The sequence below is a fragment of the Varanus komodoensis genome, unplaced genomic scaffold (assembly GCF_004798865.1).
Source record: "Varanus komodoensis strain SLA01 unplaced genomic scaffold, ASM479886v1 scaffold39, whole genome shotgun sequence".
NCBI lineage: Eukaryota > Metazoa > Chordata > Lepidosauria > Squamata > Varanidae > Varanus > Varanus komodoensis.
In genome coordinates this window covers 7,659,620-7,801,231 of record NW_025335922.1, presented here as the reverse complement: position 1 = coordinate 7,801,231, position 141,612 = coordinate 7,659,620, and the positions used below count along the sequence as shown (strand labels likewise).

Genomic DNA, 141,612 nt, shown 5'->3' with positions numbered 1-141,612 from the left:
TTGTGGTAAACTGCCCAGACAGTTTCAGCTTATGAACAGTATAGAAATGTGATGATGATGATGATGATGATGATGATGATGTATATTATTAGGATTGTAGCCTAAGTTTGCTTTAGGGGGCAAGCCTATGCACGCTTGAATTGAAAACTAAGACTTACAATTCCCAGAATCCCCCAGCCAACATGGAAGATGGCTAGGGGATGCTGGGAGCTGTAGGCCTTTTTCTGTCTGCACCTGCAAGGGATTGCACTTCTAATCCACTAACAGCCCTCCACACTGAAATTAATGCGACTGTTGACCCTATTACTTTAACATATTCTTAAGCGAAAATCTCTACCTATTTACCTATACGTTAAGTCCCACTAAACTCAACAGGACTGGCACTAGAGTAAACTTTCATAGGACTGAACTGTTAGAAGTCAAAAGACTTGGCGCCATCCTAGGACTCAACACATGTGGAAAACCAGTTGCAGACCAAAGTGCCACCAGCAACCAGAGGCCTGGATTTTTTCCAGGGCTGCTGCATAAATTGCTTCTCAGCCTTCATACAACAAATTTTTCCGCTTGGGCCATGGCACGTGTCCAAAGAAAGCACCCAGCCTCTGAAAAAAAGCAGAGAATGGCAGGGCACCTTCTCTGTAGCTTCCCCAGCCTTTTCTTTGATTGCTGTCCAACCCCTGCTGCAAGGAAAGGAGGGACCAGAGAGCTGCTGTGCAGCATCCCCTTCAGGGAAGGTGGAAGATGTGCAAAAAGGAAATATCCCACTCCCTTTGCCCTTGAACAATGGAGCCAGGAGGAGAGCCAGTCCCAGTCAAAACCTCTAAGGCACCATCTCATTTCCATCCGCAACCAACCCTAATGTCATTTATGGGGCAGAATTATGGTTAGAAGGTCACAGTTGTTCACCACAAGGCCAGAAGTTCCCCAAACGTTGCAGTGGAGCATTTCTGTTCAGCATTCCAGGCAGCCATGTCCTTCTCCAGGATGCGCCATTCCATTTCTCCTCCCATGGTTTTCTCTTTTCTGCCTCAACATGTTCAGGATTCTGTGGCCACTGAACATGGCTGGTCCTCACTGGGATGGGAGGGCTGCTTGCCCCTTAAAGGACATCGGTAAACTCTGGGAACCTCTGCTGATATATCCCTTGACTCTCAGTGGTCCTGTTTTGGCTATAACCCCATCTTCACTATCAGCTAAGGTCATTATCACAGGAGGAGTTTCAGTCCAGCCCCCATCTGAGAGCAGAGATCCTAGAATTGTGCTCTTGAATTGAACTGAACTGTGCATTTCATTTATTATATTTCTGTATTGCCCATAGTAGAAACTCCTTAGGTAGTTTACAGAGGTTGAAAATACAGTAGTGTGTATAATCTAAAAACAGTTTGGCTACAAACATATCAACAGAACCAACACACACACAAACTCATATCAAACCAATATCCTATATCCTCATTAAAAATTTAGCCTTTACTGCAAAATTCCTGGGCATGTGGAAAGGTTTCAAGCTGGTCCCGACAGGCCAAATAAGGGGGCCTTAAGGTCTTCTCCCTTGTTGCAACCTTCAGCCCCTCCCTCAAAGGAAACAGCTGAGGGGGGGCCTTAGGTGATGAGCTTAGTGTACGGGTAGGTTCATGCTGGGATTCATTATTGTGGAATGATTGATTTTATTTTATATATTGCATTTGTATGCTGCCCCATAGGGCTCTCTGGATGGCTTACAGCAAGACAAGATACAAAATGCAATAATATAATCAAAAATTTACAATAGCAAAAATACAAAATCAGTATAAATGCAATACTATGCTCATAGCAAATCCAAATACAATATTAACAGCAGAGCAATACAAAATCAAAGTAAGTTACTTAATAGAATAACATTCATGATGTTGAATAATGACATACAGTTAACCCCACCCACTCAAACCCCCCATACACACCAGCACAGATTGGCTAAGAAAACACAGTCAACACAACCCTGCCTCAACATTTCCCCTACACCACAACACAGCAGAAACAGTCCCAGCCTGCCATGGGGTGGCGCCACTGAGCTGTCTCTCTCTTCCCCAGCCTCCTTCCCGGCCCTGGTGCACCTCCCACGAGCACGATGCCGACCGAGGATGGGGTGGTGAACATGCAGAGAGAGTGCAGCTGGTCCCCACACGGGTCTGCAGTGAGCGGGAACCAGTGATGGAAGCAGGAAGGCAGATGGGCCATGGCAGCGCCTCTTCTTCCTCACTGGTTGAATCTGCCTAAACTAGGAGAGGTAACATAACTCCATGGCTGGCGTCTGGAAGATGCTAAGTTCAGTCCCCAGTCAGTGGTTTTAAAGGATCAGCAGAAACTTTTCTGTCTAAGACTCTGCACAGTGTACAGACTCCAGTCCAAAAGGAAAGGTGTGGAGAAAGTACCGAAGGAGCCATTTTCTCCCTTTCCCATAATACCAGAACCTAAAGGCATCATCCCATGTAGTTTACAGGTGGGAGATCCAGGACAGATAAAAGGAGGGGACACACAGGCAATCTATGGAATTTACTTCCTCAAGAGGTAGTGCTGGCCACTTATTTGGAGGGCTTTAAAAGGGAATTGGAGCAGAAAGCCATCCTGGAGCTTTCTCCTGGAGCAGAAAGCCAGCAATGGCCACTCATGCTGATGGCTCTATGCTAGTTCCAGTATCAGAGGTAGAATGCCCACATGTACCATTTGCTGAGCAACGTGATGGGCAACTTCCAGGACCACATCCCCTCCCCTCTTATGGCACCTAGCCTTTAAGCTGTATGTGAACTGTGAAGTCTTTTAGATGGAGGACCACTTCAAACAGAGGACTATTCCCTGCCAGCCATTCAAACAGAGGACAGTCCTCAAGAACATAGGACACATGATCATGCTGACTTCTACCCAGAGAGTGACCTGATTCAAAGCTGCATAGCACAAGTCAGGTCGCTGCATTATTTTTCTTCCAGATCCCAGGGGTGATTGCTAAACCACAAAGCAGAGATGGGCAGTGTTTGCCCTACGATTCTTATCATCTCTCCTCATTGCCGTGCTGGCCTTGGCCAACGGGAACTGTAGGCCAAAACATTCAGAGGGCTAGAAGATGTCAACCTCCCCCACAGACTGTGAATATACACAGCATACTCTTTGAAAAGTATCTTTAAGGGAAATTGGAAGAAGAACGTTTTCTATCAGAATATTTATCCATGATAATTTTGAACATTCAGAAAGGTGAACGCAAATACCGTATAGTATGATGAGCTGCATTTCACCACATTGTGACATCTCGAGCATCACACTGCTTTCCCTGCTCTTCTTTGCTTTTTGTGGAAGCTACAGTACTAATCAACAAAACTTAGGAAACCAAGAAAGAAGCAAATTGAGTGGGGTGGAAGAAAAGAGCCAAGTGTACTCATGTCCCTTCATTTTGAGGATGGAAACAGTCTAGCAATGGGGCCCTGGTGCACGGGTTTCCACCGAAATCACACATTTTTTATTTGCAGCATGTCAAGTGTAACGTGACATCACACCTTCAAACTCCATCTATGTTCATGCATTTGGTTGCTTTAAATTTATCACTCGAACGGCAATCCTATGAATATCTGCTAGAAGCATGCCCCGTTGATTCCAATCAATTTACTTAGATTGTAAAAAGATTTGACCTTTTGGGAGAGTTTTGTCTGATAAAGCAGCATACAAATAAGTAAAATTAATCTCAGTGCTCACGTGGACTAGAAACTTTAAAGACCAGAACCAGAATCCATCTGACATTAGGGGCACAATCCACAGGCTGCTTATTTGAGGAAGACCCAGGAACATAGGAAGTTCATACTGGGTCAGCCTACGTGTCTATCTAGAACAGTAATATTTACTTGGACTTTAAGATGTTCTCCAGGGTCTCTTGCCAACATCTTTCCCATCACTTACTACCTGAACCTTTTAACTGAAGACATCAGAGACTGAACCTGGCACCTTCAGCATGCAGGACATTGTTCTGCCATTGAGCACTGAATGCTCCTCACATCTAACAGAGAAACTCTAAGGAAAATGTCATTTTTCTGACATATTAGCCCCACAGCCAAGCTCTGCAGAATCCTCAGAAGGTCTACAACTCAGATGAATTGTGCTTGTTGCCTTAAGTCCACCAACCATCTTCCTTTATATGCCCACTCCAGTACAGATCTGGCTGGCATGATAATGCCAGTCCTTCCTCATCTCTGGTTTAATGTAGCATCCGTATCTTTTACCCATATCAGTTCATGAAAAGAAATAATCACTCATATTCATCTCTGCTAGACTTGCTGGCTTTTCTGTTAAACTAATAATTAGATCACACACACCAGCAATTATAGAACCTTAAAAAATGCAGTTCCGTTCATTGTTAATTGCTGCTTTCAAAATTCATATTTAGCTATTTAATCAAGGCCCATATTAATTTTTTTCAAAGTTAGGCCACTTGTGCATTAATGAGAGGGGAAAACATGCAGCATCCACATGTTCAAGTGCTTTCCCTGTTAGGAAATTCAATAGGCATCAAAATGCAAAATGAGAGAGAGAGAAAGAGGGAGAGAGAAAGCAAGAGAGATAGAGCATTGTACCCCCTGGAAAAGTGGTGCATGGTAAGAGCTCACCTCAATTATCCACTCTTTGGTTTCTTTTTCTCTGTGTAACCCGAGCAAATTCTGAAACAGCTTCCAGCTTAACAAAGCTGCATGTGAAGCACTGCAGTGACCTGTTTCTAGGTATGTGTCCTTCCAGTAACCGAACTGGTCCTGGCCAGTCCAAGAAGAACTTATTGTCCCTTAGTCAAGGAGAAAAAAGGAGCAGGAGGCACCCTGGTTGGCCAAACCTTTTCACATCAGATTTATGTGATAAACACTGGCCATGTTGTGTCAGCAGCGGAGTGTTACCACTGTCAACAGGGTCAGCCCTTCCCTTTGCCGCTGCTTTTCTGAGGTGATGGCTCTATACACTCTGCTTTCTGGAATTAAGACCGGCAAAGCAGAAGTCAAATACTTGGGCCTTCATTGTTTTGCAAGAGTGCACTTAGTTAATTAATATTTCCCTCTGGACTTAAAGATCTTTAGATGGCAGCGTGTATTACTTCACATACTTAAAAATACGTTAAACCTGCCCAGCTGTATTTTTCCCCTCCTTCATGGGGCTTTCTCCATTGTCTGCAAAATCCTTTCTAAGGGCAGAACTGGAGAGGAGAAGATAGGAACAGAGGGAAGTAAAGGCCCCATCCTGTCGCATCCCCAGAAGCGGAGAATGGAACATTTAGGGCCTTTAATCCCTAGCTCCATTTGTGCCGCCCCACAAGTCTTCCCTGGGGTGGGGGTGCAAATGGAAGCTGCCTTTCCCCAGCCCAAAAACTACACCCTCCTGGAGCAGGCATTGCAATCTGCATTGGGGAAAGGATGTGGGGAGAAAAAGTGAATGGCTCTTGGGTTCTAAAGAAATTACAGATACCTTCACTTGCAGTTAGTTAGGTTGCAATCCTATATATGTTTAGGCAGAAAAAAGGCCTTACAGGTCCCACTATTTCCCAGCCAGCCATCCTGGTCTAGGCATGCCAGTAGCTGGGTATTTTTCGGTCTAAACATGCACGCTTGGTTGTTTTCAAGTCAAGAGATCAATGTATTATCTGTCTCCAAGGACCAAACTAGTGTTTGTGTGTACGAGTGTGAGGCCATGTGGCACACTCCTCTCTTTGAAAGCATCCTCTGATCGTACTTCAAAAAGTAACCCCCTCCCGTGCAGCACTGGAGCCTTGAAAATGTATATGCACAGTTAGCAAATAGCTTGCAGACTGGGCATCCCCACAGGTCTCCTGGTCAGTCTTTCCCATCACAGTTGGATGCGTTCTATTTAGGTTTAAATGCCAGTTTTTCAAAGCTTTCACCAATTCATAAATAAGTATATACAGATTTTATGCAATTCCGCATGCTCTTTTGATCTCTTTTATGATGATGTATTTTCCACTTTGGTTTTTGTAAATACCCACTACTGAGAAAGAGCAAGAGAGAGAAATAATGTTTATTAAATATGCTACATTCAGCTGTAGAGCAGGATGGGGCTAATTTTTCATATGAAAAGGAGCAAGTGGAATTAAACAAAAACTTATCCAGTTCCCTTGCCTTACTTTCCTATACTGGGCTGCTTTAAGCCATTTTCTCCCTGCAGGTCCAATTCCCACATCAGAACAAGACTTAAAAGCAGAATTGGCTTAAAGCAGTAGAGCAAAGTGAGATGGAAGGGCAGAGTTTGTTCTGCTCCCCCATACGCTCCTTTGGTAGGAAAAACAGGGCTGAAAAGCCAGGCACACACCCACGTTACAGCCAGGGGGCCAAAATGCAGGCGTGCCGGTTTGGCCCTGGGACTCACAAAAGGGCTTGCAAGGGAAAGTGCCAAAGGATAGGCACCAGTCCCTGCCTTTACTGCTCTTGCTGCCCCAGCCATTGCCTCTCCATTTAGGCTACTTCCTTTTCAAAACTAGGTTAAGTGGCAAAGGCAGCAGATGGCCAGGGTCACAGCTGCCTGAACTGAGAAGAAAGAAAAACAGAGAACTGACGCATCCATGCTTATCAAAGCCACACAAGGAGTTGCCTTCTGTGGAAATCAGCCCATGGAGTCATCTAGCCCAGTCTGACAGCTTCTCTCAGTGGTACAGCAGGGTAATTTTAGACCCTGGGCTTAGTGGCCTTGTGGGGTCCCCCTTTAAAGGTGCATAACTTCAGTTGGGAAGCACAGAGCTGCTTTTTCTCACCACACACACCTCAAACACTGTCTCACGTGTTACATCAACCATTATATGCTAGAACAATAATGCATTTGCCCCCCCCCCCAATTTATAAGAGCACAACAACCTCTTTGGAGCATGTGCAGTTGTGCATTGTAAATGCATGTCAGTCATTTCATAACTGCAGGGATAAAATGGAGTTAGCTCCCCCTGCCCTGATGTTCCCAGCGTTTGCAGCTCTTTGGGTGGTCATCTGGAGTCCTCTGGGCTTCCTGGCCCTAGATTTGCCTCCCATCTGCTCTCCAGGGTGCCAGGGAGGAGTCTTTCTCAGTCCTGTGTGGAGATACCAAAGCCTGAACCCAGAACCTTTTGCATGCCAAAAGGGTAGGAGTCAGTAGCAGTGTTAAGATGGAAAGGAAAGCAATCCAGGAAGAGGCTAAGGTTGGAATCTGCCTCCTGCCACTCCTTAGTACTAAATTAACAAACTTCCCAAAACCTGAAGACTGGGACATGAGGATTCCAACAGCTCTTCTGAGAACATAACTAAACCAGTTTCTAAAGCCTGTTTCACAGTGTCAGAAACTCCATACGCTGGACACAGGGAGAGGAAGGGGATTGTGTCCGTTGTCCCCACCCTGCGAAGTGTTATCCACTTTGTGCGCAGAACCCTATGAGTTTGGGGTTGCAGGGCCTCCCCTTTTTCAGGGTTCCCTTACTGCACAAATACAACTTGAGGTTGCTTGGTCTCTGCATTCAGAACTAATGAAAGAACAGGGATCAGAAGCAGTATCTACAATTGCCCTGCTGGGGTTGGTCTGGGTTGAGTCATGTGGGGCAATACCATGTCAAAGAGCAAAAGGCAAGCAGGAATCCGAAGCACAGGCAAAATGTCCAATGTAAGCATAAGCCAAGAAACAGGCACTTACCAGGAATGTGTCAGCCACACAAGAGATCAGTCCAATCCAGAAGATGGCTTCAAGAGCACGGGAGCTGAGTAGGCATACAGCTCCATCCACCCACTGCACATATACACCCACCAACCAGCCCTGGAGCTTCCAGGTCCCTGCCCAAAATTCATCTTCAGTACATCAAAGGCTTCTAGTAGCAGTTCTCCTCATGGCACAGGTGCAATTCACAATGTTTCCTTTGCTCATTCCTATGAAAATAGGCATTTCTTCTCTTAGGGTTGCTCCAGCCACCTCTGGGAACCCCAATGCTCTCGAGGGGGTGGGGGGATAGATGGATACTCAGCATCTGTCTCAGAGGCACAGTTCCTCTCGTGTCCTCTGGTGATGTGCAAGTGAGGTAGGGTTTTGGGATACGGTCTGGCACCATTGACAGCTTCTCTAAAGTTCAACGTTAATACTCAATAGATACACCACCCCACTGACTTTGAGGTCAATAGTCTCCACTGTTCTTTGCTGGTTGTGGGCAGTGGGGAGAGAACCAGGACAAGCTTATGTATTGATTTAAGATCAGCCTCCTATAAAGCAATGGACTGAGAACCTTAAAACAACCATGCTGGATAGGACATGTTGAACATCGTAGGACTTTTTCTGTCTAAACTAGTACAGAGTAGTAGCCTTATTTCACAGTATCCAGTGAGAGGTTTGATTGCTGTGTAAACATGACTGCTGTGTTACATATGTGAAGGGGAAAAGCTGTCCTCATCTAGTTTGAATAACAACAGACAGAAAGAAAGAGACAACAAGAATGACCCAAAGAAAACTGCCTGTAGGCTGCTTAGAAGTTGAAACATGAAACAAAACTGATTTGGAACATCAAATGTTGAAGGTTAATTCTAAACAGACCTGTTCTTCCTTCCTGATCTATGCACAAAGGTTTGCTTGTGTAACATAATGCTTCTTAAAACCAAGTTAACATCATCATTGTAAAAATTATGTAAAATATTAAGATGTGTATTATCTTCCAAACAGAAGCTGCAAAACCGAGGTTCTAGCCACATTGCTCCAGATGGGATTCCTGTTGTCTGCAGGAGAAGCAAATGTTCAAGACCAGCCATCCTCCACAGGCCAACAGTGGGCACAACTGAAAACACAGACACAGATTTAGGTGCAACCCTATAGATGTTTAAACAGAAAAAAGACCTACAACTCCCACCTTTCCTGAGTCAAATGGTGCTCAATGTAACAAAGAAAATCCCTCTTGAACAAAATCTTCATTAAAATATAGCATAAAACCCAAATGCATTAGTGACACAATTAAAAATGCAGTAAGAGAAATAAACAGCATCAAATTGAACCCCCCTCAGCAACCAACCAGTTCTCCTGTCAAAGACCTGCCTGAATGAAAGCACCTTTGTTTGCCAGTGGCAGGACAACAGAGAGGGGACCTTCCTCACCATCCTCATCAGGAAATTCCAGAGCCTGTGAGCAGCCACCAGGAAAGCCTGTTCTCATGTAGTCTCAGCATTTTAGATCATTGCTTGGCACAGTGCCAACCATGGACCACTCACCCCATGAGACTGCAATGCGCATCCTCTGTCCATCAAATGACATTGCACAGCGCTATTCATGCACAGTGCCCCACTGAACATGCATGTGATGCACCAAAACCATAGCGTTCACCATGTGCATCCTCCTGGTACATTGACTTATATTTTGGTTCTGACCTGTAGGCACAGATAGTAAATATTTATGGAACTTCTGGAAAGGGACCAGATGATGCACCCATCTGGTTAGAGCAGCCTTTCTCAGCGCCGAGCCCTCCAGATGTGTTAAACTGCAATTCCCATCATTTCTTGCTGGGGAAGGCCCCTGTATACCATTACTGCTCTGCTAGCCTCTTAGTTGTTTTTCCTGCGGCAAACTAATACAGCTACTTCTCTGAAAGCTGCCGAAGAAAGGTCACTCCCAGAAAAGAATAAAAATTAACTAGGCACAAAGGAAAAAAAAGGTCCAGTCGCCAAAGCATATGGTGGTTACCCATCTTAAATGATAAAATCCAGTGCGCATGGAGCTCTTGGTTTTCATCAGGTGTTACAACTGCATCTATGCCAGTTTCTGCATGCTAGTAAAGATTATCTGAATTATTTTGGGAAAAACACCTCTTCAGATCAGCAGAGGCCAAGAGAGCATCAGGAAGGTGCAATTGCTGCCCATGGTTATGAAATGACCCGTGCTTAATTCTGTTTGCTATTAACTTCCCTGGAAGCCACCGGCACTGCACAGCTTGGAAGGAGGGGTCGGTTGTTAAGCTCATCTGGCAATAGGTGAATTCAAGGTGTCCGAGCATAGCAGGAAGTTCATTTTCTCCACCCACTGGCTCTGGACATGACATTTGACTATGCACTGAACTGCTGCAGTCAGCTCTCCGGTTGCTGCCAACAGCTTTGGCACAGCTCATCAGCAAGGTACCTGGGGCTGGGCTCCCAAAATTCAGGGATGGCTCCACTGACTTCTGTCGCGATCACCATCCTCTTGCTGTCCTCTACCTCATTTTCAGAAGGTGATCCATCCTTTCCTGACTTACCATAATTTGGGTGTAGCTGGAATATATACAGGGGGTCTGGGTAGAGCTGGAAAATGTGCAATTCAGGGGTGGGAGAGGGGGCTGTGGTTTAATGGTGCTTGTGTCCAGAAATGCACACAATTTGCTTTAGTTGTTTTCAAGAAATTTCATTGTTTTAAAATTACAAACCTTGTGGGAGGTTTTAGTGCATCAGATAGAATTTGAAAAAAGCAGGGTGGTTTGTTTTTAATTAATAAGTACCCCTCTCCAAAAAAGGGCAGAGGGGACACAGACTTGCATAAAATAAGCTTGTACTAAATTATATGTATAGAATGCAACTTTGACACTAATTGCTATAATTTAAATAGAAATACAAGACTCTCCACCAGTATGGGCACAACTGTGCCCAGTAGATCTGTGGGCCAGCTCAGTCTGTTCTTGAGGTGCTCATGGTGCACAGGGCCCCTTCAGGACCCTCCCTTCTCTCTCTTCTTGGGTAGTATCCAACAGAGTCCTTCTGCTGTTTCCTGCAGTTCTGTAAAACTGGGAGGGGGAGACACTCCCCTCCCCCCTGAGCAGCTGCAGATCTGCCCTAGAGGGCTGCCAATTCTCTGGAACAGATTCTTGGGTGGCGCAGAGAGCTGCACTGGTGCAATTTTGAGTTTAAGCCTCTATCTTTAAACCAGACTTGGATTAGACAGCCTTCAGATAGAGGACTGTAATGTAGGATACATGACCATCCTATTCCAGATTTTAAATTTCACCCCCTTTTTTGCAATGTGCTATTAATGCTATATGCTTTTTTCAAAAGATTAAAAAGTTCTCTTTCTGTGACATCTCCACAGAAAATGAATGAATGAAAAGGTGATGGGAAAAGGTGATGGGAAAATGAATGAAAAGGTGATGGGAAAACCTCTGCCTGAGACCCCTGCAGAGTATGGAGCAAGGGGATTTCAGCAGGGGAAGAATCACTGTAAGAATAAAGCAGTTCAGAGAAGGCTTTGCAGGAACATGGCTCTAAGGAAAACTGAGAAACTGAGCCCTGAAGGTTTCCAAGGCACTGAAATGATCTAAATGAGTCTTCCCCAACCTGGCGCCAGCCAGTGGTGTTGCACCACAAGTCCCATCATTCTCAGAAGAGGATTGCAGTCTAATGCAGCTAAGAAGCACCAGGATGGGAAAGGTTCATCTACAGTGAAACAGGAGGAGGAGATCTTAGCTCAGTGGTGGAGTATTTGCATGCAGGACATCTCTCACAGTTTGTTCCCTGGCACCTTCAGGTGAACGGATCAGGTTGACTGAGATTTTGGAGTCGGAATAGACCATATTGGGGTAGACGGGCAAAAAGCCTGTATTGGCATAAGTTTCTGCCTAAATTCGTGTACCTGAGCATGCCATGACCCCTGGTGAGATCTGGGTCCAACTCCCACTTTTATTAAAAAATCATCTTTGTTTGGCTATGACTGTTGTAAACCACCCAGAAATCTTTGGCTGTGGGATGGTATAGAAATGACATGAAATACATAAAAATGAGCTAGTCATCTCTTTCAGCTCTCATTTGTAAAATGTGTATAATGAAAGCCTAAATTGCAGAACTTTACAAAGGACAAACAGAGAGTGCAAAGGACTGTATAAATAGTACTGGTCGATAGCAATACTATACTGGTTTATATAAACTGGTAAGGGGAATACCATGAATGTGGATAATGGAGATCTGGCATTTTGCAAAGGACAACAAACTGAGTGTACAAGCAGCGAACGCTTTAAGAATGTTTTCTGCATGCAGGAAATGGGATTCCCTCATCTTTCCCAAGGTAAGAACCCACGTCTGCTTTTGGGTTCCTTATTTGTAATTATCCTTTTTCCTGCTGTTTATTTTTATTTTCCAGTGACTAAAGGATACCCTGAAAACTCTTCATGTCCCCGTAAGTATATATTTTTAATGCACCACAATCACAGTGTAAGAAGAATTTGCAGAGGTTCTGAACACACTGCTCAGGGTTTGAAAGGGGCTTTTGGTTATAGTCACTCCTGGAGTCTTCAAAATCCACCACGCATCTGTCACATCAGGGGGCTGCTTTCACAAAAATGAGGGAAGTTTAACATAGAGATGGCAGAAAACAGGTTGATATCTCTTTGCTCTGCACAGAGGCAGCAGTATTCGTCCACTCATTCAGGGCTGCTTGGCACGTGGGGCATATAAATACACCCACAGGCAAAGTTAACTGCTTCTTTCTTCCTAGGTACCAATTCCCCACATCCAACTTGTGGCAACCCTATGAATGAGTGCCCTCCAAAATGTCCGGCCCACGATAGCCTTGCTCAGCCTTGCAAATGCCAAGCAGTGGCTTCCCTTCGGGTGTCAAACCATCTCATGGTCGGCCTTTTTCTTCTTCTGCCTTCAACTTTATCTAGCAGGATTGTCTTTTCCAGGCATTCTTGCCTTCTCATGATGTGCCCAGTTATGATAGCCTCCATTTCATCATTTCGCTCTCAGGGAACATTCTGGTTTGATTTGATCTAGGACCTACTTGTCGTCTTTCTGTCAGTGCAGGGTATTCACAAAGCACTCCTCCAGCACCTCGTTTCAAATGCATCCATTTTCTTCTTGTCAGCTTTCTTCACTGTCCATCTTTCACACTCATACATAATGATCAGGAATACAGAGTCTTCCTGTGTGAAGGACATGCTTTGTCCCTCTGCCAGGGCCAGCCCTACCCTTGGGCAGTGTTGTGTGGTCATTTTGGGCAGTAGATTTGGGGAGGCATAAACAGGTAATAAATTGCCATGTAGTTTGTCATTTACTCTACTGCAAGGGAAAAGGAGATGGGCTAATGGGATTTTCTGCTACATGCACCAAAATAATTTCACTGCTTTGAGACTTGGGCACCTTCAGGTAGGTGAGGGCAGTCTGCTTCTCTGCCTCAGGAAACGAAATTGTTTGAGTCATCTTTGCCCTCTGCTTTCACGATGACCTCTGCCTCATTAGATCAGTTACTGACTTTTTTCTTTGGGCCATATATACATATACATATGAGAGAAGCCATCTTGGAGTTCCCGGTAGAGTCAAGGAAGAGACTATCTTAAAGGAATAGACTCTGTTTTAATTATGCTGTCTTTGGACTTAATGATTGCTCGCCTCATTTACCAGTAACTCATCAAAAATATATGGTGTTGATACACGTGCCCCTAATTCAGAGACTGACATATTTAAGCAGACATCATTCTCAGAGAGACATGTAGCTTTAGGATGGCTTTTGACACAAAGGAGCATTAAATAGCCAGGCAATCAGTACTTTGCTATAAATAACCTTTTGATTAGCACAAAGAAAGAACTAAATTGATCTCTAGTCTGTACATCCTCTTTCTTACCTCACCTATGGAGCTTTCTCTCCTGAAAGTAAATGAGAGGAAACAAAAGCAGCCACAGGAAAGAAGGAAATGCATGCAAATGCATCCATCCCAGCGCACTTCAAGAGTCTCTCTTGATCAATGGAATTTCTCATCTAAACTTAAAGAACTTACTGGAGCTCTTTTTTCCAAGTAGTCTTTTAAGTAATGAGAAAAAAAAGTCTCTTGATGGGGTGACAGTTATTCTAAAAATGTATTGTGCAGCTGACTACTTTAGTTTGCATCCAAACTTAGACATGTGAAACTGGGCTGGCAGGATTGGACTTCATGAAGGACTGTTTTCTTTTTGCCATCAGACACTGAATTCTGCTCAGAAGCAGCCAAATGCTGTCAATTTGGAGTGGATGAATATGGCTGGATTGCTGCAGCAGTTGGCTGGAGTCTCTGGTTTCTCACCCTTATCCTTCTCTGCATTGATAAACTCATGAAACTCAAGCCTGATGAACCAAAGTACTTGGGAGCATGATGCTTGGATGAATGCTTCTACCTGGTGATACCCTTCAAGGGTCAAGAAAGGAAAGGAATGATTTAAGACTGCCTTGCTGTTGAAGTGTGCAAAAAGGACATTTAAAAGAGCCCAAGAGGAATGAGGCACTACCAGGTCATGCTTTATTGTTCTCATACATCTCTGTATCTAAATCTGTGAAGTCTTTAGAAGATTGCTCTTCACTGAAGATTTTATTTACAGCCCCATCAAATAAGACTGCACCACTCCTCTTGATTCTCTTGACTTAGCTGTGCACTGAACAGCTGTTGTTAAAGTACAATTTATGCCCTCTGAAACTGGAAAAGAGATCCTGCAGCTAGTGGACCTTTACTTCCAATGACACACACAGTGACATTTTGCAGGGTTAGCAGTTTGGTTCATAAAATCTGTAGCTTTGCCTCCTCCCCTTTTTGTTTTTCAATAAAATGCCAGGAAAGTGATGGTGTAAACTAGTACAGACCTGCTGGTTCTCCAGAAGTTCCAGTGTTTTGGCTTCCGCATGGGGCTGTATAGCAAACATGAGGCCAGATGCTTGCACAAAATCAGCATTGTTTTGTCTCCTTCAGTTCTTTTCTCAACGGCCCTGCACAGTAAGTGCTATCTGACAACGGTTGGTCTTTCTCTGTGTTATAAAAGCTGCAGCTTTCACAGTTTCAAAGAGATGTGAAGGACATAGGAAGCATTAGAAGGGTTGCTGAAGATAATAAAAGAATGGTACCTTTGTTACAAACAAGGATTTTGTGTCTGCTCCTTTCTTAGGCTCTTTCCACCCTAAGAGAGTAGAAAACGGCATTACATTCAGCTCAGATCTCAGCCATAACTGCAGGGACTTCCTGCTTCCACCATGCTTCCTCTTTTTCCCCACAGGGATGCACCCAAGACAAACGTCTCATAAGTCAATGGAATGGGATGGGATGACAATCCAATGGCATGGTTGTATGGAAAACTCTTGCATAAGGAGGTCCCCCATGTCCCCATATTGTAGCCTCCCTACTCACCTTCAATAAGGACATGACCTTTGTTCATAAACACGCTTACCTGTTTACACAATTAAGAAACCCACAGTTTGCCATGGCACTTGCCGCCCTCTTCTTGCCCATGCAACCTCCAGTTGGCCCAGTGGGAAGTTATTCCTTGAGGTGCAAACTCAAACTCTCTCAAGCACATTGTGGGTCCTTGGGCAGACAACCCAGATGGTATGGCTGGAGGCCCAGTGTGGGTTGCCATGTCATGAAACCCAGACCTTCCAGCTCTCATTGGTTAAGAAAAAATGTGGGCAAAGAGTTAAGATATAATGTTACTGTGTATGAGGCGGGGGGGGGGGGCTTCTTCCTCAAGTCCCTGGAAAGCTGTTATCAGTCAGCAGGTACATGTGGTCTTTTGCAGAACTCCAACATCTCCTCCTTCATGGTGAATGAAAATGAAAATGCATCTTCTCCATCTTTTTCTCACCTCTTGGGGCAGTAGTGTTTTTGTTTTGTTCCTCCTGCCATAATACTGGGGAGAGATTTGGGCCCAAAATTCCTGAGAGGAGCAACTCAACTAGCCCCTAAATATTCCATTCAGGTGTGATTTTTTTTTTGAACTTAGGATGGAAAGCCAAGCCATTCACATGTTGGGGATCTCATGTATATATTTATTTCCATGGATATTTCAAACAGTGAAATGTAGCACGCCAAGTTCTGTTTCTTCTCACGTGATGGGAACTTGCCCCATTTGCAAAAATTTCTATCGTGCTCAACCGATTCAACACAAAGCAATTTATAAACAAAAACCCATCTTTAACTCAAGAAGTCTCAACCGCAGCAGTCTCCTATTTCATCAACCCCCTTGATTCACATTTCAGCAGGTTATTCTCTTTGGTGAACTAAGTAAAGTGCAATTACAGTTTAGGGCGGTTTCCCTCAACTGGGAGCACTCCAGATGTATGGACTCAATTTTCTGTTCCCTGACTAGTGCTGGTGGAGTGTGTAGTTCAAGACATCCTGAGTGTGCCAGGTTGAGGGAGGCTATTTCAGGAGAATGCACAGGGGCAGAAAGCAGACAACAATGCTTTGGAGGTTAGCCTTCACGATATATAAAGTCAAGTTATACAGGCCTTATAGGAGTGGTGGAAACCTTTAGTAATGTCAGTGTTCTTTTTCCCAAAGTTCAGAAATGTCTGTTTATACAGAATATTTTTCCCATTTTTATTTTTACCTATGATGTTTCTTGATTGATCAATATTACCCTATGCAATGTGCAAGTGGTAAAGTATGTTTTGCTCAGTGTATGAGTTGTTTGTAAAGGTAGTTCACAGCTCAGCCATTCAGCTTAGTACAGTCAGCGGAGGACTTCATCGTGGGTGGCTTCTTCCTCTTCCTCCACCGCCCCCCCCCCCCCCATGAAGTGGACAGTTGAGATTTCAGGAAGCAAACAGCTGGGAGTGCACTCTGATTCTAGTCTAAATCAAGGCACAAATCTAAATATGTTTAGACAGAAAAACTTCCTACAGGTTGTCTGGCAATATTACAAATTGTATGACCCTTCCTGTCTAAATATGCCTAGGACTGCATGACAAAATATATGGCCAACACAATCTTATGACCATGCAATTTTTTGCAGCCCCAGCTCGGACCCCAAAAACTTGCTCCAAGGTTAGCCAGGGGATCCTGAGGACAGAGCACCCTCACAGCCTGCTCTTTTGATGAGGTAAGTGTTCTGCCAGCACTTAAAATATCCCAGCCCCACCCTGATTCCTTCCTGACACTCTGAGCCCAAACACTTAGCCAAAATCAACTAAGTCTAAGTGTCTTGAACCTCTGCCTTCCACATCTCATGCATAGGATGCCTGTAACTCTCCGAGTTCAGAGGGTTATGAACAGCCTTGTGGACTGCCCTCTAAATGAATGAATACAGATTCAAATACCATAATGATATGGTGCAACCATATATAATCTATAGTTCTACCATGCATGGAATACTGTGCACTGTTTTGGTCATAGCACTTTTAAAGGGAAAACTGAAAAAGTGTTCCGCAATGGGCCATCAAAGTGACTGAGCTGCAACTGAGCTGGTGCAACCCTGCCATATTTATTAATAGAAGTGAGGGCACATTGACAATATGGGTTTCAAATAATACAGACCACCAAACTATCAATGGATGGCAAGGGCAGAGTGGAGTAAATGGCCAAAGCACCCGTCCACTGTTGTTTTATATAAATAAACCATGGCTTCAATGGAAAAAAAACTGAGCCGCATGTAAAAGACATGGGCACATCAACGAGCTCCTCCAGGTGGGCTGAATCAGCAGAGCACTGCTTGTAACAACACTGTTGTGGCTTTCTTCAACCTGGCGCCCTCTAGGTGTGGTGATCTGCAACTCCCACAGTTCAAGGAATTATTTCTTGGAAGCTGCAATTCAAATTACAGCTTCCAAGCTGCAAATTATGGAAGCTGCAATTCAACACCCTGCAATTCAACACCCTGGAGGTTACCAGTTTGAAGAAAGTAGCATTACTGGATGGGGTCAGAGATGCAGTGTAACAATGCAGATTCAACTACTGACGAAGCAGGTTTCAACACACTCATGAATTAGCTTCTTGGTAGACCAGCAAATCGTTCATTAATACCTAAGAAAGAAAATGTACTGACACTGACACCACATGAGAAAGTGCTTTCAATCGCCTTTATGTTTCCAAATAAGAATTTCTTTCAACCGTGTTTTATGCCACTGCTTTAGCTTTAATTTAATCTAAGTTAAAACCAAAACCAAAAATACACTCCAACAAATAAAATAATTTAGTTAGAATCTTCACTCGTATTACGCAGGTTACAATTAAGCAATGGCCATATGACAGTAAATTACACCTCACAACTAACAGTAAAATTAAAATTCTGTAAAAACTAGTGCCTGGATGGCATGTACCATCGTATCAGTAGGAACACGTACAAATGCAGAGATTGCCTCTAATGGTGAAATATAAGCTTTTGTTATTCTAAAATTGTATTTTAATCACAGATTTACCTTTTTCATGTAGGTTTTATCAAGAACCAAACCCAGGGTGTGGTTTAGGATAAACTAGTGCTGGTGGTGTGACGTTATCCAGTCTGCCTTCTCTGTTCATCTCACTTCAAACCACAGACTTGCCTGTTTTATTCTTGAGGAAAACAAAAACAACCACAGGTAGCACATCTGCATTCATGGCCTTCAGCAAATTAACAAAAAGCTTAATTCACCACATCAAGGGAATTTTCACAAGTGATGTTAAGGGTGCCTCTCGGGATCACTCTTCTCATTACGTATTTAGATATACATCTAAGATGTTCTTTCGGGTATACTTAGAAACACCGTGTGTTCAAAAGTATATCTTTTTATGGACATGCATGGAAGAATCAAAACAACCATGTTTTGAAACATATACCCTACAGATACACTTACTAGAGAACTGCAAATTTCAGCTACTGTGAAATGTTCCCTTTGCTGCACTCTCAGTTTTGCTGTCATGGAATGTGTGCAAAGGCCTTTTCACTTCTTTCCCAACATGGAATGTCTTGGCTCATGTCTAACCTGGCATATGACATACAGGGCATTCACACTGCCATTTAACTGAGGATCCACTTGGAAAGTGAATTTGCATTCACGTTCAGTCTTTGAGGGTTATTTTGGTCATCTTGCTGAAAATGGAGGCATCTACCAAGGCTCAGCTCCTGGGACCTCTCCTTAACCAAAAGATCGTGGATTTTGTCCTAATTTTTTGTCAGTGGTAACAACAGGAATTAGAAGTTGGAAAATCCACATCATCTTCTACTTCAGAGTATGGGGCCACTAGGCCCAGAAAGGCATCCTTCACACTTGAGATGGCAAAGAAGAGTGACAGGGGGTGGCACTCGTGTGACCATGTACTCCCCAGGTTAGAGGTGGCCACTCTAAGAAAGGGAGGAGCCAAGCAAAGAGAAGCAAAGTGTCAGGACCCAGTGATGCTTTTCTGATCAGGGACCCACAAAACCCTTGAGCCAGCCAATGCTTGCTTATTTAGACCACTGCAACTCCATTTCTCCCCACTGCTTGGAGGCTGCTTATGGAAATGAATTCTGGCTGGCTAACCATACGTGGTCAAGTATTTTGAGTACTCAAATCAGATAATGAACTCTCTTTGCCAGTCAGTTCTATGCAGCTGTTGGGAGTCGACATTATCATTTCAGGTTGACAGTGGCCATGTTGCCACAGGTATGGGAAAGGGCTGCAAGCACCTCACCCTGTGTATAGACAGTGTCTTCTGCATCACTTGTGAAACTACCCTGAACATCTTTACCCACTGTGCATTCACTAATAAATTATTAATGCCTAGTAAGTCTTTCTTTTTTAAAAAGAGGATGATTTAATTTTCCCAGCCTGAATGAATATAAATGATTATATCCTTGCATTTTTGTTCATTTGCTTTTTTTTTTAAAAAAAGGCCATCCTTAACTTTGCAAACATCAGGATGAAGGGACACTTGGAAGCTTCAGCACCAGAAGAACAACAAGGAAGAGTGCAGAGAATGGCTCCATTTGGAAGCACAGAGCAATATTTAACAACAACAATTCTTGTTCTGTTTCAGCACGTTGCTCAAAGTCTGTTATTTGAGGAGTCTTACCATGGTTTCAAGAAAGCAATTGCTTGTATGGATTTGACACTGCATCATGTACATTTGAAGAAAAACACATGAGCAGCACACATTTCATCTTCCCAGCAAAATCTGAAGCTGGGATTCTTGCAGCCTCTCATGAAACAACTCATCCCATCTTGCAAACTTGGCTTTCCTTCTTCACGGAAAACCAAAGTCTTGGGTTAAAATGCTTTGCCGTCTGGTGGCTTTCCTTATAACGCTTGGGTTCTGGACCAGTGCTATCACTGCATGGAACAATCCCAACCAAAGCAGTTATAATACATAAAAGCAGGAAGTGAGAAGAGGGCTGCATGTCAATGCTTGCTATGCCTTCCTGGCGCTCCCACCCCTCCACACACAAGTCCCACTCTTGTGCTGCTGCAGCTGAGGAGTTCTTTTCTGCTTGGGTAATAATCTCTGGTATTGTACACGCTCACTCCTCTGACAGAAGAACAACAGGCTCTTGCTGGTTTCCTGCGAGTCCAGCTTCCATGGGAAGCAGATACTTGGCAGATTTGCAAGGAGACAACAAATCAGCTGTGGAGGTTCTGCACAATGGTCTGTTTCTGAGAGAGCCGGAGAAGCTCCTCTCTGATTGCTTTGATGAGAGAGGCGGAAGAGTGACCTGGCTGGAGGTCCTCAGTGGAGCTGATGTTGTAGCAGAGCCCCGGGCCCTGGTGGTTGCTGTGAGGAGGCTGAGCAGGTGGCGCTGAGGGCTGTCGGGCCGAAGTCCTCGGCATCTGGAATACTGGTGAGGAGGAATATTCTTGATGTCCAGGCATATGTGTCTGGGGAAAGGCACAGAGTATTACTGCAGTTTCTGCTTGAGAAGCATACATTAGAAAAGGAAAAAAAGCAAACAAAAAAGGCAGAGACGCGAGCTGCAAGTTTTTCTTGGATCTGAAATGTAAAACGGGAAGGTTGAATACCTGCAATAATTCCAGAGGGGTAGCCATATTAGCCTGTGGCAGCAAAAAAGCTCCAAGCATCTTGTGGCACCTTGAAAGCTAAAATATCACTGTATAAATTTGATGTAGCTAACTAGAATCAGTTACATCAGATGCAAGAAATTATCTTCAGTTGGAAGAAAAATGTAAGTAGCAGTCCATTGTACATACTTTAAACACATCTTAAGCTTTATCACTATTGTCACTATCTGTATGTGTTTTTTCACATGCCTTGCTTTCCTCTCTACATTTCTATACATATAAACATACATGTATCACATCTGCCACCTTAGGAAAACACTTCATGCATCTGATGAAGGGGATTTCAGTCCACAAAAGCTTTATTAGTCTTGAAGATGCCACAGGACACTGTTTGGTTTTTGACATGGAGCTTAAAGGCAGTGCTGGAAACAAACCTACTTTCCTCAGGAACCGAAGATATGTACTGGTTTTATGCTTTGAAACCAAAAAAGACAACTACATCAAGGTACATGCATGGTCAGACTGCATGTACTTTCCAGTACATCTGACTACAGAAATGCTAAAATTTAAGGCTATGCATATGGCTTGATAAAAGAGCAACTGACTCAAAAAGGGGAGGTAGGATAGAAAGCCAGAGGGAGATCATTTGCTTCAATATGCATGAAGGTGAGGTAAATGAAGATGAAGTGCATAAAAGATAACCACCAAATTGTAATAAGTAGCACTGTGAAATGCATTCAAACGATGATGCATATATTGATCATCTAAATCACTCTTTGCATATCCAGCCAGCTGTTTCAGCATAAGTACCAACAAAACAGCATTCCAATGGCATTTAAAGGAGAACTCCCATCACATACAAACACGCACACAGCCTGTAGATCAGGGGTAAGGAATCTGCACTTGCCCAGATGCTGTTGGACTACAGCCCCCATCATTCCTAATCACTGGCCATTCTGAGGCCGGTGAAAGCTGGAGCCCTACAGCATCTGGTTCCTTGCCCCTGCGGCAGTCTGACAAAAAGTAGCAAAACTTGAACAGTACCAGTAAAATAAGCCAAAGGACAAACCAAGCAATGGAGGCCTGCAAAGCAACAGTAAGCCAACAATATTAAGAATGGTAAGGCCATGCAGAAGAGGGATAGATACAGCTTACTGCTCGGAAAAGAAAAAGAAGCACCAAAGGGTTTATTTCAGCAAGAACCAGCAGGTGGGAGAGAGAGAGTCTTCAAAGCACAGTGCTAATACACAGATGATCCAGACCTGGCAATTCTGCTGCCAGAGAATGTGGGTTCAAGACCAGAAGCCCTGCAGATCAGGCACTGGCTCAAAGAAACTGCAGGCAGTTCCAGAGGGAACAGTCACACCAGCAATCAGAATCATTCTGTTCCAGGCAGCCTGGTGACACCAGAAGCCCAATTCAATCCCACTGGTTGATCTCGCACCCACTGAGCACCCTCCCTCTGTGCAACTCGTTGCTGATGGAAGCCACCAGGTTCTCCTTCTGCACGGCCAGCACACCAGTCTTCGGCCTGCCCGCTGCCCACCTGCACGTCATCTGCGTTTACATGGGTAGAGGAAAACTACATAGCACATGACTGCGTGCAACACTTCCTGAGGCCTGTTCTGCTCTCCAGCCTCCAAGGGCCCAGGGCTGCTGCCACACCCAATGAAACCAGAGGTCTCTCATAAGAGTCTTGGCAGGGGGACAGAATCCTAACCAAACAAGTGTTGCAGTTGCAGGTTTATTACAAAACTGACTAGGTTTAAAAAACTGATATAGCTGAGGGGGCCTTCAGGTCCTTTCCCTTCTCATTTATTAGGCTGCCTTGACGTGGCAAGCTCCCAGTCCACAGTGGATATGTCCATGATGTAGTTGCCCTGCGGCCCCAGAATGGAGGGACAAATAGCCTATTCCTGCTTACATCAATACCTGAGAATTGCAACTGTTCCTCCTCTTAAGTCAGGGCTGATTCTTTTATTGAGCCTCCTTTTTTACTTTTTCTCCAGTAAATCAATTTATGGACATTTGGGCTCAGATGGAGGTGGGTGGGGAGGGGAGGCCTTTATTGCTGATGGTAACACACCATGCTGTATTACCTTCCTGCAATAAAGGAAGGAACTGAGACACAAGACGATGAGGGTTCGAAAATCAATAATGCACTATGGTTCATTCTGAAAAAGTCTTTGGATATAAAGAAACGATCACCTGTTTTGTCTCAAACAGTTGACGATGGTACAATACAAGCTCCAAAGCTTGTGGTTTGCAGATTAATTCCACTATTCTAACTGAATCAAGAAGATTTTGGTAGCACTTCAAAATGTAGCATCTGATTGATCAGAGAAAGCTTTCGAACAAAAGAAATGAGTATCCGCAGATCAGGCAACAGTGCCTCCATCATACCATTTTCAGCATGCTCAAAATACAGAGCATGGTCAAGAACGGGGATTCTGAGAGCACGAATGAGCATGCGCAAGTGTGCTCCATTCCCAGTGCTGCTGTCGACCTTTAAAGCCCTGAACGCCTTGGAAGCATAGTATCTAAAGGCATGCCTATCCCACAGATGCCTCTGGGTGCTCCTGCCAAAGGAAGCTAGCTAAGCAGAGGGTCTTCTCAGTGGTGGCACCCCACTTGCGATATACGCAAACTCCTCAAAGGCGTTTGCCTGGCACGCACATGGCTATCCTTCCAGCACCAGGCAAAGACCATCCTTTTCTCCCAAGCAGTTTTAGAGACTTAGTGCTAGGCTATTAAGGCTGTTTTATCAATTACTGTGCTGTTTGTTGATTATTATTATTATAACATTTACATAAATGTTTTGCATTTTATTTTTTCAGCTGTTTTCAAACGGCATCTTCTTTTTAACTGGTTATAATCCATCCCATATAACAATATAATTACTCAATCAAGAAAAGAATGGAACTTGGTTGCTTTTTCAGGAGGTGCGGGAACTTGCCACAATTCAACAGTGCATGGCTAAGGCCCTATTCCAGAAACTGCTTCTTGCCCAAATAATAAAAATAATTATTTATAAATAATTATTTATAAATAATATTTATTTATAATTATTAATTATAATAAATAATAATTTTTTTAATACTCAAGGCATCTTCATACTCAAATACCATTTTTTCCAGTGGTAGGCACCGATGGTGCTCCACCAACATCTACCAGACAGCCTGGACCATTTTTAGGGTGGGGGTCAGAACTTTCTTCCCATGGTGCGGAAGTGTGGAAGAACAGGCCCCACCGAGAGCATGAAGCAAAGGTGGGGAACTTGTGGCTGATCTGCTACAACTTCGATTATCCCAGACCACTTGTCATGCTGGCTGAGGCTGACAGGCTTTGGAGTCCAGGATTAGAGCCAACAGGGAGAAAGGAAAGGACAGAGCAGCAGAGATTCAGGGACTGGAATGTGGAAGAGACAAAAGCAGCAGCTGAAAATCAGAGGAGCAGGTAAAAAGAATGCTTTGGGAGGAAACTCCCAAAACGGTACAGGATGAAGAAAAAGTTACGTGAACACAAGGCTGCTTCAGAAACTATTCAAAGAAGAAGCACAGTACTCACTGCATCTCTCCTAGCATATTCATCCTCTCCACGGTACGGGGGCCACCCTGGTTCCCCCGGCTGGCCATGCCCTGCTCTGCCTGAGGGAATCTCCACTTGTTGACCTCCGATCCTGCTAGCAATTCCCACCTGAGTGAGGTGCTGTATCTGAGAACCTTAAAAGCAAATATTGTTTGTTTTTTCTTTCATCTTTCCATGCAGCAACAGAAATGTGGAGGGCAAATAAAACTGGGGGAGGGGCAGGAGAGGGACATGGAGAATAAAACACAAAAGTATATGAGGTTGTGGTGTGCAGAAAAGGGGATTCTTGGTTTTGTTTAGTTAGGTAAGGCTGCATTTAAAAAGGCTAACAGATTAGGGACAACAAAAGGACCCCTTTGCATGCAATCGCTGAAACATGTCATTTTACACGGAAAGGGTGCTGTCTGTGCAGTTCGAACGCAGGGTTGTGTTGCACACAGGCACAGTGCACCAGACAAGTGGGGAAGAGAAAAGGGAAAGAGCAGGGGACACTTCCATCCCATGGAGTCTACCAATACTTTAGCCATCATGAATGTACCATTTAAAGTAATTTCCTTCACATGCTGGTGATCTGCCCTCAGTGGGAAGGAGAAAATATTTGCTTAGCTCAGGACGCTCAGGTGTACAGTCGTAGCAGGAACACAACTTTGGGACAACAACTTTCGGGTGAGTTTCTCAGATGAGTACAGCAAATGGCTGCAGCTCTCCTGGCAGCATTTGTGGACTCTCTTCTGATCCTGAGGGCAAGGGCCTTACCATCAGAGCAGTTTTATATTCATAAAATGCACTCATCCTGCCATCCATTCTGGAACATGTAAATCACTACCTTCCCTATTAAACCACACAGAAGTTACAACTAGGAAAAAGCTGGGCTTTGCTCTTGTGTGTTTTAAAAGGAAAAGCAGGGATTTGCCAATCTTATACTTTTCGTAAATGTGATGCTGTGCATGACTCTTGTATGTAGGCATGAATATCTCTGTATAACATTTCATGTGAAAAGCTGCCCACCAGCTGGGAAGCTAAATCTAACCCCTTTAGCATGTGCTGGATTCTAGCAGATGACCGTGGAAGCTCCTTTATTAATAGCAACCAAACCATTGTTGGTTGCTGACCAGCACTGTCATCTCTTCAAACATGCTATTTATGACTGTATGCCAAAAATTATCTACAGGAGCATTATGGGAAACTTTTCAACTGGAAAATAAGTCTTGCCTCCTTACAGTGAGAATTAATTAATGAACTACCCTGTGCCCCAGGTTAAAGACTTTAACCCCAGTCTTTACCTGCTGCAACTGTTATAAATACTGTAGTATTTCAATTTGTCTGTGACAAACGTCCATAAATAAGCTGCTGCTTGTGAAATAGTAGGAAACCTTTTGGGAGCATGGTTGCAATATTATCCCTATCCTAATGCTCGGCTGAAGAATAAAGGATAATAGCCCTTACAACATGCATTGCTTTTGCCTCAAGATTATTATAACAGAGCAACTATGTATAGCAATTGTCTATACATAACTGCATGTATAGGCAATTGTACAGCTGACCTGGGGAGGGGTCAAAAGGCATGTACCATCCCCAGTCATATAGGTGTGAAGTTCCCCATCAGCCTCCATTCCTCCACCCTGTCCCACCAGTGCTCATCCAAGAACATACATTAATTGGTGGCTGGCCAATACTATTAGTGAGCAAACCATAGATAAGTCCTCCGTTCCCCCAGGCCCCTGCATGCATACTTGTACTCAGAGTCAAAGGGCTTGTCTTCTGAATTTATGAACTGTCTTAGCTGCCACAGCTGTGTAGGAATAGGTGCTAAGCTGTAGACTGTGGCCACAGTCTGTAGGGTCTAAGGGTATAAAGTCTATGAGGGGGAGTAACTGCAGTGCAGAATAGTTAAGAGTCTTTAAGTACCTGCAGTGCTTCCAACTGGTCGCGGCCGTGCCACTGATGGGATTTCCTCGGGGTAGATGCCTCTAGTGGAAAACTGAACATCAGATGTCTGCTGGTCTGGGTGTATTAATTCAACAGGTGGAAGAAAACCTGGCCCCAGGTTTTGCCTGCTGGCAGAGCAACAATGCAACACAACACCGCCATGTTTGATTTGTCTCCTGAGAAAATGCATCGCATACTCCACACATGCAATTTTCCGTGTGCAGCTCTCTGCACACATACACTGTGGATTGTGACACGCTACACATGCAGCTTCCAGAGCACTGCACAACCTCAGAATAGCTCCATGGCTTCCTCATGGGCAACATACATTGTGCTTAAAGATCTAGGTAGAAGTCCTTTATACTTAGGGCCCTAGCCTCCATAACAAGGTTCCTGCCTACAGCTCACTTTCCTAGATGCAAACATTCTGCAATCCTTTAAGACCAGAGGAAAAATAGTGAGCATCTTGCTTAAGTGCCATAGTTGTGGCTGAGGAGTGAGCATCCACACAGGCAAGGAAGCTTTTAACAGTATGAATTTGGACATTTAGAAAGTTTGCAGGTTGCAAATGAAGCCTGCAGCCAGTATTCACTCTTTTACCAATGGCGAAAGCAAACATGCATTCTTGAGCAAGGGTAATTATGGGGAACACAGTGCTTCCCATTCACTGGTAGGATAAGAAAGTTATTTGTTCATGATCAAATAACCCTCATTCAAACATACTTGGAAAATATATTCTCCCAAATGAAGTGTTTTTATAACATTCCCAGTTATGGCCACTATTATACTAACCATCGTTTCTAGGGCTAATCAAAATTTCAAACTAATGATCAGTTTTGTGCAATCTTCAATTTAGCCTTTGTCCTTCTGCTGTGCTCATGCTCATAACTAAACAAATGCCATTCATTCTAATGATCACACAAAGACCCAAACTAAACAATCAGAGAACTACCTCTGCAGCAGCCCTGGTGCTGTTGGAGGAGTCATCCCAAATTCCATGTATCTCTGAAAAAAAGACCATGGATCAGAACATATTTTAAACAGAAATTTAAAAATCTTTAAAAATCTAAGGGTCTAATGGAATAAACATGTTTAGTTCTTGAATTACAGTAGAAAATAAAATTTAAAACAAGTGACATAAGTAAACTGAATTTGAATCAGATCAAGGAGGAGGAGATTTTTAACTTGTTTCCTAAATTTCATGTTTGGAGGCCCACACAATAGGTCAAAGTCCCAGCTGTAACCACAGAAAAGCGCTCCAAGATTGGAGAGAGGACTTCACCGATGGAGAGCACTCCCTCTTCCCTTGTAGCCTGTGTGGCTCTTTCTGTGTCAACTGGTCTCACAAGTTAGAAGAACCAGCACAGGGGGCAGAGAGGTGGGCTGGGAAAGGAAAAACAAGGAACCACTTTCCTCTGAGAAACCCTGGCAGGCTCTTGGCCTCTCCTCCTCACTGAAAAAACTAAACATCCAAAAATGTTTGGAAGGGCAACAGGGGTGCAATGGCAACCCTAACTTTTATGCTCCTCCAAATCTACTACATGCCTGCAACCTTCTGAGGTAAGATGCCCAGGGACAGCCACATTGGTTGGCACCCTTAATATCCAGAGCAAATTATGGATTAGCATTAGGTGAACAAGCTTTAACTTCCCCTTATCTAGATCAGGGTTATTTTTCCACATAGAGCAATGATCTGAGAAAAATGGGGGAATGGGAAAAAAAGGCAAATTCCATGTTAGGAAATAACACTAGGAAATTAATCATAAAGAAAAGTGCTAATATCATCATGGCTTTATACGAACCCATGATGTAAACACACTTGTAATATTTTGTACAGTTCTAGTCACTGCTTCTCAAAAAGAATATTGTAGAACAAGAAAAGGCAAAGGGAGGGTGGGCAAAATAATCACTGGGCAGGAACAAGTACCACTGAGGAAAGGTTAGTGTTTGAGACTTTCACTTCATACAAAAGTAAGGGATACGTGAACCGTGATAGAAGTGTACAAAATTATGGAAAAAGAGGATAAATTTTCAAAATACCAGAATACCGCGCATCATTTAATGAAGCTGAATGGTGGGAGATACAGGACAGATAAAAATAAGTACTTCTTTCCAAAACGCACAGATGAAGGCTAGAATTTATTACTATAAGATGCACTGATGGTCACTAACTTGGAGAGTTCTAAAAGGAGGTCAGACACATTCATGGAGACTAAGGCTATGCATGGCTACTAACCTTGAGGCAGTATCCAAAAATGTCATTCTGTAAACTCAAATTGCATTAGGGGAGCTCTGCCCAAACTTTCCACTGCCCAATGTGCTCTGCAACCAGTTGCACAAGCACAATGTGCAACCAGTAGCATGAGAAGTTGCCCAAGTGTTATATACACCCATTTGTGCAAGAGTTACACACAACCATTTGATCGACTGCTTGCATTAATGCAGCTTTAGCTGGATTCTCCTCTGGAGTATAATCTGGAACGGAAGGTTCTGCTGGGCAATGTAATTTCTGCAAGTGAAGCATGAACAGGGGGGTGTTTTTGCATTCATGTCCTGCTTGTCACAGGGATGTACTTGGCTGCTGTGGGAACGGATGCTGATGCAGCATGCCTCCCCTGCCCTCAGCCATTCTAAACCCACACTGAATCTCTGGAATACAGTGGGCTACAAATCAAAATAAACAGATTAAACAACAGAGCATCACACAAGAAGTAACTATTGGCTTTCACAAGTTTTAAAACTGTTTTTTTAATTTTTTAAATGGAATTTTTTAAATGGTCACTAACTGGGCTGCTTACTGTATGCGCTGGGCCATATGGAGACCCCCACTGGCTGCTGGGGGTATCCCTCACTGCTCGAACAGGAGTGTTTGTTGGTTGTCCCCCCAAACCTCCGGGGTGCGTGACTGCAGCAGAACTGGATGCTTGGCTGCTGGGGGCCACCAGGGCAAAGGCATCATCCAGGAGCGAATGCATCGTCTGCCGAGCCTCTTCAATGGACGGCTGTGGAGGGATGTATGGAGCAGCGTGTGTGGGAAGGCCTGAGTACTTCCCCAGTTCAGTTGAAGAAGGTGTCTGAGGTTCTGCAGGAAGATCAGGATCAGACTATAAATGAAAGAAAGGAAGGAAGATGGTGGTATGAGGATGAAAGCATTTCCCAAGTGGCTCTTACATCAAAAGCTCCCACTATTTTCAATGTGGCTTTACTTGTTATGAGGTCGTCACTTCTGTTTGATAGATTACACACATTATGGATATGCATGTGGGTCATTCATGGCATCCCTCACTCCAGAGTGGATAGATAGTGATTTGCTGCATATTCTCGAAAGTATTATGACAAGGCACTGTAGACTAGCTATAAGCTCTTCACTAGCATTCTATCTGCATTTTGCACATTATACCCAAGTTCAAAAGAGCCATAATATTCATCTGCTATCTGCATTTTTTCTACACAGGAGATGAGGCTAAAAAGAGAAGAGTATGTGCTTTGTAGAGGAGATATCGAGGGAACTGAATGTACTCCTTGCTGTGGGCATTGAAATCATACAGAGAGCACCTCTTAATAACAACTCAAAACAACAATGAGCACACCTATCCAGGCATTCTAACTTTGACTCGCAGTCTGTGTGTGGCTGGGAACACATGCTGGCCCCACCTCAGGGTATCAGACTGCAGAAGCACTGTTTTGAGTTGGCATAGGTCTTACGTGAATCAAGTATTTTCTTTTGTTCCTCATTATACCTGCTGTCTGTCTAGATGGGCAGGACAGCCTTGTACTGGTCACCAAAAAGCTACGGGTTCAAGATGCTTATGCTGACCTACAAAGCAATGCACAGGTTAGCATCTGCATACCTGGTGGAATTATGGCAGCTGGCTTTTGTACCTGCTTGGATACTAAGGCCTAGTGCAGATGTCAACTTGATGGTACCATATCTTCCTAGAGTTTGATACCCACCTGGACAAGAGAGGGCATACCTGATATAGGCTCCCTGAATGTGGAACTCCCTCCCCTAGAATATACTGCTGGTGCCAAATCTTACAATCTTTTGGATCAACAAAGAGCTATTTGTTCATCCAGCCTTTTGACTGAATTTTGTTCCACTGCACAAGCCATTATTTATAAACACAGCATTATCCATGTTACTGTTCACCCATTTGATTCTTTCGTTTGCTGTTATTTGGTTTTATTAGTTGCACCCCAACTAATATAGTGTGCTCTATATTGGGCTCATTATCATAAAAGCAGGAAATATATTTCATAAGTAATGAAAGATGGAGCAGGACTACTCAGTATGATTGTGAATCCCAAGCAGCTGCATCAGCTACGGGGCCATGTGACCCTCCAGCTGTTTCTGGCCAGTAACTCCCATCAGCCCTACTGAGCAAAACCAATAGTAAACTATCATGAGATACACACTCTAGCAACCTCTGGAAGATGAGATGATCCGTATTCCTACTTTATCATGTGTTCCTGCAATACATTTGAACTAGAGTCGAAGGAAACCAAATGCCCATCTCCGCCTTATAAGCACATCACTTTCCAAATGGTTAAAACTTACAATATAGGCAGAGTTATTGACTCCTGGAGGCCTCTTGTATGTCCCGTCACTGTCAGTTGTGATTAGTCTGTCTTTGTCAGCATCCATTGGACTTCCATTCATCTGATGCCTCCGACGCTGCTTTGGAGAACGTTTGGCTCGGGAACTATAATAAAAATAAATAAAATACCAAACTGGTCTTGTTAAAATTTACAAGCACTAACAGATCTGGGACTGTGGGTCTTTCTGAGTTTTTCCAATGTTGTATATTTCTGAATGCTTGAGTTTGTAGAATGTGAACTGTAGAAAAGAAAAAAAATCTTTTTTTATTTGCCCAGGCCTTTCAGTTCTTTTATTGGTCTAGGTGCTCTATATTACGCCCACTCCACTGTTTACTGTTTTTCATGCTGTGTTTTATTGTTTTTATTTTAGCAAGCCTCTCTGAGACCTTTTGCTGCGGAGTTACCAATAAATAAAAAATAAATAGTAGGCACATTGCACATGGCCATTCCTACTGAAGATGAACAGCGTCCTTAATGGAATACTGTATTTTCTGACTGAATTGACCAGCAGCCTAGACCTAAGGGAATCAGGAAAATGCTTCATCCTTTGTTTCCAGTTTTATTTTTATCCTGCTGTTCTACCCAATGGTATTACAAATAGGTCATGCTAATAAAGTAACAATAGTCTAACAGAAGAAAGGGGCCAGAGTATGTTTGTTTGTTAGCGGGGAAAGAAACCTTAATGGAGGAAAATTTATCTGAAGACCCAGTGAAACACAACAGCCTTGACCTGTTTTCAAAAGACAAGGACAGCTGCAAGCCATCCACGTGACCATCACAGGAGATGGTGCTCCATGATCATCCACAGACTACCAAAAAGGCTCTGCTGGTGGTCACTGTCAACTAGAAAGAAGGGCACCAAAAGGTGGTCTCCAATTCGGGAATCTTAATGCTATGGGAGGCTTGCATGAAGGAAGCCCCTCTCAGATTAACTAAATATGCTGCTTAGATGTTTGAGATGTATTAAAAAGCAAAACAGAAACAAGCATGCTAAATGCTTTTACACCTCTAGATCAGTATCTCATGTCTTATGTTATGCCTGTACCTTTTCCCTTTTGCAAGTAAGGCTTCCTGCATTAATTAGCATCTTGTATGAGCTTCACAGAATAAATAACGCAGGAGTTCACACATTTCACATTATCAGAGAATTAATTCCTTTCCAAACTCTCTCTCTCACACATGCATACACCCCCAGCCTCCTCTCTCGCATCCTTACCTCTTCCTGGGCTCTATGAAAACAGTAGGCATATTGCCACCAGGGTCTAAAATCTTGTCTATCTGCATCTGTGCCTTGCGGTACATTCTTTGCTGCTCTTTGGTATCAATTATCACCATATCATCCACAATTGGAAACTCATAGTGTCCTTTGCGCTTGGCTCGAAGTCGGATCTTGTTGCGGTGATGCTCGATTTCAGATTTATGCCTCAGAGCTGTTTGGATCTTTCAAGGGGAAAAGTGAGAAGCATTAAATATGTTCTGGAATGCACAGTGAAAGAAATCCATCATGTAGAGAAGTATCACAAGAGAAATAGTGAACATACTTCCCACTTACACTTCCCAGTTATATCTCATTCTCCAGCTTGTAATTCACCCACAGACGTTCCAGGGAGAAGAATGATTACACACAGCATGATGATTAACACAGCAAGGGCAATTAAGAAAGAGCACAGAGTGCTGATAAAAATGCATGACAAACAGCAAATGCCAGATCCTGCAGGCTGCCATAAAAGCAGAGCCACAACGAACTCAGAGGGGACCTAGAGCACACTACCAGCTTACACGATAAAGTGCATGTAATGTGTGTGTGTGCATGGACATGCATGCATGTCCTTGCACACACATGTGAACAAGTTAAAACCAAGGTAGAGACATAGGCCAAATATTTCCGTTTTGACTGCATAGCAGTAAGAACTAGCCACACTTCGTGTTTGTTCGGTCTACACATCTCTGAGTGCAGCTAATTCTCCTGTGCCTTTTCATTGGGAGTGACTCCAAGGGAATACTGGAAACTGTGGTCCAAGGAGAGCACTAAACATTTGTTTTGTTGTTCTCTAGGGAATTTTGGGAACTGTATTTCTGTGAGAGTGGAAGAGGGAAAAATCTCTTAAACCACTTTGAGTCAGTAGTGTGCAATTTTAATCTACTTATCATGGCTGTGAAACATTTTACCAAACGGATTACCTCCTTATTAATTTTGTTGGTCTCTGCCACTCGATCAGAAAGTGGTTGCTTTTGTGCTGGAGGTGCCGCTATGGGCTGCATGGCAATCAACTGGATCTTGCTCGGGACCCTTCTGCTGACTTCTGAGGAGCGTGACATTCTGTCCACATGCTCAAAAATGGAGGCTGAAGAGTGTTGCTCTGTTCCATTACTGATATCTGGAGGGCCTGAATTACAAGTGCAGATAAAAAGGGAGAAAGCCTGCATTGGTTTGTTTTCTGTTTGTCAGTCAAGATCTATGGTATGTCACCTTTCTCAAAATCTTCTGGATCAAATAGTGTTTCATCATTTGAATGATATCATTTGAATGACTACGAAAACAGATGGCCATAATACCAACAGAAATGAGTAAAGCAGGACTCTGACTCATCACCGCCCAAACTTACACCGTTGGCCACATGTTCCAGCACCCAGGATGGGCTAGAGTGACAACTGGGCAGGCAAACCCTGCAGCCCACCCTTGCCATGGATCTAGTCTGAAGTCTCCAACAATTTCACTGTGGGCAGCAGTGAAAACAGCAGTGCTACATTTATCTAGTACCCAAGCACCAAAGCTCTCCGGATGGTTTGCAACATTTAAAACCTGGAAATACGTAGCATAAAACTAACAAACAAAAGTATAAATGTTTTAAACCATCAGCTGTAAATCCCAGGAGCCATTAACAAGTTCAGCATTTAATGTCAAATGCCTGGAAGTCGAGGAAAGTCTTAACCTGGTGCTAAAAAGAGGAGAATGCAGGCCACAGGAGAAAGTTCCATGACTGGGGCAGAGGGGCGGCTACCACTGAGAAGGTTCTCCCAATGCTTACCATCCTCCAAGCCTTCCTAGGAGAAGGCCCCTGGAGAAGAGCCTCGGATAACGCAGACTAAAACCTTTTTATTTACCCATTATTTTAAAAGCTGATTAGGTTTTTAATGTATGATTTTACTACTGGATGCTATGCTTTATTTTTTTCTTGTTTTTAATGTAAAACCATCCCAAGACAATAGTAGTTGGACAGTATATAAAAATCTTAAGTAAAGAGATAAAGAACACAGTATATAGCTAGATTTATGCCAGGAGAGGCACCAGGAAAGACTTTTAAGGCTTAAGTGAAAAGCACTATCTTCAGTTTGGCTCAAAACCATACAGGCAACCAGTGTAAGTGGGCCAGAAGTGGTATTATATATTCAGATCTTCCGGTCCCTGCAATTAATCCAGCTGCCACATTTGCACAAGCTACAGTTTCTAAGCCATCTCCGAAGACAGCCCCACCAGAGCACATGACAGCAATCTAACTTGGAATAACCACCGAGTATGAATTACAACTGGGAGTAAAGGCAGGGCTGCAATTATTAGCTGAAATGCCAATGCCAGTATGTTCTGAAGTAAGCCACGTGGCTGGTGAGAACCGAACCACATATGGTTTTGTGGGAAACACTGTTAAACAGGTAGAACCACATGAGGGTGCAGGTAATACAATCAATCCCATAGTCCAGCATCAGATCTAAAGAGAAGACCAAATGCGTAGGATCCAACATTCCCACCATCTGGCCTGTAAGCAGCAAGAACCACCCTGAGGGTGGAGCTAACTCCTTTTGGTTGGGAAGAGAGGAGAGGCATTCCATTTAGAACCAACATATTAGCATAAACCCTATTTACCTAATAGCTGGTATTCTAACTTTACTGGTGTCTTTTGTTAATGACTTCTGCAATACTCCTTTTTCTAATCACAAAGCCAGCCTAGCTAACCAGGTTTAACATAATAAAGATGGCAGTTAAAAGCCTCTTGTCTTGACCTGCTTGAAAGAGGATGGGGAAAGACTGGCCTCAGACTTACAGAAACATAAAATAGTGTTTCTTTAACAATAAACTACACATATTGTGATGAAGGAGGCAAAAACATTACTTGGAGAGGCTAATGGCAAAAGCAAATGCAAATGCAAGTAAAATTCATTTCCAGTCCTGCCAACCAGCAGGCAACCTTCACCCAAGATATAGTAACTAGCACCAAAACCAGAGGCAGGTGAGCAGGGAAGTCAGGGACAACAATGTCCACACTTACAGGTGAGAATGTATATCACTTAGGAGCAGACCAGGGGGAACAGCTCCCACTTAGGCCTACACCAGAAGCCACCAATCTCATATGATTGGCCCCAGGGAGCAGGAACACCACACACATTTGGTAAGGTGTTGGCCTCTGTAAGAGGGCTCTCTCGCCACTCAATTTTATCTGCACCACAACAACCCTGTGAGGTAGGTTAGGCTGAGAATGAGTGACTGCCTCAAGGCACTCAGCGAACGCCATGGCCAAGTAAGAACTAGAACCCAGATCTCCTGGGGCCCCAGTCCAACACTTTAACCACCACTCCACACTGAGAAAGCATCACAATACCAACCTTGGACACCGAAAGCCACACTACAAACTTTTGCTGTTAAGTCTCTCTCAGTGCATGCTTTAGAATTCACACATTCTTTTGCACACTTACCCACTCTATTTACTCCTGGCAGCATTCAGAAAAAAGATAAAAGCAGTGCATTATAATTCAGCAAACAATGACAAAAGAAAGAGCCAGAGCCTGCTGAAAATTATTCTGGCATACCTATTCCTAAATGTTAAAAACTGGGAGTTTATTTAATTTATTTATTTATTTAAAACATTTGTATGCCGCCCTATCGTGCCATAGCACCTCTGGGCAGCTCATAATTACAGGAAAAAAACACAGCAAGTTGATTCAAATGTTTCAGAAATGTACATGGCATGGGTCTTTTATGAGTGTATCTCCACTGCAGAATGAATGCGGAGGACTGCATGCTTCTGTGCCAGAATGTTTTATCCTGACATGAGGGAATTTCCCACGTAGAGCTGCTTTTAAATGTGAGCTCTACCACCTGTATCCTTGGGGAAGGTATGACATGTTTGTTTTGCTGAAGGTCCAAATCCGATATGGGATGAAATTCACACAATTCTTCAGACATCTCAGTTTTAATATCACAATTGTTCCACTAACTGGCACAGTCAAATACAATGTTTCTTGGGGCCCGCTCAGTAGGAACATTAGCTAAATGACAGAAATTGCTCTGGTTTAATAGAAGGCAATTATATTTGGGTTGCACTGTAGTATCTGCTGAATGCCTCCCCAATTTTAGTCTTTGATCCAAGACCTTCCATCACTATCCGCTGATATGAGCAAGTTGCAGCCATAAACCTGAAATTATTGAGGATGCCAAAGCAGATTATATATGGATTCCATGCAGATTGTACATTCTTTCATGTGTGCGAAACTTGTACAAGCTGTGACACTTTAAGGCAAGGGCCACATGAATCTATTACAAGCTGTATCTAGCTAAAATTATCCAGTAGTTTCCATCTTCTTGGCCCACCTGTGTTATTTGTGAAAAGACATGGGTATAAATTCTTCACATTATGAAAGCTGTAGCATAAAAGGATGTAACGTACCAGACCTGCCGACTCTGTGAGGTTTGACCTCATTCACAGCTGTCTGTGTTCGAGTCATTTCTTCTCCTGTTTCTCGACCACTTGATTGGTCACTTGCAGTGGAGTCAGCATCCGAGGGGGAAACTCTGCAGGTACAAAAACCCGGGAGAAATTAAAAATAAACCATGGCATAGCATTTATTTTTTGCTGGGAACAATCCTATGGACCTTAACAGATACAGAACAATTCAGATTCCCAGTTCTGAGCTTGGAGGCAGCATTCTGACTTCAGAGCTGGGAATTGGACGGGCAACGCTGCTGCTTGGAAAGGGAGAACAAGAAGCATTTGGGGCATCAAGGACAGGAGGAAACTGAAGTATCCTGGATCCACTTCATCCTCCTCCCCTCTCCCTCTGAGATCTGCTACGGGATGACAAAAAAGCAGTGGGGAAGCAGAGGGTTATTTCAACTCCACAGAATTACATCCTTAGTGACCGAACTAAGGTGGCTGTTAGTGTTTCCAGGCATCTTCTCATTCAGGTGTGCTGACCAGATCCAAATTTGCTTCATTCAAGCTGCCTTATTGCAACCACTGCCTTCAGCCCACGCCCGGAGGATACTTGTAGAGGTGTACCAGACGGCACATCAAATATTTACTTATTTGATCTACACCCTGACTTTTTATTAAAAAAACTCATTTACATAATAATTCTTCTTGCTATGCTATCCCCATAACAACTCTGTGAGGTAGGTTAGGCTGAGAGTCTTTGGCTGGCTCAAAGTCACCTAGGACCAAAACCCAGATTGTCTGAGTCCCAGTTCCATGCTCTTAACCACAACACCACACTGGCCACAATGTCTTTCCCTCTGAACAAACCTTCCTTTGTTCTGCCATCCATTCAATAACATGTAATAGTTCACTGAATTATTAGCAATAGCTTCAGGACAGATAAAGGGAAGTACTGCTTCTTTTACACATAATTAAGGCACAGAATTCACAGAAGCAAGATACTATTATGAGAAAAATCATGGCAGAGATGGTTGATTGCCATTCACGGACATGAAAAAGAAGGCCTGGAGAATCTTCAGTGCCTTTCCAACACCAAGCTAAGACCTTTTTATTATTTCCCAGGAGTTTTAATGTCTGCAGTCATTTGGCATAGGGAGAACTGTAATTTATTTATTCCTCTCCTTAGTGATTTCTAATTGGTTTAATGCTCTGCTCTTTGTTCTTTGAAGCAGACTTTTGACTCTATACTCATGTTTTATTCGCTGCATTGTACTCTATTTTTACTCTGAGATTATTTTAGCTTCTTCTTGTTTGCATCATGAAAGCCACCCTCCTAACTTCTGTTAGTTAGTAATGAAATTGTACATCATATGAGAGCCAGTATGTCACAGTATTTAAGAATGGAGGACTGGGACTCAGGAGATCTGGGTTCCAGTCCCCACTCAGCTCACCAGGTTAGGACCAGTCACAAACTCTCAGCCCAGCTTACCCCACAGGGATGTTGCTTTGAGGATAAGATTGTTGTGAGGATAAGATTGAAAGGAGAACTACAGAAACTATCTTGAGTTCCTTGAAAGGGGAAAAACAGGATATGTATATGATAAATAAACAAACTGGAACCTCCATAGTCAGAGGCACTGTACCACTGTACCATATCTTAGCTCCCCACATTCACACAAAGACCTATGTGCCCCTTCACTGACATTCCTCAGTTATGTGCAGGCACACTTTTGTAGACTTCATGCTCAATGCAACGGCATGGGAGGAAATGCTTACCTGGCATGCGAAGTCTGCAGTGTGGCTAGAAAGCAAGGCGGTGCTTCCCTTTAAGTGGGTGAAGGGAACAAAAGCTTTTTTTGGCTACTCTTATGTTCCCTAAAAGTAATGCAAGAAGTGTGTGGAGCTGAGATAAGCCTCAGAGATGAGGCTGAGAACTTCAAGCCTGGTGGCCAAATCTGACCTTGGGGTTTCAGTCTGGCCCTATAGAGTTCCCCAGATGGCCATGCCCCTCTTCCCAAGCCCCAAATGCTTTCCCGTAGCTAATAATTATTTGGTGGGTTTATGCAGCCTTTTCTCCATTCTAAAAGGTGAAACCCCACTCCCAAGTTACTAGCAGTAAGAGCTTTAGGGAGCAATGCTATGGAATCTAGATAGCATCGAAGGAGTCTTAGGCATTTCAGATTCCCCAATCCAAGGCCAGAGACAATGGTCCAACCTCAGTCAGTTCCAGCCTTACAACAATGCTGTGAGGTAGGTCAGGCTGAGAGGTCATGACTGGCCCAACATCACTTGGTGGGCTTTATGGCCATGTGGAGATTAGAACTTGGATTTCCCAGGTCCCCTGGAAGACCAGCATCTAACCACTGCACAGCAGGTTGGCATTTCTGGATTCCAACCCCATGTGTTTGCCTTTGGCTTGCCCATCACTAGAATGTGATCCCTAAGACCAAAATTGAATTTGGTCCTTGGGCTGAAAGAGATTCTCCACCCTTGACAGAAGAGGCTAGCCAATTAGGGAAGAGCAAATGTAAGATGAAGGGATTTTAAATGCAGTGATGTATTATATTTTTCCGTTTAGTCATCATGTTATACATCAGAAAGTTCAGCTGCACAATTAAATCATATTAACAACACTTCATATGCTGGTTCAACCCACACTTCTAAATGGAAAAATTTCCACAATTAATAAGCCCAGCAAGAGAACCTAAAAAAGAACTAGACACAAATCCTTGTGGATTAATGTAAAAGGAAAGTCCCTGAGCAAATACTATTCAAGCCGAGAAAAACCCTTATATAGCAAAATAATCCTCCGTAACTAATTAACTTTAATCTGTGCCAAGCAATTTCTCATCATCTGAACTGACCTCCCTCTGTGTCGGACATTCTTGGATGGCTTTGAAGAAAGCTTGGTCTTGGGGCTCGGCAGGTCACCATTTTCAGAAGGGGTAGTGTCCTTAATTGGTCCCGGGAGAGGAGTTGGCTCATGTATGATCAGGATGTCATCCTTGTTGTGCTGGCCTAAATGTTGCTTTGCAAAATCAAAACCCTTCACACTGGGAGCTTGTAACTATGTTGTCAAAAAATGAAGAAAGGGAAGACAAAGCAATCATGAATGACATGTTAAGAATGCAAATCTGGCAGATGAATCCAAATATTTGCAGAATACCAAAATAACATGGAAAAAGAAAAAAGATACATGAACTACTGGAAAAAAAGTGAAAGCATGAATATCATCTTTTACAACAATGTGGTAAAATAACAGGAACAGTTCTGCACAGTCAAGAGCTACGTACATTAAGTCCTGATTTTTGTTGCTCAAAGTTAATTATTTTCCATGATTGCTGTCCAAAATTAGTGGACGCTTCCAAACAAAGGTCCCCTAGTTCTGCCAGTCAGAAGGAATTATGCGCTATTCAGTCTGTTTTTCCTTAACAGATCATCCACAGGAAGACAAAGGACAGAAGGGAAAACATCACTGACTTACAAATAAAAGACAACGATGACAAGACAACCTGTACAATTCCATGAATAAGGCACAAGCTAATCTGAAAATATCCTGAATCTCTTTATGAAGATACTAAACTACATGTGACAATTCATACAACAAAGACAATTTATACAGTAAAGGACACAACCCACCCCAAAATACCGAATGTACTAGTACGCCTGATATGTCTACAGTAGCCTTCCTCAACCTGGTACCTGCCACAGCTGTTGGACTACAAGTCCCATAATTCCCAAACAGCCATTGGCCATCTGGTGGGGGTCAGAATGGAGTCCTAAAAATATTATCATGCAAACATGTGTACAGCATTCCCAATTAACTGATTCTATTTGCTACATTTATGAAAAATAGCACGCATACTTCAGTCAAACAACATTAAACACACCCAGCCATCTTGATGCTGTCACCACAGCTAAACAAGTTGGTACCAGCAAACTAATGCTACTGCACAACAGGTTGGAGAAAGTGTCACTCTCAAACCTGAACCAGTAGATGGAGATAAACAGCTTTGAAGGGAAAGACACATTCTGTCTATTTGCCATTGTATTATATATAGGCAGTTAATAACATCATGCTTTCAGGTCAGCTGTTGGAACACCAGCAGGCCTGGCATCAAAATGGAGCAGTGTATCTGCATCTCTTAACACAACTTTTCCCAAACTCTCCAGATGTTTCGGACTTTATAAGACTTAGCCACTTTAATGGTCTAATGGCCTGAAATTCCAGGAACTGTAGTTCAAACCATCTGGAGAGCACTAGATGGGGGAAGGCTATTTTAACAGGAGTACTCCTATTCCAGGTCCCAACCTGCTAGGCACACATTCCTCCAGAATACAGTAAGACAGGCTGGGGAACACCAGCAAACAGGCCAGCCTTAGCTCACCAGGCAGATCCGTCTGACCTGCATGGTCCAAGTGAGTTCCCCTACTAAAGGCTAATGGGGGGAGAAGTCTCTGTTGCTATCTCCATTCAGCAATGAGAGATAATAGGCAGGATTCCTTTGTTTTGACCACCTCACTTCCTCCCTAATGTGGGAAGGTGTGGGGTATCTGACTTAAGTGTTGGCTGGAGGAGCACTCCACCAGCCAGTGCCTTGGCTGGGAACCAGCTGCGTCGGTTTTGCCCAGCAGTGAAAGATTGGGTGCCCTGAAGTTGGGTCCCTGCCCAAAGCCATGGCTCTAAACAACACTGGGTTCTGGGTCTGCACCCAGATGTTATTCAGCCCATTGAGTCATCAGCAGAGAAACATTTGGCTCCCAAGAAAGTGACAGTCCACCTTTGTTATAACCTTTCTGAGACTCAAGGAAGCCAGATCACTTTTGCATTCTGTTTTCTAGCTTTCTCTTCTGACAATGAGTGTCCTCTGTGCTTATTGGACTGCTTCATAGGCAGGGTGGGGGCTCTTACGTTTCATTTCGTTTTGTTTTAATTTCCTCCCATTGTGAAATCCATCAAAGCATGCCAATAGCTCTCTGCTGTTTTCTAGTGGCTTGCTCCAATTCCAATCCTACTGACATGGGGAATGGAGCTTGGTAGTAGCAGGACCAATTAATGCCACTTTTTTCTTTTCCCACCCTTTACATTCAAGCCACTTTCCAAATGTGCGTTTTCCAAAAGTGACTTTCTAAATCACTTTTTCCAAAAGTGCACCAGCAATTTTCTGGTGAAAACTGATTCAAGCTATCTTCTTTCCTTCATGCAGTTTTGATAATTAATAATTTTGATAATTATGTACTGATAAAATTAACCTAACATGAAAAAGACTGTATAATGGACTAAAACCAGAGTAGTTTGAAATCCAAATTGAGCCACAAAGCTTAAAGGGTCAATCATCAGCTTTCACCAAACTTCCCTCACAAGGTTGTTGTGAAGATAAATAGAATAGAACCTTAAGCTGTTTAAAAGAAAGACACAATAAATCTGCAACAAACAGAATATTCAGATCATGACATACTATCTGATTTTCACTATAATTTTCAAATATGTTGCTTTCAAGGTGGTTCATAGATTCTCCCTACTTCTCAATTCCCTCCACTTTGATCCATTTTCAACCTTCATTTTTCGTTATCTATTGGTTTTCCTCATCACAGGCAATTTCTTCTGCATCACCTTCCACAAATTATGATTGTATTGGTGTTCCTTGCACTGTGTGGAATTGAAGCATTCAGGAGGAAAATATGTAAAAAAGCTTAGCCTTCTCTTAAAATCATGATAATCTGGAAACCCGCAGACTCTGTCCACACAGGCACCAGAGTCAGGGAAAACACAAGCATGGTTAGATCATCTTGTATGTCATGAAGGGTCTGCAGGATGTGTAGGACCTAGAGCAGCTACCCTTACATACAATTCTTCACTGTGGATTATGTAAGCACCTGCATGTGTAGAGATGGGCCCACGTAGTATACCTGATGCTGAAGGCATGGCCAGGAAGGCAACCTACGCAAGAACAGTGTGTGAAGGGAGCTTTGGGGTCTTTTCCCAAGACTGGAATACTTCATGGCCTAGGTGATATATTACGTATTTGAAAAGGGCAACCAAAATGATCAAGGGGCTGAAAAACCTCCCTTGTGAGGAAAGGTTACAATGCCTAGGACTGTTCAGCTTAGGAAAAAAGTAAAACCGGTAGTAGTGTACAAAATTCTCCATGGTATGGAGAATGTGAATAGGGAGATATTTTCTCCATTTCTTGTGACGCTTGACCCCAAAGGGATCACTCCATGAAGCTGAGTGGCAGGAGATTCAGAACAGATAAAAGGAAGGAGTGCTTCATACAGGGCATACTTAAAGTATGGAATTCAGCTTCGCATGATGTAGTGAGAGCACCTACTTTAGATGGATTTCAAAGGGGATTGGACAAAATCCTGGAGGATAATGCTAGTAATCCTGATGCTTCCACACTGCCTCCAGTACTAGAAGCAGGATGCCTACATGTTCCAGTTCCTGGGTAAGAAAGGTGTGAGGACACACTCCTGTCCTGCCTCTGCCCTTCCCATGGGGCAGTTGAGTAGCCAGAGTGTGAACAGAATGCCGGACAAGATATTTTTGGTATTTTAGCTGCACCCGGATTGCCCTGCCCCTGCCCCTGCGCTTTCCCCCCATCCATCTGTGAAATGCATCTCTAAGAGCATCTTGGAAACTGAATTCAATCCTTCAGCTGAAAGAGGTTCCCCAGCTCTGTCCTACAGGATGCAGTAATGATGTCCAACTAGTCTTTCTGTGTAGTGAAATAGGTACAGAATGTACCACTGACTTTCTCCTTAGGGAATGATGAACAAACTTGCTGCCTCACTGTAATTTTTCCGGTATTAAGCAACAATTGCAGGAAACAAAGCTGCATAGAGCAGGATATGAGCCTTAGGCTTGCTGCTAAAGCATGATTAAGCATTGTGTGTGAACACAGTCAATTTATTGACAGCCAGTATGAACTAATTTACTTTTTTGTCTGCATACATGTTAGTGTTGGTATGTATCTCTCTACAGTGCCACCCTCTCTCTCCATGTACAGAATCTGCTCTGTTCTGTTTAAAGACATTGACAAGCCACATTGCTTAATGAGTAAGGGCCTATATTTGATCCCAGGAATAATAATATTTCAGCTCTGGCAGCTAATCTCTGAGCAGCTCTGGAGATCCTGTAAAAATGTCTTGGTGAATTATGACATGGCAAAAATGCTAGTGTACACAGTTCTGGAAAACTAGTGGTGGTGGCAAATGGGAAACACGCACAGGTATTTTGCTGTGTGCTTTTAAAAGGGAGAGATGCTTTGAGTACTTAAAAAAAAGCTAAAGGGAATTAACAACCAATATGGAAAGCATTTGTTCAGAAATGACTTCAGTTCAGAGTCAATGAGAAGTTGGTAACTGAGTTTATATCCCAGTCTGATCTTCAAAGGGTAGTAATAGGTGCATGATGCAATCTTTCAAGGGAACAAACAGAATGATCAGGAATTAATAAATAGCAGACGGGTTGAATCCTTGCATTTCTTCGTGCACCTGCAAAGAAGGGCCTTTGCCAACAGCAAGATGATTCCTTGGTTAAGATTAAAAATACATTATTTACAGTGCCATCCATGCAAGTATGCTCAAACATAAATTCTACTGAGTCCAGCTGGCCTCCTGCCACGGTAATGTGTATAACATGTCAACCTTATGTATTCACAGTGTTTTTTTCACTTTGTGTCCAGTATACCTTAATATACAGTGCACACACTGTACTTTCATTGTTTGCATATTTGCGCAGTTTAAAAACCAAAACTATACTCACAACTCATACATCAGTTATATAAACATAACAGGTGAAAAGTTATATGATTTTGAAGGCCATGTTTCATTTATTTTTGAACTGTTCACTGTTAAAGAGTAGAGTGTGTCCTTGAAAGTGAATGTCAGTTCATTTTAAAAAACAAACAAATAAACCTTTCTTACTTGTTCCCAAATCGTTAGCATTTTAATTGTGAGTTCAAATAATTTCCTACAAATGTGAGAGTTAGAAAAAGACAGAATTCTAATAAGTACCTAAGTCTAAACCTAGGGCCATGGGTTGATTAGTCCTGATCCAAAGACATATTTGCATTTCAGCAGAATATTTCTCAAACATTGGGATGGAGCTACTCCAGGTAAGAAAATCATGCTAATTGCTTTGAAAGCTAAGGAATTCAGTTTTTGTTCAGGTGTGCACTCACACACATCCCTACTGCTGTTTAAAATATCTACTTAATTAAGCAAACACTGAACCTGCTGGCTGAAGATGGGAAATACCAGAAGTTGTGTCACTTACAAATGTTGGTATTGAATGCGTCTTATTTCTCAAGGAAATGGAATATTTACTTCTGTGACAGTGCTCGTCACATCAACAGGAGATATGGGGACTTGCAGAGTAGGTTAGTAATATTTTGCATGTCTTTATGTAACTCTTCTGCTAAAAACGCTGCCTCGCAGAGACTAATCAGTGATGCAGCCACTGGAGCAAAAAGGACTAAGATTCATCCTTGTTGCAATATACCCAGGTTAGAAATTCACAACTAGTTTTTATTATGCCTACAAATAGATTTCAAAACATTTTGATTCATCACCCTGAATCTTCTCCACATATGTGATGAAAGCAATGAAATACTCTGTTAACTTCTCTCTGAAAGGTCTCTCTTTGGAAAGTGGAATAATCCTTGTAAAGCAACTGCTCCTGGATTGTCACACCTGGTCTTCTCAATAGTCCATTCACGTGGGCAGCAGTGACTTTATGTGGGGCAGAGGGATGCCTCTTATGTGTCTGCCTGCACTGCTTTAACTTCTTACTAAGGTGCACTGGCAGTGAACAGGGACAGACCCACAGAAACAGGAGCAGCAAGAGCTGATCTCCCCACACCCTCCCAAACATTTAGGATAGAAGAGGAGCACATCTAGTGCAAGGGACAGGTATGTGGACGCTGCTCTCAGTCTGCTTTCTGCAGTCTCATGACAATTTACTAACCAAAGTATAGCAGAAAGAAACTGCACGATGTAGCAGTAAACCAGCACTGTGGAAGCAAAGCAGTCTGCTGGTGCACTGTTTCATAGCGTTCACATGAGGACTGCCATCGGCCAATGTGCTGAACAGCCCAGCACAGGGACTAATATGCTGCTCCCCTTTCCTAGGAGGCTTCCAGGCACAAGATATGGAAAGATGGTGGCTGATCCCTCTGTTAGAAGGAAGGACAACTGCAAGGTCTCATATACATTATCTGCGATCCAACAACATGCTGGTCACTAATGGCATACAGCAATCGCTCCCCAATCAACGTAACTAGCAAGCATTAGTACCTGAAGACACTGTCTTATAGGCCACTTTTGTCTTCCTTTTTCTTGCGGCCTTAAAAGGTTGCAGCAAAAGAGGCAAGAAGAGCTCTAAGCACTACACGGCACTGCACTATCATTTGGGTGTCCCAACACAGAGAGCTCCCATGTCCTTTATTTGTCCTATCTTCAGATGCCTTGGAAGGCCAAAGCAAGCCAAGAGAGCAGAGAATTGGTCCTCGGACCAAAAGAGGGCAAGAGAAGTACAACAGCTGTTGAATAATTTGGGTCCTCCTGGATTAGTCCAAGCAATAGAAAACTTACTATACTAAGTCATTTTTATCTAATGTGAATGTTACAGGATAGACACTATGCTTCTAATTATCTTTAATAATATGATGGGCAGTTAGGTCTCTCCTAAAAGTGATTCAATTAGTGTGTAATACTGCCCATTCTAAAGACCACAAGAAATCTCTATATGTTTATCAAAAGGTTATTAAAATGGAGAACTTCTGTAGACTCACTAATGAAAAAAGAAAAGAATATGCAGCATTCTATACCATGAACAAGCAAAGGCATTCTACAGCAAAATGAAAAACGAAGCAAGCTGAGTCAACTATTTCTGGGAAAGATGAGAAGGATTTTGCTGCATAAAAAGCCTTTAGCAGCTAAAGAATTTAACCGAAAATAGAAAACTATTCTAGTGGAATCCAAATCTCATGGACCCTGTGATGGCACAGTGCTTTGGGGATCAGCCTGGAATTCACTTTGGACACTACCGATAATTCCAGGAAAAGTGCAAGTGCATTTTCCTTTCTGCGTTTGAGTCAGGGAACAATGTTGATGTCTCCTAATGGGAAAAATGTGCAAGCCTCTGCTTTGGACACTGATGACACATATGAGGATAGGACATGTTTGATGTAACTCTCAAAGTCAGCTGCTGAGGAACATGAACGGCAGCATGCAATTGCCACTGTGGGGACAGAATGCTGGACTAGGTGGGCCTCTGGTCTGATCCAACATGACTCTTCCGTCTGTGGTGGGCAGAAGATTGATCTGGATCTAGCACAGGTCTGGGTTACTCCAGAAGACTGGCAAGGGTTTCTGACACCCAGATGTTTAATGGTAGCAGCAATAAATAGGGTATTAGGCTACTGAAATTAAGAAAATCATGTGGCAACCTTTTCATGGGAAAGGACTGTGAGTTCATTTCAGTTCTGGTGCTCAAAACAAAACAAAGAAACAAAGATTTCACTAATTCTAACTGCATGCCTTCTGCGCTCAGCTCTGGTTGGTGGATCTCATGGTTCTCAAGCCTGAAATCTGCCCACTCCAAATTATGTTAAAGTTTCTTTGGCACATCACTAACTGCTAAATTTCCACTGGAAGCATACGTCCACTGGCTTATGGGATTCAAAATTGCATTTTAATGCATACAAAACATGCAGGCTACCCAATGCAGTAAATCTGCTTCTTAAAGCTAAGTACACTAGGACCATTATACATGGTGCATCTATGATGTAATTGTAGGTGCGTGTTTAAAGAAAAAACCTCCTCTACAACTCCCCACCTAGCCAGCCATGCTGGCTCATGCTGGAAATGGTTGGCACTTATTCTGTCTAAACACGCTCAGGATTTTTAAAAAGTAAAAAATTACTTTTTAAAAAAGTGTCTAAAACACTTCAAACATTACTTGGTAACTTTTTGCGAGGCAGGGGGATTGGTACATAGAATTTAAATCCTACTGCCATCTTCCCCAGGTGGAATTCTGCATTTAACTCTTAACACAGCCAGAGTAAAAACAAACAACATAAGTGTCAGAAGCTCATCTAAAGCAATAGTTGTTGAGGATTTGGTTTTGCTATTTGGTCTCAACAACCAAGAAGGAGTTGCCAGTAAGATATTCTGACGGGGCACAACCACAAATGCTGCCTATCGCTCTCATCTTTCCCATTATTAATAAAGGCCACTGAAAGTATGGTATACAACAGAAAATGTCTACAAAATAGCAGTTCGTGACCACATATAATAAAAATGGTACCGAGGTCACTTGTTGGAGAATCTGGTTTCGACACTGCAGAACCTTTCCACTCACCCCAACCCCATTACCTTCTGTCGTTGCTGAATGTTGTTCATAGTGTCTGGCTGAAATTCCAGTTTGTCTGTTCGGCAAAGTTTCCAGTATAAAATGATGATAATAAGCAGCACCACAGCCACTGGGACTGCAACACCAACAATAATCCAAAGATTGTTCTGTGACTCTGGAGGGGATTCTTTGACTCTGTCCACAGCTGCAAATGGAGTTGGGGAAGAATTAGAGTTTTACCCAGGACAGCTGGAATGTATTAATGTTCTGGCAATCTTTAATTGTAAGACCTCCTAATTCATAAAGCAGCCTTTCCCAACCTGTTACCCTACAGATGTGATGAACTGCGATTCTTATCAGTCATTGGCCATCTTGTTGCTGCCACTGGGGTGAAAGGAGTTGAAGTCCATTATGGCTGGAGGATGCCAAGTTGAGGAAGATGTTTTAATGTATGCTTATAGGAAAAAGTAGTGTAGTTTGGGCCCCCGTCCTCACACAGACTCTGTGTGGAATATATGACCATCAGAGCAGCAGGAAGACCTGCACATATTAACTCCACACTTCAGTCAACTTTCTCTCATTTGGCCAAAGATGAGAACAGACGCTACACAACGGCCCTATTTGAATGGTCCTGCACAATGGAGGAATGGCTCCTGCACCATGAAGCCTCAGAGGTAACTTCATACATCAAATGCCTGCATTCACAATCAATATTTTAGGTACCATCAGGGTTCCCAATGATGAGTATGGTTCCCCTCCATACGTCCATTTCCCTCCTTTCCAAGGCTGTTTTCCAACCTCAGGGAGGCAGCTGGCATGGAATTTCCTGGGCTGGCCACAAGGGCTGTGCAGGTTCAGCATTTGGACTCCCAGGCTTGAGGTCAGAAGACCAAGGGTTCTTGGTCTCTTATGTGCTTAAATGATTTCTTCAAAATGAATTTCATTTTGTTCTCCATCTCTCTTAACTTTCTGAAGATTTTTTTCAAAATGAAAGAAATGTCAATGCCAAATAATATAATTTGATAAAAATATAAAAAGTTAAGATTGTTCTATATTAACACATCGTAACACTTCTAAAACATTGAATAAGGCAAATATATTAATAAATAAGCAGACTGCAACAAGCTTAAGGGCTTACTTGCATTACCCATCGTTACTCATACAAACTAGGATTTGGGAGAGTTAAAAACCATGCAAGACAAATCCTTCACAATTTTATAAAATAAACATGTATTTATGAACAATAATCTCACTGCATTAATACAGAAAATCTTTTACTGCCTTTAAAGAAAAATAAAGGCAGTTATTAATACCCGTAAATCCTTAAAGTGTTATCATCCTGGTGTTATCTGTCAGCAATTGAAGCATAATCATCTCTCAGCAATACTCTGCTTGGAGAAGCTGTGCAGTCCCAGGGGTGCAGTCCCCCTGAATACCCACAGAGGTGCCTCACTTTTTCTGCAGTGCAAAATGAATAAGGGCATGATCCACAGTTCTGCTACATCATGCGGAACATGCAATTACCAGGGATGTGTTCAAGTTCTTTACTCCAAGTCAGATCTCAAGTCTTTACTTTCAAGTCCAAATCGAGTCTCAAGAAATTTTCAAGTTGTGTCTCAAGTCTCTTCTCAATCTCAAGAGCCAACTTCAACCGAAAAAAGGGAGGTGGAGGTGGCGGTGTGTGTGGGAGAGCTGTAAATGCCCCCCAATGTTCCCACCTGCCCTTCTCTCAGTGATTCACTGAAATCCTTTACTGCAACCCTGATTTAAATGAACAGATAAAACCCCTATCCTGCCCCTGCCCCTTGAGTCTCCTTCCCTCCCACCACCTCCCTCATGCCAAAAAGAAGAGCAGCAGCCTTGCCTTCCCTCTTCTGCAACCTCCTCCTCCCTATGCTGCCCTTGCCTCCTTGAAACTCCCTCTCAGCACCTCTGCTGTCTTCATGCCTGCCTTCCAGAACAACCTCCAGTGACTAGTTCATAAAACTGTAGAAATCTCAAGTTGAGTTACTTGCTCATTGCTCCCAAGTCAGTGCTGATGTCACCTGAGAGTTGCTATGAATGAGTTGTTTTGCTCTCTCCTGCCAGGAGAACCAGCTAAAAGAGCTTTGAAACTTATAACTGGTGTCTGAGTTTTCCTGTTTCTGTCCTTCCATTCAATGCCTTTTCATTTTGTGCCATGTCTTTTAGATAGTAAGCCCAACAGGAGGGACTGCCTTATGATCAATCTATGTAGGTGGATCTAGGAACCTTCTTTTTCCTGAAGCTTAATGTAAAATGCTGTAAATAACTAACTTGATCCTAATCAAAATATTACCCAACTGCAGAGTTCATGAATGAACCAGAATTTCTATCTTTGACTTTTGTAGGATATTTCACATCCAACTGCTACTGGCTGCTGTACCTGCTGCAGTACCTGCAATCCAGAAAGCAAATATCATGGGTTGCTGCCCTTGTGAGTAGACCAGGGGTCAGCAACCAGCGGTTCCGGAGCCACACATGGCTCTTGAATCTCTCTGTTGTGGCTCCGACGCTCAAAACACCTCCCGGCACAGCCGCCAATCCATGACCGAGGCTCCGAGTTACAAAATACGAATAGGTGATGATGAGGCATCCACTCAGGAAGGCTGTGCTAGCAGGTCAAGTAAATTGCAACATTCCTCTGCTATTGTGCAGGGAAAGAGTGGAACAAGCTTCCTGCAGGCTGGCATGTTACTCAAACCCTGCTGAAAAGATCCTCTTTGTCCAAATGTAAGCTCCTTCATCTGAATGTTAAAAGCTGCGCTTAGGACCTGTCACAATTCACAGCACTTGCCTGTTTATCTGCTAATCAGTCACTAAACACACCTATATCTCTGGCACAGCCAATCTGGGACCCATACCGATTTACTGAGCTTCTCCTCCACCCCCCACCCTCCCACACCAGTAGGCCAAACATGGATAAATTGAAGAAAAGTTTCTGAAGAAAACTGAATGTTTAATGGTACGTGGGCAGATTCATTTGCTTTTACTGCTGACGAACTTATGGGGTTTGCTGTTTAATGCATGCAGCCCTTTAGCACTGACTTTGACTCTGCAGGAAGCTGTTCCCCTATTCAAAATATATGAAAGGAGTCCTACTAGTTTATAATGTAAGATTAAAAATAACAGTTTTTAGTGACTGAACAAGAGCTGCAGCTCAGTCATGATGAAGATATAGATCTACTTCCTTGTTTTTTTTAGGAGTTCAAAATGTTTTTGTTGCATGCAGAAATAAAAACTTTTCTCTGCAGCAGTTCATTGATTTCATAAATGCAACACACTATAGTTTTTTTTTATACATAGCATAAAGGTAAAAAATGATATATGCAGTGTTATCTTCATTTTAGATGTCAAAAGGGTTTTGTGGCTCCCGGTGTTTTCTTTTCTGTGGGAAACGGGTCCAAACGGCTCTTTGAGTGTTAAAGGTTGCCGGCCCCTGGACTAGACCAAGCAGTTGCACCATGCTGGACTTTGCTGCATGGTCCAAGATTCATGCCTTCCCTCAGTCATGAAATCACATGGCCAAGGCTTGTGAGGGCTCAGGGGTTATCTGCACATCACAGAAGCCTTGTAGGCTGTATTTCCCACAAAGCAGCACAAGACAGAACAAGACCCCCTTTTGTATGGTACCCAGACTCTGGGCTGTGGGACATGATGCTGTTAACGTTATTAAAATTAAAGTAGTATTCGGATGGGAGAAGCCTCGAAGCCCCATGTAAGCCACTCTTACGAATTAAACTAGAGAAGATGCTGAGATGTCTGTGATCAGAGCTCCTGTGAATTTAGTGTAGTCAGTGCAGTGTAGCCTGAAGTCCAAAAATGACAATAGTTTAAGGATGTACCTAGCAACTTCATAATTCTTTCCCTTTTAGATTAGAGCATGGGCGATATTCCCTCCTCCACCACCACCACCTGCAACTGTGGCCATCACCACCACCACCACATTTCTATGCTGCGCCAGAGCTGAAGCTCCCTGAGCAGTTTCCACTGCAAAAGCTTCATCCACAAACCAAATGGGTATTTCACAAACCAAGTCACAGGCGCAGGCTCCCCAAATCTGGATCACGCCCCCACATTGCAGCTCTGTACGTGGCCCACCCTGCAGCAGGCACAAGGGAGGGTTAAAGCCCTCTATGCACACCAGGGTCTCAATCTGAGCTGGGGGCCTGTGCTTCTTTGAAGGCAAATATTAAAGCACGTAATGTATATTTTTGTCCTTACAGTCTCTGACTTAGGAGACTTGGCTTCAGCTCAGGGCAGGTGACTATTTACAGGGCTGCTGTGAAAATAAGATGAGAGAGAAGGGGAAACCATATATGGTTTTATGAGAATTTATAATAATTAGATGGTATATAAGAAATTTAAAATAAATAAATAATATACTTCACCATCAGCTCCTTTGCAAAAAGGAAAGATAACAATGAAATGCTCTATAAAATAATAATATATCTTGAAGCCTTATATACAATGAAGTTACCTTCTCAAAGGACAGTTCTTGAAATAAATAATGTTTTAAAAGAAGATAGGGGAAAAACATTTTCTGCTAAATTACTGAATAACCAAAACCCACAAATGCCAAGTCTTAGCCATTCTTAATCTTCTGGTATAGCTTACATATCCCTGCTGTTCGAAATTATATTTAATCTGACAAAAATTCATCTCCATATTGTTATAGTTCCATCATGTGTCTCACTTCTCTTTATGATATTCACTGAAATCACTAATTAATTCTGACATGTAGCTGATAGTTATTTAAGTGTATAAAATGGACAGAAGCTGCCATCCTGTTACTAAAAGGGTGGCAAATAAAACGTCATTTCAATCAAAGGAAACTTACTGCAAGTTATACTTCTAAGATCATGTTATGCCAACAATATTTGCTTCAAGTTACAAGGCTTTTTTAATTCCTTAATTTATAACAGTATTTAAATCTGATTTCTGTTTCCTCCCAGCCTTTTGCGTGTGTGTGTGTGGGGGGGGGGGCATGCAGAGTTGACATACAAAAACACAGTGCATCCCATCCTATATTCCTATATTGCCTTAACTCTAAGTCCTAAAAGCAAGCCCAGATAGAAGCAGTAGGACAGGTGAATAAAGACAAACATTTAATAAAAGGCATCATAGGAGATAAACGGAAGGAGCTGGTCTTATGTAACATCTACTCACATGCGAAGGAGTATATTACCTGTACATATTCCAGAGAAGCAGAGCATTCTCTACAACATGAAAATGCAACTGTGAACCAGCTGACCCACAAAACTGTGTGACCACTTTGCTTAAGGGCCCTCTTAGAAAATGACTGCCCTTGCCATGCGTGCTGAACCTCAGGTGCAATTCCTTTCTGGAGAAATTCTCATGGGGCCAGATTCCACTGGTGGGTGAAGTCAAGACAATATGGGCAGGGAAAACTCAAACATATTGCAGCTTAAAGCTCTTGCTGATAATAGCTAAGTGCTAGGGGAGGCATTAGAACGGCAACTAAGCTGAGAAACCACTCAGTGATTGCTGTTTGGGGAAATGAGGGCGTGGCTTTCTGAGGATCACTTGGTGGCTTGACTGGGATCCCAGAAACGCTGTCTTTGGCCGCCAGGCCTTGAGTTCTGCACTCTGACTGATTTTTTCTCAACAATGGTGAACTAACAATCACTTATCATTATATTTCTTAGCGGGACTCACGCTGAGCCACTGGGTCTTGAATGCGGTATCCTAGAATAATGGCAGCCCTTTGGATATCCACTTTGTTAATCAATTCAGACGTCTTCACAGCACCGAGTCTTTCCCCGTTTTGATCCTCCACAAAATAAACCAGCATTACTGGGTTGTCAACTTCCTCTAAGCGTGACACATTCACAATCTGAAAAGGCACATTTGACATGTTAAAGCTTCAGATTAAAAAGTTTTGCATAATACTTAGATATCTCCCTCCTCGACTGATGTCACTAAATGTAATATGCTTATAAGAAAGAACACAAAAGATTCTTAAGCACTAAAAAGACAAACAAATGTACCATAAATATTCACTGGCCACAGCCCATTTCACCAGATGTACCAAGTAATCTCCTAAGCAGTTGAGTAGACTGCAGAAAGAAGAAACTGGGAATTTACAGAAAGGGTTTTCACTGGTTCCACCTGTACTTGTATAGCAGCACATAGTACTAGGGCAGTACTGTGTTTACTTCACAATAAATTTATTTTTGATAATGTCTGAGCTGCCTCAATTAAACTAGCAAGCATGAGATCTAAATCAAAACACATGAAGAAAACATGTCATCTAAGGTTATAATTTACAGATTTCTTTTCAGTTTGTTATGATATTTCAAACACTAATATTCTCTCTCAAAATGTCAAATTTGCAGTGGGATCACTGGCAAACCTTTAGCTGTGGCAGTGCTTCTGGGCTTTGTTGTAAACATAAATTACACAAACTTTATGTTACTGGCTCTAACAAGAAAAGACAATTGCATTCCAAATCTAAAAATGATATTTCCTGCAGAATAAATTTTGGGCAGCAATGTATAACGTGATTTCCTCCCCATGGCAAATTCTCTTCCACATCCCAATTGAAGCTCAAATACTAAAATGAAATGAAGGATGAAGGAAAGTATATCCAAACATACAATGAAGATAGCTAGGATTCTTGCAGCAGCTCTGTCATTTCTGGTTATCTTCACTGTATGTTTAACACTTACAGATATTGCTACAAAAAACCTCTTTGAGTGATTCAGATGGATTTATAGTTTCTCCTCTGTTAAAATGCAGTTGTGGGAAGACTTAAAAATAAAAGACTCCCAAGTTGTTTTATAAGCAGCAGTTCATTTTCCTCCAACATTGCTGGGGTAAAGTACACCACATTGCTTCACTTGTACGTGTGTCATAAATGAACCTATTTATTTATGTACTTCTCACATTCCTGCCTTGCCACATGGCCAAAACCAGGCCCTCTGAGCAGCAAACAACAACACCTCTGAAAACAAATCAAATTCTCTCTCTCAATAAAATAACTTGCTACAGAACAGTCCTGTTCAGAAAGAACGCTAAACCATATTTAGTGTTAGAGAAACAATGTTCCCATAATTCCTGATTTGGACGTAACAACATACTATAGTTAGCCTAAACCATGAACTGGGTGCTTCCAATCTATTCCTCACAGCTATTCCTGAGCAGGAAGGGAGTGTCTGAGCAGACTCATTTGCATAACACTGAGCTATGGTTTAGTGTTACCTCAGACCAATAAATACGACTCAGTTAATACATGATATACAACCCAGCAGCAGAAGAATGGATTATAAAACTGATAAAAATTCAGATTAGAACAGTAGCCATATAATCAGTCACATTTCTACAAGATGCTCAAGTCATAAAAATTATAGCATCAACAGCTGAGTGCTTAAAATGAAACCTAAAATCATAGAACAGCACACCAATAAAAGGAGCGATACATCAAAACTCAGAAAAGATTAAAGGTGATCAGTCTCATCAACACAGGAGCAAAACTTTAAAAATATATCATCAACTTTTTTTTAAATGCAAGCACACACAACAAAGATAGCTGTGAAGGCTGATTTGGTGTCCAAGGCTACAGTCTCGAAAGACTGTTACTGATCATGCTGACTTTTAAATTTCATCTTCTGCTCCCTTTCTCTGCTGCTTTTCATCTTCTGCTCCTTTTCTCTGCTGCTTTTCCTCAAACACATTTCCCACGCTTCACATGTTTGTGATTCAGGGGTGTATGTATGTACGGAGTGTGTGACCCAAGCTTTAAGTGCATTTACTTCATTTATCCACACCTATCCTTTTCTTTTCCTTGCTTCCTTTCCCGTTGACAGTGCATTGTGTATTTTGAATAGTAAACTCCTTTGTGCGAGGATCCTCTATTTCTGTGTAAGTAAAACTGTAATTCATAATTTATTTTTATTATTTTAATAACATTAATGTTTGAAGTAAAGAAGAGAGAATAGGAGAAAAGAAAAAGAAAAAAAGAAGAAACATCAAGGGAACTTAAACAAGTATTAAACAGAATATCAAATATAAAAGATTTTGCTGTAAGTCAGTGGTTATTCTCCTTTCCACTTATTCACTTCTTTCCACTGGTTATTCTCCCAGTCACATTTTTTGAAGTTCAATTTCATTTCAATCAAATTAGATTTTTTCTAATTTGCAATTCTTTAACCTATTCTCTAGTTACCTTGACTCGACTTACTATAACAATACAGCAATATAAACCTTAATCTCTAATGTATTCTCAGAAATTCTATTGCCTTTATATGTATGATTTTCTGTTGTTATTTTTCCTATTAAAAAGTAAGTTATATAAAAAACAATTTCCACTTTTCATTACATTCTTTGGGTATATCTATTTACATAATTAGTCAGTCTTGTGATTACATTTACTACTGTAATGCATGATGTACACTAATGGCATTGAAGCATTCTGAAGTATTATATAAAGTTGGATCACTTTGTGTCCATCAGTGTTCATGGAAACATTCACAGGTCGCTACTCTCTAATACAATTTCTTCAGCTCACCATGGGTTAAGGATGTGGAAAGAATCCTGACAACTTCTTACTACTTTGGAAAATGAAGAGTTGGGATCAACAGGGTCACAGGGGAGGTAGAAGAAAAGCAAGCAAACATTTCATCTATTTGAAGCAATAACAGAAGAACAACACAAAGTAAGATTCCTACTCAGTCCAATTAATTCAAGTTCTGCTTATGCAAGCCAGTTATCAAAGAAAAAGCCCTTTGCTTCAGTCACCAGTAAATCAAAAGACAGCAGTAAGAACAACACATAATTTAAAACATTTGGGGTGAGAAAGACAATCACAGATCAGCAAGTTTTGTATGACTGATGCACTCTCTCCTGATTTTGACAGCTGCCCGAATTCTATTTGTATACCTGCACAACGTTGTTCCCAGCAAACGTTGCCCTTTTCCATATCCGCCCTCTGCCCAAGGCCTCATTTAATAACTGGGCTAGTTTCCGCTCCATCTCAGCCTGGAAAACGTCCTCATAAATTTTCTGGTTGACAACACCCAGGACAACTATAGTGAAATAGACATTCAGATAGAAAATAAGAATATAGGAAAAACTCTTTGAATTTGCAGCTTTAAATCCCATGCAATGGGATTCAAAGTAGTGAAGTGGGAATTTGATTCATTGGTGATAATGGAAGCCTTGGTGGATATACTGCAGCTCACTAATCTGCAAGATGCAGTGTATGTATTTCAAGTCTAAAATCTGGTCATTAAAAGCTCTTTTCATTTGCTCTTCTTTTTCTTTTTATATAATAAAGACGTGGACTGGATCCATGCTTTGTGATACTTCAAAGAGACTCACTGAACTAATGGTACTGAAGTCAGTCATGCCTAAATGAAGTCCCACTGAATAGTGTCATCTGGCTCCACTGTGTCTTTTTTTTTTTTTTTTTTGGCACAGTCAGTTGTGCAGCTGTTGACACAAGCACTGCATAACCACTGGATCAAACATACCTTGAACTCACTTCATATACATAGTTCAAAACCTAGTTTTCACTCCTACAAAAAGCTGCACAAGCAGAATGACTTAGCAATTAATGACCCATTGCTCTGGGTTTACGACTTCTTCTAGATCCAAATCTTTAGCATCTAGCCTGTGTGCACTCTGATATAGAGGGCTTAAAAAGCTAACTACCAAAAGGCCTTCTGCTACTACTTCATCTTTTCACTTTAGAAAATATTTCATGGAAAGAAAAAAGACAGACAAAGCACTGGGAAACATGGGAAGGTTGCAAATGGAAGGTGATGCCACCTAGACACTGCTATTAAAATCTGTGAATGAAGCAGGGAAATTGCAAAGTAAGAATCATCCCTGGTGGCACCCGGTGTCTTGGTGTTTCTCTGGAAACAATTTGGCCTCTGTTGCTGACACAGCTGACATGTAGACGTGTGATTTGAACAGTCATATATAAGCAGAAGAGTACAGAAATATAACCATGGGACTTTGATCTGACCAGCTAAGAGAGAACTTGTTTGACATCAAGGACAGAAACAGTAAATGGGGGTAGAAAACTACTATGGTAGAAAACTAGAAGACAGAGAAACTTTCTTCAGTCTCACTTCTCACACCTGCAAGATTTGGTTCTTTCTAATGCTTAACTTGGCTCCCTGGAATTACCTGAGGAAAATATGACCTTGTTTTGAAACAACTTTTGCTACAGCTCTTTTTATTTTGGGGATGAGATTACTTTTGGATATGTCCACCTTTTTGTTTGCATGTATCTCTTGGAAACCTGGAAATAAATCTTCAATGTCTTCTCTCCATGTGATTATTTTGATGCTGGAAGGGTATCAGAGTGATCAGTGCAAAACTGGGGCATAATGGCTGAACTCAGTGGGAATTATCCCTGAGTAAGCAAAAGATCTGTATGTCTGACTTAAAAGCCTACTAATATCACTGTGGGGGCTTGATCACTCTCCATCAGGAAGTGAACCAGAAAGTATATCTTTGTGGAGAGGACTGATCACTACTCACCACTTATGTATAATTCAAAGTTACATAAAAAAATAATTGCTAAGTACCTCACACACAAGGTTTTCTGCTGTTGTGCAGCTCCGACTATTTCATTAGACATTTTCCATAAGTTCTTAACCAACACCAGAAGTAAAGAAAGGCAGAACAATCCACATTATTTAGGATGGAGCTATAGCTTGCAAAGAATGTGAGGCTGCTGTTGAAAACAACAGGTTTGTAACTAGTTCTCTGCTCCATAATGATTTGCTACCAATCACCTTGTGTCCTGGCACCATTATGATGTGTTTTTTCACCTACAAGTGACACCCAGCAAAATGGTATAGAATGCAGAACTGCTTACTGTGGTGCATCAGGCCAAGGGACAAGTTTATTTACAGATTACAGAAGAGACAGAGAAATGCAATATAGATGTGTTGCTTCTAGAAGCAGACCTGGGCAATTCAGAACATATCATTTCACTTTAGACAGCAAGTATACTATGCTTGCTTGCTTGCTTGCTCGCTCGCTCGCTCGCTCTATCTCTCTATCATTTGCATTTATATACCACCCTAACAGCCCAGAGGGAAAGTGGTTGTGGTAAATCCATTCTTGAATTCAGAGTCATAATCTAAGCCAGGACTAAACAACTTTTCTCAGTCTGGAGCTACTTTCAAAATTTGGCAGCCGGCAGCAGCGATTTAAAAAACAGCAAAAATTAAGGGGTTTTTCAGGCCAATCTTTTCGCAGGGTTTTTTGTTTCCATGTTTGTTGTCTTGTTTTTTTGCCCACTGAACTGTACAGCTGCGCAGCTGTGGCAGGGACTGTATGCAGGCCACATGTTGCCCAAACATAGTTCAAGGCAAGGTTGCCAACTTTTTGGGGTCAGTGGAAAAGTTGGCATTTTGAAGAGGCATCCTGGGCACCACAACAAATTAGCTACCATAGGAATGTGGGGGCCAATCACAAAAATGTTGAGAGTGCCTCCAGTATCTGCATGTGTGACTCACTCAGGCTTCTCTCCCTCCTTCCCTCCCTTCTATCTCATCTACCTTACTTCTTCTGCTCCTGCTTTCTTCTCTTTCTCCAGCTACCCTCTCTCTCTTCTTCCAGAAACCCCTTCTGACCTTGCTTTGGGCTCCTCTTTCCTCTAGCCCCACCAATATCTGGAAAGTGGGTGAAAGTCACCCTCTGTAAGGACCCTGGACCTTTTGCTCCAGGGTCCTTACAGAGAACAGGCTTTGCCCCCTCTTTCAGCAAGGAGAACCACACACACATACACACACACACACGATGAATGAATTGTTCCATTCACTTGCAGAGGATCAACACTTCTTGACGGAGTTGGCCTTGCAGTGCTGAGAGACCCCAGTCTAGCATGCTTTGTGACAATAATAGCAATAACTCAACAGACAAAGTAATCTCAGATTGCATTTCATAACCTCAGGATTCTGAATACAATTCTATGTACCATCCTGTTATTCTACCATAGCCTTTTTGGAATAATGTTAAATATTTTAGAAATGGTTTCAGAATGAGAGAGAGTGGCAATGTCCTCCTGAGGCAGGCTTGGGGAAGAACTTTTGGGATAACAGAACTACAAATCTCAAGAGCAGTTGTTCCACTTCTCGTGGTATACTGCCAACAAAGCTCCTACCACTGGCTAAATAAACAAAAGGATGGGGGAGAATGTTCGGGGAGTGGAGGAGGGGCAGGTGAAAAGGGGTCTTGCTTTCTGAAGCTTAGAATAACTCAGAAAACGATCTAAATTCTTTCTATTTTATTTTGCTTTAAGAAATGCATTTCTGGATCAACTGAAGGTGAGCATGTGAGAGTTGGTCCATAGCTATTCAGAACCGTAAACACTATGTTTAAAATTTAAAGGAACTTTAATGATGGGTTCTTTATCATATCCAACTAATAGGTTACCAAGAAACTATGCACACTGTTCAATCTTACATGACGTACCTGTTCTCACCCAGGAAAATTTCATCAAGTATGATGTGTTCAGTTGAGAGTAATAAACAGCTGGAAAAAATATGGGAGAAGAGGGAACATATATTAAAAGACTGAAAAGGTAACTGCCCAGAATCAAGAGAGCATTTTATAATTCATGGTAAGACAGTGAAATAAATTGGCCAAGGTCCTGGGGAAAGTCAATTGACCAAGATAATAATCGCTGCCAGCTCCACGTTCTGACCATTAAACTAAATTAATTAAATTTCCACACAACCATTATATGCTTGCATATTAGGAGAGACTGGAGGAGGGGAAGAAAGCTGAAGCATAACATTAGAAAGCTTCTGATTTTATTTGCAGAGCGGCTTAGCCTCCTGCCTAGGTATACACAGTGGGAAATCTATCAGGGGTAACTAGTCATGGTGGGTTGCCATGCTGTCCAAACCTAGACCATTTCCCACAGAGTGGCTTGTTTTGGAGCAACAATCCACCATCCACCTTGTTCTAGGGGTTGTTGAGCCTACAATGGATTGCCTTGTCATCCAAACCCAGAAGATTGATCCTATCATGGGTTGCAGGAAGTGGCAAGCGAATCTCTAGGCAGGACCAGCAAAACCTCTTGTCACCACCAGTGGTGATTACTCCACTGATGCCCATGTGGCACTTTGGAACAGTTATCACTTGCTTGTTATCTCCTTTTTCGTGGAAGGGAGAGGCTGTCACTGGAGGTAACTCTAAGGGGAATAACACTGCAAAGAAAGAGGGGCTACAGCTTGCGCAGGGAACAGAAGACAAGATAGGTTCTTCTGAGTAGGACTCTGGGATACCAACTGGAAAATTGGTAGGAAGAAGGGAAAGAACAACCCATGGTAAGCTTAGTCACCTGTCAGGTGCACCACGGGCTGTTCTGCAAATAACTCATACTATACATCGCATTCATGGGGTGGGTTACATTGACATGTAAATTCACCCAGTGGCTTTTCTAATGTGCCTTCTTCTGGAATCTAAAAACTCAAGCATGCACCCAGACATTATATATTACACACATGGTACACATACATGACTACATACACATACATGAACTGTGTTATTTGTTGCATCTGGCATGCAGAGACTTAGCCTCAGAGCAGAACTCCATTTTGGAGACGTTCTCAGGAGGCACATTCCAGTGATGGGCAGGCTGTAGGCAAGGGGACCACGCCATGGCAAAAGGAGTGGTGCGAAATTATCAGCATTATGTTAGCTTAAAGCTCTTATTGCCAATAATTAAGCTTTGGGAGCGGCATTTCAGCCTTACAGAATAGGAAAAAAACACCTAATCTGAGAAACAACTGTCCAACTGGTGGTTGAGGAGAATGGGATGGATGTGGCTGTCTGTGACTAGGTCTGGACTGCAGGAAGGTCAAATTCGATTCCCGGGCCTGACGTTCTACGCTCTAGCTTACATAAGAACAGCTTTTGATTCAAATTGTGAATTTCTACGGTGAAACAATGTGTTCTTTTTCATCTTTAAATATTAAACTTACTGCTTCACTTCTACTTCCTAAGGTAGGGCCCAGCAGTCTCAAATGTATCTCTTGATGACTTAAGGACAAACCAAACATAATAGTAGGAGGCATGCGATCAGATGTTCTCCTACTTTTAAAATGTTTACACCTCCTGGGTCTCTGTCCTGCTGTGGACCAAGTGCTCAGAAAGAAAGGGATTGTAATTTGAGGCTGTTTCTTATTTTACAATAAAATATTTTAATGTGAGTAACTCACCTTGAAGGCTTCTGAAAAGTAGGATAATGAGATTATGACAAGCAAGTAAGCAGAGACTCAGTAGGAAAACAAGCATCATTATTTGACTTGAATACTCACGTTCTGCAATATACTGTACAGGAAAGCCCAAATAGAAACTGAATTCCACCACAGACAGGTTCCGTAGCAGTTCACTGACTTCAGACCCATTCAAATATCCCTGTTTCTCTTGGATGGCAAAAACTATTTTTACAGGGCCTTGTCGAAATACTGCTCTAGATCTACTCAAACTTATATTCAAGATCTGAAACAACCAAGTTAGAATAAAGCAAGCACCATTAGCATTAACCTTCATTCCCACAAGTCTAATACTATAATTACCACAAAGTGCATATAAACAGTGCAAACAAGTGTTTCGGACTAGACCAGCTAGGTGAATCTATGAAAGAAGCTAAGATAGAAAGCAGCATGTTACAATGTAGAACTCTTGTGTAGTGACTTTTCCAGGATTTGTATTCAGAAATCTCTTCCCAACTGTCCAAACAGCATCTATCCAGTGCAGAATATGACTTTATAAAGTAGCTGAACCTGTACTGAATTGGAGGCACAGTGCAGGTGCAGCACAACAGCTAAAACCCAGTGTGTGAACTGAAGAGCTCCTGAGTTCAAATGTTGCTTCTACCATGAACACCCTTAGACCAGCAGCTTTCCCGCAGCTTCAATGCTTTATCTGCAATATGAAGTTAATAATGATGCCCTGCCTTACATGGTTTTTGTAAGGATACTGATACATACATATGCAAAAAGGTTTGAGGACACTGAAGCACCATATAAATGCTAAGCATTATTACTGGTCACTGTAAGGAAAGGAGCAGGGCCTTTTCAGTTGATACGTCAGGGTAGCCCAACCTGAATAGTCCTTTAGGGGTCAAATTTTCTTTTCTTTTTTTAAATAAAGGTTATTTGTTTACTGACTTCTCCGTATTATTGTTTTCAAGGATGATTTTTGCAAGCTCTTTTTGAGCTGATTTTTAACAAAATAGAACATGGTGGTTGCATTATCATGCTAATATTAGTTAGAATGCAGGATGATCCTGGTTTACTGTTCAAGATGTGCTTGCAAGTGCCTGCAGCCCATTCATACCCACCAGGCTACTCCTGCTAGTGCAATTAGCTGACCAAATTCTTATTCTGCATGTGTCTCAAACCTGGGATTCTGGCCTGCTGTTTCGTTAACAAGTCAGGGATCATAAACTCAGGGAAAAGAAATCAGCCTGTAATTCTGTCTTCACTCAGAATCCTGAGCTTGTCTTCCATGCACAGGATCCCATGCCTGGACAGCATATGACAGAGGTTATTCTGAGTTTGCTAAGCCAGTTGCACTAGTGGAAAATGCCAAGTGAGGTGTGAGCAGAGTGTGGGTACCAGCATATAGTTCAAACATTGTAAGTCAGGATTTTCCAGACCTCTGCCTTACCACTGCATGCTAACATGGCCATAGTTTTCTATTCTTGAGTTTCACTAATTGCATACTGTGAACCTCTGTGCATTTATCAGCAGGAAGAAGCAGAAAGTGACAAAATGACCTGCAAGCCTTGCCTATGTAGCAAGTCAGGAACCATCGCTATACAGAAATTTATAACAAAACTGTTAAATGGCTTGCTCTACTGGCATGCTATGTCAAAGCAGCTGCTTCAGAGCAAGTCATCTAACATCTGGGTACAAAAGGGAATGAACCTGGAACTTCCCTGTCCCTTTCTTTCATCTCAGCCATTGCCCACTACTCATGGAGGGCCACTCTTGGGAGAAGGCAGCCTCTTCTATTTGTGCAGGTTCTCCATGCAAGTCAGAATACTTGATGTCCCAGCATTCTAGCTGGTGTGGCGTCTCCATGGATCCTGGAGGCTCTTCTCAAAGCATAACCCTCCACAAGCAATGAGAGAGAGTTGCCACAAATGGCAGGCGGGGCTGGAGTGTGTGCTCTCCCCAGTCCCACGTGTTTGTTGGATGCTGCCTTGTTGTATCTAACCTAACATTCCATCACACCAGATACTGGGAAGCAGATCCTTCCAGATCAAAAGAAAAGTGAAGAATCAAATGAATAAGGGTGAAACTTCTTGATATTATGAGGGAATGAAAATTACAACTATTCTATGTTTCGACTAAACGAAAGTGGGCTATGACAATCTGCTTATATGACAAATGTTAACATATAGCTTAAGTATACAGGAACAAGGGGTACACAAGCATGAATAATACTGACAACAATTCAGCAGCAGACATTCAAAAAGCATACCAAAAAACTAAACAATGTACAGAAGTTCTACTAATAATTTTCTGCTTCAGGAATTCTACCCAACTCACTACAGTAAAATCTACACACCTTTGTTGAGCAAGGCATCATTATTGTAGTACAAAATGCTGCTAACCTACTGCTTTGCTAGGATTGCTTTTGTTTTGCTTTTAAAGATGAATTTAGTAAGCTTTAGAAAAGAAATGTTCTATGAACATGGTCTTGAGTTCAAGATAGACTGGGAATAATTATAGCAATAATTAAAGTGCCATCAATGTTATCTTCAATATAGCGCAAACTGTGATAAGGCAGAGTTGAGGGGAGCGGCAGAGGAACAGTTTCCACTGCAGCAAATGCAAGTATCACTGTGCAACAGTGGTTAAGAGTCTTGAACTGGGATTCAGGAGACCTGAATTCTAGTTGCCATTCAGCTACGAAGCTCACTGGATGACTTGGGGCCAGTCACTCACTACAAGCTTAACCTCCTTCAGCAGGTTATTGTTGTGGAGATAAACTGAAGAGGAGGAGAACCTCATAAGGCAGCCTGGGTTCCTTGCAAAAGGAAGAAAGGTGAAATGTAATTGTTATGTCATCACCATCAGCTTCATCTCACCTGCACAGTGAAGTTTGAAATATCCAGGTGATGTTTCCTCACCTCCCCAAATGCAATTGTCAGCCCTTTTTCAATGCGCTGGCTGAAGTTGCAGAACCCAATGTCAATACTTTGTGGCACAAACTGAAGCACTAGAAACAGAAAGTTAAATGTTTTGTGTTACTAAATATAATAATCTGTGTGAACAGGGTAGGGATGGCAGGGCTTGAAAAGGAACTTCCACTCCAAACACCTGGTGTCTTCCTTGCAAAACATCACCTACGCAGCATTACAACTCTTGAATTATAGGATACATTTACTACATACACTAACCTTTCCCAACTTGGTACTATCCAAATGATTGGATTACAACTCCCATCAGCCCCAGCTACCCTGGCAAATGATTGGGAATGCTGGGAACTGTAGTCTAAAACATCTAGAAAGGATCAGGCTAGGGAAGGTCACCATATACTTAGGAAGGCTGCCCGAGATCCTTGATATTGCATCAGATATAAATGTTTTAAATAAATAAATACACTGTCACAGCACAATCTCAGGAAACCATGCTGACCTTACCCAGCAGTGAGTACTTCCAGGGTAACCAATATGCCATGTTTGAATGCTGGGATATTTGCGGCTATGTTTGTGAATTCCCTCTGTATCAGGCCATTTTTGTTCCCCTCTTATTTATCAGATGAATACCCCACCTTTCCTCAATCAAGGCACCTAACACCACATCAGTGTAACAGACTTTATCCTGGACTGATCCCCTAGTTCATTCCTGTCTCTTGGGCATCTTTGACCTATTCACTCTAGTCCCTTGGTAAGAGTGTGCTGAGCTCTGATTTATACTTCTGCACCTGTCACTACTGATTCAGTCTTGTGGCTGCCCTGAAGTGCAACCAGATTTCCAAGACCCACATACGAGAACCTAGCCTGGTAGGTCCTGCATTCACCTCATTATGTGACAAACTGGCCGGCACTGTGTGGTCCAACAGTGAGGTTTGCTGGGCCAAAAAGGGACTGATAAACTTCTTGTTAAAGCCACAAAACCAGGGGATTGTCAAGTGTATCGAATGCCCCATATTGCAAGCCACACAGGCCCACGCTGCAGCTGCAACGAGGCAGAGAATTTACAAAGTTACAGAACATCTATAAAAGCTTATAGTTTTAAGAGTAGTGGGGATTGTTTACTGGTGGCAAAGGAAAAAATGTCATTCATTTTACAGATAATGGACAAGGTGGATGCTGATATTTGCCCTTGAACAAACTTGGCAACACTGTACAGAATGAAGAACACACACCTAGAAGCCAGCCCATTTCAAATTGGCTGTTTGCAGTATAGCTAGGTGAAGTTGTAAGAGAAAAAGTACTTAAAATATCTATGGAACATGAGAATGCATTTTGCCTTTTAAAATTTTCATATTTGTGATCCTGTTCATACAGTCTGAAAGCTTAAATCCGGAGTATAGTATCATATTGTCTGTTGCTGCAGTTAAGCACAGGCTAGGTTGGGGGGGTGCGAGCAGAGTTCAGATTTATCTTTTTACTAAAATCATAAAAACTACCATCTAGTTCATCCAGAGGGAACTGAGCTCACTACCTTTTCACACAAAAATCTGCTCCTGATATTCTCCCCAGGGATTTTCATTTCAGCAACCTGATTTGTCAGTCAGTAGGGGACAGACTCTGCCGTTAATTGGTTGTGAGGCAGAGATCCTTGTCAATCCACTGGAAATCATCCAGAGACCTACCAGTAAACTCTGATCTGCCCTCTGCCCACTGTTGGTGTAGGTCAGTGAGTCCCAAAATGGGTGGTACTGCGCCCCTGGGGTGGTGGAAAGATCCAGGGCAGCAGTGATCAGTTGTTTTAAATCTGTAGGAAAGCAAAAACCCTAAAATAAAGAAAAAGGGCACTAAGGTTGCCATCTAAGAGCAAAGGGGGCAGTGGCCTGAAAAAGCTTGGAGACCCCTGGTTTAGGTAGCACAGCCCCACCCCGCAGAACTCTTGCAATACTGGAAAAGAGTTGCATGAGCACCACACACAGCATCAACCCACTGAAAATCCTGCTTGCATTAAGAGAGAAAAAAGGAGCCATTCATTCTCTGCATTGTTGTTCCATGAATCGGCCGTTTAAACAACTTGACTGTGTCATTAATAGTATTATTAATAATAATTTGGTGGACATATCTGGAAGTTGGAGAGTGTTGCCCCAAAAAGGCTTCCATGGAGGCTGCTGCCCATTCATAAACCGATTGCCATGATGGGCATGGCTAGCCACACACACTTATTTCCCCAAATAAAAGAAAATGGACTTGCACAAAATCCTCTTCTGAATCTATATAAAGACAGCACTTCAGCTTTCAAGATCATAGCCTCCCAATTAAATTTTAAATGATAAAAATTAATCTTAAGAAATAAAAGTCAGGAAGAGCAGGTAGTCCAGTGCATTCCACAATGCATGCTGAGACACCCTACAATTCAGTGCTCTCTAAATCACTCAATTAATCAGTCCATCAATCAATCAAGAATGTTCACCATTAAGAACACTTCCTTCTCATAACAATCAAACTATGCAAAGCTGATTTCGTTTAACTTACCAGTCTGCACCTGGAACTGGCGATCTGGAGCAGGGAGAGAAGGCTGCAGTGATGAGATGAGAGGTATCTGAGCACGAAAAAGGCTGCTGTTCACAAGAGCATTGATGACAGCAATTGCCGTGTAAACAAAAGGACCTGAGGTCACCAGAAAAGAGAATCTGGGAGAAAGCTTATAAACCTATTTACAAAGACAAACAAACAGAAAATGCGAGTTTAAACCACCCCAGAAGGAACATGGTTTTCTGCACTGCACAAAGGTTGTTTTGAAAGTGTATCTATTTTGCACTGGTTGTGTATGTGTGCGTTCAGCACAGGGGAGGCTACAAAGGAAGCCTGTGAGTTGTTGGGGTTTTGTCTATTTTGCATAGCTTTGTGTGTTGTAAGCCAAGATAGCCTTGCCTATTCGGCAGTACATAAATAAAACTCTTATTATTATTTTTGCTGCTGTTATTGTTGCTGCTCCTACTGCTGCTAATAATAATAATAATACAGCCTTGGATCAAGACTAAATTAGTTGCAATTATCTCTCCCCACAGTGAAGGGGACATAAGTCACAACTAATTCTGTTATACTTAGTTCAATGGACCTAAGTGTAACTTAATAATATAGGGCTGCAGTGTTTAGCTACTGCAGTAAACCTTCCTCCCAGCTGAGTCTTCCCATGAGCCAAGGTGCCTGTGATACCAGATAAAAGCAGACACCACAATTGTAATAGCACATTAACCATTCATGAGATTACAAAGTTTTAGCTTTTAAATGTGCTTATCCGAAGCCAGGGTGAGCAACCCGCACTGTTTCTGTGGGGGTGCATGTAGTCCCTGAGTCACCCTAGGTACTATATGCAGCCTTTAGGATACACCAGTATTTTTCCCTGAAATCATGAAGTCTAGAATCTTCCTTTCTAACTCCAAAATGCTAATATAACTATTCCTTAAACAATTCATCCTAGGCATACTTAAATAAGTTCCAAGTGCAAATTAATTGTCCTGAAGTTGACATACACTTTATGCACCAGATACATACTATCACATCAAAAATAAACACAAAGCATTTGATATTAGGAAGGCTCTATAAAAGCTTCATAAATGTAAGCGAATGCTTTTAATTTTTTACTTGCTGTCACGGAGTAGCATCACCCTGTTCCATGAGCAAAAGATACATGGTGAGCTCAACTCTCCCCTATCCCAGGTTTCCCTCCAACAAAGGTTTTTTCCCATCTTTGAGTTTCAGGCACCTCCTTTTGGTAGTGTGGAGGCTGCCTATTAGACCCAGAAGCAGAGTCCACAAGAATTCTAATAAGAATGTTTTAATTTTTACCAAAGAAAATATTAGTACAAAAATCAATTATGAAGGAGTATCACACATACAACGTGAACAAAAAAGCAATAAAACAGCCTAAATAAAACAGCCTAACTAGACTTGTCCCTATTTTGTCCAAGTAATATCTAAGCACTCTTGTTTTATTTTGTACAACACTCTTTCAATTCCCCAGTTCCAGCAGCTTCACCTCTTTCTGATCTTCTTTCTCTTAATTTCTGTATATCTTGCCCTCTAATCTGCCTCTTATACATTAACATTCCCTGCTCAAGTCTAACCAATCAGGAGGCCTGTTTCTTGTTCACTTTTTCCTAAGCTTTTCCCCTGACTGGCTAGTAAACCTCTTCCAAACTCTTTTTGTCTCCTATTCCTGCTGTTATCCTGGGTCCCATTTCTAAGCAAAGTTTTGACTTGAGCCCTCTGCAACCCTTTTGTTTCCTGATCAACCTTCCTGACTCCTTATAAAGAAGTCTAATAAAAGTTTGACCTTTTGGCTCAAAGTAATTACACAGAAAAGACTTAACCTCACAGTTCCCAAAACCCTAATTAAATATTGAATTTATTTCAAAGTATACCAAAGCAAAAGGAGTGGGGGGAGGAAAAGACAGTCACTATTTGGCAGTGTATTTCTGAGTTGCTGCAAATAAGCATTCTTCAGACTTCCTCACTCCCTTATCAGTCCACCCCAAAACAAATGAATACCCAAAACCTAAGCGGAAAGCTAAGTAGAATGTTTCAAAGATTAGGAAAGTAATTACTGATGAAGGGTATACATTCAGTGACTTTACTTATCTGCATTCTATGGACATGCCTGACCCCACGTTGCATAATGGCCCTAATATCCAAATGAGCTATTCTAAACTTTTAAGGAACTCTCCGTGGTACTCAATTTTTCAGAATAAAATCTGGAGTGGAATATACAGCCCTGCCAGCATTGGCACTGCCAAACTCCACTGGTAACATCATCTTAATAAAATAAAAAAAACAGCTACATACAACATTTCCCTGGGTGGAACCATGGCAGTACATTTCTAGGAGCAAGTGACAACTGACAAAATGAGTATAACATTATGATGACATCTCCGTTTCTGCACACTCACTCTAAATGTTTGCATATTCATAACGAAACCTCCAAAGCTTGCCCCTCCTTTCACCACCAGACTTTCCAACAAAAAAGGATCACCTTACATAATTTGTACCTCTCACATTGATGCTGAGCCATTAATGTTAAATTGCAACCACATAGTTCAATTTGCTGAGGTGTACTTTGCCACGCTGCTGCATTTAAAAGAACTACCTCCTGCACAACACATCATAAAAATGAGACAGCTGTGAGAAGTAATTCCAGATGCAAAAGGGGAAACAAACCATACAACACACACTGTTTACCTTCACTGTATGTAAACCAGTTTTTGGTGTGGAATTTAACTGTATGTCAAGCTTGTTTGCAGTGAAACGTTTCACACTAGGGAATGCATTTCCAAGATATCCAACAACAATTCATTAGTGTAGGTTATTAAACTGCACAGTGGTTAATTTCAGAGCATAGCAACCTTGGCAGTATTCCATTCTGAGACCTGAATTTCTTTCATGAGGGAGCCGAGAATGCTTTAGATATAAAACACTAGGAAAGGAAGGTGCTCTCAGTCCAAGATGAAACAAGCAAGGAGTGACACCATTCCATCAAAACCCAAGCAGGAGCGACTGCATAGAAATCTATCTTCTTTGCCTTATGAAAAAATATTGCCAAAGGATACATCCAGGCTTAGAAGGATATGTGCATTATTGATAAAAAGAAGCAGAAATGTAATTGCCTGAAGCTCAACTTTAATAGTGAAGAGAACTGAAATGTAAATGAAGAGATATCTCTGTCTAAGCAAATGGTGTAGAAAAGCAAGGATATAAAAAATAATTTGTTCAAGTTTACTTATCAGCATTAGTGACATATTTAGCTATTCTATAGCAAGAATCCGTTCATCTGGGCAGCATCCAATGCTGCTGGCTGCACCTCCGTTGAGTATGTTAAACCAGCAAGAGACCCCACTGGCACAACAGTCCGACAGTTCCTAGAACAATCTCAGAAATGACCTGGAATGCTCATTTCTAGAATGGGACAGATCATTCAACCTCCCTTCACTAATCCCGCTGACCGGTTCCATTCCAGAAACTAGTGCTCCGGCTTTTTTCTGGCTCCTTTAGAAAGTGCTAGCTTCCCATCATACTAGGGATGGGCTCCACTGGCAAACGGCAGGACAAAATACTGCCCCATGCCACAAATGTTAGATACCATTTTGTATTTTCTCCTTGCATTAATCATTGTGATTCCACTGCAACAAATCTCTGACATGAAAGCAACGCAATTCTGAAGTGGTGGTTGAGAGTTGTAACATGTAATGTAGAGCTGCATAATGATCTTTCCTAAGTTATGCTAATACTATTGTTGGCTGAGGTGGGCAGCAGGGAGAGAGATGGATTTAAGGCCTTATTCGGAGACTCACTGGATGAGTTAACAAGGACAGGGCATACTGCCCATTGGGCCAATAAATCACAAACTGCAATTTTACATTGGAAACATAGCAAGATAGTTAAATGGAGGTCAGATGGAATTTCAGATGTGTATTAAAAAGGGAATACATGCAAGTGAGAAACACCTCTCTCTCTCAAGAATCTCAGTGAAGATGCCTCCAATCTACATAATGAATCAAATTATTATGTAACAGTAGTAGTCATAATGCAGATTGTGCTTCACTTACCTCTAGTTCTACCAGTCTTCTAAATTCAGTTCTCAGGATTCCTTTGATGGATTCACTTACATTTTCTAATACAGATTTCCTGGCTAACACTGGAAGTTTGAATAAATGAACAAGCTTTAGTTTAAATCATTCACTCACAGATCTAAATACAGCAATTTAAAACAGCTGAATTGCAAGAGAGCTGAGAGAAAATCCTTAACTGGCAATAGGAGAAAAGAGTTAGAGAACCACAGGGAAATGTAAGTGATGTGACAACAATTCTCACTTTACATTTTGCAGTTAGACGCAGATACCCAAGTACAAAAGGAATGTACCTCTGTTCAAGTTTGAAGGCTGTGCACTTAAGGGTGTGAAATACTCTTGGTTAAAGCCTGGTTATTTCTTGTTCCTGGCTTCCAAGTATCTCAAAATGATGTACAAAATACACATACTTTTAGATTTCAACAAGAGGTATGTACTTTTGTACAAAATGTAAAATAAGACTTGGGACATCAAAATATGGTGCATGGTAGACCATACAACCAACTATGCAGAAGAAAAATCGTTCCCCTAAACTCAGAGGACACCTGAGGAGCAGTATAAGATGTCATCGTGTTTCCAGCTCATTTAATGAGGTGATGCTGGTGTGCTTAAAACATACAGTTACAGTTCTATAACCAAGAAGCCCAGATAGAGGGAGAAACAAGTTAACAATCTGTCTTATACTGAGCCGAACCATCTGCTCAAACCCAGTGTTGTCTCCTCCGACTGCTGTCTTCTCCTCAAGGCAGGGATCCAGAACTGCTTCCAGCTCTGAAGAGTGTCTCCAAAATGGAATTTCTTCCTGCGCTACTTTCAAACTACTTGTGTCATTCCCATTCTAAACTTGAATGGCTAGAGAATTCAACTAAGGTTAAGCACTACAAATATTTTAAAGAAATAACAAATAGCGCCCTTAGGGCTTTGGGAGAAATTGCCCCTAACTAATCAGGACCCTTTAACATTTTCCTTTTGTACCACTGTACACAAGCATGAGAATAAATAAGAAAAAAGTCTTACCAGCTGTCACTAGATATTTGTCAGGGACTGTGATGTCGCAAACATAGGGCTGTCTAGTTGTAGTTGTTGGAACTGTTGCCATTGTAACTTGTGGAGTAGTGACCGATACAGAAGTCACAGTAGATGCAGAAGAACTTGGTGTACTGCTGGTAGTTGTAGAAAGGCCTATTTTATTACTGGAAGTGGTGGTAGTAGAGATTGTCATGCTGGTAAACTCAGTTATATTAGCTCTTGTTGGAATGCCAGATACATTTGAAGTATTCACAGATGATGGCTTTATTGTAGGGACATAGGATGACAAGGTATCCACCAATTCAGTATGGGAAACTTTTATACTACTCAGTTCTGTGGCCAATGGTGGCATAGAGGAGGTGGCTGTTAAAAAAAATGTGCTAGGAGCTGCCTCGTAGGAGGAAACCAAACTGTGTTTCGCAGTAGCAACAGTCTCCTCAACAGTAGTAGTTGAGAAAAGGGTTGAAGATGGTAAGTTGGGTGTTCGCTGCAAGGAGCTGAACCATGAAGTCACATGTGTTTCATCCCCTAAGCTATTGCTGGTGAAAACTGTTTCTAAAACACTAGTGGGGAGAACCTGTGTAGGGATACTTGCACCAATGCCTAAGGATGATGATTCAAACTGAGAGGTAGCTTCTGTGAAAGCTGAGGTAAAATAAAATTCAGATGTCATTGTTAAGATTGATGTTGGTTCCAGGTATACAGAAGAGTTCATATAGAAATTTGATGATGGCACTGTGGTAGAACTATGTGCGACTGGAAAAGAAGATGAATTCAAATTGAAAAATGAAGTTTGCCATGAAGACAACTGAGAAGCCTCAATGCTTGTGATGTCAACATCTGGGCGCTCCGCTGAACCCCAGGTAGAAGAATTGTCGAAAAGCACAGATGGCAGAAGGAATGTGGGTGAAACATGAGGTAAAAATGTTGATAAATCACTTGGCAATATCAAGAAAGATGTGGTTTTATCAGATGATAAATGGGACAAAACATTTGGCTCAGAGGGAAAGGGGGTTAATGAAAGGCTGGATGGAATGTCTGATCTAGTTACAGCATATTCTTGTGTGGGGAATCCCTCAAGGGTTTTACCAAGGATATATGTAGATTCTGAGGATATATATTCAGGTGTTTCCAGCAGACCTGAATTTCTGATTGTCATGTATGGTGTGCTCACATTTCCTACGAAGACAAACTCAGAGGAAGCTGTGGCAACATCAGATTGTGGTTCTTCCATAATGCTAGACATCGATGCAGCCATTTCAGTCACAGAGTAGAGGTAACTGTGTTCTAATGGTATCACCTCAGAAGACTGTTCATAAGAAGAGAAAACTGGTGTAAATATTGTGTTTTTAAGGCTGATTTCCACAGCATTTGACTTGGAGTCTTCTGTAAACCTTGAAGAGAAGGAAACAACAAGTCTAGAGGGGAAGGTAGTATCAAAGACTTCAGGAGGAGACTCCTGCATATCATAGAGCTCATTAACTACTGATGTAAGTGGACTAACACCTTTTACTTCAGTGGCCACAAATGATAGTGTGTCGATGTAATCACCCGAGCCCACCTCATTTTCTGATGGCTGCAATGAAAACACTGGCTCTGAGGAAGCTGAGGAGAAGTCACAGTATGAACATGAAGCATATGGTCTAGTGAAAGGCACTGGGCTCATGGAGTCACGGAAGAACTCAACTTGAGTTGGTATTTTTGAACTTTCGTGCAAAATTGATCCTGTACTTCTGGAGAATTTATGAGAAAACTCATGTGTAAACAATTCTTCATTAAAAAGACTACCAGAGGCAGTCATAAATGTAGCTGAGGGAGTGGAGGGAACAACAAAAGGAAGATGAGTCGAAAACACAGCTGTCCCTGTGTTGGTTAACAAAACAGGAATTTCCTCAAAAATGCTCAGAACAGAAAAGCTTTCCAGGCTGAGAGTTCCTGCTATGCTACTATTAATACTATAGTGGGGTTCAGTGTATGTATCAGTATTTGTTAAAATGTCTGTCATAATTTGCATATCCTCATTCAGCTGTTTCGTAAACACGGGTGACTCTTCCACAGTAGTATCAAAAAGCACAGATGTTGAAAACAGTGCATGGAACGGTGAATTCTCCCTTCCTTTTCCAGCTGTTGCATCCACCACCTCAGACACAACAGATGTTAAGTAAGTCAGGGGCATGAGCAGGTCTCTGCTTGGAGTCAGAGTTACACCTATCACATCAAAAGGCTTCAAATATGGGAGAGGAACAGAGACAGCCCTTTGCAATGTCGTTTGCAGCATTTCAAGTGGTGAGGAGAGAGCGGGTAATGAAGGAGCTAACGATACAGTCTGTAATGTTTCTTTTGTTGGCTTCACTGGAAAGGAACCCAAATGATAGTCCTCTGTAAAAGACTTTAATGAAGGAGTCTGTTGTGCATTAGGAAATGAGCTCATAAATCTATCATCACTCAAGACTGCCTCGTTGCTTATTACTGAAATAACCAATGTGGGTATGTTTTGTCCTATTGAGACTCTGCTTGATCCTTCTTGGTCCAATGAGGTCATCTCAGAAGGATTGGTAACAGGTGATGACAAGCTCTCGGGATACACATGAGTTGCCGTGAGGTCCATTGCGCTTTGTGTTAAGGCCTTCTGTGTCACGCTGTCCACAGTGTACTGACTCGGCAAAAGAGAGGAAATATTCTGCTGCTCCAAATATGTGTCATCTATGATTTAAAAAGGGAAAAGTAAGTTAATCATGATGTTAAATAAAATGGTTATTAACACCATGAAATGTCAAATTTTACAATGATTTGCGGATCTTGCATTGATAGGCTGAGTCTGCCTCATCACGTATCAATAAGACTAAACTGGAAAGTGAATGTCAACATTCAATGTGCAAAAATTTCTACTTTATAGGGAATACATATGTCATAAATGTATTTTCCAGGAGCAGAACCTGGTACCCTCTGCATGTTTTGCACTAGAGCTCCCAACACTCCTGACAAGTAGCCATGTTGGCTGGGCCTTACAGTCCTACACAGTAATATACTTTCTTCATTTCAGCTGTATAATTTAAGGTAGGAAGAGTCATTTTCTTGCTGCTATTGTTAAAACTGTTGGAAGTCTGACATCTCTCCTGATTATAATGTAAATCAGCAAAAGATGTACCAAAAGATCCTGGCCTACCCACAGCATATACTCAGTTAACCCCAAGTGAAGAAGAGGACAAACAAGCCAGAAAGAGCCCTGCAATAACTGTGGATGTTCTAGAACATTCCCTACAATCTTCTCCACATGCAGCAGATTCCTTAGCAAACAGGTCTGTACAAAAAAATGACTAAAGGTAAAAACATTTAAGAAAACAACTGACCTAAGGGCAAAATTGATACACATTAGTAAAAACGTACTATGTAAAATAATTTTTACTGAATTTTTCTTCCACTGGGGAAGAAAAAGTTGCCTTATCCACAAGAAAACTGTTGAATACTGGACCTATACTTAATAAGAATAATTTTTAAGTATCTTTATACCTTGTGGCTGTTTCATAAAACCACCTCAGAAAAATGTTTTGCATTGATATTGGTGGAGGGCATTTTGAATTTCCTTAACAGACTTTGCTATGGTCCGAGTTCAAATACTACTCAATAATCATTTATCCAAAGACCAAAGCAAAGCAAAGGCTGGAGGGCACATTTGCAAGAACACCTAATCTTAATACAAAGCTTGCCTCAGCACGCAAGAAATACATAAAAGGCCAACCCATAGATCTAGGAAAATAAAACGCAACGATGCTGTAAATGCTCGACTGCAGTAAACAATTGCACATCATACTTTAAAGCTGTCACTGGGAACATTTATGCTTCTTGGCATTTAGCTGCATTTGATGTCATGCAAAAAAACCATGTGCAACAGAAATATAAGCACAACTTCAGCTAGGGTTTCAAATATTACTTCCAAAAATTAACCACAAACTTGATTATCTTGACAATTATGTTATTTTTAAAGGGAAAAAATGAAACCCATTTTCCTTAATACATTACTTTAAGCACCCTAAAGCACAAATAGTCCATTGTCTGCTTTTGATAACAATTTAAGCTACAGACCAAAAGCAGATATTGGAAGCTTGAGGAAATATAGGCAACATTATTCCAAAGTAACACCTTATACTTTTTCTCAATGTATCAGTGAATGGTACCCATTCATTCTGGTGAGAAAAGAACTGATCACCGGGTATGGAAGGAGCTAAAATTACCCCAGCCTTGGCACAACTATCAATGCCTGCTCCAGTCATGGCTATATCCTGACTGTTTCTTTGCCACTCTTGAATGGTGTTTCTAAACATGATATGATATCTGTATATAACAGCACTTGAGGGAACCCAAATTTGGAGAAGTACAAAAACTCTTTTGGACTCTTCCGTCCTCACACCCAATGAGGGGAAGGTCCAACTACCAGTCTGTAAAGAAACCTGATATATGTTATATGACTGTTACTTACTTTCAGGCTGTGGACTAACCTTGCCCACCCAGGCTGGCCACTGGACCCTCACGGATAGGGAATCACATAAAAGTACTTTCTACTCCAGTTAATTTTTTCATAAGGTTTAGAACAGATAGCAGGAAATACTTCTTCACTCTATTTATAGTGTAAATTATGGAATTCACAACCATGGAAGTGTTGATGGTTACCAATTTAAAAGGGGATGCACAGAGCCATGGAGAAGGAAGAGGCTATCAGTGGCTAGTAGCCTTGCTGGCCATGTGTTACCTCTTTTACAAGAGTCAGCATGCCTTCTCACACCAGTTGGTGAGGAGCTTGGGCAGGAGGAGGTCTCATACCCATCCTGGTTGAGGGATCCTGTAGGCAGCTGGTATGCCACCATATATACAGAGTGCTGGAGGTCCAGCATGGCTCTTCTTATGTTCTTATGATCTTTGGTGTGATTGTTTTTCAGTATTGACTTATAATTTATTGACCCTGACTTGGTCTCCAGTTCCAACTTCTACCTTCCTCTCTTATTTCATCTCCTGATACCCATCATAGCTCCTGATGCCCAGCAACAGTGCTGTAAAACTTTCTTTCAGTCAACATACCTAATTAATATAGGACTTTCCCCAATAGCCTAGTAACCTAGTTATTTACAGGGAACCCTTTCACTGACACAGTTCCTTAACCACTGTGACAAAGAATGAGCTGCAAACATCATCCAACAACCCACTGGATGAGATTCAAAACTTTCAAGTCAACTTAGCTTAGTTGCCAATTGTCATGCCTTTCTAGGTTTCAAATTGTAGAAGTGCACACAATAAAAAATGTTTTCCAAATCTAGTTTTAAAGAGTCTTTTTGAATGCAACTCTACGTACATTTTGCCAGGGAGCAAGCCAACAATTCTATATGCACTTACCTGGGAGTAAGAACAGTGAAAACAAAAACAGTGAAATTTTTACAATGATTCTTTCATAAAACCTAGTTACCATAAATCTCATTTCAAAGCCCTCATGAGCAGGCCCAATCTTCTCCAGCTGTGCACTTATGTGTATAAACATAATTCATGAACAGAGTAACCACAGGTATTGTCAGCAGCAATTTCTAGGACTGTGACAGCATATTTTCCAACTCCACAAATCAAAGGAAAAGATTTACATGGCCCCAGAATACATTATTCACAGAATAGTTTTCTTTTTTGGGTTTACACAAGTAATCCTGATCTTTCCTAAGTACACGTTTCAGTGGCTAAATGTGGCATGTGATATCACCACCAAAGCATGCATTCAAAAAAGACAGGTTCCCCTAAGAGTAAAGGTAAAGGTTCCCCCTTGACGTTATGTCCAGTCATGCCTGACTCTAGGGGGCGGTGCTCATCTCGTTTCCCAGCCAAGGGAGCCAGCGTTTGTCCGCAGACAGTCTCCGTGGTCATGTGGCCGGCATGACTAAACACCAAAGTGCACAGAACGCTGTTACCTGCCCACCGAAATGGTACCTTTTTATCTACTTGCATTTGCATGCTTTCAAACTGCAAGGTTGGCAGGAGCTTGGACAGAGCAACGGGAACTCACCCCGTTGTGTAGATTTGAACCAGCAACCTTTCGATCAACCAGCCCAGCAGCGCAGCGGTTTAAACCACTGTGCCACCTGCAGTCCCCAGTATATCTATATAAATCAGATCTTGGTGTACCTATTTTTTTATTGTCAAAATGTTATGACCTATCTCTACCAAAATTTATGGATGGACAGCAGTTTTTCAGCAGTTTTAGTCCAAGTTGCTCTCAGTAGAACCTCACTTTCAGAACTGATGCTACTGGGCCACTCAAGTAGTCACTGGAGGTAGAACCCTTTGACTTCCTCATTTTGGGCTGCAGAACACTCAGGCTAGAATACCATACTACAGAGTTCACCATTAACTTTTCATTCATTCTTCTTTCCAAACTACCTAAGCACAAACTACATCCCTTCCAAAATGTGAGAACAGCAATTACAAAGAAAAGCAAACAATCTTCTGCAAGCTTAATGATGCCTTTTGGATTGCATCCTAAGCCCAGTTCAAGTGCAAAGGAACAACCTTAGTTTAATAATATGAGCATGATCAAACATGAAGCTCAGAATTATATGTTGCACTTCTCTCCATCATCAAAAGGTTCTTCTTGAGACCTAGTAACAATTTCTTGTGACATCTGCATTTGAGATGTAGTTTGAACAAATTACACATGTGGCATCTGAAGTTTGTTCAAACTATTGTTACATTAGCAAACCAGGATGTTAAATGATTTTATTGATTCTGGCTTTGAACAAGATGTAGAACAAGCCACATTTCTGCAAGTTTAAAAATCAAGGGGGACAACACTTAGTCCTAAATCTGTGGCAGAGAATTGTAATCTCCTTGCACATGCATTGCAGGACAAGCCTGATTAGTCTTCCTGTAGCGCTAACCATATTTTAGCATTAAGTATAAGCTGGAGCTATATTTTGCCTGCAAGGGTCAAAGTGGAATATATTTGAAACTGTAGATGTTCCGCTGTTATCACTAAAATTGAGAAGTAAACTAAGCTTAAGGTATTACATAGCGTTTCAAGTAAGGTAAAAAAGGTAGGCTATAAATGGAAAAAACAAGCCAGAAGAAAAGCTAAATGCACTTCAGCATGCTCTTTTGGATCACACATCCCATGGACAGAGTCCATTTTATTGTTTCTTAAGAATATAATTGAATTTGTATTTTTAAATGCATACAGCTTGTTTTAAAAGGTCATGACATTTGCATCTAGTTTTAGTCAGTCTGTCAGATTCCCTTGTTCCCTTTTGAAAGTATGTTCAAATGTGACATGCAAACGAAGACACTTTTCTTTTTTCTTATTGTTTTACAGGAAAAAAAGCATTTGCCTGGAGCATAAGTTTCGGATTTGGCCTAATATATTAAAGTCAAATATAAGCTTGATCACTGCTGTCAGAGTGTCCTACTAGAAACAGTCTATCCACATACATTTCTCATCTCATGCTTCAACACCCTGGGCTTGCATAAGTAAGCTGTACTCTTGACTCTTATCAGAATTTGTATTCACACATTCAGAACAGCCAGAATCCAGTATTTCCCTTTCCTTCATACAGAAACTGCCTCCAAAGAAAAAAGCACTGTTTGTATTTCTTTTTTTTTACAAAACAAAACCTCATTCAGAGATCATTGTTCACATGGTCAGGTGGGCATGCAATTGTTTCTACAATGGGATAGTTTGGACAGCGTATGGCAAATTAAAACTTGGGGAAAGTGGAACACTCTATCCCATCTGACCAGCCTTTCTATGAAATAAGGAATAATGGGAAAGTAACTGGGAATGGATTTGCATTCTTGTCCACAAAAACAGCGATTGCCTAATGAGGCTGGAGCTAAGAGACGCTTCGAGCGAAGAGCATTAAAGAGGTTGCACTCTTCCTCTTGTTAGCCTTGGGGAGCATGTTCATTTTATGACAGATGGCAATTAGGCATGTGAAATATAATAGCTTCTTATTCAGCCCAGAGATGAGAAAGGGATGGACTGGGTATCATGTGAATGCTTTCAACTGCACCTCTTCTCTGATGCTTTCAGAATGGGTCGCTTTTACGGGTGGCAGCCTATCCTTTACACTGTGTTGCTTCTACCATCCCCAGAATGACCTTGGGGTTTAGGGTTTCCTACAGCACCATTTCAATTATTTACCTGGCATGAAATAAGAGCTTTGCTATATTGGAAAATTATTCTCCTTCATCAAACACAGAGCAGCGACCCTTCCTTGACTTTGCCTGATTAGTATAACTTAAATGATCAGAAAGTTCTGGAAAAGATTAAATTCATTCATTTTCTGTTCCTACAAGCTACATTGCTGAAGAATGAAACCAATGGTACATTAAGTTATTTGAATCTGAAGACATGGGGCATTCTTGAAGGACAAGGTTTGATTCCAGTTATTAAGCACCAACACAAGCAGGTTCATAATACTGTTTACTTTGAGAGAAAGCAATTTTCCCAGGCAGAAGCCTCTCCCTTAATCTGCTACCCAACTGAAGATTTGTTTTTGCTTTTGAACTGGCAGTATTGTTCTCTTGAATTTCACACTGGGAGCTAGTATGTTATTTTTTTGTCCTGGATATGAAATATGCTGCACAGAAAAACTACCCTGTAAAGTAGGCCATTACTATTAACTAGTAGCAAAGGTCTGAGGTTGAGAGAAAGTCAGTGTGGTGTAGTGGTTAAGAGTGTGGGATTGGGACTAAGGAGCAATGCGTTTTGGTCCCTACTCAGTCATGGTGCCCACTGGGTAATTCAGGACAGCCACAGCCTCTCAGCCCAATCTACCTCACAGGGTTGTTGTGAGAATAAGCTTGAGAGGAGGAGAATTATGTAAGCCACCTTAAGTTTCTTGAAAGGAAAAAAGGTGTGTGTGTGTGCGTGAAGACCAAACAGAAAACCAAGTAAATTCATGGACAACGTAAGCTTTTGAACAAGAAATTTCCCAGGGTTCAGCTCATCCTACCAGATGCTTTGACTATTCCAGAACAACCCTCTCACATTTCATGCGGAAAAAGCCCCAGTATGCTAACCTGCTTAAGACAGGTTGCTTTTAAGCCATTAACAAGGCTAGAGGAACCTCACACATCTATTTAACATTAATGCTTCAACACTACTGAATCTGAATCTCTTGCAACAGTCCAATAAACACATCCATTAAAAGAGGATGATGAATGGTGGAAAAGCAGGTAATTTGGCACTCCTGCCATAATATGTCCCAGACTATTAATTTTAAAATTTTTACACATTCATGTCATGTGGTTACTCTTAATAGACATTCTACACTAAAAGGTTTCCATCAACATGGAAAAATATCTTCGAAATTCTGTTCATCTATTAATTGCCAAAAATGGGGGGGGCAGGGGAGGAAAATTTAGTAGAATTGTTTTAAGTTCCTGATGGGGCTATTTATTCCATCTCTATTGCAATCTGAACTGTCTTTACTTATAAAGCAAAATCAGATGTGTGAAGAAGGAAAAGCAAAAAAGGAAAAACTAATTCACAAATCACCCTACCCACTCCTTTCTTTTATGCCCCTCGTTATAGAGAAAATTATTCTGCATTTTTCACCATAACGTATTTATTCACAAGACATAGCTCCCTCTGCCACCAAAAGTATTTATGTCACTCTAGGAGAATAAGAATAAGATAAGAATTGGATAAGAGAACCAGGTTCAAAATCTGCATGAGACATAGAAGCTCCAGGAAGTCAGAGCACAAACCAGAACCAAAGGAGATACCAGACTAAGCGCTGGGGAATTTGCCACAGATATGCCAAAGGCAAGTATAGCAGCCGGAACAATGTTCTTACGGCAAGATGATCATGATGTCCACCTTAGGTAAGGAGTAGCTTTTTATTAGTTATAACACTTATATGCCACTTAAATTAATGACAATTCTAAGGGGTTTACATGAAAACGAACTATTTGAAAGCAAGAAAGTATGGATCAAATGTATCTTCCCCAACCTAACATCTTCCAGACATTTTGGATTATAACTCCCATTCTCCAAGCTCATTTGTCATCCTGGTTGAGGCTGATAGAAGCTGTAGTCCAACAAAGTTGGAAGGTGCAAGGTTACAGAAGACTGGCTTAAAAAGAAACTATTTATTTAAAATTAACCTGGAGCTAGCTGAAAAGCTTTGTGCTATACACCAAAATGATAAATTTTAAAAAGCATTTTGCAAAGGTCAGTTCAAGATGGCCCTTTTCATCCTTTTATCAGTTATCAGGGCAAAGAGGTACACAGAGCACTCATCAAGTTCAGAGATGATACATGAACAAGAAGAATCACAAGTACTTTAAAATACTACAAGAAACCTGCAATTAAGAATAGGCTTCTTGTTCAGATCAATATATAAAATTCAGTCCTCCTCACTGCTCTGCCACAGTGCTTCTGATCATTGTTATAAAAAGAAACCTGACATAGGTTACATTTTTCCTGGCTTGGAGGTACATGCATTAGGAGAAGCTTTGACAACTTAATTTAACCGTCTCCTTCATCTTTCCCTCAGGTTCTTATTTCTCATCATAGTAACATCTATCCTTCATCAGCAAGTCTGTGATCACTCTGCACATCCATCACTTCCTTAGAGGCCTCTTCTCACCCAGGCTACCCCCCCCCATTCATCCCCAGAGTCCTGGAGGTGAGATGTTTACCTGTTCGAGCCTCAGGGGATCATCTATGCATCACCAAAAGAGGGGAGCACAGATCTGCATAAAACTTGCCTGCATTCATTTACTGGTCTGCATGAAAATTTAGAAATAAATGAAAATATGGCATCTCTTATCAGTACCAGCTCTGAGGTTTTTAAAGTCACGCATGTGGTACACCCTCAGTGGGGCCCCCTCCTCTGGGAGTCCACAGTCTCACTTCACAGATTGCTCTTGCTCCAACTTCTCTTTCACAATATTGCTACCACTTGCTAATCTGACAGGTAGAGAGCCAGTGAGCAAGTAGACACTGGCAGCTGCTGCTGCTCCTCCTCAGCAGCACCATTGTTTTGGCTACAGAGGCTGGTGAACAAACTGGTTGCAATGGAGAAGAGCGGGAGCAACTCCAAGGGGCCTTGCACTAAGCCGTGGTCCTCAGGAGGTGCCTGACCACATTTAGTTTGACACTGGCCCTGCTTCTCACTGCAGAGAGGAAGGACTGGGACCAGGTGATCTGTGTGTTTGCTGAGTCTTTTTCTAGGTGCTAAGTGCCGATGGCCAACGTCAGGGTCCATGGCTCCCTTCTTCTGGTTCTTTTATCTTTAACCTGACTTGGACTGAACAGTCCTTCAAACGGAGGATCCTTCCAAAACAAGTATGCCCTGATGGCCTTCCAAACAGAGGACTGTCCTCTGTAACATAGCAGAGCTATGCCACATTTGGATTCCATAGCTGAATGCTGAACAAGCAAGGCCCTCCATTCTTTCCTGCTCCAGAGCAGGAAAGGATAGCAGGGAAAGTCCTGCCCCTTTAAATCTGCTGGTCACCCCTGCTGGTTACCAGTGACATACTTCCCATAGCAAGCAAAGATTTGGAAGCCTGGGTCTCACCATCTCTGGAGTTTGTGCAAAGGCTGAAGCTGCTGAAACAAGCTCCTTTCTCTTTACTCACCAAGGTGCATTCTAATATTGGAAACTACTTCAAGCAGGGAAATGTTCATGACCTCACAGAAGCTGAGCCCTATCTGTGCCCAAGATTATGCACCCATAAGTATGTCACCATGCAAATCAGTTACTGGACCGTGTTGGGTAAATCAGCCCAGCTCCATGACCAGTTCCCATAATGACACTCATATGTTCCACTACAGTAATTTAGATGGGTAGCCATTGTTCCCTTACCAGTTTATTTGATGTTGCACGTGATATGGCACATTTTCGGGGAAATATGAAAGCCTAGACCTATATGATCCTACCCAGGCTTTGATGTTGATCCTGGAGGCCCAGCCCTCAGCCCTGGTGTTGGCAGGGTTTTGATTGGTGGATACTAGAAAGGGGTCCTTCTTAGTAGAAGCCCCACAACTGCAGAAAATTCCCTGCAAGAAATCCACTTACCACCCGTTTTTAGACATACTATACACACCCTCCTATTTCAGAAGGTTTCTTATAACCAACCAGCTTATTATACTGGAGTTTTGTTTTAAACAGCAATTGCTCTTAACATACTGTTTGTGTTTTGTTTAATTATTATTTTCTATTCCACAGATATTATTTTGTCTGTATTTTAAGCTGCTTTGTGTCAAGGGTCTTTCCTTGAAAGGCAAAGCATAAATACCTAAATAAAAAGAAGAAGGGTGGAGAAACCTTTTTCCTGCTAAGGGCAGGATTCTTCAGGAGTAATCTACTGGAAACTACATGCCAGCAGCTGACAGAGCCACCTTCATTCTCTCGTCCTCCCTGGTCAACTGTTGGAGAAGGCCAGCTCGCTCTTGCTTGAGGTCTGAATTGGTTGCCTACAAAGAGTTTTTGAAATTAGACTGAGGCAGCCCCAGGCCTGGAGGCTGTCCACCTGAAGTAAAGTATGACATGCTGGAAGCACTTTCTGGGGCATCCATTTTAAAACTGTGTTCAGAGGAACCAGGAAAACATGTTCCCAAGTGACCACTGGCAATGGCAGTCAAGCTAACAGAAGACTGCTTGTTCTTCATCGCTATCTTCCCCTGCATCATGCATCAGTAGTGAAATATTGAATCCAATGCTGAACGTGTTCTTGTAGCAGACACATAACACCACACACACCCTAAAATGTGGCCCAGGAATCTCTGTCACACAAGGAGCCTCCAAGGCCGAAGTACAGATATCCGTAAACAGACAATTCACTGTAGGCATGGTTGCCTCAGGGTAGGATGGTAAAGAACAAATGGTTAAAGGAGGATGCACTCAAGATTAAAAGTGATCAATGGACTGGAAGGCACGGGCAACATTAAATCCAACATATAGCCAGTCAGCTTGAGGCATGTTTGATTTTCCACCTCCTGTTGTCTTAATTCCTCTGTATGTTATGCCCTTGATCTTATGTAGGGGGCTTCTTCACCGGAATCGATCTTCAGATTGAGTCCCTATGCAAATCTGTTTCAAAGCACTGAAGGCAGGTCCTTCAGTCTGAATTTCATCTGCTGCTCCATATTTGTAAGCACTAAATTACTTTAAGTTGCCAAGGGAAAACAAATCCAATTTTTTAATTCAATGAACAGCACTATCTGTGATTGTTTGCAGTAAAATGTGAGCATGTTTTATGAGAGCATAGAGGAGACAAAAAGATTAAGAAAACTAAATCTAAATATTAGTGCTACAACAGAACAATATTAGTTATCATTAACAAAATAAGTTTATCAACTTAAGAAGAATGTTCATAATTACAAAAGATCCATGTAAGCTTCATACCGCTCCCACAGCTACTTCAAATTTATAAGGCTTAAAAGTATTTCTCTTTAGGAAGTTCTACAAAAATAATAGTGATCAAAGCTATAAGTTACTTATTTAAAGTTTTTATATGCCGTCCAATACTAGACTCTCTGAACGGCTTACAAAAAACAAAACAACAACATACCAACAAACAAAACACTGCATCAAACCACTAATGATAAAATCAAAGATAAAACCAATTCACCTCTTTTTGGGAAAATAAATAGGTTTTCCCAAATTAAATAGTTTTTTGCCTGACACTGAAAAGAATAAAGTGATGGCACCAGGTGAACCTCCCTGGGAACCATGTTCCAAAGTCCAGGCACCACTGCCGAAAAGGCCCTCCTCCGGGTAATTACCCTCCTAATTTCCTTCAAAGAGGACTCCTGAAGAAGGACCTCTGCCTCAGAGCTCAAGAGGTAGGCAGGCACATAGGGAAGAAGGTGTTCCTCCAGGACCCAAGCTGTTTAGGACTTTATAGGTCATTACCAGCACCTTAAATTGGGCCCACACCTCAATTGGCAGCCAGTGTAGACGATATAGGACCAGCGTGATACGGAAGTATCTTGCAGTTCCCATCAATAACCTGGCAGCTCTATTCTGGACCAAATGAAGAATCTGGACCATCTTCAAGGGCAGTTCCACATTTATTTGCAAGTAATTCCTACTATTATGAACTCTGAGCTTCCTTAGGGGTTATCTTAAAAGAAAGGCAAAACAGAAAATTTCACAGAATAAGTAAAAAAATGCTCCATTTCAAAAAGAAAAAAAAACTTTGAGGAATATAATGGAGTCTAACCACAAAAACATACACCACAATAAAAGATTTGTTGATGTTTTTACCATAACAGTGTAAGCTGATACAAAAAATCAAAGAGACAGAGGAGAAGGAAGAAGAATGCCTTGCTTTTCTTTACATTTAAAATTTTAAAATATTTTAGGCAAATATAGAGTTAATTCAGATGTAAGTTTTTAACATGTAATAGTTAATTATGATGATGACAGAGGTCCTGCAATCCCCACTACTTGTTCAGTAAATACACAATTAAAGGAAGCGTAAGATACAGCTTCCTACTGTCTCTCCCTTTGCTTTCCGATTAGGTAGAATTGGCCAGGTAAAATGATTATTTATTTAGCACCATCAGTGCACACTGAATTTTTAAAAACCACAAACAAAGCCATGCCCAATAGGTAATGACCGAAGGAGCTGGCTAAGCGGAGAAGATGAAGGGGCCCGAAAGCAGTTGACAAATATCTCAAGGGCTGTCACAGAGAAGTTGCCACAGACTTGTCTTCAGTTGCCCCAGAGGACAGGTCTAGTCCCAACAGATGAAAAATAAAATGAAAAAGATTTCAGTTAAATCTTAGGACAGATGCTCAATCTTTCTATTCCCATCCTTAAAAGAGCTTAAAATGACTTGAGGCACACTAGTCACAAAATGAGAGCAGATCCATTCAGATGGTGGCAAATGGAAGTGCAGTTTGACATTATCCACTGGCAAATACTGCAATACTTTTGCGTTGATTCCTAATCCTGCTTTGGAAATGGCAAAATTCTTTGCCAGAGCTATTTCCTTGCAACAGGGAGTTCCATAGTACAGTTTTCCTCAGGTGCACTACAGACTAACTCTGCAAGTATCTTAAATCAGTCTCCGCTTTTCAGGCAGGTCCAAAGGCTCTAAGCAGAGATGGCTTTTTATTTCAGTTTTTCTCCTCTACCCTGCACCACATATGCCTCTCAAAGTATTCTTATTCCTGTCATTATGCCTCCCTTCACTGCCATTTTCTTTCATTCTGCTGTCCTGGTACCTTTACACTTCCTCGCATAACAGCTTCCTTCCTTATCTCTTTTCCCTTTATCCTGGTGTTTACAATAATTATTAAAAATAGTCTTTCTGTCTAGCCAACACCCACTGCAATATCTATGATTTGTGCATGGTGGTCAAGCAAAGAAGCCCTGGGGAGCCTGAAGCACTGAAATCCACTGGTAGGTTCCAGCCCTGTTTTGGAAATGCTGCTTTAGGAGGAACTTTTTAATTGTAATGGCTATTCAATGGGCAACAGAAAGCCTCTGGAGATCGTAGGGTTTTCTTCCAAGCAGATGTAATTGTACCACATATTGCAGACTTTGCACTGAGCAAGAGGTTGAGCTAAATAACCTGTGGCATCCAACAGAATTCTAAAATTCTACAATTCTATCAAAAGACAAGTCCCTGTCCAAAAGAAGCTTCCAGTCTAAACTTAAGATTATTGCTGGTGGTGGTGGCAGTAGCAAGGACAACAAAAGAAAGAGAAAATGTAATAGGAAAGACAAGAAGTAATTAATAAAATGAAAATTAAGATGTTTTTCTTGCATATAGTTTTCAAATATTTCCAAACCACAGTATATTTTATGACATCTTTAAAAAATTAATGCAGATGAAAGTTTTGTCTGCATTTCTCACAATGGTAGCCTGAGACTGCCTGCATGGATGGTTACCTGAACTTTTATCAATACTTAGATGACCATGATAATATACTATCTTATATTATACCATCTTAGAGATAGTTTTGAAACAATATTGACTCAATGGGTATTTCAATTAAGTAGTCAATGCAACTGATTACAACATTGCCCTTAAGCAGCCAAGTCCTTCCATTCTGCCAAAGCCCTCTGAAAAAATATTCAGAAAAATGCCTCATATATCCAGTTCTCCAATATGCTTTTAAATCATCTATAATTTACCAAGATTCAAAGGGCATAACTATACTTGGTCATTAATATTTAGTTGTGGAGAAATCTGTCAGGTAAAGTGTTGTACCATTAAGCAGACTCAGTGAAGAGAAGTACCCTATATGAAATACGTAATCAACTTTGATCAAAACCTTGTGATCACCCAAATATACTGTTCATCCATGTAATTCCATGTGAATTTATTTAGCCCTGTATAAACAGTATTTCCAATTAATTATGCACTTTTCCCACACTTTGATTCTCTCACAATGATGAATATTAACATTAAAATAAGATGATCACAGATGTTGGGTTAGATAACCTGTGTTTACCCATGATCACAGATACAACTGGGAACTCCTTGTCCCAGTTGTTACATGTCGTGATGGGCATGTCGTGAGTGGAGCCGGCTGGTGCTGGAGGTCAGACTAGATGGTCCGGGAGACCCCTCCTGACTCACTCTTTTTCTATGTTACATTCACAAATTTGACTTATCCATGCAATCACATGCTCCCACATATAAAGTGGTTTATATGTGTGCAAACTGAACCCCAACTGCAGGTTGTTCTGGTTTCTCAGCACTGCATGCCTACTGGCCCTTACCATTCAGCCCTGCCTGCTCCACGCACACACAGACTGGTTCCCCACTACCAAAAACAGCAACAACTGGGGAGAGAGTGGAGCCTGAATTGTTTCTATTCTTCCCAACAAACCTCCCAACAGAAAATGGCAGTTTGTTCTAGAAATTTCTGCAGCAACATAGAAGATTCTAATGCAAGCTTCCATTATTTATTGGAAAGATCACCAAGAAGGAGTGGTTTGGCAAGCTACTCTGGGTAGTTTCACATACTGAAAAGGGGATGTTGCAATGCCACAGGAGCTGCTGGAACAATTAGCAAAGCCCTAATTGGGGAGCAAGGAGAATCTAACAACAGTGGAATACAGCTCTCCTGTGCTCTAATTAGCTAAGAGGATCTAAGCACCATGAGAGAGAGTGAGCAAGAGAGTGAAAGTCATTGTCTTTGCTATGCTCTTTCCAGTGCTCTTTCCCACACACAAAGAGACAAAAAAAAATCAAAGATTACACTAAACAGATTATAATACAGCACAGAAACCAATAACTTGTCACATTTGGCAATTATTGGGCTTTCGGTATTGATTTTCTGTTTCAAGAAAATTGATCAGTATTTGGGTCTGCAACCATATCTGGAAGGGAGACTTGAGTGCATGCTTCTATTATTATTGTTATAAACTTCCCAGAGAACTTTGGGTACAGATGGTATAGCAATGTAAATAGTAAAAATAACAACAACAACACATATCTTTTAAGCAGAAACCTGGAGAAGGAATGTGAAATCACTGCATTAATACAAGAGTTATTAATATAAAAATTAAAAATACGGGGCTGCCTTATATATTGCCAACAAGGACCTAAGAGTTATGAAATCAGGACTGAAATGAAATGATCCCTCTTTTGGAAGGCACAAATAATACACGAGGGTGGGACAGAAAATCCCACCCACTCTCTCACAGAAGGCAGTTCAAATTTTATATTCTTAAACAGAAGATGTGACAGGCTTTATTTACTAGCATCCTATTACTAATAAATCAGCTATAAAGCAAGTACTGTTTGTAGCTTTGGCTCTTGGGAGACCCTTTGCAGTATGCTCAGAGTATGACATCATTTCCTGGCAACTGAAAGCCAGAAGGAAGAAAAACGGCCTGCCTGTTTCTCTACCCACCATCTAGGTCCATGATTCCATAATAATGCTTCAATATTAGTAAAGTCTGTGAGGCTTTCACTTCACAGATGGTTCAATTTATGGTTTTGCTCATCATGTGGACACAGCCTCAAATGCCTGGCCCATTATGTGTTCCAATACACACAGAACATTTACAAAGCGTGGGCAGGGAAAGAAAGTTAAAAGAAGAGAATTTTCATTGTTGGCAATTTCCCTTAAAAATAAAATTAAAATACTGAAGAATAAAGGTGTTGCTAAGCACTTTAAAATTGGAGGGAACAGACACGTAGGTCCTAAATGTACAAAAAATGTACACATGCCGATTCATACATATATATGAACATTTAGAAATAGTTACCAGAATTTTATCTTCTCAGGAGGCAATGGCAGCCAATTTACCTTCCAAATTTAGCAAAGCAGAAGTGGGCAAGCAGGAGGGCAGGAACCAGCATTCGCTCCTGTTCCTCCCTGCTTGCAAATACACCACAGTTAATAAAACATGGGTTATTTCGTACTATGAATTAGATCTGTGTCCCTTTCTCATCTTTTGTCTCTTTGTTTCTGGAGGGAAATTGCCATAGCAATAAAACTTAGAAAAAACTGTCACTGACATCCATCAACACGTAAGCTGCAAAGGCAGTCAGAACACCCAGCCTCTTTATGTGCCAGTACTACAGTGCCACAAAGGGTACTGGAATATAGAGAGGGGGCAGGCAAAGGAGCCATTAAAACAACAACAACCCAGGGTCTGAGAAAACAAACCAGAGTTTGTTTTGATCATCTGCCAGTCAAACCTTGGGTAGGGCAGCCAACCGTGGCTTAAATGGGTTAGCAGTATGTACAACACATGCATTGAAAATATGCAGAAAAATGTATGACCTTAAAAAAAAACCCTTTTCTTCTCTCACAGCTTAAAACTACTGGCTCTCCGTGTGCATCTACTGCCCATACATACCAACAATGGCAAAGGGTTAAATGAAGAACTGACTTAGAAGCTTTCCTAGGAAAAAGACATGCAATCCTTTTGTCAGTGGAAATACATGTTAGCAGACATGTGGAGTTGCAGCCCAAAATAACACTTAGGTTTCCCAGGGTGTTCCTGTATAATACATGACTCAACTGACATGATGCTGTCCCAGTAGCAATGTGCAGTTCAGTCCCCTGACAGCAACAAAGAAGTGGAGATATAGGTGCTCAGGCTCAGCATTTCCCACTAGCTCAGTAATAAACGTTTTCCAGAATGTCTAAATGTTTAATTCCTTCATGTTCTCCTGTGCATATGCCATATACACAGCCCGCAACTAGGCTCACCTGCTTCAGTTACCTGCTCTTTGTGCAGTTTTGGTACTTTAAAGTCATACCTATTAAAAGACAGTATGGTGCAATTTGGAATATGTTGACCTGTTATTATGTGTGGAAGGTATTGTCTCATAGCCAGAAACTTATGAACACATTAAATAGTTTAAGCCCAAGATGAAAATCAAAATGATTCTCTGGATTCTAGCCATGAGCCCCAATAACGATTTAACATTCAATTATAGGAAGGAAGGAAGGAAGGACAGACGGATGGACGGAAGACAGCCCTCCCGCCCATCCAAGTTACAATTTTGCTTCCAGCTCACCATGTAAGAGCAACATCTAAGCAGCATTAAACAGCTCCAGTATGGATGCAACATTCCTAAACAGGAATTTCAGCTATCTGTTCGTGTCACTTCCTACTCCCTAGCCATTCCTGAAAAAGCAGAGACAGAGAGGGATGAGGGGAAGGTTGTTCAAGTCCGTCTCAGATTTGGGCTCAAGGCATTTAGAAAACAGAAGGTCTCCCCTGGATACTCAAAATTCTGCAGAATTCTGCAGGTCCCCTTGAATGGCCCTCCCAAAGTCTACTGTAAGCAGTATTTCTTTGGGCAACAAAAGAGGAAGAGGGGGGAAAGAGAAACAGGGAGAGGAGCAAAACTTCATCTCATTGCCACTAAGACAATGAGGGGAAAGCAATGTGGGCATTCAGCCGTTGGAGGATAATGGAGATGGCTCTAGGTTTGGAAGAAGAGTAACGGAGGTGCAAGGTGACATTTTCTGAGTATCTAATTTAACTTGGAAACATGTTTAGGTTTTTCCAGATTTGGTGGGTGAAAATGCTGGGAACAGCCAAGCCAAACTGTGGAAAGCCACTGAGAAATTCTCCTTCCCCTCCCCACCCCCAAAAAAAGTTTTTTTCAGAGGTCTAATGACAGTTTATTTTGAAGATGTTATACGCTATTTTTCAATCAAATGATTCTGAAAGCAATTTATAAGCAACAAGAAATATTACAAACACAAACAAGCTCAGCCTGATGGATGAAGGCAAACATGCTTTGCTTCCAGTTCTGCAGTCTCAGTGAACCTGGCTACTGCAGATGATTTTGTGTGTGTATGTTGAAGGGAGGAGAAGCAAACTCCCTGAAGCTGGTCCTTCTCTCACTAACAGGTGGAGCTGGACAGGTCTGTACCTTGACATTATGTGGCAAGTCCTACACTTCTGCTCTTCAGTACTACGCCAAATAGAGTACAGATTTGAGTTATGTACATTCATTCCACTGTCATCTCTGCTGAAGCAGATTATAAAGACCTTTGCGCAGTTTCAAAAGGCTTCAAAAATGCCTCTCTTACACAGCTTTCAAATCTGTTAAAAGTTTCCTGTCTCCAGACTTAATTGGCTTCTCCATCACTGTTTCTCCTCCTTACACACACAGCAAGTTAGCAATGCCACTTTCCTACAAGGTCTGCTAGAGTTGAGCATGTTCAGTTGACTTTGAAGCAAATGTCAATAAAGCAGTGCTAGCTAGTTATTCAGAACAGCTGAATTACTGGGCACTTTCTGGACCAAGACTATTTTTAAAACTTCTTGGCTTGAGGTTTCTTTCAAGTCCTTGTTTAACTAACTTTATCCAGAACACAGAATTCTTCTGATCAACATGCTACTGGCATTCGTGATAACAATATAGAAACATAGAAAACAGAGCGAGTCAGAAGGGGCCTCCCGGACCATCTAGTCTGACCTCTGGCACCAGCCGGCTCCGCTTACGACATGCCCACCATGTGGACGTCCAGCCTATCCTTGAACACCCGCACCAATGGGGCCTCAACGACCTCTCGTGGAAGCCCATTCCACACCATCGGGGTCCTGACTGTCAGGAAGTGCTTCCTGGCATCCAAACAGAACCTTGGCTCCCTGAGCTTTGCTCCGTTGGAGTGCACCCTGCCTTCCTCTGCAGGGGAGAACAGGTCTCTACCCATCTCCATGTGACATCCCCTCACATACCTGTATGTCGCCAACAGATCCCCTCTGAGTCTTCTTCAGGCTGAAGAGACCCAGTTCCCTCAGTCTCGCCTCATACCCCATCCCTTGCAAACTGGCCACCAACCTTGTGGCCCTACGCTGCACTGACTCCAACCTGGCTATATCCTTTCTGTAATGAGGGGCCCAAAACTGAACACAATACTCCAGTTGCAGGCGCACCAGAATCGTGTAGGGTGGTAGTAATACCTCTCTTGATCTAGAAGTCACACTTCTGGCTATGCAACCAAGGGTGGCGTTCGCCCTCTTGACCACCGCATCACACCGCCGACTCATGTTTAGCCTGCAGTCAACCAGTACCCTGAGGTCCCTTTCACAAGTGCTGCTCTCCAGCCACTTATCACCTAACCTGTACTTATGACAGCTATTCCTATGCCCCAAGTGCAAGATCTTGCACTTATCCACATTGAACGCCATCCTGTTGTCTCCTGCCCACTTCCATAGTCTGTCCAGATCCTTTTGGATCTGGAGTACCTGCTCCTCAGTTGTGGCCACTGCTCCAGTTTTAGTGTCATCTGCGAATTTGATCAGCAGACTGTTCACCCCTTCTTCCATGTCATTAATGAAAAGATTAAACAAGATTGGCTCCAGGACAGAGCCCTGGGGGACCCCGCTTGTCACTGGCCACCATCCTGATGATTCCCCACTAATGGTTACCTTCTGCTTTTGGTCAGTCAACCATGCCCTAATCCACCAGACAGTGCTTAGGTGTATCCCAAAACTCCTCAGTTTCTCCATCAGAATATCATGGGGCACTTTGTCAAAGGCCTTGCTGAAATCCAGGTATACCACATCCACTGCATCCCCTCCATCTAGCCATCTCGAAACCTTGTCATAGAATTCCACAAGGTTTGTCTGGCAGGACCTGTTTTTGCGGAAGCCGTGTTGTGTGGTTGTCAGCCTCCCTTCCCTATCTAGCATCACTAGATCTCTCTCTATTATGAGCCTTTCCATTGTTTTTCCTACAATGGACGTAAGGCTAACCGGTCTATAATTCCCCATGCCCTTTCTACTACCCTTTTTGAAAATTGGGTCCACTGATGCCACCCTCCAGTCCTCTGGAACTTCATCTGTTCTCCACGAGGTCTCAAAAATGGAGGCCAGCGGGTGTGAGAGAACCCCTGCCAACTCTCTAAGTACTCTCGGGTGTAACCCATCAGGGCCTGGCGCCTTTGTAATGTCCAATGCCCTGAGGAGCCCCTCGACTTCAAGGGGGGTGACTCTAATCTGTGCCCCTAAGTCCCCAGCCTCATCTAATCTCCTATGCGGATATCCCCCATCCTGCTTTGGGGAGAACACAGAGGCAAAATAGTCATTTAGCATCTGTGCCTGTTCCCTCATATCAGTCACTGGATCGCCTTCCTCCTTATTTAGTGGTCCCACCACTTGTCTCCCCTTCCTCTTCCTATTTACATGCTGAAAGCCCTTTTTGTCGCTCTTGATATTCTTGGCAAGTCTCAGCTCATAATCAGCCTTAGCCTTGCAAATATAGATGGCTGAAAGTAACCACAGCTTGTATGCATATTTTATTTTGTGGTGACTTGGTGCTTTAACTCTGCACATCATTTCTCAAGACACTGACTACAGTCTAGATGTCTGCAAGACAGATGCATAATTAGGGCTTCCCCAGAATTGTCAAGGGGACAGACAGACTTGACACTGCTTCCCAGTTGAGCTAAAAACCCAATGTCTGCCTGTCTCTCTTGACTGAAACAACACATCCCCTTTCCTGCCCATGTAAAAAGGCACTGGAGACAGTCCAGATACTTAGGAAGATCTAGTCACTCAGTCAGTGCAGACACTCTGGTCTTACTTCCAGAAAATAAAAGAATAGTATGACAGAGTTTTCCTTTCTCTGGATCCAATATATAGAATGCTTCAAAACAAAATAAAAATAATGCATTTCATCCTATTGATGCTTATGTCATAGGTGGGCCGAAAGCAGCCCGGCATGATCTGCTTTGGTTTGGTAACAGGACTACACAGTCTGTTGTACAACTGTGCATTTCAAACTCAGGATCTCTTAAACGTATGAACTAATTTCTGGGTTAAATTATCCTGGTTTAACCAGGGCTTGTTTTGTCATAGAACGCACCGGAACAGCGTTCCGGCACCTTTTTTTCCATGGGATTTTACGAAGTGATTTTGAATCGTAGCAGATCAGCAGCAAACATCATTAACATAGTGCCTGCTGGCTGCTATTGTGTCTGCTATCTGATAGTGAGATAGTGAGATAGTGAGGGCGCTGGCTGCTGCTCGGCTTGGGATTGGTTTGTGTGGTCGCGCGCTGAGTGCTTACTGCTGGCAGCGACATGAGTTCTGGCACCTTTTTTACAAAAAAAGCCTGGGTTTAACAGTAAAATAAATGCATGGCCCTGGGTTACAAAGGTCAGAGTTACAAACAACCTGTACTTATGAACAAACTGCCATACAGCCTTTTAGTTAAAAATACTGTTGAACCAACTCATTCTTATTTAAGCAGTGTTATCTTCAAATTTTCATAATGCAATTGATTTTCCACTTATAAATACATCTCAAAGTCTAGAAATGCAAGTTTCTATGACTTATATTATGCATACTTATCCTGAACAATGAATTTGGGGTGTTCCAAAATGGGACATAATGGAAACATGGGAGGAACAAAAATTTTATTTTTTTATTTCTTAGGAGTTTGAGTAAATATGAATAAAAAACAACAAAAATAGTATCCCCCAGATCCTTCTATCTAAGTAGAATTGGAGGCATTATTCATTTTTATAAGTTTAACAGCTTGCTCTCTGAAAAGCCTCACAGTATTTTATTAAATTTGGTATTTTGGTATTGGAAAAGCTCTATATTTTACACTGTTTACAAATCTTTACATGTTTATCACACCCAGCTATGAACCTTTCCATTTGCTTTTAGCCAGAATTTTATTCTTTAAAAACTGGATACAAGGGACTACACTGAAACATGAATAAAAATGTTGGTAATATCTCAGCTGTCACTACTGAAAGTTCAACTAATACAGATTTAATTTACTCCATTTCTTATTTTTTCCTGTACAGATTTAAGAGCAGTCTTATAATTTGTATAAACGAACTAGTTAGTATTTCTTGCTAACCGAATTCCTAAATAAGCAAAACTAGAAGAGCTCTGATCTAAATCAGATATTCTTTTAATTTCTTTTTGTTCTTCTAAATGAATGCTTGTACCTAGTAATACAGATTTCTCATAATTTATTTTTCATTTGGTATAGCACTTAAAATTCTCAGTATTTGCTTTAAAGTCTCTATACTTTTAATTGGATTTTCAGGGGAGAGAAGCATAACATATGCATAGAAATTTACTTCATGTTGCTCATTCCTTATTCTTATTCAAATAATATTAATATTTTCTATAATGGAAGCTGCAAGCAGCTGTATACCTAGAGCAAATAATAATGGGGATAAAGGATCAACCTGCCTTGTACCCCTATAAAGTACACAATTTTCAGAATCAAATCCATTAATCATTACTATTGAACATGTACCTTCCTGTTTTTTTTTAAACTGTGCTAAATATCTCACCAATATACAGCATTTTCGTAAGACTGAACATGTGCTCATTCCAGACAATCTAACGCTCTAAGAACATCTAGTGAGAGTACAGCCATTTTTTTGTTTCTTCAATATATTTAACACTGCACATTGCCCGTGCCTATATATAACTTCCTGACATTAACCCATACTGAAGTGAATGAATATATTTTGTAAAAAAAACTTAAAGGCTAAAATAGATTTTAAAATTTAGGCCTTGATTTTGTTAAGTCACAGGAGAAAAGATTGAAGGAAGAGTTACATCATTTCATTATTTTGGAATAGCTAATAATCTCACTAACTTCCAAGGTTTAGGTAATTTATTTCCACTTTGTATTGAATTCTAAATTTTCAAAAGATGTAGAACAATCTCAACTTCACATAGTTTATAGAAATTAGTTGTAAAACCATTAAACCCCGTTTTCCCCCTTTTAAAAGTTTTAAAATAGCTGTTTACATCTCCCTGGATATTATTAGAGAATTAAGATATATTTTATGTTTTTCTAAGATAGGAATAATTGAAAATTAATTTCAGACATTTTTGGTATCTAAATTGAATTCTACTTCTTACTTACATGATTTAGAATAGAACTTTTTAAACACTAGATATCTTTTGTTGTAAGGTTACCATCTATTGTTTTAATAAAATTAACTGCCCTTTTAGCAGCTTTCTTTCTTCATGCGTAAGTTATTAACTTGGAATTTTTATTCCCTATTCATAACAATTCTGTTTTTAATAAATCATTGCTATTTGAGTTTTGCTCTAACATTGCTAATTTTATTTGAGGTCAAATCGGATTTTTAGACTGTATTGCGATCATAAGTAAAGGTTGACTGCAAAGCCCTGCCCTCCCCTTCAGTCCCCCCTCCCTCCTTGCCCAACAGTGGGAAGGGAGGCCAATCAGCCTCCAGCTTTCTACAAAGAGAAAGCTGTCCTGTTGTGGTCCCCAGTGAGAGACCAATAGCACATGCTCCATGAGGCCATCCCTCTTCTTCCTCTAGCCCTTCCACTCCCTATAAATCTTTCTAAATATTTCCCAATTATAAAAAGCATGAGTCAAGAGCTTAATTATCAACTAGCACAATACTATAATTATTCAAGTGTAAGCAGTAAGCACATGTTTTGTTATGTAAGTAAGCAGCAGCAGCAGCAGGGAAATCCATTGCAGATTCAGATCCATGAGGAGGGAAAATTTAAGAACTGCCTTTTTCTGCTGATTTCCCCTCAAAATATACTCTCTAAAGCAGCCTCCCCCAACCTTGTGCCTTCCAGACATGTTTGGACTGCAACACCCACAATTTCCAGTCAATGGCCCTGCTGGATGGGAATCCTGAGAGCTGCAGTCCAGATGTCTCTGAAGGCCACCAGGTTGGAGAAGATTCTAAAGTTTCTCTAAAGTTGCTCTAATGTTTCTATTTGCATTTTAATGTTGCCTTCATTGGTACCAGGGCAAGCTTTCCTTCAAATGTAAACAGCAGGGCTAGAAAGGTAAATTTTTCCAGCATAGTGGCAAAGAGAAAGATACATTTCATCTCTCTGCCCTCCCCAAATTCAACAGCCTTCCCTGTGGCTATTTACATGAAAAAGTGTAAGTTAATTGCATTCATACAATTAATAACATATTTCGTTTGGCCCCCAGTTATTAAATGCAGGAGTATTTATCTGTTAGAACCCTGAGGAAAATACAGCAGTCTTGGAAGCTGGAAAATGACATAAGTCTTGTACTCAAAACTAAGAGAAGTAGCTGACATTCCCGAACATGTGAAACAATAATCTGATCCTAATAAAACAGACTACAAGAAGGTTGACAGCTGACAGATTATTCTGTAAAGTTATTTTACTTCAAACTTAGAAGCTAGCTATGACTAAGCTGCTTTGTAAGGATTAAAAAAAACAGACACAAGCAAGTCTTGTATTTAGATCCCCTTCCATTTTTTCCACTTGTAAAATCAGTTTATCTCATTAAAGAATTACATATGAACAAAAAGAAAGGAAGGGGTTTTGTAAAACAAGGCAGTAAAATAAGATTAGTGTAGTCTTGACTCCTCCAGATAACAACAAGAAACATCCTTCAATGGAAGGTCAGAAAGCTTTGCTTTTAATTATTTCACTTAAATTGGGTTGTTAAATCATTCTTATTTAACACCTAAACTCTGTACTAGCTTAGCCTGAGCTACTTTCTATTCTTGAAATTATAGAATTGGACAGGCTATCTGTTCAGTTCACCAAGGACAGAATGAATTAATGTAACCCTTGGGATCTGGACGAGACTGGGTACAACATGTAATTTCACTACTTGCTTTAGCACAACATGTAAAACCATGGTTTAGCACAGCTTGCCCCAGCCTGATATTTTGCAGATGTGTTGGACTACAACTCCCATAATCTACATCCAGTCAATAATACAAGGCCTCTGAGCAGAGGGCATGTCATCATCTACAAAACGTCAGCATTAAAATCCAGGCAAGGGAAAGCTGGTTTAGCACAGTGTACATGAGCAAAAACAGTAGCCAGGCTCAAACTCACAAAGTTCTCCCCTTTCTGCATGGCCAAGATAGCTTTGGGAGCATGGATCTTCAACTGTACTTAACTTGTAGTTTGTCAGATGTGACAAATCAGATGTGACAAACTGTGGCTAACTATGACTATTGCTAATTTCATACAAGCCAGCTTCAAATTGGAGTGTCTGATGCTGACTTGTTAAAGCAAGCCATAATTTTAACAAGTTTACTTTTAAGAACAAAGTTAACTATAACTAAAAATAAATGTTTGCAAAGTCCCCTTCCACTTCATGGAAAGAGGAAAAGCATAGAGAGAATGTGCTAGAACAAGCCTCATCCTTGTTTATTTAGTTTACTAAAACATGTTTTCATTAAAACAAGAGGAAAATTACCAAATCTTTATGGAGCTACCTTTACATAGCCTGTCCAAATCAGGACTTAATTATTAAGGTGTATCTGCATTACTCTTAGATAAGGCAGGAAGCCAATCTTGTTTGGTGTTACAATAAGCTGTGATACCAGAAAGAACACCAGAAAATGCTGGAATGGGTGTGAAGTAGAATGGGAAACTCCTATCAACTTTAAAATGATTTTAAAAGGGCATTTCTTAAAAAAGGGGGTTGCGGATGCACAGTGAGTTAAACTGCTGAGCTGCTCAGCTGGTTGAGCAAAAGGTTGACAGTTCAAATCCACAGGATGGGGTGAGCTTCTGTTGCCCTGTCCCAGCTCCTGCCAACCTTGCAGTTCGAAAGCATGCAAATATAAGTAGATAAAAAGGTACCACTTCAGTGGGAAGATAACAGCATTCCGTGCACTTCGGTGTTTAGTCATGCTGGCCACATGACCATGGAGACTGTCTGCGGACAAACGCTGGCTCCCTCGGCTAGGAAACGGAGATGAGCACCGCCTCCAAGAGTCAGACATGACTGGACTTTAATGTCATGAGGAAACCTTTACCTTTACCTTTATTTCTTTAAAACGCTAAACTCCACTTGTATTTTGAGACCCTTCTTGTCTTCTTACCACTGGCAGATAAAAAGGGCCTTTCCTCCCAAGCTGTAGTGTAATTGAGTCACCACCAAGGTGGTAGTATTGATTAAAAACTCCAACTCCTTTTGGTTACCTTTAAATAAGAATGGTCAGTGTAAATGATGGCTAACATAGCTGGCTTATCTGGTACAGACACATGTTAAAGACATTCTTTTAGGGCTGGCTTTGTTCCCAAGCCTGTGAAACAGACTGCTGAATTGCTATAACTTAAAAGAATATTTAATAATATTTAATAGTTGTGCTAATTCTTAAGAATGAACAGAATAAGGCAATTTTTAAACTTTTTAATAATAAAACTTTTCAATTGGAGCAATTACTATTTAAAAACCTAAAAGTGCAAGGTTAAGATTATTAAGTATTAAATACTAAATATTACCGAAAAAATTACTAGATGTAAATACTGATTCTAAATATATGTTTTGCAGCAAATATTTGAACATCTGGTCAATATTCACCAAGGTGGGTAATTGTTCAGCTATACAGTCACATATTCTTCAAAGTAAAGGAACTAAACAGGTTTAAACAGAAAGTTTATTAATGATTACAAAGCTGCTAGACTGTCACTTATTATTGATTTTCTTACTCAGTAGGCCTTTGTCAAGCCAAGAACCACCTGGGATAAGGGGGGGAGGGGGGAGGACATTTAAAAGCTAAGAGGAAAATATTCCACTATTGTTAAAAACATTATCACCTCCAACAGTGCGACAGTGATAGGGCTACAAATCTAAACAATCATTGGAAACAAACTATCAGAAGATCTTTCCAGTTAAAGAACATAGGATCAAATGGTTCTCTCCATTTTTCTGCATTTGTGCACTGAAAATTCCGTATAAATCACAAAGACAAGTATCCTAACAATTACCAAATGTCAGCCAATTTATGCAGTAGCTCTACCTCTTTGTATTTCCTTATTTGCCAGCTCTATAGTTAAATATTCTCCAAAGAAAGGAAACAAAACAGGTTAAAACAGAAGGGAACGGCCAAGACAGTAAGCTATCCACTAAAGGCCCCTTGTGATCTGCAGACAGCCTTAGGGAACAACCCTATGGACTCCCAACATTATTTGGTGGGTGGGGGGAGAGGGATTGGTTAGGTTGGGCTGGGCTTGGCTTGGTTTTGGTTTTGGAGTCCCAGTACAAAAGCCCTGTAACCTCAGTGCCAGGAATCTTAAGAACAAGTTCCTGCCCTGTTCCTCTTCCATCTGGCACTGCAGAAACTGCTGCAGTGCCTCTCTGAGGTTGCAAATGCACTTCCAAGAGAGGAGAAAGGGACATACTGGGGGACAGAGGCTGGGTCTCTTTATCTACACTAGACAGGTATTCAGAGGCTTATTGGCACTGAAAGAAGGGGCCACTGGACAGCACCCTTAGCAACATAATTCTGTCTTAGCCCTTAACTGTAATATAGGGATACTACTACTCACCTACTTTACAGCAGGGGTTCCCACTGCGGCACCCAAAATGGTACCCATGAATGGGTTCCCAGCACGGAGCTCAAGAGGACATGAATTGTTTCATAAAGCAAAAACCCCCTTTAAAAAGAATTATATGAATGTATTCAGATTTCTAACCAATATACATAAACTTCACCAAAAGTGGATCAAAGATCCAAAGAAGTATTCATTTGACGTTTGCCTCTGTTGGCCAGCCATCTATATCTCAAATGCATTGTAAAGTACTCAATTTTCCATTTTTCTGGGGTGGCATCCTTCCCAAAGAGGCTCACATGGCACTCATGTGAGGCTACGGCAAGGGGCGGCATAGAAATGTTTTAATAAATAAATAAATAAATAAATAAATAAATAAATAAATAAATAAATAAATAAAGTTGTTTGTAACACCAGATGAAAACCTTCCTATTTTCCCAGGAATTTTAGTATTACAAGATCTGTTGTTTAAAATCCTTTACTGTTTTTTAAATATTTGTGTAGGTGTACTTGAAACCTTTGCATTGATTCGTACTTCTACATTTATACTTTGCATTGATTCGTACTTCTACATTTAAAAACTTGTACAGTGTATTTTGTGGTGCATGTAATGATTTTAATTGTTGCAGACTGCCCAGGGAAATTCAGTTGTTGATCAATATAGCAATGCAAACTATCAACAAATAAATCCCTTGCATTATTGGAGGTATTTATTCCTCCAATTAGGTAATATCAATCCTTGAGCTGTCAAATAAATGTGAAGAATACATTTAGGCTGACCATATGTTACTTTCCACAAAGCAGGCAAAGAATTTAAAAGAATAAAATATATGTGTAATATCCTTCTCCCAAAAAGAAGCACCTAGGGGACATATGTTTAAAAGCAGCATTAGCTGTACTACACTGCCAGCAATTAGCTGAATTAAACAATACCTTATTAAAAAGACATTGCAGTGTTTAAGACACAAAACAAAAGCTTTGGCTGAGTAAGAAACAGCCTGGGATACAGAAGCCCGGTAGCAGATGCCAAAGCCTTGAAGCACTAAGTAGGTATTATGGTGGTGCCCACAGCAGTGTCTCACATTTGCAAATGTGTCCATGGGCCCCAGAAAGTCTGCCTTACGGGGTTCAGGCTCAGCATGAACATATTGCATCCTTAGGCAGCTAACTGAGTTATTGACACCTGCTCTGAGCCCCCTTTAAAAATGTAACTAGGAAGGAAAGTCACCATTTTAACTTCCCACAGTGCCTGCAGCCTAGTGTCACCCCAGGGCACTGCGGGACTTTAAACTGAGCTACTGCATGCCTGACAGCAGCAGCCTGATTTAAAACCATGTGACTTGGAGGGCACTAATTCTCTAAAAATGCCCCTGACACTGCAGCTCTACAGGACTTTGTGGAAAATGTAAACAGTGGCACCAGCCACACAGTGTTGATTCCTCAGCGTTGAAAGAATTGAGAGAAATTAAAATGGCAACTCACAACTATTGGGCACCCACGCTGAGTGCTGCCACCAAAAGCCAGGTAAAACCAAGAGGCTACTTTGCCAAAGGCCCTAAAGCCAGTCCTGCTAGGCTTGTTGCAGGGTTTAGAAAGATGATATGTGTGAAGCACTTTGAGCACTTGAAAGCCCTCTAGCAATGCTAATTTTTGCATTATTAGCATGAGAATTTTTCTTATCTGATTACCTGAGAGCCAATGTGATTTGGTGGTCAGAGTGTTAACACTGGAGACCTGGGAAATCAAGTTCTAGTCCATGCTTGGTCATGAAGCTGACTGGGTGCCTTTGGGCCAATCACTCTCAGGCTAGCTTAACCTAGCCTAAACCGGAGCTATATGAGCCACCTTGGGTCCCTTACAAGAGGAAAAATGGCAGGATATAAATACAATGTAATAACAATACTCTTTGCTGGACACCTCATTTTAACTTTCTGCAATATCAATACCATCAAAGCCATATATATACACCTGTCATTGAGATTTTAGTATCAAATATTAGACATAGTTATTATACATTGTTAAATCACTGTTGGGGGAAAAAGGATTAACAGTTAGAGAAAAAATCAGCTGCCAGCTTAAAAAAACAATCAAAAAGAGACTTTGAAAGAATGGAGCCCTCAGGTGCCAGGATTCAAGGCTTCAGCATTCCCTAAAAGGCCAGTTACATAAATCAAAGCCACTGAAATTAATGAGATTGCCAGTAATAATTTGCAGCACAGCTACCTCGTGTCCTCTTCCATGTCAGTGAACCTGAACTATTAAATGGTGCATGTCAAAAAGAGTGCTGAAAAATAATGAAGACAACTATTTCCTCTTGATCAGAGCTGCCTGGTAACCTCATGGGAGGAGCATGCCGTTTCTGTTTTGCTCCATTTTGAGTGGTTTTGTGCATTCAATGCAATGGCAACACATTTCATGCACAATGGCAAAACTTCTTAGGGAATGCAACTCCCTTTCATTGCAAAGGAAACCAAGTTAAACTTTGACAATGTATGCTCCATTTATTTCAGTGGGACTGAAGTGAATCCAACCTATCCAAACAAAAAACATTTTGCTAAACCAACTGGAAAGGAAGACTCCCCATGAACTCATCATCCTGCAATTGCCCCATGTGCTGCTGGTTTTTTTAAAAAAAGAAACATTCTCCTTAGCTCATCTGAGTATCTCCTGCCAACTTCTGCCAAGGGGGGAAGGGCCACAGGTGAGTGAAGAAGCACCTGCTTTGGATGCAAAAGATCACAGAATCATAGAAGAGATGGAAGGGGCCATGAAAGCCATTGAATTCAACCCCCTGCTGTTGCAGGACACCACATTACACCATTCCACTCAGATGGCTGTCAAGTTTCTCCTTGAATGTCTCTAGTGTGGGAGAGCCCACCATCTCTCTAAGCAACTGTTTCCAGGTTCAAGCTTTGGAATCCCCAGATAGAGCAGGAAAAACTCCAGCCTGAAATTGCCAGGCAGTGTCAACTTTAGTGGACAAGGTGAACCAAGACTCAGTTGGCAGCTTTCTATGTTCCTATGACTTGTCTGTAGCCAACACTGGTATTCAGGAAATTACAAGAGCTCAGCCTTTCCATGTAACATCTGTCCAAGCAACCTGGAAGACTCTCCAAACAGTTACCCCCTCAAGTCAGAATTACAGCTAAAGTTCTCAGTGACGGAGACAGAGATGCACAGACGCCTCACCATCCATTTCCTCTGCTTGTTGATCATGATGTAGGCAGATTTCCTACCATCATGCCTGAGCCTAATTCAGGAGGAGGGATCAATCATTCTTTTTTGTCCTACTTTTTTGTGACATCTGAAATGGTCTTACTCAAGTGATTCTGCCATTTTCTCCCTTTATGCAATGAACCACACTATGAGCCAGTTTGCGAATTCTTGATAAGGACATTTTTGAGACAGATATCACAAAAGCATGTAGTTAAAGCAAGGCATCCTGCCGAGATGAAGCTTTGCTTCAAAACAAATCTGCAAGTCAGAAAAGCTAGCTTGCATACCCTACCTGCCTATAGCACTAAGATGGTTAGTCATCAGGTGTGTGAAAAATGGATCTTCAAACTCAAGCAACCTTAATGTCCTGTTGGTCATGAAACCTGCATATCTGCCTACAGTGTTACTGTAATGGGCTTAAATGCCAAATCTGGGGTATTAAGGATGCCAAGGATTGTATCTAAGGATCATACAAGGGATATAAAAATAATATCAGTAGATAGTATATTCTGATATGCTCCACAGGATCCCAGTTCTAATAGCATTAAGTATGCTGTAATTGAAAAAATGTTCAAATAGAGGCTCAATTTCTAGAGCAGAAGATTATTATTTACTTGGCAGAAAACTTAGCAGAGCTAACTCCCTCATGAGGCATAACAATGCACATACTCATTTGAGGACAATATGAATGCCTACAAAACTGATTTAAGATTAAATTGAATGCCAAGGGGAGTTTAGTATAATTCATTGGTTGCCCCTTTCATTCAGGAGAAAACAAAGGGGTTTCTTTTACATGTTGTTCTCTGAAAGGGCATGGGAAGACACCTAAGAAGGCCACTAATGAGTCCTACTAGGAGGTTTGAGAAGGACAAAAGTCCTGTCCTCCACTAATGTTGCACAGAAGGGCACTGACAAGAGGTGCAAAAAGAGAGATGGTGCCTACTTATTCAGTTCCATTCAGATACTATCACGGAAAGCGTAATCTGCATGCCCTCAACACTGAGATCACCGCAATTCAGAGAGTCCTCTAATGCAGAAATAAAGAGCAGGATGCAAGGAAGCATGTAGTACCCACTCAGTGAGTACAAGTTGTTTTCCTCTTGTAGGTTCAGTGCAGTACTCCACATGAGATTACATGAGCAAGCTCTCTGTCCTGCAAAAACAAATAGTTCATAACTTGAAAACATCATGCAAGACAGTTTTGCCAAAGCTCATTTCATGTCAGTTCTGTGGGCATCAAAGCATGACCTTTGACCAAAGCAGAAGACATAGACTCTGGCTGCTCTTCAGAAGATGGTAGCATAAAAACTCTGGCAACGGCAGTGGACATAACCACATACCTAGCAGACAGTGCTAAGTTAAGACAAGCCATTCCTTCCATCATGTCATGGCAATGTAATGTAGCTCAGATAGGCCACCAAGAAGGGCACTGAGATGTAGTCGAGCCACTTCTTTCATGGACACTGTAAGAATGAAAAGCAAAGTCCTAAAAGTCTTAATGTCTTGAATACAAATTTGCTGAATCCTGTACACAAGGGCACTCCATAGGGGCAAGTCCATGGAACCCATGAAGAAAAACTGCTCATTACAATTTAAGATATCAGTTGTGAGTGTTACATATAGGGGAAATCCACTGGTCAGGGACTGGTTTTGGGAACTGGAACACAGTATAATGTAACTCACTGGAAAGAATGTCCCCATGTTACAACACAGTATCAGCTGAAATTATACGAGTCAATGAATGGGCCAGAATGCCAAATGAAAATGGCCACTAAGCAGTCAGCTTGATGCAGTGTATGCTAGCACAGAATCAACTCTCAAGGCGTCATATCTTTGATGGAGTGGCAGGTAGGAATGTTGCTTAAATTTGCAATCTGTGACTGCAGAAATAATTTATATGGCCCTTTATGAACCCCCTAAATTATGCATTAAACTATTTTCTCACAATAACAATATCAAGTGCAAGACTCAGAGGGGATATGTTGGCGACATACCGGTATGTGAGGGGATGTCACATGGAGATGGGTAGAGACCTGTTCTCCCCTGCAGAGGAAGGCAGAATGCGCTCCAACGGAGCAAAGCTCAGGGAGCCAAGGTTTCATTTGGATGACAGTCAGGACCCCGAGGGTGTGGAATGGACTTCCACGAGAGGTCGTTGAGGCCCCATCGGTGCGGGTGTTCAAGGATAGGCTGGACATCCACATGGTGGGCATGTCGTGAGCAGAGCTGGCTGGTGCCGGAGGTCAGACTAGATGGCCCGGGAGACCCCTTCTGACTCGCTCTGTTTTCTATGTTTCTGTGTTTCGATATTTCCATTATGCAGACAATTTAACATTATCATTTGCAAAGCCACATCTATCAGCATCAGATTTGTAAAATATACTAAACAGTATAGGGAGGTTTGAGGATATAAAGTTAATTCTTCAAATATTCTACAAAATGTTACAGATCTGGTTGTGAGCCAAGAACCCTGAGAACTGCCCATCTCTCCGGACCGCCTCTGCAGCAAAGAGAACCAATCACTGAAATTGTTGCCCCTTCGTGCCTTATATGGAGTGCTGCTGAGCATGTGCAAGCTGCGGCATTTTCTGACCAATCATGGAATACTGCTGAGCATGTGCAAATCACAGCATCTTCTGACCAATCAGGGAACAATGAGTTATCTAGTGATTGCTGGTTGTATAAAGGCTATAGCTCTTCCCATTTTCTTTGTCCCCTTTTGGCACCCACAAGCTTGCGTTCTGTTTTCTGGATTTTGGAATAAATCTTACCTTATTTCTCAAGAAACTTCCTGCCTCTGCAAATCATCCCCCCTTTTTGGGGTAACATGGTCAGTATTAATTGTGGAATTAAATGGACAAACAAAACAATGAAATATGTTTGTATGTTATTACCAGCTAATATAGGTGAATGTTATAATCTTCATTATTTGACTATGATGAAGTGAACTTTAAATATGAATGGTCTTTATTTATTTTTACAAAAAACATCTTAGTTGATATTCCAAGTTAGTTGATGATTCCAAGATTAGAGTCAGAAATATGAAGATAATGTGTTGGAAATTATATGAGTGGAGCCAGCTTGTGTCCAAGGTCATACTAGATGCCGCAGGAGACCCCTTCTGACTTGCTGTGTTTCTATATTTGGGAAGGTAAAAAAGTAAGAACAGCACCAATAACTATGGAAAGCTCTTTTGAAGAGAGGCATAAATATCTAATGCTAAGCAATTAAAAGCAATGCTTCAATGGATAAATCCACGTGATAATTTGAAACATTATTTTAAATCCATCATCAGCTTTACTAAGATATAGTAGGAAAAAGCTGAGTGAAACAGATTTTTTACATTTTTGTACATGTAATAATATGTAATTTGTGAAGACGTGATCATCATTCTTGTCAACATAAGTTTTTACATTCATGTGACAGATATGGGATAGGAAAATACAAGATCAATTACTGCCATGTCGATACACAAAGCATTGCTCTTATTCATACAGTGTACTCGTTTCCCACCTATCTACGTAACTACCATGGTGGTTTTCAAATATACAGAAGTCCAATACACTCACTTTTGAGTTTTCAAGATCTAGGGCACAACCCAATGAGGCTGCCATAACTCTCCAGGGCAGGTCAACTCAGGCTGTTCCTCTCAACCTGCTAAGCAACCAGACAGCTGATTTTGGCCATCAAATGGTGATGCCTCAGTGGGAGAGGGGAGCAGGCTGAGGCATCACTAGAATATGTCGTATCTTGGCAGTAGTGGTCTATTCGCCCCCAATGCTCTAAACTCTTTCCCTGTGGTCATATTTATAACCTCAGGAGAAGGAGCTGATAGGATGTTCTTTACATGCTAGCTGTGGGCGGGGGGGGGGGGGGGGGGCAGCTGAGGGCATTCTGAGTTCAGATCCTCAGCTCTGAGTTCAGAGTTATTTTCCAGTCTCAGAGCTGGAAGTCCAAATGGTCCTCTGCCCCTCCAGATGCTGTCACGATGTGCGGGAAGTCATGCAAGAAGAAAAAAACATGACAGGACAGATGAATTTGGCAGCACTGTCAAATGTAAACTGGAAGAAAGCCAAAAAAAAAAAAATTAGAACACTATGTAGTGAATTTGAACAATGTCTAGAAGGCAGTGTCTCTAGTAGGAGAAAGGGTGTTCAGCAGCCATAGGTACATGGGTAATTCTGCTGCCATCGCAAGGCATTTCGTCTGTTATCCTTTTCAGTCAAAAGAACTCAATAGTTTTTAAGTGGCTTTGAGTTCAATTCACCAATAAACTGTCCTTTATAAAAAACACAGAAAAAAGGGATCACTTAAACCAGAGGGGAGCATCTGTATTGAGTGGGTTATAAAGGAAGAACAGCAAGAAGGTTATTAAATTTGACAGGTAGTGTAGAGGACTTTCAGAGCATCCAGAAGCCAGGATAATTTGGGGGGAGTCATAACAGGGTCTAACATACAGCCAAAATTTGTTCTGGTTAGGTCCAACTGCAGAGACAGTTCCTTGGTAACAATTCCAGCAAAAAAAAAAAAAAAAAAAAAACAAATTACACCTGTGTTTGCTGTGGGGCAAAAATAAAATAAAATAAAAAAACTATGTTGCTTTACTAAAGCGACTTTGCCTTCCTTGTCTCCCAATAAGGAAAGTTAGCTTGTGGCTTACTGGCAACATTTCATTTTCCTCTGAAATGGAGGAAAGAGAGGAACTTTAACATTCAAAACTTCGTAACTTGTGTTTTGGCATGGAATAAGAAATGTGCATAAGTTCAGGCAGACAGTGTGGAACCCTGCAAACAAGGGACATGTATAAGCTTATCTTTGCCTGTTCATGATCTTCATCTATTCTCAATCAGGGTATTCTACTGTTCGATAACCTTTCACACCAGTGGTTTCATGCTTCCCAGTTTATGCTTGAAACTAATTTGTGATAACCTTGACTGAATCAGGCCCTTAGAGTTTTGCAGCTTTCTTTTTGGACCATGGAAGCCATGGCATTTTGAGCCATAAAATGGGTGCCATGGGAGGCATGTCAAAGGACAAATTACCTGACCAAAATATCGCACACAAGACAGAGGGGCCCCATAACAGACAACTCCTTTGCACCACCTCTTTCAGAGCAATTCTTGTTGCAGTAGGAGAAGTAGAAAACTTTGCTGGGCACCTGTAGACACCACATTACCTACTCCTAATCAAAGATCTTAGTATCCCTCAGTATCCCTTTTCTGCTTATTATTATATAGCCTTTTTGAGGTTGTTTGTTGGTTTGTTTGTTTATGCTAGTCTGGATTTCCTCTGGTAGCTGGTAGCTTAGGTCAAAGCAACTCAGAGTGACTGGCTGAGCGGAAGACTATAGGAAAGGCAGAGTATCATATGATAGTAAGCAGAAAGGAAAATGCTATGTTGGTCCCACAACGGCCTAAACCAGTTCAACAATACCACTGGAAAAAGCTAGCAAGAAATAAGGAGGCATAATATAGTCTAGTGCTACCAAATTTAAATCTTTATCTACCAAATACAATATTTAAGAACTGCAACTGGTAAAAACAACTCTGATCAGGGCACCTTTATTTGCTGAATCAAATAAAGCAATTTGCCAGCTTGCTTTAGAGAGTCATTTATCCCATTAAAACCACAGTGCCAATTAAATATCCTTACTGCAACACCAAGCTTTAATTCTTCTTCTTTGTCCTTTGCTTTCTTCATTCCACCATGCTTTGCAAAACTGTATTTTCCATGTGTTCCATGTAACTCAATATTTAGGGCTGCTTCACTTTGTCTTAGGTGAGTGTCACTTCCATGTAGAAAAAAGCAAGTACACTGCATACACATGCTAACAAATCATCACTAGACCTGTTCAGAAAGTTCTGCCACTCACTGGATGAAAACATGTGGTGGGAACGTGGTCATGATGACTAACACCACTCCAAGCATCACACACACTGCCTAACCACTCCTGGAGTCTGTGCATACAGTGCAAATCTTTGCACAGAGGAAGGCTTTAAAAACTTTCAAATTATCAGGAGCTCGGCTGGTTCAATGGCTATGCACATTTGGTTGTGTCTCTCTGCAGAGGCACATCATGCACATGGACATCAGGGGGTAGAGCTAGTCAGTATTCATAACGTCAGGGGTGGCGATAGTAGGTATAGTCCCGTTTTTCCCACCTCCACCGTATGTTCATCCAACCTCTGAAGGAACTTCTGAATAGGGCTCACATCATGCCATTCTGGCTACATGTTAATATTCCACTGTGCCCACTCTCAAAAACAGTTATACGCATTTGCTGCAGGTGATGGTTTACATGACGCACACATACTTTTTCCTACACAGATGTCATCTCCAAGTTTGAAAAGTGTCATCTGTGAGGCAACCCATGAGTTTATATAAGGCATGTATAACTACGGTGTATGTTCCAGTGTTAATGCATATAAACAGACCTCTCTGAAGTCATTTAAGTACCGGTTCTTAACCATGCAATCTTCCTGCCACATACTGGACGATCTTTAATCAGAATTCAGTAACCACCATGAAAGGAGAAAGGGATAACTTTTGCAGTGTCCAGAAGGCTACTGAACAGAGCTAGTCGCCATATCTAATCAAGCTGACCCTTCTCTACTCAAAGTGTCTTTCCATAGCAGGAAAACAAAAAAGTTGTTCTTGCATGGTTCTGAAAGTGAATAGTTGACCTCTGTTGAAATTCTTTCTGCTGCTGTGTTATAATTCTTTCAAAGTTTTGTTTCCCCGGTAAATGGTTAGCAGCGCACTGCTTATAGCTGCCCTCAGCTTGCAAACTGCGAGTGTCCTAGTTCTGCCAGAACAGATACAGAGAACACTCCATGAGAGAAGTAAGAAAGGCACCGTGTACAGGTGGCTGCTTTCTGCCCAGAAGCATTGAAGGAAGCAGTTCTGAGAAGCAGAAGCATTTTAGAAGCAAGAAGAGAAAGAGTGAAGTCATCCTCCAATGACCTCGTCCCGGCAATAAGCCCTGTGAAGTACAACGGGATCTGTTACCAACTAAATGTACACAGGATTAGGGTTTCCCAGCTGAACCCGACGTGATGTGGGAGATCAGGCCTGGAGCTCTCAATGCTTTACAGTTGTTGTGGTCTTTAATAAGCTTAAATACAGCTTACAGGGAGGTAGGAGCTCCGTCTTTGGTTCAAGACCATGTTACAGATACTTGTACCTTTTCCTGGCAGCAGAACCAATGGCAGGTTCAGCACAGTGTGATTCAGTCTGGAAAAAGTGCAGGGAAGAAGATCCTTAGTCTTCTGCCTGAAAGATGGGGCCAGAGCATATTTTCCTTTAATTTTGTAATCTGAGGGCAAAACACTCTTCATCCCAGCACCCCCACTATGATCAAAATCAGAGCCCCCCCTTCTTTTAAACTGATTTTTTTGTCAAGAAAAAAGGCCACATCTCCAGTGTCACACCTATTGCCCCTTCACAATCTCTTAACTTTTTGTGATTGAATCAGTGATACAGTATAGAAGCAAGCAGGTGTTTCCAGCTGTATTTATCTAATTCCACATCTAATCACAACTTTCTTAATATTCTGGTACAACAGAGAGTAAAGAATTAAACATAGCCTGCCCTAACCTGGAGCACTCTAAATGCCCTGCACAATCATTCCTGGCCACATGTTGTTTGGGGATTATGAGACTTGCAGTTTGAAATATCTGGAGGGCACCAGGATGGTGAAGGCTGATGTAATGGCTCTCTGTACAGACCAACAGAGAGACATCAATGTGTCTTAATCTCCCCCCATCTAGTCCATAGCAGTTCTTCCTCCAGTCAGGAGTTGGGAAACCCTTCAGTCCTTTCAGGCAGAGTATTCATTTCAGATCTGGTTCTGATACAACAAGCAAACAAAAAACCCAGAAGGAGTCTTCTTTTCCCTTTTCAAATCATATTGCTATAGTAAAATCACACCAATTTAGAAAGGGGCTTAGAAAACCATTTTAAAGCCTCGTACCCTGTCTTTTGATCAAGTTATCACTAAGCCATCCTGCAACAGATGGCAACAAAAACAAAAACTGACAAACATGCACACAACCTAGTGGTCCTTGGCCCTTTGGCTGATAGATCAAGCCAGAATTTGTTTCACTTTGCTGTACCAAAGTAACCGGCTGTTAGAGACAAGTGTTCGTTCAAGCAGGGAATGGTGGAAATAGGCTCTATGCTAGCCACTCCTTCTCTGGATGATAGATGGGATCCGGGCTGGTTTACTCCTTGCCATAACGTTCTTTCTAGAAGCCAAGTGGGCACCTACCATTGCCTCTTAGACCTCTGGCTGAAAGACGGGCTGGAGTATGCTTTCCTTCAATTCTGTAGTTTGAGGGCAAAAGTATGAATCACACTCCAAGTTCAGGAAAGACAAATGTTGGTTCTGTGGTGTAGACATTTGATGTAGTCTGCCAGGAAAGTAGCTAAAGTTACCAAAGTCATACACAGGGACTTTCTATTACATCATTTTTAATTTTTCTTTTAGAGTACAAAGGAAATTTATATAATATTAATTTAAACCATATAACCATTTCAAATATGATTGTGCAATTCAATGTGAGTTTTAGATGATGATTCAAAATGGGATACAAACCTCACTAATTCAAGCAGTTTTATTTTAATTTCCTGTTATTTAAAATTATGACAGAATCATACATAATGCAGTAGAGTTATGAAAGAAAGAAAAGCATGTCCTGCCTAATGGTAAAGGATTTTAAATACAGAAAATCTAAAATAATCTAGACTCAATTTTCTGCTACTATAGTTAAAACAATTATCACTTTTTTCAATGCAACTTGTGTGTTGATGGAATTTCTGGCAGCATGAACCAAAAATAAACTAGCATAACCACAAAAATGCCAAGTGAAGTAATGGAATGGTTTAGCTGGTCATCCAAGAGGCCAATAAAATCTTTTTTTTCTTTTTCTTCTTCTTTTTTGTATTGAAGTATTGCTAGAAATAACTAAACAGTATTGTACTCCAGTTTTAATTTTTTTGGTTGCACTTCAGGTCACAAAGCAATTTGTAGAACTGTTCTGTATTACAAGAAGATGGAAAATGACCCTTTACAATGACTTTCACCTTTATGAATTAACTATTAGCTAAGCATCTTCAAGCTTACACTGACTGAGACAGATAATTGGAAATGGTGAAGGGTGGGGAGAGGTTATCAAAATTATTCCACACAGAATCAAACTTTGTCCAGATAGTGAACAAACAGGAAATTATTGTGAATGAAAAGTAGCCCTTTAACACAAAATAGCACCTATGTCCTGAAACTGATGGAAGAAACACATCTACAAGCAGTTTCATCTTGCAAGGACCAAAAATGTTTTAAATGCTCATTATTTACCAACAAGGAATGGCTATAGCTCAGTGGAAGAGCTTTCTGTTCGCTTACAGAGCCTCTAGCATCTTCAGGTAGGTCAGGGTGAAAACTTGTGTCAGAAACCATGGAAAGCAGTATGACCCAGGGGTATACCCTGATGTTCCAGGTATTTTGGACCCCATCTCTCATAAATCTTCACCACTGGCCAAGTTGACCAGGGAATTGTTGTCCAAAACATTTGGAAGGCATCAGTTTGCTCACCCCTGAAGTAAACACTCAGGAACCAAATGAACAATCCAACTTGCTGCAAGGAAACTTCCTAGGTTAAATCCATCATATAAGTGAACCAGCCCCAAGCCGTCCTAGGCGTGTTTCACGATGGATGGGATAGAAATGTTTTAAATAAATAAAATAAATCACTAGTGCAAATCATGTTTGACTAGGACACACACTGACTGAAATGTTGCTTACTACCAAAACTAAAAACAAAACTACCACAATTTTTAAGTAAGCGTGATACTGAATATGGCGAATATAGATTCTACATTATAAAGATTAATAGTAACATCTGCACATTTGTTAAGTGTTTCTGGTTTCAATTTTGTAAAAAAAAACCCTGCCTAATTTTAAATAATTGAAAATATATCCCTAGTGGGCTTCCTCAAATGTTCAAGATTATTTTTCTCTCAAAAATATTTGGTTTTGAAATTTGAAAGTCTATAAATTTTTTACTGACTTGACAGAAATACCATTCAGGTAAACCAAGACTGCAATGTCCTTTGCGTCAGAAAGGCTAGACAATCTTTCCCAAATATATGATAGCTATTTTCCAGAGAAAGTTTGCATCTGTGGCATGCGTTTCACAGCAAGTCCATGCAGCATCTCTCAAATGGCAGTGAGGCAAGCGTTGTGAATATTCCAGATGGCACAAAATGAGCTATATTAGAATTCTGTGCTCCATTATCACAACCTGGTTGTCAGCCACTTGTCTGGAGCAAACCTTTCACTTCTGGGTAAGTAGCTGTCCAGTACCTACTGAAGTTGTCCTATAAACACAAGTGGGAAGCAGAAAAACATTTTCTATGAGCTTACAAGTATAAATATGCTTATCTGCAAGACAGGGTTATGGTAAAAGAGAGGGTAAAAAAGGAACAACCAATTTCCAAGCACCAACTACACAGTCAAAATCTATGCAGAAATCTGGTGGCAGAATTATGTTTTCTGAACATAAGTAAAAACATTTCAGCTTTTACTTGATTTTAAAAAGGGGTCCTGGTTTGCCAGGCTGCAAAAATATGCCTGTGTGTGAGCAATTAACATAAAACATAAAAAGATCCATATTCAATGTAGTACTGAGATTTGAAGGATAAGCCACAGCAACTTGAAAGAACTGGAAGTTGGTAAAAATAAGTTCCTGAGATACCTACATCTCCAAAGGTAGCCCACTTATTTTATAAGAGGGTCTTACCTAAGGGAGCTTGTCTAAGTTATGTCAAGAGTACCTAGTCTCCAAAAATCTGTTACCAAGTATTTTAACTATCCCAGGAGCCAAAAACAAGTCGAAAGACAATAGATGGACTGGATCGGAAAATAGCCAAGACTTCTTTCACATTCCCTGAATGCTGTTGTTTATTTAAAATGGATCATGAAATAGCCCAATATCTACAAACTTTCAATTTTGCTGAAGTTTGCTGAAAGTTCCAAGAAATCTGTGCACAGTGGAGATAGTGCACAGTATTAATTACTGTAATACTGTAATACTTACAGTGCACAGTATTACTTTCTGTACTGCCCTTTATATCAAAACCTCAGGAAAAGATTCTTGGGACAAATCTTGGCAACTTTACAGGGCAAATGTGTCTACATGAAGATCTGCTGGTCAGCGTCACATGCACAAACAGCTTCATTTGCTAAAACTGTGTAGCATATTTATGTAGTCACTCTGAATGCTAATGCAAATGACTGCGCAGGCGAAGGGTGAACCTGATTTATGTTTTGTCATTACATTTTATGTTTTGTTATTACATTAAACTACATTATTTGCAAAGACTATTAGTCATACAGAATAAAATGTTTGACTCTGACACGTGTGTGTGTACGTACATACGCGCATTTCATTAAAACACTGTCTTACATCTGAGGGACAAGGCATGAGTGTCCTAAAATGTCTATGTCAGGATAGTGCCAGTTACAAAAAGATCCCTGGCTGAGATGCTGGACACTAACTTGCACAAATTTGAATATGTTAATTTACACAGGCAAATATATTGTGCTGTGGCAGCAACCCTCTCCTCTCAGTCTGCAGATTTCCCTGCACTGGACAACTCAAATGAGGTTAGAAGCCCACAAAAGGATATTTCTCTCCCCAACCCCTGAAGAGCCTATAGGGACAAAGGGGGAACAAAGGTGCTACAGCCGTTCTCTCCTGTTCCACCCAAACTCAAATTGGCTTTAAGCCCAGCTCTTCAGGCTCAGGGCAGCCAATCAGGGAGCCCTATTTACCCCCCCCCCCCCCAGCATCACAAATGAATAAACTTTGATTGGGGCCCCTTTGGAGTTTCCTTTCTCACTCCACATCCCCTCTGCTCAGAGGAAAAAATGCTTCAAGTTTGGCTCAAAAGGTTCCGGGTCAAATAGCAAAGATTCAGGGCCCCAACCCCGAAGGACATCCCCTAATGCCATTCTCGGCATATGCTTTAAGTTTAAGCTATACTAATCAAACCAAAACACCCATCTATGGAAATATCAACCTTGAAGAATAAGAGAGCATGCAGTGAATATAGTCTGACTTCAATAAGACCAAAGCATTTTTAATGCAAGTATGCTATCTTTAAGTAGTTTGTGGACTGAAGCATAAAGAGTGCTTCATTTCATTCTCCTCCCCTCAAAGGGACGAATGGGAAGAAAGTAGGTACAATTCAATTTGGTGCCAGAGTGCAAAGTTTTGCTTTATATTAAATAAGACCAAACAGGAAGCCCTGCATTTATGTAACTATGCAAGGCACCACAGTGACTAACACCTTATAAAGGAATGGAAAATGGAAGGGTGGAGAAACACTGAACATTATATAGCAGCTGACTTTTTATTGTTGACCTACCAAAATCTAACCATGGCTACTAGAAAAACAATTTAACAAAATCAATTGTAGCCAGAAGTCCTGGAAAATTATTCCCTTACTTAAAAACCACTATGCAGTCTAATCAGTAGACCACAGTAGCTCTTGAATGTATTTATAAGAATATGACACAAACACATCACAAACATACAGAATATTGTAAAATGGAGATCAAGGTTCAAATCATACTCTGCCCAGAAGTGCCTTTGGACCACACGTGCTCCCCCACTCTCCCAGGGGTGCTGCGTGAGCAAAATGGGTATGGACAAGTATATATGCCACCCAAGCTCCTCAGAGGAAGGGAGGAATAGAAATGAAACAGGAAAATAGAATACAATATTGAAGATTAGGATACTGAGGGGGGAAATCTTCATTTTAATGGATATGCATTTTCTTCAGTTTCTGATGTCAGCAATGTGAAATAACAGGTTTCATCACAGACAAGCCAGATGCACTCCTGGTCAGTAGAAAGGCAGATTACAGAAAGGGAATTCGACCTGTGGAGGGTGGAGTCACCCTTGAAGACTCTAGCACATAGTTTGGGTTTACTCCCAGATTCTGCCCTGAACATGGATGCCCAGGTGTTGCTAGTAGCCAGGAGTGCATTTGCACAACTGCCTCTAGTATGCCAACTGTGCCCATTGTTGGAGATAGCAAACCTAGCCTCAGTAGACCTTATTTGGACTACTACTGTAATACTTTCTACATGGGACCATCTCTGGAAAGTCTTTGGAAACTTCAGTGGGTCCAGAACAGAGCACCAGCCTGTTGTCTTGTACCAGTTAGGAGTCGGTGAATCCCTCCTTATACTATTTTCACTGGTCAATGGTATGTTTGAAGTATTGGTTATAGCATATAAAGTCCCATGTAACTTGAGACTTTCTTCCCATAGATCCCTGCCTAGTTTTTAAGATCTTTAGGAGAGGCCCTTCTCTCAGTCCCACCGCCACTGGAGGCACTTTTGGTGGCAATGCAAGTGAAGGCCTTCTCTGTGACTGCTACCAGGGGCCAGGTTGGCTCCCTTTTTGTTATCTTTCTATCACCAGGCCAGGAAAGCAGCCAAAGATGTTTATATTCAGGAAAGACATGAAAACTGGTTTGTAACTGAAAGCAGTTTTAACTGGTTGGGTGCTGAGTACTTCTTTTTTATATTTTTCTTAAGCTCTTAGGTTTGGCTTAAGATTGTTTTTATCTGTATTTTACTGTTGTTAGCAACCTGGCATGCCATTTTTGGCAGAAAGGTAGAATATTTTGTTGCTGTCATTGTTTAGTGGCAAAGATGTGCCCAACTCATCCTGACCCATGCAGTTAAATAAATACAATCATTTTGTGTGTTCTGTTATTGAGAGACAGTGTGAATGTGGGGTGGGCTAGAGAGCTGGACTGGGGACTAGGGAGATTGGGGTTCTAGTCCCCACTCAGCCATGAAGTTCACTGGTTGAGTCACATCCTTTCAGCCTAACCTTCCTCACAGAGTTGTTGCTGTGTGGATAAAATGGAATGTTGAAGGGTTATGCAAGCCACCTTGGGTTCCTAGCAAGAGTGGAATATAAATGAGGTGGAATAACAACAACAACATTCTTAAAAAACAAGCAGGAAGAATTTTCCCAAAAAAAAGCCCATTCTCTAACTGCTCTTTCAGTTCTTCCTACAGCCACATCTAATCAATCACACTTCTGGGGGTCAAGTTAGAGTGTGAAAGGAAGAGACAGATTTGCTGCAGCACTGCTGGATGTTTTCCTCTTGTATTGGCTTCGGAATTGCAGTGCTGGATTGAAAGAAGCAAGACAGACTGAAAGACGCAGGATATAGCCATGCAAGGCCATAGTAACAAAATATCAAGAAGCCAATGAATTATATCAGTGAGCTGCATGCAGGACCTGCCAAATATCCATACAAGATTTACTTTTGTAAATCCAACTGTCTTGAGCTGGGATCACACCCAAGTAAGTATGCATAAGATGCAGATTTATAGCCAAGAAGGCTTTCTTAAGGTCCCAGATTGCACCGAAATATACTGGGACTGGCCACCCAAAACAAAACAAGGGTGTGGTCCTTTCTCAACACATGAGATGTCTGTTCCAAATAAGCAAGAGTTTTATTAACAGAAACGAGTGGAACTGCCTGGAGTAGCAACAACCCAGAGCTTGCAGATTGAGATGTAGATCCTCTATATAAAAGGCTTTCAGTGATGCGTATGCAGTGGTTCGTGGGAATGGAGATCCTATTTCCTAGAGCTCAAGAAACACTTGCCAAACCGAGAGGAATCCACAAGGAAGCAGTCCAAAAGGTACTTCTACATGACTCTGATAACCTAGCTCTATCTTTAATGCACATACATGCAGCAAATATTTGATGCATGCCATTTCCAAAGACTGCACCTTATTTCACACCGTAACACTGTCACTGGTTATATAACACACTGCTCAGTCACATCTCCAAGAGAGGCATAATTAATGCCTTGTTCTAAATCACTTGCACTCTCTCACTTGAGAGAAAATTCTGGCTTTCCTCCTACACCTTCCCTAAAATCCAAGACCATCTGCTTGAAATTTCACTCCATTCAACAGGAGATTTGCTTAACTGACATGTTTTCTTAAAAGGAGAGAGTCCTGTTTCTGAATTGCTCCTTTGTTAATAAATAAATAATCAATACAATGGTGGGGGGCTGAAAACCCCTAACATATCAAGTCACAAACTATAAATAACATGAGAGCTAGGTAGAAGATTTAATTACAAGAGTCACAACTTCCAGCTTTTTCTACAATGCAAAATTAATTTGTGAAGAGGCTTTCTTCAATTTGTGAAGAGGCTCTGCCCCAATTTCATTTCTTCCTCTTTCTCCTGATATTCCTCTAAATCTAAATATTCCACTTCTTGCATAAACGCACACACACAAAGATTGCTTTGCCATTTCCTTGACCCCAGCCCTGCAACATCCTTATCTCTTTATTGGCAAACCAGAACTCCCTGCCGCCATCTTCCCTCACTTCATTATAGTTATCATGTGCAATATACCAGCCCAGTGTTAAGGGATGAAGTGCCAATCACTCATTTTTCTTTCTGTACGCGTGGGAAAAATAATACTTGCACTGTGCATTCCTAAGCCTTGTCAGTAAATTAATTTCCCCACTTTTATCTAGCACAGTGCATAATCTATCACGTATGCAATAGATCTGCATGTGCCTCTTCAAAAGATCGCCCAAATGTAGTGTTGCACGTATGGTCCAAGATTCACTTGCCTGCACATGTGAAGACACAAAATCCTGCTAACAGTTCACATTAACATGAAGACTCGTCTATTGTATTCCATTCTCTTTCAAGGAATAGAAGAAATCCAAGTTTATTTTCAGATCAAGGAAGCAGAAGCTAGTTTTAAAGTCTTCCAGCTATGGTTCTGCTACTGGTTCCCGATACATAGCAGAGTTAATAACAAACCATGATTATTATCTTCCAAAGAAACTGTTCAGAGTCTGGGGAAAGTGATACATTTAAATAGTTGTACTGGATTTTTTTAAAGGTTAGATTTTCCCATTGCAACAGTTTACAGCAGAAACTAGACTAAACAAGAGAAATCAAATTATAAACATCTTTTCAAAACAAGGTGAAATCTAATCAAACAGGCATTAAAACTGTTAACCTTCTGCCAGCTTAGCTCCCAAACTAACTAAAATATAACACAGCTTCTAAAAGGAAGCCAATTTTAAAATCCAGTAAGTGTTCAAAAAGGCATTCCACGGGCATGAGACAACCCAGAAGTTGTGTCTCCCAGTATAATCTTCCTGCATAATCATGAAGCACAAATAGTTATTGTTATTGGTAGTGTGCTCATGTAGCACTCATGAATGAAACAGGGAAACATGTATGCTCTCAAATATATTGGACTGAAGCCTTTTAGGGAAAAGCAGAAAAGTACTAAAGACAACAGGAAGCAAGTGAAGAGACTAGAAGACCAATGCGATATGCCTACAGAATCCCTGCAACATTGAGACATATGTCACCATAATTTGCATTAACTGGTCCTGGGACTGGTGTGCCACATGGGCCATGCGCTGGCTGCAGGACTGCGCTGCTTCAGCTGCTAAAAGTGAAGAAAGAAGAACGGGACAACAATTGCCACCATGCTGCTTCTTGATTTCTGATGGGAGATTAGGTTTATACTGAGGAGTGGTTTACAACCAGTAAGAACAATGCAAACAATACCAACCGTTTTAGTTTGTCCGTGTCCACATATATTGGCTTAGGTAGCAGATAGATCTTGCTCAGTATGGAAAACTAAAACATATCCAAGTAACCCATAAAATACTTGGACTGTGCTATCCAGTAAATCACAAACGAAGATCCTGAAGTGCAAATCTGGCCCTCTGAGGTTCTGGAGCCATGCCTATTTCCTCTGGTACCGCCCCTTTTCTTCTACCAAAGACCACTTGGTAGTTTCCTGACTATTGCACAGATTGCTCCCTATTCTCAAACATTGATATGCTTCTCTTATTGGTAGTAAGAGCTTTAAACAAACATTTGCTGGTAGCCCCATCTCTATAGTGTCATCCAGCTCTGAAATGCAGTCTTCTGGAGCTTCTCCAAGATGGAATTTGGCCTCTGGCTGAAAGAGATTCAACAGCCCATGCAATAAACTAAGGAAAATAGAATTCTGTATACCAAGATCTGGTTCAGTGTTTTCTAGTTGCATAAACAGCAGCTGATGAAGTAAGGAGTACACATCAGGATGAGTGCTCTCCCTAGCCCTCTTCTCTTCCCCCCTCCCCCCTCACAGTTCCTTTGTGGCTTCTTTCAGATAAGAGTATCCAATTATATCTGAACCAGGTTTAATGCTAGTAATTTTTTTTACTTGACTCCAATGCTGATTTCTCACTCTGTAAATCATGGTTTATGGTTATGTAAAATGAAATAAAAATAATGACTATAGAAGATTACACAACTTTCAGGGAAATATGAAGATATTGAAAGTGTGAAAGTTTTTACATACCTTGGCTCAGACATCAATTCAAAGGGAGACTGCAGCCCAGAAATTCAAAAAAGAATGAGATTTGGAAGGGCAGCAGAGAAGAAGCTAGAAAAGATTATCAAATGTAAGGTCATTTCACTGGAGACCAAGGTCAAGATCATCTGTGTGGCTGTATCAGTACATTCAAGATGAAACTGGAAAGTCATCTGAGTGGGATGGTGTGACTTGGCATCCTACACAAGCAGGAGGTTGGATCCAGTGGCCTTCTTGGCCCCTTCCAACATTACTATTCTATGACTCTATGAATCCATGAATCTATGAAAGCTGGTCAGTGAAGAATGCTGACAGGAAGAAAATGTGTGTGTTCAAAGCGTGGTGCTAGAGAAGAGCTTTGAGACTACCCTGGACCAACAGAAAGGCACACAAGGGGATCCTAAATCAAAACAAGCTAGAACTTTACCTGGAAGTGAAACTGATGAAGCTGAAGTTGTCGTATTTTGGACACATCATGAAAAGGTAAGATTCACTGGAGAAGACAATAATGCTAGGAGAAGTTGAAGGGAGAAGACGAAGACAAGGGCAACTGTGAGATGGATTGATTCTATAAAGGAAGCCACAGCCTTGAGTGTGCAGGAGGAGACTTGGGAGGTCATGCATTCATGGAGGCATCATAAATCAGAGATGACTTGGTGGCACATACAAAAAAAGAACTCTGCTTTGGTGTCAGTCTTCAAAAAACAGCATCCCACAGCTGTCCAGGAAGCAATCAACAGTATTCCTTTATTTGCCTTGTAGTCTCACCTAGTACAAATATGTTACACTCAGTCTCTTTGGGTTCCTTTCAGAAACAATGGGAAATATGGACGGAAGCAGCAGGCTGTTAAGATGCAACCTGAAATCACCCATGGCTTGGTGTGGCACTCATGCGCTCCCTCTTCCTTCTCTCTCCAATTCTTGCTTTAACTTCCAATTTAGTAGCAAGCCATAGTGTACTCTTAGTCTGCCTGGTTGAGATACAAACAGCAACCTATCATTTGCTGAAGGGAAGTGGAGTGTGCGATGACAAGGGGGACAGCAAAAAGGGAGAACATGATTACAGAGCTCATTCCCTGATTGCCTCACCATAGTTTTGGCATTGCATTTGAACCGGCTCAGTGCCTTAGGTGTGCCAGCATCCAAGTCATTTCAATAATTTATAAGGTCATAAGCACCCTTTTGAACTGAACCCAGACAACAGCAGTAAATGGCAATTAATGCAATGAAATCTAAGTATGTCGCACTCTGCCAATAACCTGAGTCCAAAAGAACGTTGCCAGCAACCAAGAGTTTTCTGAAGAAAATTTAATGCAGCAAAACAGCCAGGCTTGATCTTTACATGCTTACCCGCTACACAAATTCCCCAGGTTAATGCCATAAGATCAAATGGATTTTATTATGTTTGGGAATAGCAAATTGATTATGCCAGGCCAAGCCAGAGGCAAAAAAAGAAATCAACCTGTATCCCTACATGAAAGCACCTAGTTACATATTAAAATGGAATAAATTAAATAAATTAAAATAGAAAAATGCTAGTAAAGAAAAATGAAAAGCAAGCAAACAAATTGCTGATCAATGTAATACAAGTGATAGATCATTACCACAGATGACCTGAAAGGATCAGCATCCTTAGGTGAAAGGCATTCTAAGACTGGCTGCACTTGAACATGGAAACAAAAGCTAAGAGTTATTAGGGAACTTCCAAAAACTAAGGTGAGTTGCTGAAACCCAGTTCAGAGAAGCTAAAAGCCTGATCCAAGATACAATACACTTGGGCCAAATGAATTAGTCAGTGCTTTTTTTGTAAGAAAAAAGGTGCCGGAACTCACATCTTGTTAATCTTTTATTTAAAAAATTATATATTCATTTCTTAACATAAATTTAATTTATTGTATTTAAGGCAAATATTCATAGTAAATTCCAAAGTTTTGTCCAATTCTCGTCCAACAAATCTTCTCGATTCCTTTCCCTGCTGTTAGTATCTATGTGTTCTGTTATTGTGTCTGTTAATATTTTGACCTTTTTATTAGCAGGGCCGGTGGTTGAGAAGTAATTAGTAATTTTTTTTCATTTTTAAATTTGGGGTCACACTTTTACACTAAATTTAAAAAAAGATTTTCAATTCACCAACATTTTTAAAATCAAATCAAGTCAGGTCTTACCCCAGAAACAAAAATAACAAAACTGGAGCTGTTGTCCTTTGGGCACATCAGGAGAAGACAAGACTCACTGGAGAAGACAGTAATGCTACAGAAAGTTGAAGAGGAATAACACTAAACAGAAGACCAAATAATAGATATATTGATTCCATAAAGGAAGACACAAGCTTGAACATACAAGAACTGACAGGGCTGTCAAGGACAGGCCATTTTGGAGGCATTCATTCATTCATGAGGTCACCACAAGTTGGAGATTACATGTTGACAAAAGCATGCACATAAGTGCAAATACCACGTACATGTAGGATGGAAGCTGGCTGGTTAAGAAACTGCCCACATTTGCTCCCCTTCATCTGATGAAGCAGAGCCAGATAAGATGCACATTTTGACTCTACAGTACGCCAAGCATCATTTCTGTCTGTGATCAGATACACACACACACACACACACACACACACACACACACACACACACGTACTGGTGCAAAAGATGTTTGGCAATACTTAGTGGACAGATAAATTTTCTAGAATTCTTTTGGAAGGAATAAACATGGAGGCTTGAGTATGCCAATGGGGGAATAGCTCTTGTTCTTGCTGCTGTACTGGATGTCCCATTGTCTACCACTTTTCCACACACAGCAATGTTTGAGTCAAGTGGAAATCACAGGTGCCATGTACTGGGCAATTTTTCTTGCAAATAGATGGGGTTACAATTAGGGCCTAAGGAAGGGAAGAGGAAGAGGTAACCAAACTCACAACAACATACTCGTTGGAAGTGGAGGAGGTCCTCATCATCAACCCCCTGCCAGTCATCCAGAGTCATATATATAATTTTAGGTAGTTTGCTGCAATTCTATTTTAGTTCTTTAAAACATTGCTGTTTGCTTTGAATCATTCATTCTCACAAGATGCCCAAGTTTTGCAACAAGTACTTCCCTTTAGGTAGCAAAATGCAGTAAGATATGGCCAATGAATAGAAGCGGTTGGGAGGTGTCAGGGTGAGGGGGTGGTTACCACTCCAGACTGCCCACGGTGCAACACAGTGGTGCCAAAAAATATTTCGCAGGAAGCACTGATACTCCTCCAGTGCTGTCATTGCAACTTTGAAGGCCTAATTTGACAGTAAAGAAAATATTAGCCGGACTATGTCTAACTAATAAAAATTTCACTCTTTTGCCAAGTGGAAAAAGTGTCTGTCTCAGCAATAATAAACCTGCTTAATGTAGGGTGGCAAAGCTAGACAACTCATTTAGTGTTAAGATCAACAAAAGCTTATGAATATCCATGGGGCCAGTTAACTTGGCTAGTAATTCCCATGCAGTGGGGTGTCAAAATGATGAATGGGAACCTTCTTCAATAAGTTCTTTTTACTAAGTAATTTCCATAGAGGGTGTCGGGACATTTTCATCAGCCAAGGAAAAATGGGAGGCCAGTATAGTCCTATTTGAATTAGCTTAAGTCTGAGCCAGGAGAATTTTCCTGGCTGCTCTGGCTACAAAGAGACGGCAAGCATTTTTATTAAAAGGTCAATGCCTACCATCCAGGAGTTTTGTAATCCAATAACTTATTTCAGCATACATTTCATATATTTAACTGGGCACTTAAAGGAAACCATGAAATGTTTCATAGTCTTTTCAGTTCTAGAGATGCAGAACATTAAATTGCACCTATTTTACACATTTAGTATGAATTTTCTCATTTCATTTACCAATTCTTGGAGTGCAACAATATTGTTGTTATTGTTGTTCACTGCCCAGAGAGCTTTGGCTATTAGGTGGTGTAGAAATGGATTACTTATGTACATGCTTGCATCACATACTAAGGCTCAGGCACATTTGGAAGATAAATCAAGCTGATAGTGCCAATGACAGAGTACAGACTTTGGGATTCTATAATTTTGTAAGTCTATAATAAGTTTTAAACTTTGGAGAAATAATATTTAGAAGTTACAACCACACTGAATAACACCAATATATGCAGAAGATTTAACAGAAGTGGTGAACAGATGGACATTTCGGCTTCACAGTCAAGCTCAAAATAGACACACTTTTACCAATATGATTTCACTAGTTCCATACATGATTTAACCATGCTTCCAGATCAGATTTGTTTGTTTATTTAAAGCTTCTATTGTTCTGCCTCATCCACAGCATTTTACAAGTGACCGAGAAGCTGTCTTCTCTGACATGTATTCATCCCTGGTTTTCCCATCACTTTCCCATGTCTTTTTTCTTATTGTGAAGTCCGCAAGGGGGGTGGGGGAATGGAATAACTGGATTATATCTTGGATTTGTAGCATAAGGAATCCTCCATCTAAAAGCACCCATGGTATGGCTCAAATCCACTGGCATTAAAATTTGCCACCAGTCATCACAGAAGCACCAGTTTGCTCACACTGCCATTCCTTCAATCAAAACCTATGTTATCAAAACCGGAAACCAAGGATGTGCAATTGCAATACATGGGTGCCCCTTCCATTAAACTCAATGGATCTTCCATCTAACAGACATTTACAGGATTGTGCTGTGCACATTTCTAAAAACTGCAGAGTATACTGTTGTCTGTAGTCTGTTTCCTTCTCCCTGCAATTAACTTTACTTCATGGTTGATCTCCAGCCACCAACAAAACCCAGATCAATTCAGTGATTTGTATATCCATTTTTATTTTTGCAAAGGCACTGTGTCCTGTGTCAGGCACAAACACCACGTCACCAGTAAGAACTATAGTTGGAAAATAGCTCAGGGCACCCTGCCTTCACGTGGCAAGAACATTTCCGGCACAGGAGAGCACTGTGAGATTGCCGGGTAAGAGATGAGCCAGAGAGATGACAAGCTGTACAGCCGGATTAAACTATCCTCTGATGAATGGCAACTTCTTTTGTCAATCCTTGTTTTTCAAATTAACAGTGGTTGCGGGGATGGAGCAACAGCAGCACTCCCTCAGAAGGGGCAGGGGGCACTGACTCTGCTTGCTAACATTGAAAGCTGTTGTAAAAAATAAGAATGTTATAGTTCGACATGGAATGCCACCAATGACAAATCATTTTATAGATCAAGTTATGGTTGAACCCCAACTCAGATTCATTATACACAGAAAAAGATGAAACTGCAGTTTATATATTTGCTTTCTATCAGGAAATGGCACTTAAGACAGCATTTGAAACAATAAAAGTCAACATTTAAAATAAAAACAATCATAAACAAATACATAAAAATACAGTTAAAAACACACAGCAACAGAAAAATAGCACTGAGCCCAACAGTTCAACTTACATGCCAAAGGTCTGCTTGAATAAAAACCCCTTCACTTACCAGCAGAAGGATAACACAGAAGGAGTATTATCTATCCATCCATGTATTATATTTTTATCACACCTCTTTTCTTTTTGACCTGCTGCAACTGCAACATTCCACATCACCCAGCCAATGTTCGGGGACGTGTGAACTTCCCTCTCTCCTCTGTCCTCTACGTGGATTGCTTCTTCTCTTGTTTGGAACTATCCATGGTACATCATTATGTCCACGTCCATGTAAACAGTACCAATTTATATAGTTACAAAATTTATTACCCCCCTTCCAGTATAGAATCATCCCAAAGCAGGGCACAACCAAGAAAAACCTAAGTCCAAACTACTTCAAGTAAAACAAATAAACGAGAACAGTATCAAGATAAGTAAGTTTACACCTGGCAGAAGCAATGAGGTTCCCAAGGGTACCAATACATACCCCCACCAGTCAACTGAATGGACACCCATCAAGGTGCCCTACTTCACGTATTTAAAAAACCCCCACACATTTTACTGTGAAATAGAATTTCACTGATGCTATAAACTCTTAGATTTGAAGGAAATGCCTAATGGCTGGGTTCAGACATTAGAAACCATGACTGGGTTTTGCCGTTGTTTTTCTGTCATGTTCCCTGAACACTGCTCACAAGGGTCATTCTCCAGGTCTCATGTCTGCTCCCATGCCCCAAACCACAAAGAGAGAAGACAAGGAACGCATGGGTGCTGTGATTCACTTAGCAGCACTGAATCTTCTGCATGCAACAGGCAAAGCTGCAGCACAAACTCCAGAAAGGGGCCCCCTGAACCACCTCTCAGAGATTCCTCTGCGGTTCAGAACTTGGCAGCTCCTGTAATATGGCATACCTGGTGTCCCCCTCCCTGCAGTGGCCCTACTCCAGAACATTTAACAAATTAAAATATCAGCACCCTACTCAACATCTGGGGAAGAATAATTCATTATAACATGGCATATTTCAGGAACTGGATCTTGAGAGTCAAAGGGAGCCTGCCTCTATGAACTCGTGTGAAGAGAATTTGGAATCTGAACTCCAGTATATGGCATATATCTTGTGTCCTTTGATCCTCTGCTGTGGTGCACTGCAGTCACTAAATTAGGAAGAAATCTCACTCTAGGGACACAGTATATACATAATGTAACAGATACAAACAGTCCTCTTGACAGCTGAGGGACTATGCGCGCATATGATACCAGAATCGAGCTGTATACAGTTTATTTTAGAACCAGTCCACTGCAACGGAAGACTTGCAGAAATCCTTGATGGGTAGTTTGCTTTTACACAAAAATATTTCACAGCTGGCCCCTAGTCCCTATACAGCATAGATGCTTTGAGGCAAAAGACATTCCCCACATAGTCAGCTGTGTCTGTGAATGATACCCTCTTATTTAGAATTGCTGGTGATTTTACAACAGTGCCTTGTCCATGATCACATGTTGGAAGAGATGGTACCACATCAGAAAAGCACTGCCCCAGATTTGTAAATGCCTGCTCCATTATATAACTCATGGCATGATTCTATGCATCCTTGGTAGAGAGACAATCGGGGGACTTTTCCATGGCTTTTCCCAGGCTCTGGAACTCTTCTACAAGGAAAGTTAGATCGCTTCCTCCATGTTGCCCTTCTGTCAGTGGTCAAAAATATTTCCATACAGGGAAGCCTTTGCACATAAGCCACTCTGCTGCTGACTAGGGATTCAACTGGTTGGGTATTCTCTGTTTCTTTTATTATTGTATGTTTAAATGACTGTATTTTTATGTTCTCTTTTAAGATTCTCCTTTTAATTTGTATTCCGTTATTGTTACACAACTTAAATGCCATTTTTAGCATAAAGTGGGATTCTTTTCAGAAGAATACATGTATGTTTATTCAGAAATGACTCAGACAACGTTTAATAGGGTTTACTCCCTGACAAATGTGAATAGACCACAGACTAATGATATACTCTACATAATATAAGAACTGTGCTGGATCAGACCAAAGGTTTGTCTAGACATATTCTGTTCACACAGTGGCCTATCAGGTGCTCACATTGGGATGAAAGCTAGCAGAATCTGTCCTTTTGCAGACTTTACAGGCTTCCTCACATGTGCAGCCCGTCTTAGAAAGTGGGCCAAGCCAGGAACTCATCCATGAACCAGCAACCTTCTTCCGCATCACAAGGACGTGGATGCTGCGCAGTAGTCCTGTGGGGCTCCATTCCTGGTGAGTGCCACATGAACAGCCTTCTTCCATGTAAAGGGCAGCAGCGCCAACAGAGGCTGCTGCAAACAGAGTGGAAGAGGGACATCACCTGTGCAGCACACAAAGCTCATTTCCTGGCAAACACCTACCAAAAACTGGGCACATTCTTGGACGAAGCAGCCAGGACTCCAGAGAGCAAAGCCCAGGGAATCTGATTGATTCCCACCCCCAAAATGGAATCTTCACAAGTCTCTACAGACTATGAATACAAAAACAACCTCCCACTCATATCCAGAGCCATTCTGCTAAGTGATTATTCAGCAAATTTTCTTTTCTCTGAAAGGGAGTTGTTTGAAGAAGACAAAGAACTTTAAACAGCAGGTGACAGATCACCCACAAGGCTATAGTGTCTATCAGTGTCTTTTGGAACATATTTTTTTCCAAAAGGAAGAAAGTTTGCATCTTGCCGGTTCTAGAATTCCAGGTCCTGAAGATACATGCCCTTTATTCACAATGGGAATTTTGCAGCCCTATCAGTTGATTTCCTTAGAGCTGATTCAGTTTTTATACATATGAGGATGATGAAGTCATGCATATAGCGTCTTAAACAAGAAATATATTATGTGGCATTAAGATTACATACATCTTTACGGCAGACAAACATCCATGTACTAAATTAAGTTCAAAAGTACTCAGATCTTAAGGCTACTGCCTCACCAACTAAGCTGCTTTGGGAAATGAAGGTGTACAAGTGGCTCCCATTTCTGTATGCCATAAAAGAGTAATGAGTGAATTGGGCCTTAGCTTCATGCTCTTCCCTGCAACAATACCTACTGGAACACAAATAAATAACGGTATTTCTTTGTTTATTGTGTAGTGCTTTTAATAGACTAAGTGCATTACAGTCTGTGTCTGTGATTCAGCCATGCATTTCCTACTTAGATAAACAAGGCCCTTTCAGTATCAGCCACGGCCAACAGAAAAGAGAAAGAAATGAACACATGTCCACATGCTCACTAAACTTTTCCCATAATCAGCAGGATGGCCCAGTGCGACAGGTGACGAGTGCTAAAACGGTGACCTGGGAGACCTGGGCTCTCAGCCCCACTCAGCCATGAAGCTCACCGGATGGCTGTGGGCCAGTCACTCCCTTTCCGCCTAACCTACCTCACAGGCTTGTTCGTGTGGGGATAAAATGGAGCAGAGGAAGAATATGGGTTGTTTGCAAGAAGACAACAGATGGGATATAAATGGAAAATAAACATGTAATGCGATAATATGGATTGATATAGAATGCAGACCTTATCTGAGTATGACTCCATAAAAAGAAGTAGTGCATTTTTCTTCCTTCCTTCCTTCCTTCCTTCCTTCCTTCCTTCCTTCCTTCCTTTTTTTAATTAACAGAGCACTGAATAAGTTGCCCAAGTGGTGAAATAAATCAAGGTCTTCCAAGAGTAACTTCTATACAGCAAACTACACTGGGCACTGCAAACCAAGCAAATTAAAATCCACATCAGCATGCAAGAAGAGCAGAACGTAAGAGATGCACTCAGTCGGACCAAGGCCCATCTAGCGCAGCATTCCATTTGCTCTGCGGGGTGGTGCAGGAAACCAGCCAGCTGCCTGGAGGGAACACGCACGCAGCAAGGAGTGCCACAGCACTTCCCAGGAACTACCTTGGATACTGGAGGTAATATACAGCCATCCGGACTAGTAGCACGGATAGCCTCATGTGCTATGAATTAGTGCAATCCCCTTTTAAAGCTATTCAAATTTGTGGTCATCACTGTATTTTGTAACTGCAAACTTCATAGTTTAACTATATGCTGTGTGAAGAAGTTTGTTTCATCAACCTTAAACGGAATGGCCCTTTTGGACTCTAATATTTTGCGACAGGAAAGAAATTCTCTATTAACTTCTCCACGTGATGCATACTTCTTGCACCCTGGATGTTTTCCCCAAGCTAAGTGGTCCCAAATGGTGCAACCATTCCTTATGAGGGACTTGCTCCAGCTCCTCGATCATATTAGGGCACAAGCCTATGCATGTTTAGACAGGAACCATAACAGCTGAGGAATGCTGGGATCTGTAGGGCATTTCATGCCTAAACATGCATAGGCTCGAGCCCTTGGTTGCCCCTTTCTGTCCTTGTTCTATCTCAACACTATATTGTCTCTTGGAATGGAAATGAACACCATGTGATTCAGAGACATATTCTGATTTTAAAAGTCCTCCTGTCAAAGAAAAAGGTTGCAGGGTTATTTGCTTGCATTTGCAACCCACAGGCAACATGGGCAACCATAAATTGAAAGCCCGGGCTAAAATAAAATCCTCCCATGAGCCACCTGATCCACCAACAGCCTACTGGCACTTATAAATCTTGTTCTGAAGGCTGCAGCATGGATGCTTTTTCTGTGTATCCATGTCAAGAGAAAAAATATGTGTGGTCTCTTTTAGACAGTCTGTGGAGAGTGCCAAAGGAAGAAGGTGAACAATAACGGCTGGTTTTGGTTACTCTTCCATTTTTGCTAATGAAAATGACCAATAAATGGAATGTCAATTCTGGCAGTTGCCAAATCCACCAGTCTTCTCAGAGAAGCAGATAATTGGCAATGTTCAATAGAGGTAGGCTATGTATCTAAGGTAACACACGAGTTATTTTAAACTTTCCTTATTTTTGCCCTTGCATCCTGTGCAAAGGACAGTTCTACTAGAGCTCAGATTTACACTGGATTAATTAGCACTTCTGTAAGAATTTAAACTCTCTGGGCATTAACATATATTAGCATATGTGTCAAAGCAGTTTGTCTGCGGACAGCCTACCTGCACTATTTCAAAACTGTAAATAGCCATCGGCTGTTTTCACACTATCCTCTCACATAAAATAGAGGAGCACTTTAGCCACAAAGAGCTAAGAAATAATGAGGACAATTTGACTGGAGGAAGAGCACCACTGCTGTGACTTAATAAAATACTTTCAAAGCATTTTTTTGAAAGAAACGTATTTAGCTATTCAATATTCAACAAAGAAAAGTGCTTACTTAGGCAAAGAGTAGGTAAGAAATAAAATCTTAACTAGGTGCATGTTGCAAAATCAGATAATCAGGTGGCAAAAACAGTTTTGCTTTAAAATAATCCAATATTCTCAAACCTTGGATCCTGAATGTGTTGTCTCCATCTACAATACAGTTTTTGCAATAGGACATATCTGGGCATCACTTCATAGCACAGATCAAACCTTTTACTTTAAATAGGACCAAAAGCAGCACTCATTATATGCCTGAACACATGCAGTGAAAACTTCCTAGAACTTTTAACTGCCCTTGCTGCTTTCTCCAGAAATACAAATTCTGCCCCCTAGCAAATATGTAAGCCCCCTAGAAAGGCCTCGGCAAATATAGGTGGCTTGTAAATATATGTAAATAAAACAAAATAAAATAAATATGGTACTATATGGTGCTGCACAGAGGGAAGGATCTGCCTTTGAAAAACCAATAGTAACAAGGAGAGAACACCATGGTTTGAGGGGCCATAGGTGAATTCAGATGCCCAGCTCCAAGGTCAGAGGCAACGCTCCAGTTCAGAATTGGGATTCAGAGTTCTTCCCCTTTCCTCTGCCTGCTCACACCCACTGCTCTTCAAGGTCAGGAGAGCATCCCCAAAGAGGACACAAGGAGGCATTTTGAGGTGTGGGGGAACAAGGAGACCAGGATGGTCAGGATAGGCAATCCTTTCCAGGATTGGAATGCAGTTTAGCAACAATCCAGAGAAAATGGAGCAGGCAGGAGATTCATGTACATTCAACAGGACTGCATTCTTAATCACAGACAGCACAAGCTTACTTGAAAGTAAGTAGCACTCAATGCAGTTAGGGTTGGTTCCACAGAAATGTGCACAGGACTGTAGTCTGTTTCATATAAGCAAATTCCTAACTAGAGATTAACAGGGTGAATTTACAGAGGGGTAACTGTGCTAGCCTGTTAGAGAAAAACCAGGAAGTAGTTTCGTGGCACCTTTAAGACTAATGCATTTATTTCTGCATCAAGTGTTTTTATTTTATTTATTTTATTTCTATACTAACGTTCTCTGAGTGGTTCACAACCATTTCTCAAAAATACAAAACAGAGATACAAGAAAAGATGCAGGTATGATAAGGCACAATATAAAATTCCAGTATACAAATTTAAAATGGTTTAACGTTCCAACATACAAAAATGTGAAACACTTTAAGCATCTAAACAATTACAGTAAAACTAGACCTAACTATGACAGCCAACATAACCCATCATATGCCATTAAATGCCAGGTAAAACAGGACAGTTTTAATCAGACATCAAAAGGATGACAGTAAGGGTGCCAGGCAGGCCTCAGTGGGAGGTTCAGGGGCCACCACTGCTAAGTCTGTCTTCCTGGTTGCCTCCTTCCAGACCTTTCTTGTAGCTGACAGTTGGAAGAAGTGTCCACTTCATCAGATGCATCAGGAAGATTTTAGCCACACATTAGATAAACACTTCCAAATAAGAATTTTAAAATCACCTTGTATTACTGTTGTTAGGAATGTCTGACACCTATAAAGTTTTTAATTTTTCTAAGCGTTGCACATATATTAAACAATAAATCACTCCCTGTCCATAGATTCACAATTTCATAGGCACAAGAGACAAAAGGGAAAAAAGAAAGAGGAGAGATGAGAAAAGCAAACATTAGAGAAGCTGTTCTTTTCTTGCCATCCTGGTCATTCCATTGCCGTCATGTTTTTCCTGGGAGGCTAGGGGTACAGTCTCTAGGGACCCCTGGCTTCCAGATCAGTGGTCAGTGTGTTCCTTCACTCTGCAGCCTCATGGAATCACATGTGGTTCCCAAAATTAATAATCATACCCTGAGTTAACTAAAAATAATTCCACTGTATTTAAGACTTTTACTGAGTGGAAAATGGTACCTTGAGCCACCGAGAGTGTCATTTTCTTAGTAGAAAGAAAGCAAAGGAAGGAAGGAAGGAAGGAAGGAAGGTAGGTAGGTTACTGTTCTCCATTTTGAGAATTACTGAGATTGTAACCTCCCAAAATACATAAATAGATATTGTACTTCTATAACCATATTAGGAGCAGGGTGCATGTAACTTATGGACTGCCCATTATTATTCTAGAATGTATGTATTTCGGGGTAACCCTTGGGATAGCTGAGAGGCCAATTCTATCTAGTACAAAACCTGTGACTCATGCTGTCCATAGCCCATTACAACTTTGTAGATTAGAATTTTCCTGTTCCATAAATTAGGCAATGAAGTAAGCAAGTAATTTGTATAGAAATTGGCAACTTCATCAATACAGTAGGCAAAAAAAGCTTATGTAGACAACTTTCAGAAACAAGGCATGAATTATTCTAAGAACAGGATGGCCTGTTCTGCACTGGCTGATAAAACAACCAGATTTTGCCTCACTACCAACTATATAGTTACATAGCAGAAGACTGAATTCTTTGCATGCACAAAAGAAGACAGAAACCAAAGGGGATAAAAGAGGAAAGCTATGAATTAAATTCAATGTATAGCAAGCTGCAGACGTTCACTAGCCTGAAAGGACTGTCACCGCTCTCCTCTGTCCCAGAACCCTCCATTCTGCCTGAAAATCTTCTCTGAAGAGCTTCCAAGCCCTCTGGGACTTTTTAAAGGGCATTCACGATATGGAAGAGGAGAAAGAAATCCTGTCACTCACTGATGGAACAGCTTCCACCTACAAAACCATCATGGCGGGGGGGGGCACTCAGAATCTGGACCAGCCCTCCTCCAGCCTTCTTTAGATGAATTGGACTACAATTCAGAGCTTCCTCTATGTGGCATGCCTGGGGATGCTGGGAGTTACAGTCCAATATATCCAGCGATCACCAAGCTGTGAAAGAGTGATGTAGATATTACTTGTTAATGAATTTTAAAAGTATATATTCATGAATACATGCTTTTACTTTTTTATTTCTGTGAACAAGTTGGTAAACACCTCAAACATAAGGGTATCTCAAAGTCTGGGTAAATGGGGCTATGTTGAAATAGTACAGGGAGAAAAATGAGCACTCAATCTTAACTTCAAAGAGCTTCTAATATACTCGGGAAAGAAAGAAAAAAGAAGAGACCAAGTTACAGTAGGACTAATTCGACATGCACTGTTTTTGTAAGAGGGAGCATCAGATTAATTTCCGACATGCTCCCAATTTCACTATCCAGAAATCAACCTGCTCAGCTTCTGTCACTCAACCCAAGTGCAGCAGACAGTTTATTTTAAGGAAGGCAGAAGTCTAATGCTCTGTAGAGAAGCCCCACAAAGACCCAGAGAGCAGCAAGTGAGAAGTGGCAAGCCCATGCTCAGAGTTTAAGCTAAAAAAAAACAGAGTTAGCAAACAGTTGCGTTGCTGTTTTGTTCCAGCATATCAGGAATACAGAAACAATGTATGGTGGTAGGGAGGTGAGAGAGAAGAGAACTGTTAATAACATCCTTCACAATTTAAGCAAAGGCTGCCTAAAGCCACCCTCACCCCCAATGAGGCCTTTACATCCAAGGTCCAAAATTGCTTATCTGCACCACTGAGCACAAGTCAATTCTGTCATAACAAGAACAAGGGAAAGAAAACACAGGATAAGAGTCCTGAGGACAATCAGGGGGATGAACTGAACTGACAAAAGCAGCAGGAAATTCTTGGTAAAGTTGCCTAGGAAAGGATGGTAAATAGCACATGACAAAATTGGAAATTACCAATATATGCAGCCTATCAGTATGAGAAATAAAAATCATCTCTAAGCAATGGTCAATGTGTACAAAAATTAAGCCAGGATATCCTTTAAGATGTATTTGCACTACAAATTACACTGAGGCCCCTCGACAATTCATTTCAAATGCTGTAAATACATTGCCAGTCACCCTAAAATGGTCTAGTTAAAATTCCTTTGAACCTCAAATCCATAATGTAGATGAGTCAGAAAACTGGCACGAGACAGTAACCTCTTGTGCCAACCCTCTGCCTGCCCTATATTCCCAAACACAGCCTTCATGTTGTCGCATCTTCCAGACACCCCTTCCAATATCTAAAGCTGACTCTTCTCAGATCCCAATCTATTTTCTTTGCAGTCCCACAGAAATCAAAATTAACTAGTTGAAGTTAAAGCCAACCCCTATTGCCATAGCCCTGTCCTAAATTGTTTCTTAGCTTTGTGACTATGAAAAATACTGGGAACCGACCAATATAACAATCATATACTTCCCAATTTATCAAATATGACTGGGAAGAAGTTACTTTACTTCCATCTTAACAACACTTGTGAAATACAGTTTCTTTCCCATGCAAGGCTTGGGAATTATACATCAAAAGTCCTTGGGTATAATCCTTGGCTCCTGTTTAGACAGATATAAATTCTAAATAAGTTCAGCCCACCATGCTGACTAAGGACTGCTGCGAGTTGCAGGAAATTTTTCCTTTCTAAACATTCATAAGATTGCACCCTGACCTTGCTAACCCAGTAAAATGGAATGGTTCTAACACTTATTTCTATTTCCTATATGACTACTAAGGATGAAAACAGACATTACTTTAAATCTGTATCTAACAACTATATATTGTAGGTTATTATTTTTACTCTAGAGTAGGTACAGCAGCTCAAGCCAGGTTATGACCCATTCATGTGGGTAGCTGGAATGGCCACAATCACAGGGTGAGTAAGAGTGTTTCTAATATTATTTTTTCAGAGTGTACAAGAATAAAAATACACAAAGAGAGCAAAACATGAAATACAACTACAATATAACAATAAAAGACACCTCAAAATAATAAAAGATAAGCAAACATCAGGATTTGGGACATTGCAATTGTCTCTAAATGCCTGGCAGAAGACAATTCACCAAGAAGAGCTGAATGAAGCAGCCACACATACCTATCAAAAGTGGAATTGCAAACTCCAGGCAGAGTGAACTATAGAGGAGGCCCAATTCCACACACTCACCAACCTAACTTTTATGAATGGCAGCATGCACAGCATAGCCCCAATGTGGATTTCAACTAGCAAACAGTACAATGTGGGATTAAGTAGACCTGTAGGGAGCTCAAGTTGTTTAGAGCTTTGAAAAACAAAAACAGCACTCAGATTTGGACATAAGAACAAGCAAAACTTGTCATGAATAAAATAGATGGTCTATTGTTCAAAGGTTACCCTTCCTCTGCTTAGAAAATCTTAGAGAAAGTTTTCAACACATTAAGTCTTTGCACTTTAAAAGACCAAGCACCCCAAATTAAAATTGAATTTGGTATCATAATTTGGAGTAGACCTGATTTTAGGGTTTTTGAAAGTTCAGCAGGGCTTCTCATCTTGCCCTTTGCTTGATTATCAATAGGATCCATGCAATAGTCACTCAGATACCAATCGGCATTCTTCCCACTTGCTCTTAATAAGATATGTCCCTCAAATGTATGATCAATTTCTAATAATATCTTAAATGCTGAAGATCCCACTTGTAATCCTGAAAAAACTTTGATCATCAGCATCTTGAAAGCAATACACATACTGAATTCCTCAAAATAACTTCTGAGTTTCACCTTATGCTTGACCCAGTTCAATAGCCAGTAAGTTTAATGGCATGGTCCCACTCTCTTCCATCATTCTGTTAGCTCCCATGGATAATTCCAGGTTGCAGTTGCCAAGAAAGTAAGACATTATGAAAAATGAGCAACATGAAAATAAGTGAATGCTCCTTTTGTCAATGCTGCATCTCCAGATATGAGATGTTATATCTCAGCTATCTCACTAAATGTGTTATGAAACAAGATATATGATGTATTAATGCATTACCAACTTTAAAAAAAGATGCATTGCCAAAAAATGCATCAGCAGATGTAGCTGTCTCTGAAATGACATCTGTGAAGTTTAGAATGGCATTTTCTCCATCTTAAAAAAATGGGGGACATCATGGAAAGCATAAGCAAAGGAGTAATTTCCACAAGTGGTAATCTTCATAAGGAATCTGCTGGCTACAATTTAAGAACTATGCATGTTCTATTATCAATATCAAGCGAAAGAAAACTGTTGTATAACTTAAAATACCAAGAAAATACTAATGAAGTCCAAGGTATTGTTTCAAGTCAAACCCTAGACCCATATATATGCTGTTTATTTTTTTAGAAGAGAGCAGTGTTTAGTCTTACAGAGTTGTATATTGGGTCCATTTCCTCTTTTCAACACTTTGTGATTCCACACTGAGTGTATAGTCAATGATGAATCTTAGAAATATTGCCTACAAGCTAACACTGAAACCTTTCCAAATATCAAAGTATCAGAAAAATAATTCAAAGGTACATGCTAAATGGCCTCCAACAGTAATTTGCAAGTGCCTTCCAAGTAACAAGGCAGATTTCAAATAACTCTTTATCTTTTAATTCCACTTCAATAGATGCAGCCTCCTATCTTTTTAACTTTGGTTGTTTAACTATTTAACTTTCAAACAAAACTAGCTTTTAACTGAGAATGCCTTTCTTTTGAAACAAACAACACATTAAAATTGCACTGTTTTTTGTTTAGTTTTTTGTTTGTTTGTTTTTTGTTTTTTTCATTCCCTGAAGCCCAACAAACTCTCTCCATGAACTGGGCACGACCAAAACGACACTCTCCTTTTCATTAGTACATAAAAGGAGATAAGTGAAAGAAATAAAGGTAACCAGATATCTTTCACATCTTCAACATTGTACAAGCTATTCATAAAATCATTTCATGATGGGGGGTTGGGAGTGAGGAAGGTAGAGGAATGAATTGCAACTGTGCTATAAGAAGAAAGACCGATTCTAACGTGCAACATATTCTGGGAATAAAAAGGCAGCATTTTCCTAAAGATATACAAAGGAGGCATTTTTTGGCCTCCTAACAAAAGAAGCTCAAGACATGGAGTCGGATAGTATTGGCATCACATTTCTATATTCCCTTACCTGCCACCGGGTAAGCCAGAGAAGCTTGCACAGACAGCAACAGAGGCAGCAGCACAGGGTGACCCGTCCGAAGCACCAGTCTGCGGGCAATGCACCAAGGTGGACTGGGGCAACGGAGCACCAGCGTGACCAAGGCAACCATCAAGCATGTCATCCCATCCATGGCAAAGCCAAGCATCAAGTCAACATCTCGGCCACCACCAGCATCCCCCAGAAGAAAGAGCTGGGTGGTCTTCCCGCTTCGTCCTCTGAGCATCCAATACCAGCAGGCAGTCGGGCAGAAATCAAAGGCATGGGGAGGGGGTATCAGCCAGCCCCCCCTCCCCGGCTCGCAACCCCCGATGTTGTGAAATGCAGGAGCAGTAGTGGGGAGCAGGTGGAAACGGGCAGGAGGGGTAGCGTGCACTGGAAAAAGAGAGATGGAGGGAGGATCCCAAGAACAAGTGGGAATGCAAGCAAGACAATTAAAGTGAGTCCCTATACTATGGAACTGAAAAAGGGAATGCAGGAGGAGCGGGATAAAGTGAAAGCAGAGGAGATCCGGTTATTGGAGAAAAAGTGGAGCAGAGTATCCCGTTCCAAGGAGATGCTGCGGGGCGGGCGGAGGGCAAGAGAGAGAGATGGAACCAGGAATGCGTGGGAGGATGCAGTCGGAGCGATTGCAATTCCTGGAGAAAGGAGACCCTGCACGGGCGGGGCGGGCGGGGCGGGGGGAGACACAGAGCTAGGATAGACGAGGGGGAGAAGAGTGTGAGATTTCGCAGCCCTGGGATGGAAAGGAAAGGGAGGAGAATGCAAACATAAAGGGAGAAGTAGGGCGGCGGGGGGGGGGGGGGGATACGGTGAAAGAGAGAGAAAGCGAAAACGCGGTAAGGGAAGAAGCGATCAGGGCGCCGACAAGGGATGCCAGGAGAGGCCCCTCCCTCGGCTCTGCGAGAGAGGCTGTAATGCCGGGAGGGGAGCAGGCGGCGGAGAGTCAGCAGCGTGTCTGTTCCGGCCTGGCCGCGGCT

General features: G+C 41.4%; 1 protein-coding gene across 1 annotated transcript; it reads right to left on the bottom strand.

The window, feature by feature from the left end:
* Positions 1-20,126: 20,126 nt before the first annotated feature.
* Positions 20,127-141,119, bottom strand: KIAA1549 (KIAA1549 ortholog). The gene is made up of 20 exons (XM_044441160.1): positions 140,603-141,119; positions 72,589-75,303; positions 71,551-71,639; positions 67,481-67,658; positions 64,901-65,031; positions 62,115-62,298; positions 60,262-60,321; positions 56,704-56,849; positions 53,482-53,659; positions 47,808-47,989; positions 39,290-39,492; positions 36,438-36,562; positions 32,959-33,164; positions 31,994-32,217; positions 30,737-30,881; positions 28,977-29,282; positions 27,131-27,183; positions 26,158-26,306; positions 24,229-24,383; positions 20,127-20,520 (listed from the first exon to the last, which is right to left on the bottom strand). The coding sequence occupies exons 1-20, from the start codon at positions 140,856-140,858 to the stop codon at positions 20,266-20,268; spliced, it is 5,940 nt and encodes a 1,979-aa protein (XP_044297095.1). The 5' UTR covers positions 140,859-141,119; the 3' UTR covers positions 20,127-20,265.
* Between the last annotated feature and the right edge of the window lie 493 nt (positions 141,120-141,612).

Excerpts from the sequence above, each read along its gene's own strand:
- KIAA1549 (XM_044441160.1), bottom strand. The coding sequence starts at position 140,858 with ATGCTCAGAGGACGAAGCGGGAAGACCACCCAGCTCTTTCTTCTGGGG. Across the intron at positions 56,850-60,261 it reads ATTTTCCTGGGTGAGAACAG|TTGTCCTGGGTGTTGTCAAC; the intron begins GTACGTCATGTA and ends ATTTCACTATAG. Across the intron at positions 30,882-31,993 it reads TTCATAGAGCCCAGGAAGAG|TTCCCGAGCCAAACGTTCTC; the intron begins GTAAGGATGCGA and ends TTTTTATTATAG.